This window comes from Chelon labrosus (assembly GCF_963514085.1).
Source record: "Chelon labrosus genome assembly, chromosome: 11".
Classification (NCBI taxonomy): domain Eukaryota; kingdom Metazoa; phylum Chordata; class Actinopteri; order Mugiliformes; family Mugilidae; genus Chelon; species Chelon labrosus.
Window position 1 is genome coordinate 11,569,016 of NC_140344.1, and position 113,459 is coordinate 11,682,474.

Genomic DNA, 113,459 nt, shown 5'->3' on the forward strand with positions numbered 1-113,459 from the left:
TATTCTACTAGATCATAAAAGGCTTGTCTATTATGAAAAGAACTTTTATATTCAGAAACATTTTAGAATCTGTTTGTTTAGTTTGACATCAAAAAGACTTGAATTGCAGATTTCATATAAACTACACATGTAACAAATGGTTATTAGTCGGTAATACATCATTTCAGGTCCTGCATTAATATTTATACATATTAATGGATTATAATTTTTTACTTTTATTTTAAAAAAAATTTGTTCTCCTTCTTGAGAACATGACTTTAGCTTTATATTAGTTAATCAGTCAGTAACACCCCTTCAATAGATGGATCCTGCAGTTACCTCCCTGAGCAGGTGATGAAGCACCTGCAGCAAAATCAATGCTGTGACTTATTAACAATGTCAGATGGTTTACAAGAAAATGACTAAACCAAATACGACATTAAAAAAGAATCACACATTTTCTCACTTTATAGGGCAAATAATTGAACTGCAGACTTCATATGAAGATGTATATGTGTTATAATTAATGGTTACTAATAGTTGATTTATCATTTATAAATGTATGGATAATTAGGAGCTATCATTAACATTGCATGTGTGTCTTTTTAGCTCTCTATTAATATAATCAGTAATATACATTAAATTGAGGGTTTGACCCTGCAGCTGTTTCCCTGTGAAAGACATTCAGCACCAAAATCAGTACTATTTATTAACAACAGTAGATTCTAAGTTTTATGAGAAGATGGCAAAACCATAACAATTATTTTTCACTGATGTTTATCACTTTATACGTCATTACCATTACACAGGATTAGATTCATTCATTCATTCATCTTCTATACCCGTTTAGTCCTGTTAAGGGTCACGGGGGTCTGCTGGAGCCCATCCCAGCTGTCATCGGGCGAGAGGCAGGGGTATATTTTGACAACCTAGAAGGAGTTTTAACATATGTATTATCATTCTAACATTCCACTAATCACTACACAAGCCTTTTCATAAAGTTAATGATAAATGGTGATCTTACCATGGTCCTCTTCATGCCAGAGTTAATGCAGGTAAAAGGCGATAACCATAATGAGAATGAAAAAGCATCAGTTAAGGACCTAATGGTTTTTTCGACAGACCTTTTTAAGACAGAACATCAGGGTGGCTTTGGTTGCAAGCTTGTGGAAATGAGCGGATTGGTTTACCAGGTCGGACAAGGTAGTGTGGCACGGATACTACTGTCTGTTAATGGGTGACAGGGCTATTGAGTTACATTGTCACCTTCATTGGTAGTCACCTGCTACTAGTTTTGTCCGTACACATTTTCAGTGAATCTATCTAAGGTGATATAATGACCCATATCCTTGCTCCCCAGCAGCTCTCAACTGCACAACAGCCAGTTTCTCCGTCTCATCCGGCAGCTGCAAAGAGCCAGGTACGACACAGAGATGCAGCATTGTGATAATGACACTCTCGGTGCTGTGCCTGTGCTGCCTCAGCTGGATGTGATTTGTCTTCAGGTTGGATCATTCAGCCAAAGCAGCCGTGCCCTGACGAGCCTCAACGGATCAGTTTGTGCCAGTGGGTGGTGGAGCGACTGCAGGCGGCCAGAAACCCTGAGTGTGTTGTTAACCTCTGCATCTGCATTTATACCACTTGTGTGTGAAATGGGGGGTTGCATTTCACAGTTTCTGCCACTTTTGTTCAGACTGAATTCTCTCGACGCCCAAAGGGTTGATTGGTGCTTTGTTTTTTCAGAAAATTAGATTTGCGATGTATTCTCCATAAACTCTAACACAGTCCGCACCTTTTCCTCACGTAGAAAGCTGCAAACCGCTGAGCAGGACCCGAACAAACCCCTCATACTCCGTCACTACGGTGATGTAAAGGCTAAACTGAAAGACAGGAGAAGAAAGGTCCAGCCTCCTGCTTTAGTTAACGGGATGCCCCAGATACCAGAAGTGAAGCAGCAGAATCCGGTCCAGCAGAAACTCCACTACAGGATCAGTGACGGCTCCTCGTTCATATAGTATCCTTCTGTCCTCATGTTTATTCATGAATATTTTAATTCGAGTGTTAGTCTAGAAAGCAAAGGCAGCGTATATGGAAAATGTGTCACAGCAGCTGACCCTTTGAACCTTGACTGTGTCCACTCAGCTATCCATCTGGTTGCGTGGCAGTGTGCCAGAGTCACTCAGGTCTGCCCTGTGGGGGCTTCTATACCAACGTGTTCAGTGACGGCGGTTGTCCCGTCATCCTGGCGACTATCACAGCGTTTGGACACGGGGCTGTTACGCACCCTCTTAGGTGAGCTCAGTGCTGATAATGTCTGTGTAAATTTTAAAGTGCGCTTTACTGATTTTCAAATGGCCCCTTAGTTTACCCTTCAGGAAGAGTACTGCCTTCATTCTGTGAAAAATCCCGTCATCCGTGGCTCATTAAGAAGCTTTTCTAAAGATTGAAACAATAACTCAGATGATATTGTCATTATGGTTGGATATAATATTTTTGCAGCGTGATCCATATTGGTGAGCTGAAAGTCATGAACAACTCTTTGACCTTGACTGCCTTTAAAGAAAATGTGTTTTTTTTAGAGTCTCCCAAATCAGTAGAAGAGCAGAAATAAATAAGGTGCCTCCCTAATGCACATTTATGACAGCAGTAACAATGTTGGCACATCGCTTCCACAAATAAATCAGAATAACAGAGGGTATTCCTCATAACTCTGGAATAATGTCCACTTCAATGAATGCTACAAGCATTCACCGTGCGTGTGTGACCGCTTGTCTGCTCCTAAAGCTCCACCATTACAACAGTGTGGGACCAGGACGGTGGATTCATATATGACCATGATGGAAACATAACTAAGGAGTGGAGCTGGCAGACTGATCTCACAGCGAGGGAGAAGGTCGTTATACAGGTGAGTGTGCCGCCACAGCGTTAGAATAGAAACCATGAATTTAAATAACGCTGCCTTCTCTGACAATGTCATGTTTGCAGATCTAGAAGTGGCATCTAATTTCGTTGTGCCATCAACAGTGGATACATTAAAGAGCCAAGCCTCAGGTTTAATTTGACTTAATTTACCTCTATGTAAAAATACCTGTGTGGGATATATTGACCTTTTAGCAGAGAATGCCCAGAAACCAAAAGTAAGGCATCAGCACAACTTACTATGGGGTCTCTCTGCCTTTATTAGTCTGCAGCTCTGCCAGCTAGAGATCAAGAGAAGAAGGTATTTCATCTCTTCACCCTGAAAAGCTCTTTTGTTGTTTTGGCTTAATGTTTTGGATCGCTGTCCTACTGAATTATGAAATGTCATCCAGTAAGCACACAGAAGGCTTTTGTATACCTCTGCACTTATGTAGTCGATTCTGCCAGCGGTGAAATCATCAATAAATACCATTCTGTCAGTTTTACTGGCAGCTATACTTTCCTCTTCACATATTTTTGATAGATGTTGATTACCATCACACCAGTCCAGAAACTCATTGATCCACAAATCTTCCAGTTTTCCTTTGAGGTTTTCTTAAAATGTTCTCTTGATCATTGACAAGGAAGCATCTTAGAGATTCCTGACCAGCCATCTTGTTTGCCGCTTTCTAGTTTTTCTGTGTGACGCGTTTTTTTTTTTACTGTATTTATTGTGTTATGGTCCGTCTCCCACAAGGTTCTTTCAGCAGTGAAGTAAACCTACTGAAATTGAAGCTGACACTTGGCACTTTGTCTGGACTGAATGTGCATGTGGCAATTGTCATGTTTAGGGCAAACAGAACGGGGGATGCTGGCTATGATGCATGACCTAGTGAAGAACTAACACTAATCATGTCTGACGGGACAAAGCAACTCACATTTCATAATGGCTGCTGGGCATTTATTTATTTTTTTTATAATGGGTGAATTCACAACAGCTTATGCCAGATTATGTTCAGTAAATGTGTTTTTTGTTCTCTGTAGTTGTCAGATGTGATCTCTGTGAGGCTGCTCAGTGGGACGGACGCCGTGCTCAGCTTCAGATGTGACAGTGAAAGTGTTCAACTTCCACTCTCTTCCCTGTCTAACATTCACCAGTCAGATCAAAAGGTGAGATTATAATTATCTAGTCAGTTACAAAAAGAAACAAAGACTTATTAACATTTAATATCTGTGGTATCTTCTCTGTTTTTACAGCCTTGTTTGCAGACTGAGGGAAAGTTTACCTCTGATGCTGCTCAAAACCTCCTTCTGGCGAGGAACACGAAATGTCCGGCATGGGCCCTAGGGGGCAAGAGGATCCGGACAGTAACACCTGTAAGGAACGTTTTTTTGAGAGGAGGCATGAAATGAAAAATATCAAAAAGCAGGATTATAATATTTGTTGTGCACAAATAAATTGTCAATGCTGCATTAAAAACATTGATTCCTTCCTGAGCCTGTAAAGGTTCTGGAGATAAGTCACTGTGTGAAGAACAGCTTGCTAAATGCCTTACGTTGTACTATATAATATAATCCGCCATGTGTGTAATGATGTGTGGCAGGTGTCAGTGCGCTCCCAGGAGGTCTTCCAGATGGTCAGAGATGTGGAGGGGCTGGAGGAGCCGTCAGCACCGTGGAGAAGAGGAGGGCATGTTGGCAGGGAGCTGAAGAGGCTTCAGCGGAGAGTGCTGAACGCCGTGGAAGACTGGTTGGACTATTATCGCGTGGCCATTGGTATTTACAAACCGTGCACAATTGTACCACCTGGTTAAAACTGCAGCAGTTGACATGGCATGACAAACACAATGATTAGGTATATAATGCAGAGAAAAGGAACACTGAACCAATCTGACCCGGTAAGGTTGTTTAGAGTTGTTCCATGAAGCAAAAAGTTACAGTATCACCTCATCTTGCAAACTCAACATTATTGAATAGTTCCATCAGGATCTTGTTCACGGTCACTCGTGTCACTTGGTATCTGTGTGCATTTCTGAGTGACCTCTTCTCTCCTTCAGGGATCAAATGTCGTGACGCGGTGCGGATGCCAGATGCCCCACCGAGGACCAGGCCGAGACAAGAGGTACAGTCAGCTGCTCTGCCCTCCCTGAACCCACCTGAACGGGCAGATGCTAAGCCAGTCCAGGCGGAGGAGGGCGGGGATGAGTTCCAGCAGCTTCACGGGCACCTGTCAGCACCAGCAGAAAGACCTCTGGTCCCCCCCGTCAAGCTGCCAAGGTGCACACTAACATATAAATGTCTTTATCAGCTTAACAGGTCAAAGTAAATTCACTAATCATGTGACGTCCTATGTGTAAAAACAGAAGTATAATGTCTCTAGAGGAGCTTATTTTATTGAAGAAAGAAAAAAAGAAATAGTCCATCTACCCACCTATCGAAGCCAGTGATTGATTTTGTAATAGTTACAGAAACACAGTGTTTATTGATCCGTTTCAAGTACTTCAGCTCTGCTACACCCTGAATAGATGTATGCTGCATCTTATAATTTATAGCAAGTACTAGTTCACACTTTTGACTTCTTTGTTGCCAGAAAACCTAAAAAACAACCAAAGAAGGAGCATCAAGTCACTCTGATAGGGCCGCTTCAGATTCATGGCAACATCAAACCGGAGTAAGGCCCACGTATATCACTGGCAGGCACAAACATTACAAGTCATTCAAGTGTTATCGTGTAGATAATGACATTTACCGCAGTTTTTAAGAGCCTTTTTCACAGTGACAGCTTCACTATTACCCAGGTCAGTGATTCTTCCAAGCAGCCCCGAGTCGCAGGCTTCCACCGCCGCACGCACCCCGGCTGTGGCATCATTCACCCCCTCCATCCCCCTCACGGTGTGCCCTGCTCTGCTGAGAGCTGCCCTGCTGGGGGGGAGGCAGCGGAGGAGGTGCTGCTGCAGCACTGCACTAATGCCACTGGTGACAGACCTGGAGTATGATGCCTTCGTTGCGGGCCAGCCTCCTCACAGTCAACAGATTCTTGTGGTGTGTGTGACTCCGCCACGCCAACCCGTCAACGCGCGCGTGGTGCAGAGCCAGGACGCACTGGAGGAGCTTTACAGGGGGAGGAACAAGCACAGAAGCATGCCATGCACTCAGGTGTGAATGCTGTCTTTGTCCAGACAAAACATCATGTTAAGGATGAATCTTCACTTATTTTCTTGACTTGCTGAATGTGATTTATACATAATCACATATAGGTCATATATCATATAATTTGTACTGGTGCACATTTGTGAGGACAAAAGAAGTGTTGCATAGTGTATACTAGAAAAAGGGGGTCAGTGAAACAGTCAGTAGGTTTTTATTAATGAGACTAAAAACTAACAGTAACAGGTTCATTTCATTTATCCAGTGCCAGATGGACTCATTTCGCCTGGTGAAGTATGAGATGCCAATAGAGAAGCACAGCTGTGGATTCGAGAGCACCCTGCTGCAGCGGCGACACAATGCTGCGCCTGGGATGATCCTGGTTAGTAAACCCACTGCAGATTGAGCCAAAGACTGCACGCTCTGCACAATGCGCGTCTTCATGCCCCCACTGGGGGGCAGCAGCCGTGCTTGTCTGAAGCAGTAGAGGTGATAGAAGTGGACGAGGACGACTGTAATAAGGTGTGTTATCCTGTCCAAGAAGCCCAGACATTTATCAAAAGAAAGGTTCTGTGGGCTGACAAGCGATGAGGGATGACTCCTCTTAATTACAAAAGGGAGCTCTAATTTTTAGCTCAAAGTCATGACAGCTGCTCCACTGATTTTTGCTGTAAAATGGAAATACACCCTGCAGTCCATAAATCAAAGAGGAATTACTGAAATAGCATTAGTACTTAGACGCTACAGGCCAAGAGGTCTTACTCAGAGACTCACGTACAGCAGAATGCTGTGTGCGCACACCAAAAGCTCCTGTGCTGTGAAATCTAAAACCAAAAATAACCCTAATGACTGATATGTCTTATGTTGAGAAAGAACTGAATCAGCATTATGATGTAAACCCCTCCTCCGCAATCCGGGATAGAAACCCACGGACTAAACGTTTTTTACGTATGACAGGAAAAATGAGCCGCAGCGTGTGACTGCCGCGGTGCTTTCTTCCGTTTCCACGCATACACTGTGACGTTTCTCTGTGAATGTGGTAGATGTACATCAGAGGGAAGCTGCTGTTTGTGGGCTACATGTCCGGCGCTCACAGCTGCTCAGCCAGGGACCTTCAACAGCAAATCTCCAGAACCAGGGCAGACTACAGATTAGGTCTGAGCCTCCCTAAAGACTACAAGTTCAGGTACTGCCACACCGGCGCCTCACCATCCACTCTGATCTGATTTACTGTAAATATGTAAATCATCACTGTAATCCACCCACATTAAATTAGTTACTGTGAATAGAATACATGATTGTGGGACATACAACCTCAAATAGACAAAATAAAAACTATAGTTTCAAAGCACACATGAACTTAATGCATTTTTGACATGAAAGAAATAGATTTACTGACTACTTTACTTTAGGTTTTCTGTCCCTTATTCACAGTGATACAATGAAGACTCCTGAAGACAGACATGCACACAACTCATCCAACGCAGCACAAACAGCGGGAGAAGACACACTGACCGCTTCAGAAGAAAAAGAAACAGTCAATGCAAGGTTAATCAATATCTGAAGTTAAATATTAGATTAGATGCTTCGTTTATCCTTTCACTAAATTACTTTGTTTTGTGTCGCATCAGCTCCAGTCACAGTCAAGATAACAACAGGAGACACATCCAACATTTATGGAAATCTAATAAAAAGAAAAAAAAAGAAACTACAATGTGCAGTGTATACACATGCACACTATTCAGTGACAAATGATAATAAATATATTCCTGTAAATAATGAAGCTAACGACTCTTTTCATTTATAAGTGTATGTGTTCTCTACCAGAAGACACTTATCTAATATCTTCTTCTTTAACAGAAAAAACAGTCAAGTTCCCGAGGCGTCGCTCCGAGGACAGAAAAACATTTTCATCAAACCTAAAAACACACCTGCATTTCCTCCTGTTCCGGTTGTCACACACTAGATATACTTTAAAGGAAATGAATTCATCTGTAACAATATCCAAAGTTCCTCTGTTTATACAGTCAGTGGTTAGTGCTCAGGTTAATGTCCAATCGGCCAACCAGCTCTTTGTGCAGGTTGGCACCACTGATCAGTCTAATCCGTAACAGAGATGTAATATCCCTTTCAAGTGTTCAACAGTAAGGATCATGCTCAGAGATGGCAGGGCAAAAGATCTGTCATAGTTAGTGACGACTGATGTTCCCATGTTCTCTGATCGTCTTACTTAAACATCCATGTCTGTATTAACTGTAAGGTAAGACGCTTTCATTAATAAAAATGAAAAGCTATCCTGTGGTTCGTATTCTTTTTCTAATCTTTTTCTAATCTCTTTTTTTAGCCTTCCTGGATGACTCACTGGCCGTCCATTATGTGTTTTACTTCCTCAAGCGTGGATTACAAAATAGCTGCTGGCTTACACTCATATTTCTGACCGTGTTAATATTAGACATGACGATGATGATGTGTGTGGAAAGATATGTGTGTGTGGCATGTTGGAAAATTCCTGCGCAGCAATTTTAAAGTCTCATTGAAGACAAGCTGATCTCATGTGAAGTAGATGGTAGTTGACCCAGTGATAATAATTCAAAATAATTTATTATTTTTATTATTATTTACATGTCAGACTTGATGAATGCAGTTAATCAGCAATTGAACCTTTTTCCAACCTCTTGTTGTGATCGACTTTGGACGTTCGTGGCCGCTGAGGACCCCTAGTGGACGGGTTATGTAAACTAAAGGGAAGCTCGTCGGCCGCCCTCATAGCGCAGGCACCAGCAGCTGGTGCGGCTCCGGTGAGAATAACTTGTTTGCAGCAGGATCGCAAGTGCCGCTCGAAGAAAAAGCAACAGGAAAATGTCGATTTTTGACAGATAATTTACTCTGAGTCGACGGCGCGCAGTTTACCCGGACATGAAAGGCGTGTTGTGTTGTTGATGCACTGATTTATGAGGAGCGACCAAAACAGAAGAGAAATAAGTGAAGGTGAGTGACTCGTTGGCTTTTCAGGTTAATTTGTTACCGACTGCGCGTTGGTGATCATGAATCACGAACTGCTCTAGGACTATTCATTTATTTATTGCTTCATTTCTCCTTCATAATAAAAAAGATAACCTAAAACAAATCCAGCAGTTGTGTAGTGCAAGTGTGGAATAAAATAAAAAAATATATAAAAAAACACATATGGACAGACAGTTTACAGTTTAACTGTGTGTAACTCATATTCTTCCAACTTTTTGTACATTCTTTTAAAATCTATTCACATCCACGCTTCTTCAAACTGTTGCTTGCTGAACAGGGAAATATGTGATAAACAACATTTCTTCCTGTCAGCAGGTTATCATGCAGTGCAGAAGAAGTTTTTATGACTGTAGCTCAGCTGCTAGTTTTCACGACTGACTTTACTCTCCCTGTGTTTGTTCTCCACTCTTCATCTCCCTCTTCCTCCTCCTTTGCCTGTTGACATGAGCCATTAGCTGGATTACTGTGCTGTTGTGGTGAACAAAAACCATGTGATTCCTGAACCCCCCCTCCCCAGTTTTACATTAAGCCCTGGCTTGGTAGAAAATCAGTACCACCAAGCTGATTTAAGTAATGAACTTCCATTACATAAACATCTACCAGAAATACATCAGTTACACTGTGTTGATATTTAGAATGTGCCGCTTCCGTGGTGTCAGATTAGAGCCTTGACTATTTAGTTTTTTTGAGATTAGATGTCGTTGATTCAGAGGAAATATCTTTACACACAATCACATGTGCCCGTGTTGTGTTTTTCTCTCCTCAGGCATGTATAAGCCACCTGTGGCCCCTAAACCAAAGCTGGCTCACCACCAGATGCCAGTGCTGTCTCCTCCGGCCCCCAGAAGAGATGGCCTCTCGCAGCCGTCTCCGGGCACGCGGAGGAAAGTTAAACCTGTGCTAGCCCCCAAACCCTGCCTGTCTAAACTCACCACTGCTGTGGAATCCAAGCCGCTCGTTTCAAAGAGGCCGCAGCACGCACCTGTAGCAGAAACAGCTCGGACCGTAGGGCTCCTTACCTCCCACAATGGAATACAGCAGGAGAACAAAAAGCCCGACTGGGATTATATTATTCCTATTTGCCTGTGCAGCGAAGAAAACTGCATGTGCATCAAGAACACACAAGCAAACAAAGACAAGGCGGAGAAAGACTTAAAAACATTGCACAGGACTAAAAGTGAAGAACACAGACGGGCAGTCCCTGTAACTCGAGGTATCCTGGATAAAGGCAGTGGGAACACAGACAAAGATAAATGCCAAGAGATGACGACTCCCTTCGCCTATACCAACACCTCTAACCATAAACCTTTTGAGGAGACACTTCCAGTGGACACAAACCTCATCACAGACACTGACACCTCCAGTCCTGGGGTGACTGTTAGGCCACCTCTTCCTCACAGAAAATGGAGCAATGAGGCAAATGCCAACAGAATACCTCAGAATGCACCTGGACAAGGACCAGAGGAAAATGGACTTGGCACAGAGCAAAGCAGTGTGCCCCAACCCAAACCAGTCCCAGCAGTGCCTAGGAAGCCCGTCCCTGTCCCTGTACCACGGAAACCCAGGACGGCTGTTCTGGACGATCAGGAAAAGGTGGAGGCCAAGAGGGAAGAGACAGTAAGTCAGGAAGGGAGGGAAATAAACGTTAAAGAGGTGAAAGTGACATCAGAGGGGAAGGGCAGCTCATCGCTGTCTGTCAGTGTACCTGATAGTGAAAACAATCAACCTATTTTTCTGTCTGCAAGACAAGCCTGTGCCCCGCCAGCCCCTCCGCCCAGGAAAAAACCTTTTCTGTCTGAACCCGAGAAAGAACCAGCCTCTACTCCTTGCACACAAAAGGATGTGAAGGAGGAAGAGCTGGGCTGGGACAGGCACATTTATGAGATGGAGGTATCAGTTGATGATGAGGATGAAGAGACGCAGAAGAAGGCAACAGATGATCAGGAGGCAGCTGATGGTGACTTCACATATCGTACTCATTCTTGCAATCAGCTGGATCTCGGCCAGCCTCCTGCCATCGATGTGGCAGCAGAGGAGAATGGGATGGCTAAAGTAGCTCCAAGGAAGCCAGAGAGACAGAGCGCCACAATGGCATTTATTCAGAAAAGGGAATTCACAGAGAAGAGAGAAAGGGGGAAATCAGAACATCATGGGAAAACACAAGATTGTGCTTTGAAGGATGTAACGGCGAGGGAGCTGCCTTTGCCTCCGAACGAGAAATCAATCAGAAACGTCTCAGCGACTGGAGTCACCAGGTCTTCCCGCTCCAGCCTGAGCAAACACAAAGCCAAGTCCTTCTCTGCTGCTGACCTCATTCGCTCTGACAGACAGAAGAAGAACTCTTTCAGGAAACTGCTCGACTTGAAGCTCTCAGTGAAGACGATACCCAAGCTGATGGCAAAGGGAGGCCACAGCCCAGACTCCACTGTAAGTGATAACAATCTGAATGTTCCCAAGGGCCAAGATGAATACCCCGACGTCTCTGAGCGTCTCCGCATTGAACGTAAATTGTCCTGTCCGCTTGTTGGAGTAGAGCAAAGTGTGGACGGAGATGACCTTTCTCCTAAACCCGAACGAGCCTCTATCTATGAGAACATCCCTTTCTACGAGGAGATACCAGATTACATGAATGTGCCAAAGGGAGCATCGTCCCTTCTGGCCTCCTACTCGCAGCCTGCACCCTGGCAAATGTATAGCGATGAGGGCATTTACGAGGAGCAGGAGCCATACACGTCCCTGGTGAAGAACACTGGTCAGCAACAGTCGACAGATGACGACAGGTAGATCTCATATCTTTTGCTGCCTCTGATTGTGGTTTTACTTATTAACATATTTCAGATAACTGAGTAGTTTAAAGGAGTCCTGGAAAACACCTTTCAGAGCAGATCATCGGTAAAATATGCAGTTGTTGAAAGTGTGACATTTATTAAAAGGGAAGAGCACAGAAAACCACATCACACTGTGTCTTTTGTTGCAGATTCCTGTCAGGGGAGTCTGACTAGTGTGATGACTTTCACAGCCATTTATGTGTAAATGAATGATTGACATTAACTACACTTAGGTTTAGAATATAAGCCTCATGCAATAGCTAATTATCATAAGAAATACCAATACTAGACAACCTATATGTGTATATATATATGAGTGTGTACAGGTGCAATAAGTTCACATTGTTGAGTGTAGAGCCTTCTTTGTGTCACGGTGTTTTCCACCACTGCATTGCAGCGCTGCAGTTTTTTATCAAGAGACTAAAGAGGCACCGAAACCACAACTGTTTAAATGATTAAAGGGACAGTTCATCCAAAATTCAGGTTGTGAAATGTTTGCTCCTGAGATTTCTACCTTCCCTAGAGTACCTAGAGTAAAGTGTAAGAATTGGATTTTCTCTGCTCAAAATCAGGGAAAACTGTTCACAGATAGCACAAACTGTGTTGCTGCTTTGAATCAGAGCTCACTCTCAATAGTTGTATACGTTTTATTTTATCCAATAAATAGTATTTATTAAAACAGGTAGTGGGGTCTATAATGAAGGGCAATGAAACATTGCAATTAAACTTTTAAAATGTAAATTCTGAATGCTGCACATCGATAAAAAACTATTTATCTATATTTACTGCAAAGTGTCCAACTACTTGAAAGTATGGCTGTAATTTGAGTGAACTGGCCCTTGGTTCTTGAGTAGCTCAAGTGTATTTTTTACTGTGTGTATATTGCTGGTTGTGATGTTTGTATTAATCCTTTTCTGCAAAGAATTCATAAATGACCAGTGAGCAGAAGTCAGATGGAAAAACCGGATTACGGTTTGTGCAACTGTACCCTGTGCATCGCACAGCTTAGCGTGTCAAACCCCTTTAGATCCGACTGCAAACATCACATGCTAAAAACACGCTGAGCAGCTCACAAACGGAGACCAGTCGCAGCTAGGAGAACCAGCTACTGTCAGCACGTCCTAGAATGTCTTTCAGTATTTGTTTTTTAACCTTGGCCCATTTCTTTTCGTGCGGTTTTGTTCAGGGAGGTGCCGTTGTTTAAGATGTAGCGCTCCCTCGGGGAATTCTGGCATTTTAGACATGCAGAACATCTTTAGTGCAGCTTCCTTATAGCAACACATTTGTAGACATCCTAAAGCTGCAAGGTTAAATGAACAAAGTGAGCGATGATTGGTGATTTGTGTCTGCTGGGCTTGGCAGCATTTAACAAAAACTGCTGCTCTGTGACCCGATGTAGGCAGCTGGGCCTTGGGCAGTGGTATGTGACGAGTTTGCTTATTATCATTTAAAAAAACATTTTCCCTTTTCTGTGTGAGTGAGTCTGTTCGACTGAAGCAGGAAATGTTCGAACACTTTCTCCTTCAGATAATGTGCTGAGTCAGGCATTATGTTAAAGCCTCTTCTCCAATCTTCTGAAAGTAACATCATCCCTGCCTTGAACAGTTTATTAGAGGTGTGTCATTGTGAGCAGCATTCATTAATTTATTTACTTTTTAATAAGTGCCTTCAGCATCTTCTGTGTGTCCACGACTAAGTGCATCAAGTGTTCAGGCTCTGACTACTGCTCCTGTTTTTCCCCTACCCCAACATTTAACAGAAGCTCAGTTGACGAGGAGGTTGCGTTCATGAACGAGGCCCACTCGGATGATGACATTGTGGCCAACAGCTCCGATGAGGAGGACGAGGATGACAGCAGCTCCTTCTCAAGTAAAGGCGAACATGAGCAGCCAGAGGTGAGCACAGCGAGGAGAAGCTGTTAGATGAAGACTTTAGACCCTCAAGCTGCTCAGAAATATTCCCTTGTGTTATCTTGCAGGCTTTGTTCTTTGAATTCAAAGGTAGCATTTTTCTTGATCCTGTTTGGAAGAACTTTCCTTGTATTTAATCAAAATTGTGGACATATTCTACATGGAAATAGAAGTTTCACCTGAATATATTATGATGCACACTTTGTAGCTGCTGTGAGTAATGCTGTCTAATACTAATTCACTGTCTGTGTTTTGTCACCTCTGTTAGAGTGCAGATTTGCAGAAAGAAGAGAAGAAGAAAATCAAGATATACCACATTGCCAAAGAAATTATGAGCTCCGAGAGTGTGTAAGAGTCTTCATCTTTTTTTTTTCTCTTAAAGCAGAGCTTCACTGAGTTGATTTGTTTTCTCGCTTACATTTTGTAGTATCTTGCTGTGCAGAAAGTTTTAGTCTTGTTTTCTGAGTTTTGAGACATCGGCCTCTTAGATGTAGCATATTGGACAAGAGAGGAGGCAGAGTTGGGAAATCGCAGGTGTATTAGTTCTGGCTCAGTTCTTTTAAATCTTCCAGTAAGCCATGACGGTGAACTAGAATGTGCAAGAGCCAAAACTTCCTGGTGGTGCAGTCATCTTTAATACACCTGTGCTCTCCCTGGTGTGACTAGTCAGTGTGACTCTGTGAAAATAGTTCATTGCTCTGGATAATGCATCATTACAACTGGTTTCAACCGTGGTGTTTGTCTTGAGCAAGACCTGTATGTTATGTGAAAGACATTTTAATTGATAGACATTTGACTTTTTTTGTTTTGCAGTAGTAGTAGTAGTAGTAGTAGTAACTTTATAGCTTTGCTTTCTTAACTCTCTTCTCATTCTTGTAGGTTTGTTGATGTCCTGAAGCTTCTTCATATTGTAAGTACCCTCACATTGTCACCTTCAGGCTTTATTTGCGTGACATAATCACGGCTCAGTGTTTGCTGTGACTAGAGCAGAGGCTGGTGTTTGTTCTGTATATATTTGTATACAGACCCGGTTTGCTGTCTGAGCCCCACATTCTCCATATGTAGTTGATTATGCTAGCCATCGGGGCACACCCCATGCAGGATAACTCCCCTCAGTCCCGCTTTCACGGCTCACATTCCTCATGGTTTTCCCCAGACTTTCTGCCGCTGTGTGATCTGATGGTAACACTACACTTAGTTGGATTCAGACGGGGTCATGTTGTCTCCTCGTGGTGTTTTGAGAAATTTAATCTGCAACAAGGATACGAGGATCTGATTCTTTTGTTTTTTTTTGTACTTCTCTCAAAATCTGTTTGACACAACATGCCAAAGCGCACTGGAGGAATCAGACAAAATTGTTGTGCTGTCAATCTAATTAAAGTTTTATTCATTGCTTTCTCATGACACTGCAGTTGAATCTATTTTTGCAGGCTTTATTAAGATGCTTTATGATGTAAAGTCTGGGCCTGACTGCAGATAAAAAATAATAAAAAAAAGCTGCCAGTGAAACTACATTGTTGCATTCACATTGGCTTTAAGGACAGTTAAACCTAAAGAACAAAATGTAGTCAATCCAGTTACTCTGTGAGGCTGTGGTTTTCAACAGCTGTGCTCTGACTTAAATCCATGTCAGCACGCTTACAAGCCCCAAATTATAATTAAATGGTGATGTTAGTCAGGTATTGCGTTCATCTTAGATCAACAAGCTGAAAAAAATAATGCTGAAGTACCTTTTAGTGCAATACCCCAGATGGTTACTAGATTCTGTTCAAAACTTCTTTGTCTCCAACAGACTCTCATTCAAAATAGTCGACTTATTCCCTGAAATACTAAATGTGTCCATTCTTTACACAAACCATGGAAATGGCATTTGCTGAATTAATTTCTTGTGGTCCATTAGAAAATAATCCCACAATTAATTAGATATTGGGCCTCAAAGAAAGTTGTTTATTGGCGTGAGTCTGGCTTGACTACTTGTCTGATCTGGAGTGATTGACAACCAATCCTTGGGTTGGCTGAAATTCAGACAATCATGAAAATAAGTTTATCTCACACATTTGAATATAAATATTCACAACTTCATGTTCATATGAAAGAAGGACAATAGAAACCTAAAATCTTGGACATGTACTAGAGATACAGTATACTATGGTTTGCCATGACACATGTGACACAAGTGTTGCAGTAATTTGGGCTGTGATTAGTGTTATTTATCCTCCTTCATTCTGGAGAAGAAAGACAAGAAATGCCTATTGTAATCTCTACAAAGGAATAATTTATTGCAGGGTGGCTGCATTATACTGAAGTACCTTTACCTGGCAACTGTGTGTAAATCTAATGCAAGCAAACACAAAGAAGAAGATGTAGAAGTTATGAAAGCGACCCACAAGGATGAGGCATTTTTAATACACGGAAGGCTGACAGTGCTTCTGTTAGACAGTCTTATTTGATCCGTGTTTTTATAACCTTTTCAGTTAAAGCCATTTAACAGATTTTTATCATATTTCATATATGTCTTTATTTTCACAAAAGAAAAAAAGATGAATACATCAGCAGATTCTTGGAGAAAAAAAGTCCCGAAAACAGCAAGAACGCTACAGGACTGAGTCATAAGCGATGACTCCTCTCTGTAGAGCTTAGACAGGAAGTGCTTGGGCCTCTGTGGACTGGAGAGGAATGGTGTCCAGTAATGAAGACCAGTCATACGAAGTTCAAAACAATGTTAAAGTGACCCTCTATCAGTTCTATCTTTACCAGGTGCTCAAACAGGTTTTCACAAACGGGTGGATGATAACATTTTTAATGTTTTTGTCCGAGTTATCAGTTTAGTTCTGAGCTGGCATCCTCTTTGTGTTTTGACTGTCAGTTGAAAACATGCACTGTTTTCCTGTAACTGAAGTGAGGTGAAACCATGTATTGTATCATCTTATCATCTACTCCACTCTTGTCAAAAATAGCTGCTGATGACGGTTATGTCTACATTGTAAAGAAACTATTTCTAATTCTAATTCTACCACATCCTGTCACTTCAGCTGCAGGAGGAAGAGATCAGGCATGTTAACTGCAGGGGCTCTCTGCTGGCCACTCAGTTTTATTTGCCACGTGTCCCCATAAACCACCAAAAAGGCTCCGCATCATCAGAAAGAGAAGCAGAAACAGCACCCTCAGGCTCCTCTGCCCTCCTTATTTTAGCCCTGATTCATTGTATGTGGGAAATTTAAAAATGTTTAATCTGAGTCAGGTGTGTGTGTGTAGGTCATGGGACAGCAGTATTCCTCTTTCTTAATGTTTTATATTTAAAGTCACTGAAACATCAAAATTAAAGTCTAAGGACCACGTTATTTGATATAAAGCATTTTTCTTTTTTGTCTTTCTGATCCTGTGATATCATTCTCCTCTGTGTTTTCAGACTTAAGAGAACAAGTTCACCTGTTGCTTTACTCATCTCTTTGTCTGTCTGACCTACAGGACTTCCGCGAGTGCGTGTCTAAAGCGTCTCGTCAGAGTGGGAAGCCTGTGATCGAGGAGCGCCTTCTCAACCAGATCCTGTACTCCCTGCCACAGCTCTACGAGCTCAACCAAAACCTGCTCATGGAGCTCAGGCAGAGAGTGGCTGAATGGTATGACCAAATCATAACCAAGTGCTTTGACATTTACCGACTCCATAAGCAATAATGCTTCCCTGTCACAGTACTTCACTGTAGTTGTTTGGGCTGGTTTAAATGTTTTGCGTTCAACTGCTTAGTTTAATTTCAGAGAAATCTCACTCTTTTCCCAAGTTAGGTGTGGTTTGGTACTAAACTGGCCTACACAGAGCCCTCAATCCCTGATCCCAAACCCATCCAACATTTTTTGGACAAACTAGACCCAACGCCAGATGTTGCTCACATTTGCGTCAGTTTCATAAATGCTTTTGTAACTGAATGGGAACTAAATCATGTAGTCGGAAGGGTGGAGACTGTTATAGTAGCATTGTTTTGAGATTAAATTATTCGCAGTCACATATGGACCTAAAGTTTGGGTGTCCAAATTCTGTTGCTCATGTTCTGCCTGCCTGATAAAAGCCACATTCTTGAGGACGCATGGCGTTACATGTGATACACATCCATACATCAAAGAGGTGACAAGTGCTAATCTATTTTATTTTGTATGTAGGAATGAGAATGCCAAGCTGGCAGACATTTTCCTGAAGAAAGGGCCCTACTTGAAGATGTACTCCACATACATCCGTGAGTTTGACAAGAATGTGGCTCTACTGGAAGAGCAGACTAAGAAGAACCCAGCATTCGGCGCTTTAGTGCGGAAATTCGAGGTAATGATGCTTGCTGAACCAGTTTTCTCTGTCTGAGGGGGGTGGGGCGTGTGTTTCGGTTTATTGTTGTTTCTGCATGTGTAGAGGATGTGTACGTGAGTTCCTGAAAACTGTGTCACTGGTAAACATGTGGCATTTCTTTTGCTTTAGGCGAGTCCATGTTGCGCCAGCTTGGCTTTGAAGCATTACCTTCTGAAGCCTGTTCAGAGGATTCCTCAGTATCAGCTGCTGCTCACAGGTGCATTTTCACAGCATTAAATAAATCAATCACTTACTTACTTTGCACATTTTCCTTTAGGCCACGTCAAGCTTTGTTTAAATCAAACTGAATTTTGTAGTTGTGGTTATGGGCTGCTAAAATACATGTCTGGCCAACCTGCGATTCCTCATCATAAGCATCATGCTGCCCTCTGGTGTTAAGAAAAAAACAAAATAATTGGATGGAATGGAATTTCTGCCTCTTATCCTCATATAATAAGATTTTTGAAGTGCAGCCCGGATCAGATTTGGTGACATAACATGAGCTTTAACATGAGTGAGCTTAGTGTTTAATGAGTCTAATGGATCAGGGTCGATGCCCTCAGCCCTGAAATGTGAAGAATGTCCCTCACGTCACTCTTGTATAATTGCATTATGTAAGGACCTGGAGACCTTTATATCCAGGATTTTACTTCTGAATCATTCCAGGAATTTACTATACAACAATGAGCACTTGAAATCAAGTGTGTGGATTTGGTTGATTGGTTGCACTGTTGATCCCGTATATTAAAGTGTTTATAACTTTATTTCAGACTACCTAAAAAACCTGTCTAAAGACTCGGCCGACTACAAGGACACTCAAGGTAAACCCACAGCCTTTTTACATCTTTATACCGTAAATTTTCTTGACGGTGTCAGTGGAATGGGAACATGGCCTGTCATGTATGTGATGAATGCACGTTTTCATCCACTCAGCTGCCCTCGCTATTGTGAAAGAAGTGGCCAATCATGCGAATGACATCATGAAACAAGGGGTGAGAGCAAAACAGTCGGGCAAAAACGTTCTCATAAAATGCTCCGTACATATGGCTGACCTCCACATTTTTCTCTCTCAGGATAACTTCCAGAAGTTAATTCAGGTGCAGTACCGCCTGAACGGCCACCATGAGATAGTCCAGCCTAGCCGGGTGAGATTTTATGTTAGATTTTTAAAATAAGCTTTTTTACATTTTGACTTGTCATGTCAGAAAAAGCACCAATGTGTTACCAATAACATTAATAGTGTTGCCGTAAGCTATGACACTAATCCAACATGAACAATATCAGGACCTTGACACCAAAACAGCTAATCTGAATTCAACGTGTTTGTCTGTTTTATTTTTATTTTAAGACATTTGTCTGTCAACACTCATGCTCATTCTCATTTCTGGTGGTTTAATTTGATCATATGTCCTTTGTGTGCTGCAGGTCTTCCTCAAAGAGGGTATCCTGATGAAGCTCTCCAGGAAGGTCATGCAGCCCAGAATGTTTTTCCTGGTATACGTCCATCACTTTCTCCTCTCATTTCAAGCTATGCTATGTTAGTCCAAAATGCACCTGTGAAACATTTATAATTGTTTGCAAGGAGCATATAGCCTACTGTAGATCAGAGACTCTTTGTGTTTGTGATTAAAGGTGATCAAGTCTACAACTGTATGACCTTAAACTTTGCAGTCAGCTCTTATCACAGCAGTGCAGAGACTAAATTCAGCCAAAAAACATCTTGAAATGAATCCATTTTTGTCAGTCGTTTATTAATATTATTCTGTATTAAAAACAAAACAAAACTGTGTTTACATTTGTCCTTTAGTTTAACGACACGCTGCTATACACCAAACCTGCACAGTCAGGCCAGTTCAAGCTCAGAAACATGCTGTCGCTGGCAGGGATGAAGGTGAGAGCTCCTCCTCTTGAGGCCCTTCAGATGTTTGTATTTCCACATACAATATTATAGAAAGATAAACCATGTGTTTCCGCCGCTGTTCACGTTGCAGGTTAGCAAGCCAAGTCAAGAGGTGCTTAACAATGAGCTGAACATTGAGAGTGTGCAGCGCTCCTTCATTCTTTCTGCAAGGTAACGATCAGACACACACACACAAAAGGTGTTTTTCTTTGTAGTGTATAGAACTGTGAATCTTGGGTTGTTGTTAGTACTAAGGCTTTCTTTTCTCTGCCTGTAGTTCAGCTGCAGAGAGAGACGAGTGGCTTGATGCTCTCTCAGCAGCAATCTCTGACTACACCAAGAAGAAAATCAGTTTTATACACGGCAAGGATACAGATGAGGTGAGATAACCTCAAAAATATAATGTACTTTAAGAGGCTATATTATGGTGTCTTATACAAACATATTTTATAGTGTGTGCATGAGCAGTGAGCAATACCTCGTGTTTTCTTTTCAATTTTATCCAGTTAATACCGAGTGATAGTAATGATGATGGTCCTTTGGGATCCAAAGCCCCTATATGGATCCCTGACGTACGGGTCACAATGTGCATGATCTGTGCCTGTGACTTCACGTTAACATGGAGGAGACATCACTGCCGTGCATGTGGAAAGGTGAGGTGATGGTTTATAAATATGTCCATGGTAGTCCATGGAATAGTTTTACATACTCTGATATCTGTAAAATAAATATGTAGGAGACTAGCAGTTGCCTCTTTTTACAATTAAACTGAAAACAGGTAGTTTAAATTACTACAAAGACTGGCTGCTGAGAAAGCTCACAGTGTATACTGATCAACCATAACATTATGACCACTGATAGGTGAATGAGACTGATTAAGTAGTTATCACAGCACCTGTATGTGGGTGGGATATGTTATGCAGCAAGTGGATATTTTATCCTCAAAGGTGGTGAGTTTGAAGTAGAAAGAATGGCCATGTGGAAGAATTTGAGTGACTTTGAAAAGGGCCAAATTGTGATGACTAGACGCCTGGGTCACAGCATCTCTAGAACTGCTGCTTTTGTGATACAGTGATTAGTACCGATCAAAAGTGGTCCAAGCAAGGAGAAGCTGTGAACCAGCAATAGGGTCGTGGGGGGGCTAAGGCTCAATGATGCATGTGAGGAGCTCAAATTGCTGAAAACGTTAATGCTGGGTCTGATATGAAGGTGAGCAAATAGTGCATCAGAGTTTGTTTTTTATGGGGCTGCATAGCCACAAACCAGCCAGGGTGCCCATGCTGCCCTCCTGTCCACTTACAAAAGTGAGTGCAACAGACAGTGAGCATCAGAACTGGAGCACAGAGAAATGGAAGAAGATGGCCTGGACTGATGAATCCTGTTTTCCTTTATCTCATGTGGATGACTGGCTGTGTGTGCATCCCTTATCTGGGGAACACATGACATCAGGTTAAGCTGCTGGAGGCAGTGTGTTGATTTGGCCGTTGTCTGCTGGGAGACAATAACATCCTGTTCATGTGGGTGTTATTCTGACACATACCACCTACCTGAGCATTGTTGCAGACCACATACACCCTGTCATGGAAAGTGTCAGTGGCCTCCTTCAGGAGAGTAATGTACCCTGCCACAAAGCAGGCATCGTTCAGTAATGGTTCGAGGGACACAAGTTCAAGGTGTTGACTTGGCCTCCATATTCCACATATCTCATTCTGATTGAGCATCTGTAGGATGTGCTGAACAAACAAGCCCAATCCACAGAGGCCCCTCATCAAAACTTGTAGGACTTGAAGGATCCACTGTTAACATCTGGCGGCAGACACCACGGTACACCTAAAGAGGTCTAGTGGAGTATATGCCCATGGGTCAGGGCTGTTTTGGTGTCAAAATGTGACCTACACAATATTAGGCAGGTTGTCATATTGTTTTGGTTGGTTGGTGTAACATTTGTTTTCCCCGCACAAAAACTAAATATGATTTAAGCATCAGCCGCTGTACTGGTAACCTCACAGTAATATAATAATTCAGGAAAAAAACACATCTGGCCGTGCTGCTGCAATTGTCTTGACTCAAATAATCTATATTATAATGTAGAACTGTAATAATAAATAAACTGTACTCTTTATCATCCCGTCAGGTGGTGTGCCAGTCTTGTTCCTCCAAAAAACACCAACTTGCATTTCGAAAGAATGAGTTATCTCGAGTGTGTGACCTGTGTTTTGTCACACTTCAGCAGCAAAGAAGTAAGCTCGGCTTCCATCCAACGCTGTTTGCAATCTGATCCCAGCACAATGTCATTCTCATATTGTTGTGTTGTCAGGCTGAAACATCATTTTCTGTGTATTAAACCACTGCATATTTTCTGTTTGTCAGCAACATCAGCAACTGTGTCCCCTGGACACAGAACTACATTCACCTTCTACAGGAAGCAGAAAAAGATACCAGCAGCCCTCAAAGAGGTAGCAAATGCTTTGTCTTGATTAGGTTTCATTATCTATTATGGCCAGAAAACTCATCAGATACTGTTTCAGGTGTCCGCGAATACAGACAACTCCTCCATGAGTGGGTATCTGCAGAGGTCCAAGGGAAAAAAGCATGGGAAGAGGCTGTGGTTTGTCATCAAAGACAAGGTCTTGTACACATATGCAGCAAGTGAGGTAAGGTCTCCTTGGATCAGTAAAAGCTCTGCTTATTATCATATAATAATCCAAAGTGAATTGATTTAATGTCAGTCTAATGTTTGTCTTTTATTGTTGCTTCATGCAGGACGTTGCAGCCTTGGAGAGTCAGCCCCTTTTAGGATTCGTGTTGAAAGCTGATTCTTCACAGACGTTGCAGTTTAAGCTCTACCACAAAAAGACACTTTACTACATGTTTAAAGCTGACGACAAACAAACAGCCCAAAGGTACAGTAGAAAAATAGATGCCACTTATTGTTGCATATTAAGACAAAAATACTAATTATTATCTTTCTTTTTTTGTCAGATGGATTGACTCATTCAAAGAGGCCACTGTGCTTTAACATCTGTGTGAAGCTGTTCACTGTGATTTTTCATCCTTGCCTGAAAATGTTTTACCTCAGTGCTCTCTAAATTCTACAAAAAGCATTTGGAGACACCCTAACTCTTTTATTAAAATGCTACCCTGTAATATTTTATGATAGTATTTGTATCCAATTTACTGCAGTTGCCTTTTTAAATAGTTTTTAGAGTAGTGGTGTTATTTTTGCATGTTAACATGCAGCCTTTTCACCAAAACTCATTTAGTTTTTAGTGACGACATTATCTGTAGTGCTTTTAGGCTTTTACACATTGCTTTTAACAATGTTTTATTGTCTAATATTCTGCTTGGATTTCCATAGCACATATTTGTTAATAAATGCTGTATCCAGCAAAACACTTCGATTCACTTTTAGTTTTCAGACGTAAAAAAAACCTCTTGAGAAGTGACTTTAGAACACACGATGTGCACTTTCACCTTATATTTTTAAGACGACTGGTAAATTTTGAGATTAACCTTTAGTCTTAATGGTGTATTGGGGTGACATTCACTATGTACCACAATGTGTTTTGAGCGACTGTACATAGATTATATCACCGCACACATGTAAATAGAGATGATTATGAATTAAATGTAATCATTATTCTGTAAATCTCAATTTTTTATTACTGAAATGTTGTCGATGTTATAATTATTTTTACTGTGCTTTTTGTCACAATCAGTTTTGGCTTCCAGTTAAAATAATGGAAACGTGTTTGAATAGAAAATTGGAGAATACATTTTGTAACATTGAATTGTATTTAGGTAAACCCTATTTTAGTTTAACACGAAGATGCACTGTGAAGAGCAGACGTTGCAGTCATCTATGACTGTATAGTTTATATTACATTTATGTGGAATACTCTCTAACACTCAACTGTTAGAGTAATCTTTAATAGCTCCCACATATAAAAATATGCAAGTTAATAGATTTGCTTAAGCATAAAAGAGCAGCAACTGTGAGAAAAGGGCTCTGACAGCAGATGTACATAACATGTTACTGTTGAGGTGCGTTCAGCCTATTAAAAAACTGCCACCAACATTATACAGTGTGTGATATGCCTTTTATTGTCATTTTTTTCCAGTAACACAGATGCCAAGTTCAAAAGAATAACATCTAGACAGGTTTACACCGTGTACACAAACCAGGGCCGCCTAACTGCGCATGTGCGAACGGCGTTTATTTATGAAAAAAGGTCACGAACTCTGACCCTCCCACCAACTGCAGCAAACACATAAAATATTAATTTATTGGAGGCAATACATTATCTGACCTAACAGCTCCTCGAAAGGTAAGGAATATTTAACAAAGTGAGCGTACGAGAGATTCATGCAAGAGCCACGGGTAGCCAGTAACACAGGAAGGGAGGGAGTGTTCAGCAGCTCTACAGTGAGGAAGCTGCCATTAGCTACCAACTAGCAAACAGCTAACGTGGCTTGTTAGAGCCGTCGTCGGGAACTTGGTGCATAAAAAGTAAGTTTGGCGAGTAGGTAATGTTCGTGAGTGTATTCGACTGCATAGTCGATTGGTTAGTTAAAGCCACGCGTCGCTGTTAGTAGTACTTCAGCCACTGTAACACTGTTAACAGACATGCTAGTTAGCTAACAGCCTTAGCCGCGTGAGCTAACCGTGCTACTGTTAGCTGATGTTAGCTGCTGTGCTAACGTTGCTCACTAGACACCGGAAAGTAAGCGACAACGGCTTTAATTTAACGATAATCGTGACAACCGCGTGTTATAGTGTTGCGTTGTCAGCTGCCTCGCTAAACTGCCGTCTGCTGTGGTAGTCCTGTCCCGGGATTAAGGCGAATTCTGCTCAGTTGTCAAACCCGTAGTCCGACTGTTGACTGCGATTCGGCAACATGGGCCTTGAACCCTAGCATGCTTTAACCCTTCAATGTTGACCTTTCACCCACAGGAAAAGAAATACCTTTATCTTCCGTATCGATTTGAAATACTCAGCTGTCAGGAGGCTGTTTGTGTTAACACTGCGGTTTTGCCGCTCATTTGTTTTCACTCCATATGGATATTAAGCTGTATTTCATAACAAGGCCACCTATAGTACAGTTTCGAGCTAGCATCGGCATGATTGGTTAGCATAGGCCACATACTGTTTAGTTAGTAACACACGCAATATGGTTTATCATCTGTTTAGATTTACCAAATGTTCAATACAGATAATCAAAGATAAATTTCGAAGTTTTGCTTCTAACATCATGTACAAATATTGATCGCTAGAAATATCCTCTAGCTATAGGTAAAAGAGTAAACGAGAAGCAGAGGGTTGGTTAGTTAAGATTGATTTGCTATCACCGGTCATCATAGCTCTGAGCTATTCAAATAAGTAAGATAGGATAAGATAATCCTTTCATTTATCCCTCAATGGATCAGTTGTGCCAGCTCCCTCAACACATGTGTATATACATTTGCTGCTTACACCTGTGGTAGAACATTTTAAGAAATGTTTTTGGGGATTGTCAGTTTAATTAATTAATTTCTTAAAAGATAAGGGTGGTCACATTCTACATTAATCCCAATGTCAGCAAATGATAAAATAAACAACCTCAGTTTAGGCTTTGTGTTTTACACAGTTGTCTGTTGAACTATGAAAAACATCAGCTTTTGCTGCGGGTGACATGTTCCTGCCATCTGACTTCTGTACATATTTCATAACTGTGGCTAATGTGGATAAATGTGCTAAGAATAGCTCATAATAAAAGCCTTGTTTATTTGTATTTAACTTTTGAAGAAAAAAAAATGATGAGTGTCTGGTGGTTGTGTCGTTGGGGAAATTGAAGATTGTAAAGTACTGAGAAGTGCAATCGTGGGATAAGAAAATTATTAAGTCCGTTATCCTTCAGGGTATTTCCTCACCTGAGTCTAGACTTGCTCTAATTAAACAATAAGTAATACATATTGTCTGCTCTACAGGTGTGCATGCCTCATGCTGCACTGATGTGAAGGCCAGTGGAAGAAAGTGTGTGCAATATCAGAATGGATGGACAGACTCAAAGGATTCAGCTTGTGTCAGCAGACAACAACATGGCTTTAGGACATAGGATCCAGGTAATGCCGTTGCCTGTCCGTGTCAATTGAAAAATGTTGTCAGGTTCACTGAAATGTTTTTGCATATATTATCAGCACTCCCTGATGTTCTGATTTGTTATTTTTTTTATAGATTGTAACTGATCAGCAGACCGGACAGAAGATACAGATCGTCACAGCACTTGAACCATCCTCCCCTGGGAAGCAGCAGTTTATCCTAGCGAATGCTGATTATTCCTCCGGAGGGAAGGTGATTCTGGCCAAGCAAGAAGGCTCACCCAACAAGGTCATCCTCGCTACTCCAGACGGTTCTGGGGTCAACCAGCTGCTGTTTGCTTCCCCCGAACTGACTGGGCAACAGATTCAGGTATTGCCTGCAGATATTGGTGACTTCTTCCTGCCAGTTTTGATAAACAAGTTACTGAAAGGTCTTATGACTGACCCATAAACATGTTTAGTCATTCTATACTTATCACTGTGTGCGCTGTATTGAATTATTCCATTCTGGTTGTTTGTCAGTTTGTGACCGAAGGCTCGGACCAGTCTATTGTCAAGCCTGTTGTGGAGTACTGTGTTGTCTGTGGGGATAAAGCCTCAGGTAGGGATTTATTATTATTATTATATTTTTTTATTGACACACATAAGCACACAATCCCTGCCCTAACCATATTTTCTCTTTCATCTCTCAGGTCGTCATTACGGAGCAGTCAGCTGTGAGGGCTGTAAGGGCTTCTTCAAACGCAGCATAAGGAAGAACCTGGTATACGCGTGCAGGGGCTCTGGAGAATGTGCCATTAACAAGTTGCATCGAAACCGCTGCCAATACTGTCGACTGCAGCGCTGTATAGCCCTGGGCATGAAGCAGGATTGTGAGAGACTATAATATTCTATACATATATTTGGTGAAAAGATTCACACGATTAAGGTGTTATGTTTGTTTTGTCTCTTAGCTGTTCAGTGTGAAAGGAAACCTGTTGAAGTGGCAACCAGAGAAAAATCCATCAACTGTGCAGCCTCCACAGAAAAGATCTACATCCGCAAGAACCTGTGTAGCCCTCTGGCTGCCACACCCACTTTTGTATCTGACAAGGAAACTGCTCGGTAATGCCGCTTGACAAAAGTTATTTATTAGCTTTTCAGAGCCAACTGTCAAACAACAGGGTTATCATATTACACTGCATCATCTCTTCTCAATATGATGCAGTGGATTGAATTAAAGGCTTTGCATGTGCAGTTAATAAACTGGTTAGTATTTAAGTAATTGCTTTTATTGCTTCACAAAAACACGTAGCTAAATTATTATGTACATTTAGTGATGTTCATTAGATTGTATGGTTTTGTAATTCATAATATAATGGAAGATTTCAAACCTCCGACTTCAGGTCTACAAGTTTGCTTGAGTCAAGCATGTTGCTGAACATCCAACAACCCTTCCCCAAGCTGGAAAACACCATCTTGATTCCAGCATCCCCTGACAAGGTAACAGTGGTAGAATCAAATCATAGCACATTTAAGTCTCTTGTGCTGTTCTGGCCTTTACAAACAATAATTGCAAATTCGTTAACGATGGACGTGTTTTAATCTGCGTGATGTGTACCAGTTTTCTTTGTCATTTCTGGGAGCAGTTCAGTGATCATGACTGTCCCTTCCTCTGCAGGATGACCCATCTCAAGGTGATCTCGGTACGCTCGCAAATGTAGTGACATCCCTTGCCCACCTCAACAAGACCAGGGAGGCAAGCGACAGTGGTAATGACCTGATGGGAGCTGAAACACTTAGCAACGGTGACAGCTCAATTACAGACATCCAAGGAGATGAACAAACCGCCAGTGATATTACGAGGTGAGAGAGTTGTCAAAGGAACTTTTTGATAGTGACCAGTAGTTGTCTACTGTCTAATAGCTGAATAAATACATTGATGCATGTTTTAGAGGTTTAGAGAAGCACTAGAAGGAACCGCAGGGGCTGCTTTTTCTGTTTGTCATGGAGATTTAATAGAATTTCCTGTGGCCATGTGGTTTCTGACTATGATCTTAAGAGTTAAATTAGATTTAGTCAATCACAAATATACCATCTCAGCTCTGTCAGGGTTGCACTGCAGTGCTTAGAGTTGTGTCCCTGATGTCTTGTTTTTTGTGTTATACCGTACGTATGCAGATAAAAGACGTGATCTTTTAAGAGCCGCCTTCTGTGTCCGTTTTTCATGTTTGTTTAGAGCTTTTGACACCTTGGCTAAAGTCCTACACCCTGGCGACGGCTCAGCAGGAGAGTCCTTGGAGGCCACAATGCAGCTGATGTCAGGGGACCAGTCAGGTCCTGTTGTGGAGCTGGAGGGACCCCTGCTTTCTGACAGCCATATCCCTTTCAAGGTAAAACCACAGTCACCGACTTTAACCCACTCCTTTTGGCCAAAGCTGATGTTATACTATGTTTTTAACACTGAACTCTGTTTTCTATTGCCGCTCTTTTGTTCCTACAGCTTATGATGCCTTTGCCTGTGCCAGAGTACCTCAATGTCAACTACATTTGTGAGTCAGCATCCCGGCTACTTTTTCTCTCTATGCATTGGGCACGCTCTATACCTGCCTTTCAAACTCTTGGGTAAGCTTATTGTGAGAATATTCTTCATTGTTGTTTCATGAATACACCTTTTTATATGGTGACATTTGAGTTTGTCTTTACACGTGTTAGAGACTTCTCTTCATCACCTTACAGTTTTCTGTTATATATTTACGCTAATTATTTTTGATTTTACAGTGGTCAAGACAATGACATTAACTTGATGAAAGCCTGCTGGAATGAACTTTTCGCCCTGGGTCTGGCACAGTGTTCCAATGTTATGAATGTTGGTACCATCTTAAGTGCCATTATCAACCATCTGCAGACCAGCTTACAGGAAGGTAGGAGGTCTCTGCTGTTGTCTGCCTGCGAGGTCTAATTCTTGACTGCAGTTTTAGAAGAGGGAAGCAATTAAGCCATGCAGACGTGCAGTGTTTTCTAATAAGATGAAATGTTAAATTTGTTTACAAATATACTGAATCCCTGCCCTTACTAGACATCTGTTTGTTTTTGTCTCCCCCAGATAAACTGTCTCCAGACAGAGTAAAACTAGTAATGGAGCACATCTGGAGGATGCAGGAGTTCTGTAACAGCATGTCCAAGCTGTCCCCGGACTCTTATGAATATGCCTACCTCAAAGCTATCATTCTTTTTAGTCCCGGTATGTACGCACTTTCAGATTGTTCTTTTTGTGCACAAATACTTGAACTCCTTTACTAAATTGTGAAATATGTACTCATGCCTGACTATGTGCTTACATTATTTTTGTACCAGATCACCCAGGCATAGATAATATCTCACAGATAGAAAGGTTCCAGGAAAAGGCCTACATGGAGCTGCAGGACTACGTGACCAGAACCTACCCAGAAGATTCTTATCGGTTTGTAGGCTTTACTTTTGTCCAGCGCAGCTGGAAAGTCAGAACAGATTTGTTATGATGTACTTGCTACATGTCCAAATTTTATATCTCCTTTCCCCCTTATTCCTCGCAGGTTATCCAAGCTGTTGCTACGTCTTCCTGCCCTCAGGCTGATAAGTGCAGCTGTTACCGAGGAGCTGTTTTTCGCTGGGCTCATCGGCAATGTGCAGATTGACAGCATCATCCCTTACATCCTCAAAATGGAGTCCACTGATTATAATAGCCAAGCAGTGTCTGGTGTCTGACACACTATGCTATTTGGAATGACAGCTTTGGACTGTGAAAACTCGACAGCTAACCATTCAGAGTACTCAGCAGAACGGTTACTGAATGGTCATACTGCATTTATGACAGCCTCCTATATGAATTCACTCTTACCTTGCTCCCGCATCTGACTCCTCAGTGACCAGTCAGTCGAGTCTTCTCAAAGAGGATGAATAAAATCAACTCCAGCGGCAAGTCAGACTGCCAGTTCAGGAATCAACCATCGAAACCTGCATAGTAGATTGTGCTTTTTTATTGTACATAGTATTTTATTCTTCATCGCCTCCAAGCCTTTCCTTTTTCTGCAGATCTTATTTGTACTTCAAAGGAAACACAGTGTGTTTTTTCCACTGCTTTCCTACATGGTCACGCTTTTTTTATTTTATAGTAATTATGAGAAAAAAATAATTGTCATAATGTGAATTGATTTGTGAGATGTTATCAGTAAGTAATAAGTAAAGGTTATAACCTTTGTTTCTTATTTGTCTGCCAATCCAAAGGATCGACAGCATCACAAATATCTGACATCAAATGAATTTGAAGTAATTGTGTATATAGATTTGTATATAGAATGCACCAAGAAGGCTATAATGGACAGCACTTGGTAATCTGCAAATCCCATCTTTTTGGACAGATTAATGTGGAAGGGCATAATGGTCATGTCATTTGAAAATAAAAAAAAACATCTTTCAATTTATCAAGCGTTGATTTTGATATCGGTCAGAATTGGTTGAGCTAATTTTATTTAACCTCTGAATGCTGTATGCAATGCATACAATCACAAAGTGTGTTACTGTGTGCTGCACTTTTGTAGTAGTCTTTTGACGATGCTCTGGGCTACAAATATGAAGCGCTAAGGCTATATCATAATAGGCTGAAGAGATCTTGTATGTCATGCCAACAATAAGCCATTAAGTCCCAAACACTTAACAGTGGCAATGACAAAAGTAAGCAGACCCTGATAGGTAATCTCTGCATGGAATGCATTCAGACATCAATGCCGCATTCAGAGTAAAGCAGATAAACATCTTTCTGTCAAACCCCAACTAATCAACTTTTAACCTTTGGAAAAGTCTGCTTTACAGAGAAGTCCTCCTCTAGTGTTTGTTGTTGAGGTTCAAGTATCCACTGACTGAAAGGGTGTGACTCTGGAGTAAACATATTGTCTCCTTCCTCATCAAGTGCAATAACCAGTTTCCTAGAAGCCAGTTGACAGTTTTCAGAGCAACGCCCGGGGCAGCTTTTTAGTGCATACATCTATGTGGCAGTGCTTCTGCCTTTTAATCATCCTTCTTGGAACTTCCCCCCGCTTCTATAAACAGCTGATTGTTTACCTGTTCCCTCTGGATTAATAATGCAAAATCTGTATCTTACCCCAGTGACTTATTGTTGCGTTTCGTGTCAAGTGACTTGAAGATGTTTCAAGATGTTGCCTGAGGGATTAGACTTTCAGTTTGTGTTATTAGCTAATCAATTTTTCATTCGGGCTCTGTGGATTTAGGTAAAGGGAGGACAGTGGCTGTGAGCTTTCTTCTGCTGTGCTGTAGTTACCCGGTGAACGTGTCCAGCTAATTAAAGGCACTGATAGCAGCATTAAAACTTGATGAATGATAATGTCTGCTGCTGTTTTTAGAAACCCATTGTCCGGTGTATCCAGTAACTTCTTTTGTGCAGGATGATCATATTGCTACATCACTGGCTTCACCCTCTTTGAACCACAGAATTGAATGCATATCAATGTATGGGGGCACTCTCCGTGCAAATAAAAGAGGATTCTCTTATCATTTCTTCAAAAAACCACCCGCCCAGTTCTGAATAGCAAAAACACTGATTGTGTGTAACTGTAAAGGTCCAGGGATTTGTGATGCAACATGGGCTTTTGTGTTCATGGCCGGGTGGATTAGCTCATTCCAGGCTGAAATGAATGTGAATGAAAGGACCAGTTGGACTGTTCCCATGGCCTCTTGGGTGTGTGGGTTTGACTGCCTGAAGGGGTTATCGGTGCAGGTGTTGCAAAACAGGCTGACAGAAGTGGTTATGGAACTCAATCACTTACAGTTTTCCTCTTACAGTCAAAAAAAAAAAAAAAAAAAAAACAGCAAGCAGCATCTCAGCTACGTCATGTGTAGGAAACGATCAAACATGCAGTAAAGTTGAAGATGTATTTAAGTCTTCAAGCGAATACACGCTTTGACCTTTCTGCAGTACTTCCTGCTGTCTTTACTGACCAGAAAGCCATTCTCCTCACGAATGTTCTATTTTTACACCTTATCCGTTCCTCATTTTTAGCTGTTGCTCAAGCTTTATAGCTGACATTTCATGAATGTTTTAAATCTCACGCTTTACTTTTACACGTTCATGTTAGTTACAAGTCATAGCATTATAAAAACCTACCACATCCTGTGGCTTATAATTTAAGAACCAGGCAGCTTGCTAATCATGCTTACGTATGAAGATATATATATATATATTAAATTATTTTTCTGTCCTCACAATAAACAACCCAAGAACTGTATTTAAGTACAAGTGAGATCCTCCAACATCCAGAGGAAAAACTGCAGTTAGTTAAGCTACTAGCTTCAGTATCTACAGTATCATTTATTATTCTAGATGAAACTACCCAGGAGTATATGAAGCCACAGTAAACTGCTGCCCACACATAAATCTATCAGTAGAACCCTGTAGCAGTGGCGGTCCTAGGTCCTGAGGGTCCCTAGGTAAAGATGTACTACTCTTATGTGAAATCCCCCCACCCCAAGAAAAAAAAAGGGTACATAAGGGGGGGGGGGGGGGGGGGGGGCTAGAGGAGGTTGTGAAGTATTGTCACTGTTGGGCCTTCTTAGGTTCAAGGGGTTTTTTGTTGTCATTGCACAATATTTCAAAAGGCCCCCATATGTTTTTTTTCCATGGGGCCCCAACAGCTTTCTTGTATGCAATGCACTTTTAGTTAACCCTTCCCTTGTTTTACAATTTGTAACACATTGCTTTTACTCTGAAATACATATTTTTTTCCCTTCTAGCAAATGATCTGAGAAACTACACCATTGATGATGTGTAAAAACGTTAAAATGTAAGTGTTTTCACAGTATAGGCCTTGGTATTGCAAGCATAACGTATAATATTTAATTTAAAAGTCCACAGCTGTGCGCAAGGCAAGCGTCTTATCTAAGTAAAAGAATTCTGGACATATTTCAGAAATACCTCACAGTGCAGCGGTGAGGCAGTTTTTTTTTTTATCTCCAGCCCCGCTGATAGGCACATGTGTCGAAAGAGTTAAAGCCCTCCTCCTCCCTCCGCCACCCTGCAGAGAGCAATAATAGGCGGAGTTTGGGTTCACACACCGTTTTTGTATGTCGAAGGGAGCTGCCAGTCAGTGTGTGCGCGTTTACGGGTGTGTGTGTGTATGTGAGAGAGAGAGAGAGAGAGAGAGGGAGAGAGAGAGGGGGGAGAAAAACGGGGCTAATCATGGATACGAGTTTAGGAGTGAGTTGTAAACTGGTCCCGGCGGAGGAGTGAAGGAAGACCCGGCAGCTCCGGAGCGGCCGCAGACAGGAGATTATTATGCCCAGCGCGAACGTGTCCGTGCGAAGTTTGTCTGAAGTAGAGAAATACCTCAGCTCCCGGATGGTGAGTATCATGTGAGTGGATTTTGCAGCGTGGTTGTGTCATGATAATAATAATAATAAGCGGCAGGTCCCGGACTGTACCAGCGATGCATTGTTGTCTCCGGAGCTCCGCGTCATGTGAACAGCTGCGCCGCTTTAGAGCAGCAAACGTCCCCTAACAAAGAGCTTTAAGTGGAGACACAACAGAAGACTGCACTGTCTTCTTAGAGGTGTTGCAGTGGCGTAAGGACTCTGGAAGTGTCTGTCACTGCAAACTGCTGTGTAACATGTTCCGGCCCGGATCTTGACACTTTGTTCACGTCTTTATTTGAACTGATAGGCATTTTAGTCTTTTGTCTGAATGTCATATAATAGTGTGACTCACGCCCACCACAACTTCCTAGTCTAGGCTTTACAGACTAAAACATGTACCATGCAAAATATTGTCTGTAAATGAAACTGTCATGGGCGTTGTGTTGCCACTTACAGTGATGTTTTTTTAATATTACCAAAGGCCCTTTTCACAAGGCGGGTTTCACAGTTTCATAAAGCTTAATAGACACAAACAACTGAATTATCAGTCCAAACAGAAACCTAACTACGTACGTAGGTAATGAATTGTGTCACGTATTGCAGTTGTTTTTGTTTTTGTCATCATTCCTGAGAAAAACATCTAACTCAGCCTTACATTACTGTGTCTGACACTTTACATGAGATGGTTGTCCAGCTCATACACAGCATGCGTAGAAAGGAAATTTAAAAAAAAATAATATTTCATTTAATTGATCACTAAATGAATGTTTGACGCCACAAAGGTTCTTTCTATATGCATGACAATGTGAGATAGTAACATAGAATCTGTGGTGATTCAAGTGTTTCCATTACTAACTGAGTTTATGGTGACAGTGAACTCTCTCTCAGATGTCGTACACAGAAACTGAGTTTAATTTCTAAAGCCCCAAACCACAAAACTGAAACATAGGTTCCCATCTGTACAACATGTGAGTCATTTTTTTTTTCCTCTTTAGATACTTGATTCTGGGTAAAGAAATTAAAACTTCCCAAAAGAAAAACTGTTCACTACCTCAGACAGGTTTAGAGGAACCCCGCTCCCCCCCCCCCCCCCCAAGTCTAAGATAATAGTAATGTATGACATTTTTTTTAGAATATCATTAGAGGAATAGTGGTGACAGGTCAACTAAACTATGAGTTTAAAGTCAGCTGTTCCTTGCGACTTTGGCACTGAGAAGTTGTGCAACCACATTGCCAGGAAAGCATCAGTCAGCAAATGGGTTTCCTTTCTATGTGAACCCTCAGACCGGCCACCAGTCTGAGCACGACACATCGGCCTTGCTGGGACTTATCTGGTGTGTGGCTCTTGCTAAAACTCATCCGCTGCCCTCAGAGGAACTGCAAATAAACTGCGTTTTCCACTGGAGTGCAGTTCGAAAGAATCATATGCGAATGCTTTGCGGCGGCTTCTCACGTAATCTGTCTGACCATTGTGGTTTAATCACCATCGCAGTATAACGGAGGAGCGCATCAAAATATTTGGCTGGCTTGGACTGCGTACTTGTGCTTTTCCTCGCTCTTTTGGCCACGGATGACATTCCAGTTCGGCTTCTCAAAAAGCCATTGTGCTGCAGATATAGTAGGTTAGAGGCCAAAGATGATGCAACAAATGGGTTTTCATGGCCTGTTTCCAGAAACAGTTTTTAACCATTGCTCAGATTTGTGTGGCATTTCTCAGTGGGCCTTCTCTCCACTGGTGAACCCCGCACTTTAATTGTCGTGTTTGTTTTTTAACATTTATATCATCAGACAAATGGCAGCCATTCACCATCACATCAGTATCACTGCTTTAATGTCCTTCATAGCTAATAAGCTGCTCGAGTCCTCACCAGTCACCATCTCTATTCACTCGCTCACTTGAAATCAGTGCGTTGCATATACAGTGGCTGCGCATTTATCTTAATCGAATCCCATTCAGTACATTCGTGAGCAGACGCTGGCGCTGTTAATGGGCTATTGATTTGGTCCTGGAACAGCTTGTATCTGAGATAGCAGGGAATACATCTTAAGCAATTCATTCCCCTGACCTCCTGGGGCTTATTCATTCAGGAAACTTAAGACTTCAAACGGTATTGCTAGTTTTATACCCCCCTCTCTTTTATTAGAATGAGGCACACTGTTCGGCCTCTGAGTAAAGAAAGCAATCAAAGTTTGACCACATAGGCAGCTGTGAGATGTAGATGAAAGAAGGAGGAGGAGACGTTGGGTCAGCTAAAATAAAAGATGTGCTCCTTGTCGCTCTCACTCTCTCTGTCTCTGGTTTTCTTCCCGTTCCCCCGTTTGAGCCCTAAGTGTCTGTATCCATGAGGATCAGCTGGAGGGAATACCAATAAGCACTGCAGGCTTCTTCCCCTCTGTGGTTCTGTTCTCTGCTGAAGGGATGGTTTTGTTCCATCTCTTCGTGTGTGCCAACTCCATTCCCTTGAGTGTGTGTGTGTGTGTTTATCTGGGGTGTCCAGAGGCGATGACAAGGAACACAAAATGAGTGTCACTTTATGTACCACACACCAAGGTCTTGTCATTTCGATCTCGTTTCTTCAGACCACATCCGACACCTGTGCTCGTATTTGCATGTGTCTGAGTGTCTGTGTGACCTGACCCTGCGAACTAATGGTTTTGTCAGATTACGGCCGCGATTGTGAGTGCTTGCAAACATGACTTCCTCGTACCGGGGACAATGTGTTCCTCTTTGCATAAGAAAATGTCTGTGGTTTTAGTAATGTTCCCCCTAACAGTGGGTACCAAGAAAAATATATTTAGTTTCTGTACATTCTACAAATCTCAACCAATATTTTCCTACCACTGCTCATTAATATTTAGCAAATGCCCGATGCACATTCACCCAGATCTAAGTGATTACTGCGATTTCTCTTACTCTAGTTCAGAACTTAAATGCTGAATCGCTGCTCTGTCTGTTTGTTGTGGTGCTGCATTGGGCAGATGAGCTTAAGGTCTGCTTTTGCATAAAAAACGGAATCACTAACTAGATCATTGATCCAAGAGAGAGCACACTGCAGTGCAAGATAAGCAGCATCTGCAGTTTTTATCCACTCCTCTGACTTAGCCCCCAAAATGCAGCTAAGTTTGGGGTAGATTTAAAAAAGCAGAATAATACACAGCGCTGCCTCGTTGGGATAAGATTGAAGCTGATTCAGAGACATCTTTATGTTATGCTGTCAAGCAAGGTCAGGGCAAATTAAATGGGTCACGGCGTTGGACAGACGCTGTGTGCTATGTAGGGCAGCGTGGGTGGAAAGAGCGCTCCTGAGGTGTGACTGAGGCATCCTGAGGGCACGGAGGACTCCTGCAGATGCTGCTGGTGGAGATGGTGTGTGCTGATGAGTTGTGTTAAGGAGCGCCCTGTCCTCGTATCACTTATATCTGTCTCTGTCTTTCTGTTTTCTTCCACTCTACTGACACATAGTATCAAGCAGATGCTATGTGCAGCAGATGTCAAGCAGATGTCTCACAAAGGACAGCCTTTAAATCACAAAGTTATAGAGCTCTCCTGTTGGACACAAACACCAAAAGCTCTAGATGGTACCACAATCTCATCACTCTAAATTCAATCCGTGACCCTCCAGTTCAGGACTGCTCACATAACTGTCAGACTTTACTGAGTCCATAAGCCTTTCCCCTAGTTTCTGGGCTTTCACTACCCCCCTCTTCATCACTGGCTATCGCAAAAGACCTTCAGTCCTCGCCATCTTTCACCCCGCAACCTTAATAACCCTGTAGAACGGCTGCATAAGTGTTTGGGACAAACAAAGTAAAAAGTAGGGCAGCTCCTCAGCAGACTGGGCAGGACATTTTCATCAGCATGAGGTGGCTTCATTTAAGCAGAGGCACTCATCCGGAGAGACCCTCGGATTGCTTCTGCTGTAAGTCAGAGTGGGTAGAAATCTTGAGTAGCAGCAGCAGCAGCAGTGGTGGAAAACGGTTTAATTAAATTAAAATGGCACAATTTCATCAGATCTCACGTCAGGAAATTTTCAGATGTCTCACTTTTTGCTACGCTCAAGAATGTGGAAAACATCTGGGTTGTGTTATTCCTGCTCTTTGAGATATTCTCATGAATCAGGCCCAGTCCTGCCAAAAGCCATCTTGTTTTTATAAAACAAAGTGTACGCCCATCGTTCCAGCTGTGTAATACAACTTCGGCTTAAAGTTCATTGCCTCACGTGCGCTGTAAATATGGAAGTTGTATTGATTCCCTATCCAAACATCTTTTGCTCTTGTCTGTTTTTGCTGCGGGCCCCAACCATGACTCATCAATAGTTGCCAGGCGCCCATTTGAACTATTTTACAGTCAGTCCCAAATCTCTCATATCTCTGTTATCATGCTACCTTGAAGCAATGAACCGAAACCACTGTACCCTGTGTTTGGCCCCTAATGCCACAGAGGGGAATATTGAACTTTTCAAAGTAAATGCTGGTAGTGGGAGAGTGCCTGAGGATCTAGCTTAGTTCCAGTGCTGCATAAATAGCACACACTCTAAGCTGTCTGGTTGAACAGGCAGTTCTTTGTGTTTGTTCGTTTGAAAAAGACTTGGTAATACGAGCAACCTACACACCGGCCTGCCTTACACTTCCTCTCGAGGAAAGAAGGAGGATCTCAAGCTTCTCTTTCTCTTGTGTGACAGACAGGTTTGACAAGAGGGCATTTAAGTGATTACCCGCAAGCCCGATTGTACAGACAGTGGTTAGAGCATGCAGTCTAGGAGGAGCAGCGTTGTGACTGGGCACAGGGCTCCTCGGCCTGTACGTCGGGCCAGTGAATCCATATGCAGAAGCTCAGTCTTGGACAGGGCAGAGGTAGGATATGACAAAGTAAGCTTTTTTTCTCAGCAGAGAAAGACTTCTGTGTTCAAGAAGGACAGATGCCTCAGAGAGTGAGAGAGTGGGATGAGGACAGAGGCTGAAATTCCCCAGGCCGGCTTGTAGAAATAAGCACGGCATTCTCTGGTTACTCACTATACATAGATAAGTCTATACTGTGTTTGTACTGTATAATTATAGTCTCATAGACGTGGATAAATCAACGCATTTATATATACATGTGTAAACAACACTAAATTTGACAGGAATGCTACCATCATTTAAGGCTGTAGCTCCTTGACAAAAAGTGATGTTTAATGTTTACCATCTTAGTTCAGCCAGGTCATGTTTGCTAATTAGGGCTGTACCACTGGTTCTCAAATGGGTAGACGGCATCGATATCAGCTCTCATGAATCAACAAGGTTAACCTCAATCTTGGTTTTGACGCGTTTTATGAGTTATTTATAATTTTATATCACTTTATCTATTTATTTTATTAAAAATAACATGCCAAAACAACAAAAAATGTTGTCTCAAATGTTTGAGAACCAATACTTTAAACACATCATTAGATTTTTGATATAAATTTCTTTGTCTTGACGATGGCACTAGAGGAAATGTCAGTGCCTCCCTATTGTGCGGCATTACAATCGTTCGAGTCACATCCATTGACTGTACGTGAGGAAGGACAAACCCTTTGACGCGTCACCCATGGGGAGTGGTTTTTTAATGTCAATGTGGCGTCTCTGGTCGCCGCCATCTGATGCCTAGACATCTAGCGGCCTTTGGGGTCACCCACCTATCACTCAGAGAGGCTATATCCCTTATGCATAACTAAGTCTTGAAATAATTTGTACAGGTAAATTCATCCTTGTATAGCTGTGCGTTTTATACTTTGTGGTTTTTAAAATCTTTTAAAAATGTCTTGTGTAAAGTTGGGCACTTTGACATGGCAGTCTGTGGTGATCACCATAGACGTAGGCGATAACTCGCTTTTGGAGTCGCAAAGCCTAAATTGGCCAGCGGGGAACTACAGTTTTTGACACTTCCGCATTTTCTTACTTTTTCACCCACGTGAGGTTCCCGCTTGGCCAAAACCAAGCACAAAAGCAGTTTCTCTATAGTCATTGTGGTGACACACACTCGAATAATAAATGAGATGTTACAGATACAAATTCTTGCTCAATGCATCATCCTCACAAACCAGTTTGACTGGTTGCTTGAGGGTGAGGTCATTGTGCCAGCAGCAAGTAAATGAAATTTACATGTTCCGTTGGATAACTTGAATCCAACTGAATTAGGGAGGGGTAATCCTGATGAATGCGTTTTTGTTTTCGTCTCAGTATCTTTTTAATGTGATTCAGCTCGCACCCCGTGTGCACATCTAGCCGCAAATCATCTTAAGGTAAACCTTCTCTTCCACATGACAGTCATGTGCTGAGTGTACGTCAGCATGGGGTGAGCTTTACATGCATTCCTCAAATATAAAGATGCTTGGCTTGCAATGTGTGGCCATTACGTGATGGTGTTGAAATGCTAAGAGGGATTGAGTCATAAGTCTGCTTGAGTTAGCCATCATCTGTTATTTGCTTGAAGCGAGTAGTGTTACATTTGTTAAGGATTAGTGCAGCTTTGTAAGGCCTGTAGTTCTTGTTGTACAACACTTTGTGTTAGGCTTTATCAGCTTCCACCTCCTGTCATTACACTGGCATTGTCCAGTGAACTTGCAAGATTCAGCTACGACTACACTTCTGTTTCTTTACAGAAGTGACACTGCTGCTCGCAAAAATGTAGCTCTGAAACCCAATTAAACTACTTCTTCGCCTCAGTTTCCTCTGTATGGAGCGTCTTAAGGTTTCCTGTCACAGATCTATTCTGCTTTAAATCCTCAAATGTGCAGCGGAGTATTCTTTTGACACAGCAGTCAAAAACTGAATCTACTGCAATGTCGTGCCTGGATGAGGAAAATGGTAATTAACTGTAAAAATGAGGGTCACTGTCTGGAAAAGGGATTTCCTGAGCCTTGTGGCTTTGTGTGTGACATTATCACTGACCTACATTAAATGTGCATGGTCCACTTGTTCCGCACACATTACACATGCTGTTATCTGAATTGTGTCTTCTGTGTCGTCTGTGTTGTGTACTGTACACAAACGGGATTAAATTCCGGCTCTTACAACGTAACAGATGTGCCAAATAAGAGCATTACCGACACTCCCAGATGGCCTCATAGTGTTAATATTTGAATATTGTGCAAAGCAGAACTCGCTTTGTGGAAATATTGTACAGTCAGAAATTTGCACGGAAGTGAAAAACACATAGGAAAATTCCTCACTTTTACAGTGTTTGTCTCATGTACTGTACATCTAAAGCTAGAAAGTCCAAGAAAAAAAAAAAAAAAATACCACAACTTTCAAGCCATGGATTTGAAACTATTTGTTGGCGTGTTGTAAATACCCATGGCACTCCAGAGCTAGTAGTTCAGGTAACATTCACCACAAGCACTTGGTCACATGTAGTTTTACAATGTGAAACATGCAACAAGTTTACATGTAATAAAGCCTGATTTAAAAGTATATATATTACATTTATTTTGCTGCACAGCCACCTCTGTTGATTAGACAAAGTTATTTAGTAAAAGATTATCCCATTCAACATTTGTTGACATCTAATCTTTGTTGCTCCTCCTCGTAGGACCGAAGTGCCGATGGCAGTTCTCTGAGCATCGCTGCTTCAATGCGTCGAGGTTCTTCAGAGAACAACCTGGATCTGGACCTGAGTGATGGAGGTCCAGGTTCTGGTCTTGGGGTCGAGGTCCACCGCAGCCGTTCCTGCTTGGACAGCCTCAAGCAGAAGATACTGAAGGTCACAGAACAGTTGAAGATCGAGCAAACGGCACGAGATGAGAATCTAGCGGAGTATCTGAAGCTCATGGACAGCGCAGACAAGCAGCAAATTGGGCGCATCAAACAGGTGTTTGAGAAGAAGAACCAGAAGTCCGCTCAGAACATTGCCCAGATGCAAAAAAAGCTGGAGCAGTACCACAGAAAGATGAAAGACAATGAAATCCTTCAAACCCCATCACCTCGCCCGCCCAGTGTCAAACACAGCACCATACCCAGGGAGTCACCCAGAGAGCTGCTGAGGGATATGACCGGCAGTGGCAGGCACCCGACCATGGACAAGATCAAAACCATCGGACCAGGTGTCTCACTCTCTCCTCCATTCTTTTTCAGCAAGCCCAGAGAGTTCGCAAACCTCATCAGGAACAAGTTTGGCAGCGCTGATAACATCGCCCAAATGAAGACCACTCTGGATGCCTCGTCTCCATTACCCACTGACGGCGCAGGAAAGGGGCTGAGCAGCAGCACCTCTCTGGTGGGCAAGCCCAAGTACCCCAGTGATGACGAGTGCTCTTCAGGTAGTGCTTCTATTTCAGCAGACAGTAACGGGAACCCAGCAGGGGGTGGAGCGTCTGCGGGTCAAGTTCAAGGCCACGGCCTGGAGCAGCAGTTAGGAGGGGACAGTCAGGGCAGACTGGCAATGAGCCTGGAGGAGGTGAGAGAGATCAAAGAAGCCCAGAGCCAGCTGGAAGAGGATATAGAGGAGTTTAAGGCGCAGTTCAAGAAAGAGTACGGCGTCATCAACCAAACACTGCAGGAGGAGAGATACAGGTATGTTATATAAGATCTCATCTCCCTTACATAATACACCATCAGGCCTAATGCCTAACATTATGTCTGTTGTCAGAACAGACATAAAATATTAATCTAAAGTGTAAACAAGCATAGCACTAAGAGCATTTGGACAAAAGTATTAGCTTTATGATGTTAACATCTGCAGAAGAGCTCCACAAAAGCTAAATCCTCTTTGAATCCTCTCATATCAACTTGCAGGTACGAGCGTTTGGAGGACCAACTGAACGACCTGACGGAACTACACCAGCATGAGATGGCAAATCTGAAGCAGGAACTGGCCAGCATCGAGGAGAGGGTAGCCTACCAGGCTCAGGAAAGAGCCAGAGACATACAGGTATATAACAGTGAACCTAAGATGTAGTGATACGTTAGATGTAAGCTGCAGGTTAAGCAGCTTTCCTGTTTATCATTTAGGTTTGATCAGAGAGACTATTAAACTTTTATATTATGACTACAAATTCTTCTTCGTCTCCACATCCCTCTGCTGATGCATTAATTATTATGGACTTTAAGTGGAGGATATTGCCCTTAGAAACTGTCTGACCCATACTATATCTCACCATGTTTCTCAGGAAGCCCTTGAGTCGTGCCAGACCCGCGTTTCCAAGCTGGAGCTCCAGCAGCAGCAGCAGCAGCAGACGGTCCAGCTCGAGAGCCGCGACGCCCGAGTCTTGATCGGGAAGAGCATCAACATCATGCTGGCCATCATCACCGTCATCCTGGTGTGTGTCTCCACTGCTGCCAAGTTTGCCGCCCCGCTGATGAGGAGCCGCTATCATGTGGTAGCTACTCTCCTGGGGGTTTGTTTTTTGACCATATTCTGGAAGAACTGGGACCGTTTACAGTATTCCATAGACAGGTTGCTGGTGCCTGCTTAATAGCCACGAGAACACACTGAAGATGCCATCAACATGGATGCAGTCAGGTGACAGGATAGGACTGTCTAAGAGGATTGGTTGTACAATCGTCAGAAGACACGATCGCCATGCATTTACAGAGGTCACTTTTTTTTCTTTTTTAAGTCGGGCTGAAATTAAATTTTGTTGATTTTCTTTCTTGTCTAGAACTTGAATGTGTGTAGCTAACGACGTTGTGTAACCTTTCAAATGATATTTATATAACAGTAAATTTCGCTACTTCCTTAGCAATTCAATACAAGGAGCAAGAAGGATGAAGAAAAGTATAAACACTGTTAAAGGAAGAATAATTCATAGATGAGGTAAGAACTGGCAAATTATCACCCTTTCGCATTTTGTATCTCTCAAACTTTAACATATCTCAAACTGCAAGCATGCACATGTGCACAAACAAGACCTCAGTCTTAGCATCTTGTTGGCCACAACCATGAAGTGCTAATGTCATCCTCAAAGGAGTCATTGGACATTTGGGGAAATACAGTTATTTTCTTCTCTGCTGAGAGTTGGATGATCTCACATCTTTGTGGTAACTTTGAAGCGACTACCTGCAGCCGTTTATCTGAGCTCAGCTTAGAATAAAACTGGAGCGTATCGTTTTAATGGATTTTGGTGTGGGCAGGCAGATGTATTTACTTTCGGACAGAGTTAGGCTAGCAGTATTCACCTCATTTTAAGTCCTTTTTCTATGCTAAGCTATCAGGCTGCTGGTATCATGAAGACAAATAAGTGTATATTCCCAACTGCTGAAATATGCTTTGAATGGAGAATCCACAGACTAAAGCAGAGGTGTTGGGCATCCTATTTTTATTTTATGTTTAGTTTCTTTACTACTTATTGCCTTGTCTGTCCTGCATGTTCAGTCATCTCTTGCAAAAAAACGTTCTTAATGTTTAAAGTGCAATATATTTGATTTCTAGGTGCACTGTTTTTAAAATGAGTCTTTTAGGAGTGAGTGTTTTACGTCGATCTTTAAGAGGAGTGACGGGCTGTTGGTGCTGGATGGGGGCGGTCAGGAAGTATCATTAATGCTGGCACGGGAGATTCATAACCACTGAAGTCACTGCTGGGCTCTGATAAGACCAGCTGTCTCCCCTCTCAAGGGCCAAAAATCAATCCAACTGCATTACCGTGCTAGTAGCATGATAGTATCAACACACGCCGCCAGCCCCCGCGCACAAACAGCTGAAAAACAGTCAGCCACTTGGCTCTCTGTACATAAATGTCTTATGGGTTTTGACCAGATTCACGTTGGTCTTTTACTAATAATGTGATGGAGAGGCGACGAGTTATACTGTGATTTAAGGCCTTTTTCTGAGGAAAAATGCAATTCCCTTTTTTAAAAGGAGCAACAAGCAGCCTTCAGTGCTCCGCTGATAGCACAGGAGCACATTACAGGCTCTCTGTGATAAACTACGAGCCCATTTTTTTTGGACTGACTAATGTGTTATTTCATGTTTGTCCCATGAACATTGTCTGTGAGGATTTCACACGAAGCAACGGACCACTTTTAATGTTTGTCTGCCATAATAACGTGTTTGTGTTGTTGTCTGTCTGTTTTACTGACTGTACCTTTTTTTTTCCTGTTCCCATTTCTGACATATTTGAGGATGTTTTACATGCAGAACTACAAACTGGTTTACATTATCCTTTCATCTATGGTGCACTATGTGATCAATCAGTTGTACTTTCATGCATTACGTGCCTTTGTCTGACAATTGCTGTTAAATTAAACAAACCTTTTTAATCAACTTGACACTGACGTCTGAAATCGGCTTTGAGGTTTTTCTAAAAATACGTCAGCAGCTGAGAGGTGTCAATAGCTCCACTGTCATCAGAAAATCCAAGATTACCTCACTTCCAGTGGTATAAAAAAAGGACAGTGATGAAAGGTGGAAATTTGCTAACTCACTAAAACATGGCCGTAACCTAGCAATATTCATAGGGAAAAAAACGAGTGCACTCCTCATTAATGAAACAGATGATTATGTCAGCATCTTCTTTATTTTCCTCTGGGACATTTGCACCAGAAGATTAAACCTTAAAAAAACTGAACAAGCAAACAGATTATAAGTAATTATATAACATTAATATTGATGCAAATATCTGCGGTGTTTTTAGTGCTAAGCATGGTCTCCTTCACCACCACTAGGGGGTGTAGGTGCTGCACTGTTGATATGACGGGGACCAAGAGCACACTGGAAGGCTGCAGAGTCTCACCCTCAAACTGTAAGCACCGGATTTATGCATGCTTTTTGAAATCAAGATGATTTATTCCTTTATAGTCTAAATCGATGCCACTGCTTTACATTGAAACGGCAGAGACTCAGAGCAGCAGTGACACCACAGGCTGCGTGGAAGAGTGGTGCCCTCTGCTGTTTCTGTTCACCAAATCCGCAGCTTTCCTTCATGTTTACAATTTTGTGCACGACTCCACTGCAGCACTTTTCTATATGTTGCACTTAACATTCAATCTAGGTCACCGAGTATTCCAGTCTTTATGCAGACTGATGCCCGTCTGTAAATGTATGATGCAGCTTCCATTCGTGTGGATTTTGGCACCTTGTTAAGTTATGATACTTCCAATTCAATTAAAATTCACTATAATGAATGGGCTCAGTTCCAAGATTATCAAACAGCCACAGTAGTTGCTGCCACCATGTGAATTATGAGATGCTTTAAACAACTGACTGAGGATCTGAAAATGATGTCTGCAAAGAAGGAGAAGCTTAAAAGAGCATACCAGACCACTTCCAGCTTTTAATTTCCTCTGTCTTTGACAAATAGCAGTTAATTGGGACTTCAGAAACACAGATCCAGAGGACTAACATAACTTTCTGAAACTGCTGAGCAGAAAACAAAGTAAACCCCCAAGGCACTGGAGGAAGGTTTAACTCAGACAGGAGTGGTGCATCTTTCAACTCCGCTGCTTTAATGCACAAACATGGTCGACAAGGATGAGTCATCAGGAAGAAACCTTGACTGTGACCTCATCACAAAGTTCAATGTCTGAAGTCTGCAAAGCAGCAAGATTCATTTTGGAAACGTGGAGTGGAACGACGCAGGCAAAGCTGAACTTTCTGGCCACGGTCACCAAAGGTATGTTGATAAAAAAAGAAGGAGCATTTGATGGAATTGTTCATCAGGGGTGAAAATATTCTTCTTTGGGGCTGTGTGGCAGCCAGTGGCAAAGGAACCGCTGCACAGATCGAACGAAGAATGGATTCTGCTGAATATCATCAAACTCTGGATGCAATTGTCTTACAATCGGCCGAGAAACTGAAAAGATGTTGACTTCTTCAAACGGACAATACCTCAAAACTCTCCATGAAATACACAATGTAAAGCTTTTGCAGTCATTTGAATCTAAATGTGATAGTATAAGGCAGAATAAAATTTCCCAGCGATCTTCAGGTTGAAAATCATAAAAGTGGACAAAAACTTTTCATATTTAAGTCAATGAACTGAACAGTAACTCTTACTTTTTGACAGGTGTTCTTAAAAAAATCAATATAATATGCCTAAGATTGCCCCAACTTTTCCATGCACACAGAGCGAGCCCCGTGTACAGCTAAATAATTTAACTTACATTCAGCTGCACTGCCATACGGCTCACTGGCACCGCAGTGTGCATGATTTAGTCTGTGTCATTAGTGCCTGCCTGCATACCAAACAGAGGCACAGACACATGGTGAGATAGGGGAGCAGGAGCAGAGATGATAGACACTCAGCTTAACTGGGGCTCTCTGGCACTCACACAGTGTTCCCATACTTTATGAGCTAGCTTAAGTTGAAGAGTGAAGAACAGTGAGATGTGTGCACATATGCCTGTGTGTGTGTGTGTGTGTGTGTGTGTGTGTGTGTGTGTGTGTAGGAGGACTGGCTGTGTTTCGAGCATTTGTGGAGCAACTAAGGCCTCTGGGAGAGAAAAAAAAATAAAATACGCCGATTGGTATGACGCCGATATCCTGAATAACACACACGTACACACAGCCACCCACCCACCCACACACACACACACACACACGGAGGCTTAAAAACCAGGGATTATGAGCTATATTTGTAGGTGCGAATGGAGAGCAATATTCTCCTTCCCCAGTCTCTCTCCTTTTTCTACGTGGTCTAAAGAGTGAGCACTTCCCTTTGATGTGAGCAGTCCTGTGTGTTTTCCATTGCGCCGTCCCTCGCGGCTCCTGGAGCTCGCTGGCCTATTCACTGGGCTCCATAATGAGCTGCTAATTATCCTAGGACCTCATCAAGTCTCTTTGGGCCCACAGCTAAGCCTCCTCCTCACACAGGTTGGCATGGTGACCGCAGGGGACGGGACCTGGAGGAGGCCACCAAAAAGACTGCCGCAGCTCCACTCCTGCTCCCTCCTCTACTGAGGGGGAGTGAGAGGGACACATTATTGTTCTCTCACAGGAAGACAAAGAAGGAGAGAGTGGGAAGTGTGCAGATAGAATTAGGTTAGGTAGAATATTTATGCTTTGCCCGTGTGTTCGACTGTGAGTGCGTGTTTTGCATGTGTGTGTCACTCATGCATGAACTCAGATTATGGGAAAGTTCTGACCTCCCTGGCAACTTCCATGCTGATTTATGTCTGGTCCTGCTGTAGCGCTGAGCCCTTCCCATTTCCTGTTTATGGTGTCATGGAAACAGGCTCTGTTCCCTTCCTCCGATTTTGCGCTATAACGTGAAAATGTCCCCTGCGTCTAGCAGCGAGCCACAGCCTCACACTCCAGCCGCCTCAAGCTCTGCAGCTCTGCGACGCTGCTGTGTCTGCAGCCAGAATTAGAGTCTCCTAATGATGAATGCATAGAAATAGCCGGTGGAGAAACTTCCAGATTTATGGGTCACATTTATCATCAAGGTCTTCATATAAATCACATTTTAAACGTCCCTAATTCAAAGGCACCTCCAATTTCCTTTAGTTGCTAGGCAACCGTAGAGCGCCACAGTGATGCTCGGAGTTAAAGGCTGGCAGCCCGGTGGTGTAAAGTGGATTGTGGGGTGAATCACTGTCTTTTATAGCTCTGAGGTTCCATTACATGGCCAGCTGACAATGACAATGATACACTGTCACTGCAGAGTAATTACACAGCTTGTTGATCCCTCTGGTGCATTCACGAGCAAATCAGCTGAATAGTGGTAGTGGGTTTGACCAGTGCCGTGGGCGAAACAGTTAACATTTGTGATGTGTTTTTTTTTCCCAAAGATAACCTGGTGTTAGGATGTTGAAAATGTGGTTATTGGAAAGACTTTTGTTTGTCTGACAATAATTTAATCTCACCCGTCAATGTCTACGAAGTCCTTTCATGCACATGTGGTGTCTATTACCGGACCATATGTGTCTGCGTTTAGGTCCCTTTATTTTATGATTTATTCTGCTTTTGTATCCCTTTCAATCCCCGTTTCTTCTGCACACTTGTGCACTGTTTGTATTTCTAATCATCTCAAATTCCTCTGAAAATCACACTGCAGACTACACATGACACCATTGTGCAGAAGCTCAGCTAGAGACCCAGTGAATAACAACCACCTCCTCCACTGTTGCTCACAGTTTCATTTAGGATTCGGCACCTTACAGGATCATGCACAATACTATCACAATATCAACTAAAAAAAAAAAAACTCTACTTGCTGTTTTAATTGATTTGAGCCGACTAGCTGACCAAGTTAGTGACTAGCTTGCACAATTAGTATTTAATTGCTAAGGAGACTGATATTTCATTCAGAAGTCTCCAGTTGTTCAGGTCTTAATTAATGAATGACAATAAGAGTCTGCTACCGTGCTAGTGGCTCTGTGAGGGAGTATAGTGAGATGCAGCAGTCAGTTCTCTGAGTGTAATGATGACAATTAACATCAGCATGCCAACATTTTCTAATTTGTATTAAACACAAAGAGCAGCTGAGGCTGATGGGAATGTCATCAGCTGTGCAGGCCTCCGGTTAGAAACCCAAATACAAGAAGATGAAATCTAACCTGATGAGAGCGCTCGAGGAAAAGTCAGGGGATAATGAAAGTCATTAGCAGTCGTCCTCTGGATATTCCATTGGACTTCATCAAAGTGTTACAGCCAGGCTGCAGTTCTTTTAATTAAAAAACCTGAAATGCCAACTGTCACCAAAGTTAGTAGGGATTCATGAGGACTGTGCACATCTGTAACAAATTTTATGCCAATCAGTTGAACTGTAATTGAGAAGCGGGGGACCGATTGATGGGCAGACATTAGGCCTCCATAAAGAATACGCTGCTAATGTGGCCCAAACCACCAGCCATTACATGGACTCCCCACATTCACGATGCACATTTTTGTATAAATCCTTTTTCAGCAGTCTCCGTCACACAGGCATTACGCTCAAGATTACACGAGCGAAGGAATGTAAAACCACAGAGACGCCGACGTGCTTCATAAAGAAATAAGGCAGCGTTTGTGTGTGTGTTTTTTGTTCGTTTGCGTCGCACGTCAATTACACGCTCGCATTCCTGACGTCCGTACTGTGGCTGTGGGCGCCATGTCTGTGGTTGAATCTGGACAAAACAAAGACCGCAGTATGAACAGATTGGAGAGATTCCCTCCATGTGACCTCACACTCTGTGGGACTGCTCTCTGTTACAGAACAAACAGCTCATCTCTAACACACTCCCACTGCAGGGGGACCAGGCATTGGTCGAATGGCACGTAGACATTTTGGGTAGTTTAATTTTCATTTTTGTGTTGTTATTTTAAGTACATTATAGCCATAAAGTTGGTGACAGATCTCACATAGACAAATAGCCAGTGTAGCTTTCAGCTCTAGTCCACTGACCTTTACAGAAGGGCTGTCTTGAAGTAGCTGCATGCCATCCGTTTGGTTCACCAAGCAGCTTTTAAACAAACACAGAGAACTATTCTGACCAAGTTTCGAAGGTTTCTGCATTCTTCCTCTGCTGTGCAACCAAGCTGCTGCCAAACCAGAGTGACACTTGTGGAGTGAAGCCAGACATTGTCAGCTCATTATCAACACCTTGTCATGTGTTGTCAGCCAGCTCTCTCCACGGCCCTCCATTCCTCTGTGTGTCAGTATGTGTGTGTGTGTTTGTGTGTGCATGGTGTTATTGTGTGTGTTAAGAAGACTGTGGAATAGCTTCAAGTGAAAAGATTACTGCTTGTCTGTGGATTATAGCTGCCAGAGGAAAGCTGCGCGGAGCCCCGTGCAAGTGAAGGAAGTGCTTATAAGGGGACATCTTTTCAATCTTTCATCCCCTGTTTCTTGTTGTCTGTCCCTCAGAGACGGCTTACTGTTCGGCACAGGTACAAACAAGCACGCGCTGGTACCCAGACGCAGACTTTTAGATTCTATTTCCGTTACATGCACTTCTGTTTTTGCCCTAGCGTTTCCTCTTTCAGATGTCGCCAGGTTGCACATGAGTACATGTGTGACAATACGCGTTTGTGTGTGTGTGTGTGTGTGTGTGTGTGTGTGTGTATCAGTGTGTCTGCAAAGCACTTCCTGCTGTGCTGTGATAGGAATATCCTCCTACTGGGCCAGCGAACGGTTAAGCCAGGCCCTCCTTTCCTCTCTCTCGCCCAGCTGACATATTTTCATTCGCGGCACACCTCACATTTCTGGCTTCTTACGTGCTGCACAGAAGTTGCCAGATGTGATGCTGCTGAAGGAGAGACAGAGGTGAGAGACAGACCGAGATGTGTATGTGAGGGAAGGGGTATTGATGAAAATGGAGGGGGCGGTGGTGTGGTTCAGATGCTGTTTATAGCATAAGAGCCGCTGTTCATTAGCAGTAAACACAGAGAGTCAGAAAGGGGAGGGGAGGAAATGAACAATGGAGGGGAAATGATCAGTAATCTGCAACGTTAGCTGTCAGCCTCCACTGCAGCGGCCTGTCTGGATCTCATTATAGGTAAATTCATTTGGCTCAGGGGCCAAATCCGAACGTGCAGATGTGAATGAGGAGGAGTGTGTGTGTGTGTGTGTGTGAGCTTCAGCACACACTAATGCTGAAGGCTGTTTGAGGCAAAGAGGTAGTTTGTTGCACATGTCCCGGTCCTGTGATTTTCTGAAGTCTGTGAGCCATGTTTTATCCCCTTGCTCTCACCGTGACGTAAATTTAAATCCTCAGTGATGCAGCTGGAGTTTACGTGACACAACACTGACAGATTTAGCACTTTTGTTAGGTTAATGCATTGTCCTTGATGTGCTCTGCCAACTCTTCCACTCCGCTGGGTCCTGGCTCTCAGTTGTTTTAAACAATAATTGGGTCCACTGTAATATCCAGAGGGAAATAGCAACAAAAAGATAATTGATTTATGGAAACATAAAGGAATGCTCTTAGCCTTGATACAAGGATGTTAATACAGTCTTAACTGTTTGTGTATGAGTGCCTCTGTGTATAGTAAGTGTGAGTGTGCGCATCCAGTTTTATTTGTGTTGGGCATCCATAACAAGAGAGTGTGCGTGTGTGTGCATGTGTGTGTGTGAGAGAGAGAGGGGGGAAAGAGAGAGAGGGAGATCTGAGAAGGGAGACGGAGCCTGCCGTCTGGAAAACAGCATCTTTCCTTCCACTCTGCTCCTCCCCTCTTCCCTCTCGGCATCTCTCCCACGCTCCAGAGCTCAGCCTTCAGCTCCCCGGATCCTCCCAAACTCTCCTGAGGTACAGCCTGTTTCTCTCTGTTTGTGTGTGTAAATGCACCGAAGCCTGCATGTGTGCGAGTACTTGACACTGAGCTCAGTACTTTCCGTGCGTTCGTCTCTCTCTCTCTCACCCTCTCTCTCTCTGTCTCTCTGTCTCCCTCTCTCCCTGCAGCTGAGGTGGGCGTGCGGAGCCTCTGACCCTCTCTCGCCCACTCTCTTTCTCCGGCTCTCCCTCTTCGCGGCAGCTACAGGGGGCTATGGATGGACTGCGTTTACCTCCACTCATAGAGGAGGCTCTGGACTCTACAGGTCTGTGCAGCTGTTTTGTCTGTCTGTCTCTCTCTCTCTCTCTCTGTCTGTCTGTGTGTGTTTATCTGCGACTCTCGCGCCGTGTGGCTGCAGCCCTGCACCACAGATCACATGCGACCGTGCAGGAAATAAAGGTAGAGGGTTCTATGTTTATCTCTGCTAAGACAGACTGTTTACTCCTAAAGTGTTAGGTGTTGACACGAAGAGGCGGAGGAAGCGGAGAGAGGTGGTCAGGTGGGGAGATTGTCGTGGAAGCGTGTCTTTATTAGGAGCTGTAGCCGAGCTGACAGACTGACTGACTGACGAGTGGGCATCACTGTCACATATGGCATCTGTGGACATTTGATGGAGGCTACACGCTGCCAGGTAATGAATGGCAGGGAATAATACAGGCCTAGTCACTGGCTAGTTACAACTGTTGGATGTGATGCATATGTTACTCTGAGGCTGACTGGTTGCACGGTTGGATTAATTTAGTTCAGCTTTGAATCTTTTTCTGTTTGCGTACAGCATTCGTGTTGAACAGCTGTAGTTAAGCTTGCTTGGTAACTTCATACAACTCAACATCATGTGACACTGAGAACAATGCACCTTTATCTCTTTATTTTTTTACAGAATCAGTTCTGTGTATGAGAAGAATCTGTGGAATGTTTTTTTTTTTTTTTTTTTTGTCTGTGTGTCCCAACAAGGAAGACGTGTGTGTTTGGTGCGTGTTTTGAATGTGCGTGCAGACAGGGCAGCTCTGTTTGGGACACTGCTAGGAGGATGTTTATTGGTGTGGAGGGGCTGAGACAGAAACACAGGTCAACAGCTCTTTGACCCTCGGCCAGGTTGTATCTGGCTTCCGTTTCCTTTTTGAAAATGACCTAAAAGTGAACTTTCAACAATGTTTTCATGGTGCACGGTTTCTTAAAACGCGCTCTGAAAAGTTGACTTGAAAAGTCACTAGTTTTGTGAGCATTTGTGTATCACGTCCAAGTCTGACATGGATGTTGTCTCAGGAGAAATTCCACCTCCCTCCCTCCCTCCCTCCCTCCCTAACAAGCTTGTTCCTGTTATCTTAGCACCAGGGACATCTTTCCTTTCATTACAGACCGAGGTGTGCTTTTAAAAGCAGACATTTAGCATCCAATCATGGCAACTTTCCAGATAAAAGTTGAAGTGAATCTGTGTGACTGAGCCACCATGATGAGAATGGACATACAGCAAACTGGAAATGGATTCAGCTGCAGCTAGAGTCACACACATTTTTGGAGTTTAAACGGATTAAAGTGTATTTATTCCGACTGGACTGAGGCCATTTTTAGGCAGACATCAGTCTTGGTGACCCTGCTGGGCATACAGCGGCAGTCAGTATTAACTCGTATCATTTTGAGTTACATACATTTTGTATGTATTTGAGCTTAAATGGATTAAAGTGCATTTATTCTCCCCTTGCAGAGGTCACCTCTAGCTAGACATCTGTCTGGGAGTCCCTGCTGGGGGATACATTCTATGCTGCACTGGAAGAAGTGCATCTAAAACCACTTGCCACATCCACCATCAGGGAATACAGATGCACTTACACAAACACTCACTTCCGCTGATCAATATAACATCATCAGAGGCACCTTTGACATTTGCAGGCTGTCTGTATATCATACAGCCATTTGCCACCATACTGTTCCTCCCACTTTCACGAGTCTCACTCTCTGCTTTCCCACTCACTATCTCTTCCCCCTCTTTCAGTTGCTATCCTCTGCTCTCTTCAGCGCCCACACACCCTCCAACACACATGTACGGACTCACAAACCTTTGCACCTGCCAGCGCATCGGCCCACACAGCATTTCTCTCCTGTCCTCTCCTCCTTCCCCTCAACTCCTCTCCAGTGTTGTGCCCTCATCCTGTGAAATTCGCATCGGCGGTGATGCACCCCAAAGGTACACAAACAGGATTTCTCTCGGCTCTCTGGAACTAATAAACGGCAAAGTTGCTGCCCTAGACCAAACTTTGTCGACGTGGGAGCTGCCGAGACCTCTGAGAAAAACAACAAACGAAAACTAGTCTTGCATACTTTTCCGCCCTCGGGCTTCCCAGATCCTTCTTTCTCAGCCCTGAACAGTTTGACATGTCTCCCTGCACCACCCGATTTTCCCCCATCAGCCTTAAGTGCTTCACTTTCAAAAAAAAGGCTTTCAAGGCGCTCTTTGACAAAACAGAGTGTGCCATATGTTTTTTTATTCTCTCTTGGTTATATAATGGAAAGTTTCTAACAACTTTCAAGTGAATAGAAAAGGTTCATGAACTCATGCAGCTCCTTCCTGCAGCCTTTTTTGTGGACCTAACTTTCCCTCTCCCGCTCAGAAAATGCTTGGCATTGTCACCCTATCATTAGCTCACCCTCTCTCACCCTGTGGGTCTTTATCCTTTGTGGATTTGGCAGCTACACGGTGAGCTGTGGTATCCCCTCTTCCCTCTGTGATTTAAGTGAGATAAATCCTTCCAGAGAGATTGATTTCAGGTGGGTGGTGCCGATTTGAGATCAAATGGATTATTACTGCATCACTTGATTTCACACTTTGTTCTCTGTCACTATTCTTATCTTTAAGTGGAATAGCCGCACAACCAGCACACTCATAAACACACACACACACGAGCCTATAAAAAACACAATCCCTGAATAAATCACCTGCAGAATGTACACACTGACACGGTTTTTGTGCATGCTCATCTAATGAGGCCAAATTATAGCACACTCTGCAATGCTTTTCTATTACATTGACCCACTTTCTCTTATTTCCCTTTGAAAGAGCAAACATGGATTTTCCATTTAAATAACAGAGCGGCTGATTAAGTCAGGCCAACTCTTGTCTTCTTGCGGTTCCTGTTTCTTTTCTTGTCTTCTTTTGCTGCTGTTGTTCCTTTCACTCCCTGGAGTTTTTAGGCTCCATGTACAGAGAGAGATAAACTCACATTAACCTCTTGAGACCTCCACCCTGGTAGCTTGCTGCTCATCTCAAGCTCTTTGAGTCTCACTCAGTTCGGAATCTGCAAATCTCACATGGCGTGACCTCACAGTGTGAGCGTCATGAAGGTGCACCTGATGCGATCACTCGGGCTTCTCTGCAGGGAGAAGCAAGCGGCAAACAGTAGGTTTCTGTGGTTGGCAAACCTTTGCACAAAACACAGCTTTATTACCGCGGTGACTTTACACATGTTGAAGCCCTGGGTTGTTGGTGAGCTGAGGTCACCATGGAGATGGCTCTAGATTGTGGTTGCACCTGATTCCTGTTAGTTTCATGAAGAAGAGAGGAGCATGAGTGTCCTCAGGTCATAACATAACTCTTTATTCTTTCTTGCATCTCACTTATTGTCTTCTCCTCCTTTTTTCTTTTGTATCTTTTCACCCCTCCATGTTTTTCTTTTCAGCTCCCCCACCCCTGCTCTTTATTATGTGTAGCTGAGGAAGTGTGCCAGTGCAGGGGAAAAGCTACAACATCAGAGCGGGGCTGGCTTCAAAGCTGGGGTAGGAGGGGGTGGTGTGCATTATGCATGGCCTCCTACACAGAGATTCATGACATACATACACAAACTGAATATGTGCAGTTAAAACATGGTAGACGTCTGCGATCATATATATATATATATATATATATAGTACACTAGGTTTTGCAGGCGCGTGTCTCACACACTATGTGCACACAGGTACAAGAAAAAAGGCCTGTTCTCGCACACAAACTTAAACACATGCAACACATGCACGCAGCTGGACACGCACGGACCACCAGCACCTGTCTCCTGAATCCCACCACAGCGCACCTGTAGATAGCCTCTTGCTTTCACTGAGCTGTCATTTCATTTCACCACTGATTTGTCTCCAGATGTTTCCCTCTGTAAAGCAAAATTAGACACTTGCAGTCACAGGGAAATAACAGACTCAGCTGCTACAAAGAACACGAACAATTCAAATAAAGCATAATGAACAATGGAACTGAAGACTGTAAAATGGATTTAAAATGGATTTAAGGTAAAGCTGCAACTCCTTATTGCAGGCATATCTTGTTCAGCATATTTTTTTATCTACTCTGTTAGTCTATAAGGCTGAGTTTCAGTTTTTGCCGCATATTTAATATACTGTAACTCTACCTGCACGATCACACTGATTAATTCAGAGAGACAAGCTTTCCTCTATGAACAGCTCTCTGTCCCGCATCCATCCCTCTCTCTGCATGCCTCCTTTTTTTATATTTTTTTGCTGAAATCCTCTCACTGCTTCTCAATTTTGCAAAGTGCAAATTTCATTACACTCCTCACTTCATCACTGGGCTCCAATTCAGTAGTGAAACAAAGGGGCGTTGTTGGCACATTAATGTTTAAATTAAATTTCAGACAGTAATTCTGAGATGCTGACAAAGAACTTGGCTTGGCTTGTTGCCTCTTTTCTAAAGTGGCACAATGTTTGCACTGACACACTCGGTGTGTTTTGCTGCAACGTGATTATGAAGGAATGTGTTGTGCAAAGATAAAGCCATCCCCTCCCCGGGAGCTGTAACGCTGCTCCTGAGAGGACACTGCCGTCCGTCCCTGCTCTTGTATGCATGCAGCGTCCATGTCTAATGCAATCCCAGCGTGACTGAATGCCAGCACCGGTCCAAGGGTGCAGGGGAGTGAGCGCAGGTGTTGCTGCAGCCGATTCTGACGCACAGCGCGTTTGACTTTCACTCACAAGGTGACATGGTAAAGCTTCTTTGAGGATTGAAATGATTGAGAAGCGGGGAAGGAAAACAGGAAAGGTAGTCTGGGTGGTTGCATGGCGGGAGGGCGTGGGGTGCGTGTGCCATAATTAGGTTATTGTTGCAAAGATTAAGCTCACTACATCTGTTCTTTCTATTCAGCAACACCAGCCTGAATTCCACATTTAAACATCCTAAAGGATTTGGATGTGAGTGATATTCAGTGGGGAGTCTTTTGTCTCTTGATGGCCTTTAGATGCCGCTGGCTATACAAGCAGCTCCGATTCACCCCCCTGCTACAGCACTCCAGCTCTCCTCTTTATGACTAACTCATTACACCAGCATCAAAGTTTAATGACAAAAAAAAAAGCCCAGTGCTTGTGAAACCTCTCACATGCCTCTCAGCGGCTGCATTTTGTAAATTAACATTATTATGAGACAGGAAGGAATAAAGCTGTCACAGAAAGTACAGTATATGTTTCATGTGCTTGGATGTGATGGAAATAGTTACATGTAGCGAGGGGGAAAACCACGCAGAGAAATAATTACCACAAGAAATGGAAACATCCCCAGAGCCAAGATTACACTGGTGAGCATCACTCTTAATTAGATAGATCTTTAGTTAATGCCTTACTCCGTCCCCTGCTGCACCATTTTTCTTCTTCGCGTCTTTCCGTCTCTCACCATTTCCTTTTCTCATCCTCACACAGCTTTCTGAATACAAACAGCAGTTTTGGAGCACTTGGAGACCACTCGAACATGAATGTGTAATTGAGCGTATTAATTTATTTCTGAGATGGACTTGACCTGGGAGGGCATGTTTTTGAGACATGAGAGTGGGATTATATCTGGCCAGTGTGCGATGTAAACAGAGTCTCTATTTATGAGACTGAAGTTGGGGGTAAAAGTGCTCTTTTTGTTACCTTTAAAATTGCTGCTCAGAACAAACCAATGCTGTGAATATGTTCTCCATTTAGCTCAGGCCTTCCACGCTTCACAGAAAGTCCCATGTGACTAATGGGAAAGGACTTCAAATGGGAATTTTCCGTCATGCTGTTCTGCCGAAAATCATGCCTGCCCTTCTGGTTTTCTGACCTGCCCTGCATTTGCCTCCACGGCTCCAGCAAGGCGAACTTGTTATAATGTCGATACATCATATAAAACGTCTCGTTTGGTTTTACAGGCCCGCATTAACAACAGCTCTCGATCCAGCCTGGCCTTTATGACATGAAAACATTTCTAAAAATAAACGAGCATAAAACCCACATACAACCACATGCCATACGACGCAGAGTAAAATGAGGGAGATGTGTGTCACATCTCCCTCATTTTACTATGAGTGGTAGCTTGTGTTATTATGGACTTTGAGGTGCATTGCTGAGTGGTGAGTCATAGTGATTGCTTCAGCATACTCCCTCCTCCTTCTCTCCGCATTGTGTCAGCTAACTCACTCCACCTACTGGTTGAACATTTACACAGTCCACAGGGCAAATTGAGGAAGAGAAAACAAATCGATGCACATGCCATCATCAAAAGCCTTTATATGTTCTAGTCAACACCTGTATTTCATCAAAACATGGCACACAGTTTGACATTATTAGGCATAAATGATCTTTATCCTCTAGCGAATGGATTCACTACAAGAAGAAGATCACAGTCCTTGTTCTGGTCACATAAGAGTGTCGTCAGTTATATTATATGTTGAAATCAGGTATGTTTAAATGTAGTTAAATAAGTCTAATAGAGGTTGGCGTACAAAGGAATCAGTGCAATCACAAGATGGTGCTGTTGATTCAAAAAGAAAAGACAATTTGAGCTGCAGCTAAGCATGACTGAATTTAGGTGACGACAAAAGGGTCTCTCCCCTGAAAATCTCTCTATCAGTCACCCACTCTGATCCTATCAGCAGACTTTCCTTTCTGAGATCTGTGTGGTCTTTCCATCAGATGACCCCTGCGATCTGAAAGCTGAGTGCAGCCCCACCATGGACAACGAGATAACAGCCAAGGAGAGAGGCGTCCTGGAGGAGAACAACGAGAAGGAGGAGATGGACCAGGAGCGGTCTCAGGAGGAGGAAGGGGAAGAGAAGAAACTGAAGGAGGAGGAAAAGGAAGGCGAGGAGAAGCGCCGGAAGGAGCAGGAGCCGCTGACGGAGGAGCAGGAGCTGGAGGAGCTGAGGGCCCAGGTGCTGCAGCTCCTCCTGGAGCTGGAAGACGCCAGGGAGACCTCAAACAAACACCAGGAGAGCTTCCATGAGTTGCAAGGTGAGAACTGCAGCTTTGGATGTGATTGACACTTACACTGTATGATCATGTTATACAACTCTAAGTCAAGCTCAATACAAACGTCCTCCACTATCAACTGGAGCACGTAACCTAAATCCATGGCAGTTTTTCTAGCATTTAAAGAAAAATTACTCTATTTGTCAGGATATGTCTGACTCCATCACATCACATCTAGTAGTAGATAACAAGATTAAGCCACAGCTCTCTAAAAATATCAATTTAACATAAAGACAATAATTCAGAGTCCAGCTGCAATTGAACAGTAAATTATAAAGCAGGCGAGGAGGAGTTAGCAACAGTCTGTAACTTTACTTCCCTAGCATTAACAGAAGTTCAACTGGAAGCCACAGTTTCCTCTAAGTGGCGTCTTTTTCACCAAATTTCTAACATGATATGATTTCCCCTTCAATAATAAAAAAAAAAATACGTATACCAAGAGCTTGCATTATTAATTTATGTGAGGTTTGCAGTCAGTTTGTCAAATCTGCAGCGCTTGCTATTCCTTTATGAAGTGGGCCTTAGTTTGCTGCTTAAAAACATAACCTAGACCAACAAGCAAGGTGGACAGAAATGTGAGAACGCTACTGGGGGATAAAAGAATTTGTCGGATAAACATTTTCATTTTACATCTCAGTGATTATTTACAATTCATCAATTCCCTTCACACAGTCGCAGGAGAAACCCTCTCCTCTCGGAAGGGCTTAACATTCCAGCCGACAGTCTAGTTTGACACGTTGAAGTGTAGCTGTTTATATGTGGTCGCTGACACGGTCAACTGCGCATAGTCGCTAAATAGAGCATCACATCATACCTTAGAAATGATGAGCCTACTGTTCGGGGACACTAGCTGTGAGTAAGGCCTTAGGTATGAGGCTGCAGCGAGCTCAGTGTTTGACTGTTTGTCATTCTAAGACACACAGCGTGGTGAGCTCAGTAGTTTGTCTGCCACTGGTGGAGGCATTTCTCAGACAACTGCATGTCCGCCGAGGGAAGCTTCTAGGCCCGGGTGTCCTGGACTACAACGAGAAATCACTGTTGGTCAAATCCCTCTGGGAGCAGTCAGCTGTTCAGTCTGTTGGCAGCTGATATGTGCAGATGCTATAGGTTTTATATGAGATGTCTGGCTCCCACAATGATATGCTGTCACTAGGTGGATGGATTCGTCTGTGATGCCTACAGAATTGAAAAATTCTATTTAAAAAGTTTGGACGTGTCTCTCTCGAATGAATGTCGTCTATTTTCTGGATCACCCCCGTGAAAATTGCTTACACTGTAGTAAGTTTCGAATGAATGAGTTTTTTATTCGTTAGTTTTGCAGGTATTTGGTTGTAAAGCTGGACTAATTAAAATGCTCACCCACTGATCGCACTACAGGAAAAGCTCACTAGAAGATTTTTCTGAATTAAAAGATTTCTAAAGTGTCTAAAAATTATTTTCACATTTTGAAACACTACAATACCTCTATGGCTATATATACTCATAGACATGCCTATGGGTAAGTAAAAAATGTACAGCGTACACAGTGAAGTTTTACTGTAAGCACTTTCGGTGTTTGGATTCCTATCCATCACAAAACACAATCAAAGAGGTGTCGGATTCGTCTCAAAATTATTGAGCGGCCAAGGAGTCAGGAAACAGATGGTAGCCTAAGGCCCCCACAGAGCACTGTTCTCAACATCACGCTGTCAGTCTGGGACTACCTGAAGAGACGAAAGCAATTAAGAACTGCAGCAAGGTCTCCAAACTCCCTGGAACGACCTACCTGTGAAAACCTTGGAAAACTGTTGATGATGTTATTTTTGAAAACATCCTCACTTTACCTTAAGTGCCTAAAGCTTTTGCATAGTACACTGATCAGCCACAACATTAAAACCACTGACGGGAGGAGTAAACAACATTGATCATCTTGTGACAATTCAGTGTTCTGCTGGGAAACGTTTGGAGCTGGCATTCATGTGGATGTTACTTAGACATGTACCACCCACCTAGACCAGACCAGGTACCCCCACCCCATAGCACCACAAGGTGTTGACCTGGCCTCCAAATTCACTAGATCCCAAACTGATCAAGTATCTGTGGGATGATCCACAGAGGCCCCTCCCCTCAACCCATAGGACCCAAAGACCCCCACTAACAACCTTCTGTTGCCAGACACCACAGGACACCCTCAGAAGGCAAATGTCCATTCTTTGATGAATCACAACTGTTTTGGAGGCACAAAGTAAACCTACACAATATTAGGAAGGTGGTCATTACGCCTGATCTGTGTATGTCCAGCAGATTTTTTTGTTGATAGGTTTAAATAATTCTTCGAAAATATTCAGACTCGACTGACTGCTCCCTGTTTTCAACTAGCTGCTGTTGTTGTTCTGGTAAAACTACCAGGGAACCTGCCAGAAGTATGCGACAGAAATTACTTGGCATGACACATACTAACAGGGACCAAAAAGAAATAGAAAGTCGAAAAATAGCAGCAAAACCAAAAGCTGTGAAAACGGCAGCCAAAAATAATCAGCTTCATTTTCTTCTGCCGTGCTTAAAAGTTGTTAGATTCAGGAGGAGGATTTCTTTTTTTTTTCTTCTAATAATAACGACTACTGCTCACGGCCCACTCACGCACTATTCAGTGTATTTAACGTGACAAGCAGACACACAAGAAGCTGCTTGTGTCACTCAGTCATGCCTCAAGGTTGAACAGCTTATCAGGTTGTCATCTTTCTATTGGCCTGCTGAACTGACTTTTTCCTCTTATCTCTCCTCCCATTCTAGGTCTGTTGGAGGATGAGCGTCTGGCCAGTGCCCATCAGGCTGAGGCCTTCACACGGCAGATCCAGAATCTACAAGGTATCAAACTAATTAAAACCATCAGCAAATAAATTCCTCAACAGCAACGGCCAAGTTAATATACCGACAATGTCATCCGTCTCACCAGCTCTCTACTGTCGCGTCTCAGATACAAAGTGCCACGTCGGCATATCTGGATGTAAATGACTATCCTTCACATCAAGACCAAATTATTCTTCTCAAGGCCCTAATGATACACAGTATGTGTTCAGCCATGTGGGGGTAAATAGATTACAGTACTAACAATATGAGAAAATTACTTTAAAAGATAATTTTCCCTCGTTTTTGCTGAGAATCATGCCTTCCTTTCTAGGTTTAAAACCTGTTCTGCATTTGCCTCTGCAGCTGCAGCTATCATCAGCTGCCGTGATGTCAAAACAAGTTTAATTGCCTTGATTTAGATCCAACCCAGACTAGATGGCGAGGAAAAAGCAGAAAAAGCGTAGAAAAGAGCCCTCCAATTTATTAAGTTTGTAAAATACCAGGCAAGGTGTAAAATATTAAAGAAAGAATACTGAAAGATGAAAGAAAAATGAAATTCTTCAAAGCAGAGGTAGTTTACGTAAAAAAAAGATGTTTCGAAACCTTATCCTTAAAAAGTAAAGGCCAGTGAAAAACAGAAAAAAACAGGATTGCAATTGTTCTTGAAGTCATTAGGAGGTGGAGAACATTTTCTGTTCCTGAAACTGTTAAACTAATAATCTCAACCTGACCCTGAAGAATGATGGTTGCCATCAGTTACATCAGCTACGCCTTCAAACATTACTCACACACACACACACACATGCAAGAATGCGCCACCCACCCCCACAAACACATGCAGGTCCAATGCCGCAAAACCTCAGGTGAGATCAAACACACACACTGACACTGCAGTCTCACCCACGCATTGCCCGTAAAGAAAACCTAACGTTCTTCTCCTCCTCCTCCTCCTCTTACCACAGCCCAGCTGCGCTCTGTGCAGGAGGAGATGGACAGCCTAGAAGAGGAGAAGGAGAGCGAGCTGGCGGAGGCCCAGGAGGAGCTCCGTGTGGCCCAGGAGGAGGTGCTCCTGCTCCAACAGGCAGCAGAGGAGGCGGCGGCAGAGAGGGAGAATGACATTGCGTCGCTGCAGGAGGAGCTGTGTCGCCGGCGGGCCGAGCTGCAGCGCCTCAGTGAAGAGACCCAGGAGTATGAGCTGGAGATCACCACACTGAGAGCCGAGATCAACATGAAGAGCCAGCGCAGGGATGCAGAGAGGAAAGAGGGTGAGGGATGAGGGGAATGCAGGGGAGACAACAGTGTAGTAAACACAAAGAAACGCACAAAGAAGACAGACAGATGCCAGTGAAGAAGACAGAGGTGCTTTCAGACGTCAAATGCCTTCTTCTACCATTCAACATTATTTTACACACATCGAAAACAGCACAAGTCTTGGTTTTACACCTTATCTTCACACTGTGCGTAAACATTCAGTGAGAACAGCATTAAAAACACAAACAGACCTGAATCTGCCGAGCTTGCTACTCTCACAAATAGCCTGTGATCAGCCTTTGTGGCTGATATGATGAAAACAAAACTCGAGGTTATGGATGAGCTTATTCGCTCACATCATGTTAGCATCCCGCAGTCAAGAACATAAATCATTTGCGGGATTCAATAAATATTACACATGTGAACGCCGAGTGTTGCAGAGGGAGTGGTGTGCTTGTGTGTATGTGCAGATGTGTGTGTTGGTGTGTGTACTTAAGATACCGAAACCATGAGGTCATGATGGGGAGGGACGCACACTTCCATCTCATGAAATCACCGCTGGGTTCTGCAGCTGAGCCTCGGGTGGGACTGAGGGAGGAGAGTTCATATTATTTCATGGTTGTGCTCATGAAAACACGAAAACATCATCCAAAGTGCGTTTTATATGAAACCTAGCTGCCATCAATCTCAGAAGATTAAACTAAATTTATAGCTAGGATCTGTTTCCTTTTGTTTGTTTTTATGCTAAGCTAAGTTAACAAGCTCCTGGCTGCAGCCTTTACGTTTAACAGACACACATGAGAGTGGTCTAAAGTTTCTCGTGTAAACTCTGGGAATAAGCTTTAAAGATGAGCTCAGCTTACCTGCATCCTCTTTTAATATCTTCATCTCTGACATCTCCTTCTGACAGGTGACGTGGACCTGCTAAAGGAGGAGTGCCGTATGCTGAGGGAGGAGTGTCAGACCCTGAAGGAGGACAACAGACGCCTCTCCGAGAGGCTGCAGCTGCTGCAGAGACAGAGGACATGGTGAGAGGTCAATGACTGCTCACTCATGAGCTGCGCTCACTGGATCAGCTGGAGGGGATACCCCCTGTAATACTACCTCTCATCCCAGCCGAGTCTCATTTAGAAAACACTGGCCACCTGTTAGATTGTAATATCATATGAGGGATTACAGTGAAGTGCTGAAACCATTTGGGGACTAATTAGCAAGCAATTAAAAATAACTGAGAGATTAAGAGTTCAATTTTGATGTTTGATGGGCATTTCACAAGTATGTCATGGGCATATTCTTCAGCTATCTAATATTTTATAGACAAACTGATCATAAAAAATTCAAATAGAATTTGTAGCCTAGCTGAAGTGCTGTATTTCTGAGATAGACAGTGACAATCCAGTGTCTTTTTATGGCCTAATGAGAACTCATTGCTCAGTGTGACAACAAAAACTAACTAGCTCTCTTGTGAACTCTTAGAACAGCCTCCGCTCCTCTTCTTTCATCAGAGAAATTATCAACTCATTTGAAGTGCTTTTTTAATCTTTGACCTCCACTTTGCAGCTCCAGCGTGTACCTGTCACTGAAAGAGGAAGACACAGTGGAGGGCACAGAGGGGAAGGAGATGGAGACCGGCCCAGATGAGGTCATGACAGAGAGCTACATGACCATGGCCCAGTCCGAGAACTGTCGCCTGGTCGACGCCTCCATCCAGAAGAATATCTCGTTTGATGGGAAGCCGATGACGCCCACGGGCTGGAATGGAGGCGTTGGGGAGATCTTCTCCCTGAGAGACCAGCTGAAACAGGCCGAGGAGAAGGCCTCACAGGTTCAGAGACAGGTATGATAGAGTCTAAGCAATAAAAATGTCAATAAAACATCTACAGAGTTGGCTCAGATATTGGAAAATTCATTTTGCTTTTAGGTGCTATATTTTCCGTCACATAAAGTTAATCTGGTTACCATGAGAGAATGTTTTGACCTTGTGCCCTGCAGTGTGACGGTCTGAAGATGGAGCTGCAGGAGCTGCAGATACTGTACGACAGCAGTCAGAGGGAGAGGGCGGAGCTGGAGGAGGAGCTGCAGCGCTGCAAGGCAGAGCTGGAGAAGCTGTCCGGGGGGACTCAGGTGAGGGACCTGAGGGCCAAGGTCATAATGGGTCGAACATGAATAAAACAACGCTGTACAGTTGGTATCAGATTAAGGAAATTAATGTAAATGCTACACCGCTTTGAGTTATTCATAAACTAAACATAATTTATAATTGCATTCTGGACTCAATTCTTTTCATTTTAAAACAGATGTGAATTTATTCTCAAAACTCTACAGTGACTGAAGAAATATAATGCTTTTCCATTGCAGCCGCACTGTCAACTAACCTCACATTACACCTTGCCGTACCCCGTGTCTTGTGAGCCCACTTTTTTATGTGTCCCATACTGTAGCAGTATATGTTTTGATATGAACTGACCTGGCCCGTCAGCACATATCAGTAATTACCGTGTGCTTTGGGCTGGGGAACATTCCCCCCAACTGTGTCTGTGTCCTAACCACTCTGTGATAGCAAAGCTTAAATACTGTTGTTGGACAAAAACACAACATCTAGGGAAAAAAAGCATGCAGGCACCAGAGAAATAATGCATATTGTGCTGGTGAGGCCTGTTTGTTGTAGCCTTTAGACATTTTTCAATAGAGCTAAAGTAATTGAAGGACCTTTGCAGCATACCAATTTTTTAAAGTTTTTTATTTATTTTTTTCTATCCTGCAGTCAGCCTGGTTTGTATTCTCTTTATTAAGACAGTGTATGAAAATATGCTTGCAGTGAAAAGAAAATTAAATACTATGCCCATTTACAGCTATACCATTCTTTCATAATAACTACTTGAAAGCTTGGGTAATTCCAAAACATCCTGCAGGATTTGGGCTTTCAAGCTCTCAACTGCAACTTGCTTTCTTCTTAACTGAAGAAGCAATACCTAATTATGTGTATTTCTTTCATGAGATTAAGGTTTAGTTTCTAATTGTTTGACTACATGAAAACAATGCACAGACTCTAAAACAGTTTGTGGCATCTTTTGCATTACCTCACAAACACAAATGTAATTCTAACAAGGAGTCTCTGCTGTGGGAAATACATGCATCCAACAATCTGAACACTTCAGAGAAGTGTTGATAGCCATGTAAAGTATTTGTGTTAAGGTTAACCTGCTCAAAAACAACCCAAAGAACGAGACCCAAAACTCTGTGTTTTGTCGACAACAGCCGTGATGAGATGTCTCTGTGTCAAACTGTCTGCCCGTGCCTGTCTCTGGTGCTGTCCTTGTTCTCTGAATGTCCATGACCTCTCAGCCTGTATGACGACAAATTTTCCAAAACAAATGACCTACAAAGTGAGGATAGAGAGACTAAAATACCTCCATATGCTAGTCACAACAACATCCATGCTGTGTGTCTTCCTTTTCTTGCCACCACAACATCACACGGAGCCAGTAAATGCCACACGGCGCTGCTCACACATACTCACATTCAGTTGATGTTTGTGTCACCGTAAAGCTATGCATTGTCTTGATAGGACGTGTAAATCACTCCATCTCAACCCTCCCCCTTTATGTCACAGCCATAGACCATGTTGCACTTTTAATTTAGTGGTTTTTGTTCATTTGTGCTGCTGTCACATATCTGTGTGTGTATTATTTTGCTACTTCGGTCCATCCATTCATTCATCCCCTTCATCTCCATGGTCCTTGTGTTTGCTTTTGTTCCCTCCTCAGAGATTCATCCATCCGTCTGAGCACCCTGTTCTCTCCATCCCCTTCATAGGAATGATTGTAATTGTGGCTGTGGTCTGGTGCTGGTTGTCGGAGCTGGCGTCCCAGAGAGCAAGGTATGGGAGGAGCTTATCTCTGTCTGATGAATAATGCTACGTAGGGTTCTTACACACACAACACATTAGTTCACCCAAATTACAAAAAAAAAAAGAGCATTTACTCACTTGCCTCTTGTTGTTTCTGGTTTTAGTTGCTTAGAGATGCAGCAAATGGTTTTGTTGTTTTAGTTGGGAGAAAAAAACTCTCTCTGCTTAAAGAACAAATGCTCTGTAAATACACATGATCAATAGATTTAATAAGTCAACAATTCCAAAATTGGAACTGAGTGATAGTACCCAGCCGGTAGCCAGACAGCTGACGAATAAACCAGGGATTTTTAGGCCTGAAAGAAACAGCTGATGCCAATCAGTGAAGCAGGGCAACATTTTTAAATGTAATTTGTTCACTTTGACTCTGTTGCTTAAGATAAAAAGTGGAAAAATGAAAACATATTGGCTATCTGCATGGCTGAACAGCACTTTAGGCAAAAATGTTTTTTTTCTGTTATTTTGGTGAACTGACCCTTTAACATCTTTTTTTTTTTTATTGGGGATTCATTTAGTTGATACGGAAGGGTGAAAAGTGCAGAAATGGTCTTTATTAAATGAAGATGCTGATGTTGCAGGGTTACATGAAGGTGGACATGGGACGGGTGGGCAGTTTGGCAAATTACAACAAAATATTTCCTTGAACGGCACCGCATGGCTTATTTAAATGAATTGGTCACCATTTTTAAAATTATACTTAACACTTTGAGATGGGAATATTGGTACAACTCTCATATCTGTGTTAAATAGGAAGCTGCAGCTTAGACAGTTAGCTTAGCTTAGCATAATGAGAAGAGACATGGGAAAATGCTAGCTTAGAGCCACCAGCGCCTCTGAGGTTCACTAATTTACACAGCGTATATTCTCTGTTAAATTCATACACAAACTGAGATGAAAATAAAATCTTGACAAAAATCATTTGTCATGAGGTAATGACCACGACCTGCGGAGACAGATGCTATTTTTAAGTGCTAGGCTGAATGTTAAACCAAATAAAAGAAGAGTGACAGCACAACCCCACCTAAACTCATTTGGTTTAAAAATCTAGATGCAAAACAAGTGAACTTTAGAGTTGCTGGCAGGTCTAGAATCTTGGCTTGCTGTTTCCCCATGCTTCAGTGTTCATGCTAAGCTAAGCTAACCACCTCCAGACTCAAGTTTCATGGGTTGACACAAGAGAGTTAGCATTCTTCTTATCTCCCTCTCTGAAAGCACAAATTTCCTAAAATATAGAACTATTCCCTAAAGGATTTAGTGTGATTTACAGGAGGTGGATACTCTCTATGGACTCCTAACACTGCTCTTTTCATGTCTTCCCTCAGAGGAGTGAGGTAGGTTGGAACTCCATTGTGACTATCACTGCAGCCACAGCAGTGCTTCTAGTGATGACTAGCTTATTGAGAGCTCTCGTCCGATGTTGATTGGATGGGTAACAACTGCACAGGAACAGACGTCTGCTTCGACCAGCCCTCGTTCTCTCCTGCCACGTCTAGTAGACTGAACCGGATTGATCTAAATGTAATAGAGCTGACAACTGTGTAGTAGGCATGGGAAGTTTTATCTCGAATGCGATGGTACACGAGCGCACACGGAATCAGTCTCACTTGAGGTTGAAAACAACGATGACAATGAGTTGACCTGCAGAGAGCCCACTATGAGGACGGACGTGTCCACTAAACGTATGCTAGTGCTGTGTCATTCCTCCTCTGTGTCTGTGAATATTATTATTTCTCTCAGTGTGACTAAATGAAGGTCTTGATTATTAATGTGCACCAAATTGGTTTTAGTTTATTTAATCATTATTTATTTTTTTGTTGTTTTTTTAACTATTGTTCATAGGTGTCTCTGGTAATAATGACAAACATTCAGTCTGGATATTTAATGCACTGAAAACCCTGAAATGTACATAGAACCTTAAAAACATTAACAGAAAGAGTTATCAGTTGCTCTCCCAAAATACTAAATGTAATAAATGTAAAATGTTGCAAAAGTGCATTAGAAGTCACAGAGTCTTCACAAACTTGAGCTTATAAGCACAAATATGGTCCTGCCAGTGTTATTCTGCCCTTCCATTATTTATTAGTTGTTTCCACTTTAAACACCAATGACATGCAATTTCAAGAAGGTATGGTTAATCAAGCACCTGTCAATCCAAGGTTAAAGGGTGAGTTTGGTTCCTTGAAGGAGTACTGCCACTGAAAGCTGCTGTAGACGTGGTCAGCAGCAAAATTAATTTTAGCCACTGAAAACAAGGCCCCTCTGAAAAATCAATATGAGTTTATGAGTTATTCTATATTTAGAACATTATCAGCGCTTTAAAGCCCTTTGATGGGAACTGAAGCCGGTATAAGCTGCTTTCTTCAAAGCCTCAAAGACTCCCTCGACTGAAACTGTAATTTTAACCAGCAGAAGGCAGAAGTTGCTGGTCTGCTGCAGCCTTGATCAGTTAGATTGTGTTACTGTGTCTTTGGCAAATTAACCTGTTAAAACACCGAAGTCATAGCCGTAAAGCAACAAATCCTGCCTTCTGAAAGCTAAAATAATTTGCACCTTCATGGTGGTACTCCATCCTGCCTCCCTAAACCTGCAGTATGCCAATTGTAATCTGTGGTTAACTCACTATGAATAAGAGCCTTATACAGCACCACTTCAAAGAAACCCAACTATCCCTTTAATGATTTTTAAGGCACGTTACCCCTAGTGGGGGCAATCATCTCTTCTTCATCTTTCCCTTTAATTATCAGTTAACCAACATGCCCGAACGTCAGTGCAGAGCTTCTGATTTATCTTGTTCACAGTTCCCTTTGAAATCTTACAAAGCTGCAGCTGTAATGTGATTTGCTGTAGTCTTGTTATGTTCTTGTTAAGATATATCACCAACTTTGGGAGCAAATCCTGGGACGATCAGACTACGTTCTTATGCTTTCTTACATTTCAACCTAATGCCCAATTTCAGCCTGGAGAAATAAACTTTTTTTTTTCTTTCCATCAGAACTTAATTGGCTTTATTTGTGCAAATGTGTTGTTAGCGTGTTTAATGGTGACTGTTGATTGTTAAAGGTACACAGTGTGAGAATGTCGTGTTTTATGTGAAAAAAACTGCAGATCCGATCGATGCCAGTTGACGGTAATCTGGTTAAACCAGTTCGACCAGACGCCGTGAAGTGAATGAACATGGTTAGTTGGTTGTGAGGGCGTTTATGACATTGCAACAGGTCCAAAACATGTAAATAGGAAGGTGCCGGAAAGATTTAGTCTAAGCATCGATTACAAAAAAAAAACTCCTGTATGTACTGAAGGAATCTGTTTACATTTGTGAAATGTTTCTTTTTGTGAAAATCTTTTAGAACTGAGAAAAGCATGCCAGAAGACGTATAGAAGCACAATATATATATATAATTTATGTTGGTTATGTGGATTCTGTTACTTTATATTTCATGTAAATAGATGTGACATACAGTACTATGGGAGAGATATTTCTTAAATCCATTTGTACTAGCTTTGTAGAAAGTTTACTCTATTTTGAGAGAGCATCGTATATTTGATAGCCAAATTATATGCTATGTAAATGTTTATTTATGGTGACGTTACTCTGAAGAATCGCCGAGCATTGCTACCATTTTCAGTACCTCTGTGTTCGAAGGTGGTGTAGTCATTGCATGCGTTTAGATTGCAGTTGACCTTAGTTGCCAGAAAGCACAATATAACTTCTGTTTTATTTTTTTGGTTTGTTATGTTTCAGAAATGTGTCACTAAACTGAACCTTGACAAGCAATGCCTGACCAATGCGATATTTTCGCATGTGAACATAGACTTAAGGAAATAATGTGCCATCGGACTGCAAATGTTGTCACTATTTGATCAAGCTGCAATACAAATTGACTTCCCACTAACTGCAATATATGATAATTGTCTGATTTAAGACGTTATTTTGATTATTTCTAAGCTTATTTCATGAATATTAACTTCAGCATTGTTCCAGGAGCTTCTATATTACACAGTGTTTCTCAGCTTTCTGCTTTACATGGACAGCATTGTTGTTTTCAATATAGTCGTGGCTTATTTTGTTACCTGGAGTTCTATTTTGCACTGTAAATGACTTAAGAAAATAAATATACCCAACCCACATGATGTCTGCGAGTGTTCTTTTCTTGGGTGGTGGTCTCACCGTCTATCACAGTCACGAGGTTTCTGGCCTAGTGCAGTCCCATTCATGAAAACGTTAGTAGTCAACCTGAGTAGGAACCGTCACCTCGGCGGCCTCACATTACACGGGTAGTACGGATATTAATAACCTTCGCCCCAGAGACGTGACATAAGCTCACAGACATGGCTTTTTTTTACAGGTGGCAGGAACTGGTGTCTCAATGTTCTTGACGAGGCTTCTAAAGCATACTCATCACTCCATTACCATGACTCATGGTTTACCAAGTTTAAGTGCAGCTAATTATCTAAAAGTAGCATGGGTGCAGAGTCTGAACTGGACTCTGAACCAGATTTCTGTCTCGTTCTGTCAGAATAATGTAGGCCAAAGGAATAAAAAGTATCTTAATGGTTGAAATTTCAGATCCAGATCACCAGCACAATCCAATCAGCTATACTTTGGCCTCAGGCCAATCTGTCTAGCAAATTCACCCCAAATCCCTTTTTAAATATTTAATGTATTCAACTGACAAGCTACCAGGGACAAAACTAATTAAAAAAAGGTGGAAAGCTGAATGCGAAAGCCCCCATGGGCAATCTCTGGAGACACAATGTCAGCTCAACAGTGTCCAGGTCAACCGATCTTGCTCTGTGAAACGTTTTTTGCTTTAGTTATTCACACACACTTTATACTTCCTATTAATAGAGATAACAAATTTAAATCAGCGTAGTCAAAAACGGAGCTCAGATGACGACTGCATCGCTGTTTCAGTTAAGTCAGTCACAGCATAAAGCCGGCCCAGACGATTGAATGACTGAGCCAGCTGATGATCCGCTCCTAACAGAATGACTCCAGACTCCAAAACGCTGGTCAATTTTTAGAGTTTGGGTTATTTTACGTCCATAACGTGTCTTTTTTCAAGCAAAACAGAAAATGACAGAAACACACTTACTAAATTTTGTCAATATTAGTCAAAAATGTATCCAAATGTGTGTATTAGTTATGTGACAATGCTTAATTTGCACATTTAAACATATATTTTTATAAAACTTGTAATGCAATAATAAATAAATGTTGATGTAAATAATCAACTAGGGAAGTTTTATGTTGACATCAGTTGGTTAAAAGTAATATCTGTTTTCTGAAAATAGCTTTTCTGATTTAGAAACCTCCACGTCAGTAGCATTCACGCACACATAACTATCCAGCAAGATTTCTATATGCATTCTGAAAGATTATACAGAGGGGCTTGTTTATACAGTATGGCATTCATTCAGACTGATTTATTTAACTTTTTATTTCTAAAAACACAATGACAAGTGATGTTTTAATTCTGCCTGTTGATAGTGTTTTCTGTTTTATGAAGTGATAAAGAGAGATATACAGTCCACTCTTAGAATTTGTTTTTTATTTTTATTTTTTTATCACTTTTGTTCCTTGTTTAAACATAAAATATTTTTTACACTATTCACCTGTAGAGTCTCTTAAATTGTTTTATGGAGAGAAGATAAATGAAATTTGCCTAGCTTCATGTTGGCAGAAATCTCTTACAATAGAAGCAACATGTTGTTTCTTTGCTAAGGTAAATACATATATTCTGGAGTGTGTCTAAAGTGAGCATATACTTACAAGTTAGTAAATGTTGTTTTAAGATTACAGTAAAGTAAACTTTACATTTCCAACACAGTGAGTGAGTAAATCATCTGTCAGGAAGCAAAGTGATCTTACTCTGAAATGGTTCTGGATGATTTCTGGGAGGCTCTGGTTTGACTCAAGTGAGAGGATCATCCAAATTAACACCAACTTCACAGCATATGAAATCCATATTGCATTTAGAACAGGTCGTTGACAAATGCCTCAGAACGGTTTTAAAAAGCACACAAAAACATCTTTTTAATATCTTATTACACGGTGGGAGATCAACGCGGGGACCCCTGCTGTGTCCGCACTGAGTATCCTGAGAATGCCTTCAGCGTGTGTCACAGTTATTCTTACCTCCTACTACTTCATCGAGGTTGGTGCCGGCATCTGGTGTCAGAGCCACTGAGTGCTGAGTCACAACACCACGACAATTCCCCCCTCCTCCATCCTGCAGCAAACACACTGTTTATTCTTATGGACTCATTTTGTATATAGATGATTGATTTCATTCTAAGCTTATGTGCTGTCTCTGTGTATTTCTACATGCAGCCTCATCCTGAGTGAATACTATCATGCTGTCACTGCTCAGAGTTGGAGTTGATGCTCACTCACATGTCTCCTGGACAAACATTTAAAATAAGGGCAATTTTAAATGTAAAAACTGGGTTTTTGGAGTCCTGTGAGGTGAAAGAGAATGTGCCAAGTCTTACAGGTGGCACATTATATATACTTCATATCACTTCGGTTGTGCTTCAGGGTGCAGACATGTGAATTATTGTACATCAAAATGTAAAGTGTGCTTCTTTAAAAAATATCAGCTCATAACCCTGCCTGACCTTGTCCTGTATTGTGCTTGCCTACATAGAAATGCATTTCACTCAATGGTGACAGATCACTGCCAAACACACGTAATGAACTCACTTTATCTTTACTTGCTGACCTCATGCTTTAAAAAGTGTCTGTTCAAGGTCTTAGTGGGGGACTATAATGTGTAAAATGCAACTTTTTTTTAAACAGTTATCATGTGTGAAATGGCAGATTATTGAGACAGAGAGACGCACTGCACATTTCATATTCTTTTCTTAGTTCAGTTGTTCAGTCAGTTGGACCCTGAGCAGCAGCAGCAGCATGACACACATTTACAACAATCGGTCCCAGCCCCCAGCCGCCCAAATAGGAGCGCCTAAAAATAAGAAGCATGTCACAACTGTTGCGCTGCCCGGGGTCTGACCAATCCCTGTCCCATCCTCCCCGTAAACCGACCCCCGACTCCCGTTATCCTTATGGATTAGCAAATAGACTATGATCACAGACGGAGAGTGACGTGGCCCGGGGCTCCTATATAAACCCATCTCTTTCCTCTCTCAACATCCAAGTTAAACAAGTTCAGAGTCAACTTCAGCACTGCTGCTTCAGCTCATCTGCTTCGAAACTCCACTTTTCTGAAAGAGAAATTCTTCCAGGGGCCATATCAGAAAGGGACGAGCTTTGTCAGGAGGGTGCCAATTAAAAAAAGAAAGCGGACGGCCAGCTGTCTTGCGCGCTGTAAATCGGATAATTTCATTCATCACTGCCGTGACATAAGTGGTTCCTTCGCAAGTACGTCCGAAAAATCTCTGGGCTGCTTTTAAAACTCATCCGAGTTTGAACTTTCCTCCGCGAGAGCGCGCTTGCCATCGACCTGCGAAAGTTTTCTGCGCTGCTGCGCACACAGTTCAACACACAAGTGTCACCGAGGTATAAAAGTGGACACGGAAAAAGCCATCATGATGAGCAATAACTACGGCGACGACCAGCTGCCTCCACAGTACTACCAGGCCACTGATTTTGGGGACGAGGAGGACGACGAGATGCCAGCTACGGAGAAGGACCTGGCCGAGGACGCGCCATGGAAGAAGATCCAGCAGAACACCTTCACCAGGTGGTGCAACGAGCACCTCAAGTGCGTCAACAAGACGGTCACCGACCTGCAGAAGGATTTTAGTGACGGGCTGAAGCTCATTTCACTCTTGGAAGTTTTGAGCCAGAAGAAGATGTACAGAAAGCACCACACCAGACCCAACTTCCGGCAGATGAAACTGGAAAATGTTTCTGTGGCACTAGAGTTCCTGGATAGAGAACGTATCAAACTGGTCTCAATAGGTAAGTCACTTTTAATGGCTTCTTTGAGGAATCTTCACTCATGAAGTATAAACCTAAAAGCTACCACCATGATGATGATAGAGGATCAATAAAGATGAAGACTGTTGTGATAGCTGACAGTGGGTGTCAAGACCCTAATAAAATGCATTGCTATGATATTTAAAAGACGTGCCAGTGGATACCTTTTTGATATTTGTTAGACTGTCATATCGCCACAGAAACACACACATATGTTATCTTTTGGTTTGTTATCAGTGCAGGTGTCAGCTAGCAGTGAGCCATAGCTCTCAGAGGCCTGTGGAAAGCTGTGTTGAGTTGGGGTCAACAGCTTATTGGAAAATTACTGCAGAGGTGTCACTGAGGTCATTTACTTGCGTCAGGGCCAAGACCCGGTGGTTTTTTATTGCGTTAGCTTACTCCTGCTGCAGCCAATGTGGTAAACTATGGGCTGGAAATTCATTAGGGCTGTGCTAATGAGAATGAAATAATTTATACATGCGGACAGGAGTCACACATAGGCCTCTACACAAACACACACACACACACACGTTTGTCTCTGTCAGGTCAGGGGTTGGAACAACTCTCTGCCGCTCTGTTGCAGTCCAGAGCCATCAGCAACTCCTGTGTGGTGAGGATTAACTCGGGTGGGATTTGTGGATCACACTGTGGAACAGATTGCTGAAGTTACATTAAATTGTTGTGGATTTTTTTGTCACATCCACAGGGTCACAATTGGAGGACTTTGCTCCAGCAGAACAGAATGCCACTTCTTAAAAACATTTAATAACTCAAGAGAAACTAGCAGCCTCATAAGAAAAGCATAGATACCGTAAGATGAAGAGGGAATCCATTATACACCTGCAGAAAAACCTACAATTTATAGATCTTTGACTTTGTGTTTTTTTCTGTTTTGGGGGCCTAATGTTCCTGCCACACGGTTGAGTGAAATTCCTGGCATGGCTGAGGCTTTGGCCGTTGGACTGTGAAGGTGTCACAGTGTGTCCACCTGGACACTTTGTTTGTTTATGTGTGTGTGTGTGTGTGTGTGTGTGTGTGTGCGTGCGCGATGACATTGGATGAAAAGAACAATGGCAAATCTCAGATCTCCCAGTGATCACAGAAGGGCAGAGGTCACAATCACAAATATTGCCTCAAAGACAAACAATGTGCCTAGGACTTACTACGCTGTTGTGTGTCTGGCACAGTTGTGCAGACACACACGAGGTCAGACTGCTCTGACAGAAAGAGGGCGTGATAATGAAAGTGCTGCCATTTTGCTTCCTGGCACCCTCTCCCCATGCGGCACGAGTGGGTCAATGCAGCCCACTTAAGATAATATCTCAGCCTCATTATAGTGACCTAGAGACACAAAAAAAATTACCGTAGGCTTAGCAGCACATGTGTCATAGTGTGTAACTAGACACCATTTGATGGATGTAACCACACAGTTGCCCCTAAAGCCGGACACAGTGGGAACAAGACCAGAATGTGCCTCATCGTGCCACCTGCCTCTGCCAGTCAGACAGTGACACATCAAATATCACCCTCTGATAGGGGATCACTGATCTCAATAAAACAGTCTTGTGACAAACAACTGGCATCAAAGGCCCTCTGTTATTACTGAAATACCTGGAGTGTATCACACAAGATTAGTCGATGAAACATTAAAGTCTAGAACACGTCAGAGGTTATTTGGCTCAAACAGCTAAATTACTAAATTAGAGTGGATTTTAAATAGCTTATTTGACAAAGTTTCCCTCTGAGAACCTCAGGAAATGAGCTGCGTGATCACTGTCAATGAATCTAATCTCCTCCTATTTGATTTATCGCACTCCAGTGCTACAAGTTTAGGGGGTAATTGAAATCCTAGTGGTATTTATGCGAGAGAGGGATCTGTTTCCACATACCCTCAGCTGTCACTGTCTTCAGAGGACCATTGTGACTGGATGACAGATTGTCAGGGGTCCTCCGCCAGACAGCTGTCTGAGAGAAAGGGGCTCGGGGGGAAGCAGTGAGGAGCGTTAGATTCTTGTCTCCTCAGCAGTCAATCATCATTGTTTATATTTCTACCCAGAATAACCTGGTCAATACTGCAGAATGGCAAGGAAAGTCATATTTGATACATCCCACTTGTTTTAGTTATCAGTAACAATATATAGAATTAATCAGAATCTTATCAGAATGGTCCATTAATCATTAACTATGAAAAACAGATGGAAAATGCAGTTAACGAGCATACCAGCTAATACTGCATGACGCGGTGCATCTTTTTTGCTTTGTGAAGTTTTAAATCTTCTTGAACTATCTTGTCTCTGTTGTCCGACCACAGATAGCAAAGCCATTGTGGATGGAAATCTAAAGCTGATCCTGGGTCTTATCTGGACTCTCATCCTCCACTACTCCATCTCCATGCCCATGTGGGATGACGAGGATGACGAGGAGACGAAAAAGCTGACCCCCAAACAGCGCTTGTTGGGCTGGATACAGAACAAGGTGCCCCAGCTGCCCATCAACAATTTCAACCGTGACTGGCGGGATGGTAAAGCCCTGGGAGCTCTGGTTGACAACTGTGCCCCTGGTAAGAAGCCACTGGTAGCATCAGCTGACTCTACAGACTGGACAGTGTGAATGCTGAGTCAGAATACGTGCAGTGACTGTAGACAACCTTGTTGTGGTGGCGGTTTTCCTTGGTTGCTATGAGGCTGGGGTCAGGCATGTGTCATTGCGTTTGAAGCAGTATCATTTTCTCAGGAGAATTTGTCTTCTTTGGTCCTCGTCTAGAAATGAGGCCTTTACATCTCTCACACTTCTTTGAACACACACGCACACAAACACGCGTCCAGATTCGGATTCAGATGTCAGCCAGTGTAATCTGTCTCTGGAGAGCAGGTAGTGTCAGTAGGTTGTAGAGGGGTTGCTGATAGCCCGAGGATGTCCCTGCCAGCTGTTCCACAGTGACTGAAGCTTTCAGTCTTAGTGTTTCAGGCCCTGAGGCCCAAGCCTGGCTTTGGTGTTTATAGCCTTACTGCTACACAACACCCCCAAATTTGGGCACCATTCCTCCACTTCTGTCAAGGGGGATGCTTGGCGCTGCATCAAAATGCAGAATGATCTGTCACAGGGAGGTGCCTAAACCACAGATCCAAAGACCACAAGGCCACAGTTTGAGTCACTGCCAGTTTAGGCTTCTGCTTCCAACACTGAACATTAGAGAGTCCTCTCAGCTTCATAGAGCGAAAGGTGGAGGAGTAGCATGAGGAGTGTAGAACACCGTGTTTAACTGTGTTTACATGAGCCATTGATCTGATGAGACGCATCTTTCAAACACTGTGCTGCAACATTGACCATACAAGGGTCTGTTTTTTCATCAGCTAATACTCAACAGTAGTGTAACTGACGAAACTAGGTCGATCCTGAAACACAGAGTCTCTGCTTTTGATTCAATTACAAATGTACACAACAGAGGCATTTCCCACACCAGGAAGAAATACCAGATAGCTGCAGTTTCTCTTGGTACATTTAATACTAGATTGGAACTATACATCTATCCCCATCTATACGGCTATCCCACAGTGATGTATGTAACACCCATATGATGGAAGGGCCCTGGGGCCTCTGGAAAATGACAGCATTACACAGCTTTATTCTGCACAGACCATTCCTTCCTTGCAGATTCATGTAAACACAACCCTGTTAATACTGCAGCCCTACTAGTCTATATTAATTGGATAATAGTATTCTATGGCATGCCTGCATGGGCCTTTTGAGTGAGTGGCCACTCCATTGGAAACACTAATCCAATTTAGGCATTAGTAGCACAGAGCAGGCTAACCTGAGCCGCAGTAAAAGTGCCACAGTCGAAGCTGCTTCCGTTTGAACAGTCAAGAGAAACATTCGCTGCCACACTTACAGAAGTCATGGGAGCCCAGTAGTGTGGGTAAGGTCATGCGGTGTTGTAGTTAGAGGTGTTGCAGAGATAGCACCGACAGCCCAAGTGGTCTTATTATAGCAACCGCAGTTAAACACTGCCTACATTAGTCACTGCAGAATTGTCTAATTGCCCTTTTGCGTCCTGTTAGGTCTGTGTCCAGACTGGGCTGAGTGGGACCCAAATCAGCCTGTGCAGAATGCCAGAGAAGCCATGCAACAGGCCGACGACTGGCTGGGTGTGCCTCAGGTAAGATGCAAGATAGACGGCAGTCACAAAGTGTTTTTTAGTTTGCTGCAGCTCAGCTTGGTGGATATGATCCGATTGTTTCTTCCGTTTTCTGACTGTCAAAATTGTTATTCTCAGCAGAAAGAAATCCCTCTAACACAAATCAAATCCAAGCAGTTCAAAACAAGTCCTAATCTGCGAATACAAACACACCTCGGAGTACACACCTGTGAGGAAACACAGAACTAGGGAAAGCATTGCTATGTAAAATACTGAGTCCAGTGTTTCTCCAGGGAGATCCTGCTGGAGGGTGCCATAAAATATTTATTAGCCACCTCACTTCTAATGTTTCCATTTGCTTTATTGTAGCTCTCAGTAAGTGAGTGAGTAGGAGTTTTATTTGGTGGAGTTTGTGAATTTGTGGAGGTGTGAAATTTCACCTTCCAAGCCTTCCACTAAAACAGAGGTGTAAATATGCCTGCGCTTGAAATTTTCCCTCCTGTTTGTAAGACTGAGCCCCCGTATGGAAATGTGCACCGTGCAGGTTGTTTACGTGTTTGTCCAAGACACAGGGTTAGCTATGCTGCATGAGGCTTAGCATCGGCGAGATAGCTGTAGGGTGTATGTCATGGCTCTGTAGGCCTGGGGGCTAGATTCCAGTGTGGTGTTGTTAAGGAGATGTGGGTGAGGTCTGGCTCAGGATAAATCCCCCCCTGGCTGGCTTATTGAGGGCAACAATCTTTAACCTCGCTGTCCTGTAGTTAAATATAACCAGTGTAGAGCATGGCTTGGTGCCACTGTGTGATAGACAGGCAAACGAGTGCTTTAAGGGAGAGAGGAGTCAGAGGTGGAGGGAACAAATACGTTTAATCCGTGTTAAATCCAATTGCACTATGCTGAATAAGAGAAGGTTGTAGAAAAGAGTAACCCATACCCTTGTTGCGACAGACAGTTAATTTGGCCATACATTGAGATATAGTTGTTTTCTGATGTTGCATAAAAGCTGAACTTTACCCTTTATACTGATCACTCTTTTTGAATGAAAACCATTTGCCCACAGAAAGGCCCGAGTCTGAGTCTGATTAGCCCCTGTAATGCTGCATGACTTCCTGTTCTGTAGGTGATTGCTCCTGAGGAGATTGTGGACCCAGATGTAGACGAGCACTCGGTGATGACCTACTTGTCTCAGTTCCCCAAGGCCAAACTGAAGCCTGGGGCTTCTCTTAAGCCTAAACAGCTTTTTCCAAACAAGGCCAAAGCCTATGGACCAGGTAGGTAGATCAACACGAATACCCACACAGGTGAAAGCAGTTCCTACGAACAGTATATCACCTTTTCAGTCCTGAATATAAAAGCAGTGATGTTAGGCACAAGGAGCACAAAAAAGATACAAACTTTTTTGTGGCATTTTGTTGTTTGTTTGGATTGCCCAAACTTGTTTGAGTTATCCATCACACCAAATGATGTTTGTATGTTTTCATTACAGGTATTGAACCTCATGGCAACAAGGTGCTGCAACCAGCTGTGTTCACTGTGGAAACTCTGGAAGCTGGCAGTGGTGAAGTCCTGGTGTACGTGGAGGATCCTGAGGGGCACAAAGAGGAGGCAAGTCATGCGAGAGAGTGACGGCATCTTAGCTAACTCCTTAGCGAACCTTCCAAGGCCTCGGTATTAAGTGGAGATAAATGTAGTGTCTTGTCTTAAACTTGTTGTTATTTTGGTTTTGCTTTCCAGGCTAAAGTTAAACCCAACAAGGACAAAAACAGAACCTACACCGTCACCTATGTTCCTAAAGTTGAGGGCGTCCACAGGGTAAGAACAACCTGCCACATGTGTTTACTTCGTGTCCTCACTTGGCGAAACTATTTAAAGGTGTCTTGAACGTGTCTTTTTTCTCCAACATTAGGTGAAAGTGTTGTTCGCAGGTCAGGACATCGACAAGAGCCCCTACACAGTGAATGTGGCAAAGGATATGGGTGACCCCAGCAAAGTCCACGCCAGGGGGCCAGGTTTGGACCCAGTAGGCAATGTGGCTAACAAACCCACCTACTTTGACATCTACACAGCTGGTAAATAAAGAAAAGCAACAACAAAAATACTTGATTGCAGTGTTTTAAAACAAAGTGATATTAAATTTTAACCTGTGATAACCCATCATTTGTTTGGCACTCTTAGGTGCTGGTAATGGTGACATCAGCGTGGTCATCGTCGATCCTCAGGGCAAAAAGGACACCGTGGAGCTCATCCTGGAAAACAAGGGAGACAGTGTTTTCCGTTGCACTTATCATCCCGTGCTGGAGGGGCCTCACACCATTCACATACTGTTTGCAGGCCAGGAGATCCCCAAGAGCCCTTACAATGTCAACATCGCAGAGGGTGAGCCATCTGTCTGTGCAGTAAATTACTGTCAGACAAATCTGATTTCTTAGTGTGCTGTTAGTGTCAGGGTGATCTATCCATCACTATCCATCGTCATCTTTATTCTCCCTGGGAACAGCCGCCCTGTATAGACCATAACCCTTCCTGTCTGTCATTTCTAGCTCCAACTGTTGCTCCTACCATTGGAGCTCCACTGCAGATAGCTCCTCAGTCAGTGCGCACCCCTCCTGGAGTGAAGGGTGGGAAGGGGGCACCTCCCCCAAAACCTGGCCGTCCAAGTTAGTATTGTCTGAAAGGAAGGAGCTTGTGCCCATTACTCAGCAAAGAGCCAAGCTATTCCAGGCCCTGCAGATGCTCCTCCATGCTTTCTGATATATGGATTCCGTGGCTCAGTGCCATGCTTGGTTGCCTGCTCCCTCTACTTGCAGCTTGATGATTTGGTTATGTTAAGGGGGAGAACAGATTTTCTACAAATAGTTTACAGATTGTCCCGTTCTGCATTTCTGTCAGTTTATGCATTTCTTTGTTCTTCGTTAAATGTCTTTGCTTGTGCTGTTGACATGTTTGTTTTCATCATGTCTGAATTTGCATCAGCCAGCATTCAGTAGAAAGCTTGCCCTCAACATTTCGAAAAAGACTGACTGAAATGTTGTCAGATGCTCCCTGGATGCACTGAATGCATCAGTATCTTATTCGGCAATGTGTACTTTGTGCGAAATGTGCTGCACAAAGCAGAATTCTCATTTACAGGTTCTGTCTGGCAACCTTTAAGGAATCCCATTTGAATTGGAACTTGCTACTAACATTGCCGTCAACTGCTGGCTACTCTCTTTTTGTTCTGCTTAATATGTTTCTGTCTCACACTTATTGTTATTCTTTCCAGCCATGAACCCAAATGCTTGCAGAGCTGCTGGCAGAGGGCTTCAGCCTAAAGGCTTGAGAGTAAAGGAGGTTGCAGACTTCAAAGTGTTCACCAAGGGAGCTGGCAGCGGAGCACTGAACGTCTCAGTCAGAGGACCAAGTGAGTCAGACAGCTCTCTTTTTTCTGCATCACTCCTCCTTGCACATTTTGGGAATTATTTCCCTTTGTTTGGGTTTTTCGCCTGCATCGTTGCATTCGTACAGTCGTATAATATGGCGCTAAATAAAATGAATGAAGTTTCTAAGCAGATAAGAATCCATTTTGACAGTATAATTCATCCTCAGCTGGAGCAGAAGAGCAAGTGAAAGTGCGAGATGCGGGGAATGGTGTGTATGAATGTGAATATTACCCCCTTAAGCCTGGTAAATACACAGTCAGCATCACTTGGGGAGGCCAGCCCATCCCACGCAGGTAGGCTCCTATTGCGGCCTTTAGCTATTCATTAAGAATGCACCATCACCTTTACGTGAGGTAATATTGTGTATTCTTGTGTGCCATTTTGTGTTGCAGCCCCTTCGAAGTGGAGGTGGGAGTAGAGGCAGGTTTTCAGAAGGTGAGAGCCTGGGGTCCTGGTCTGAAGACAGGCATGGTGGGAAAATCTGCTGACTTTGTGGTGGAAGCCATCGGCACTGAAGTCGGAACTCTGGGTGAGACATGAGACAAGTGATACGAGCAAAAGAAAAGTTTTGAAATCTGAAATCTAAATGCCTTAGGGTTTCCTTTGCTCAGGCTTCTCCATCGAAGGCCCATCGCAGGCTAAAATTGAGTGTGATGATAAGGGTGACGGCTCCTGTGATGTGCGGTATTGGCCCACTGAACCTGGCGACTACGCTGTTCACGTCATTTGTGATGATGAAGACATCAAGGACAGTCCCTTCATGGCCCACATCCTCCCCGCAGCCAATGATGTTTTCCCTGAGAAGGTATATTTACCACTCACTGAATTTTAAATTAAAGTATAAAGTAGGTTACCATGGTCGTCTGATTCAATCGTATTCTTAATAAAATGTTTCCAGGTTAAAGCCTATGGTCCAGGCCTGCAGCCAACCGGTGTCATTGTGAACAAACAAACGGAATTCACTATCGATGCACGCATGGCTGGGAAGGGGCACCTCAAGATCTACGCACAGGTATGGAGTGCACCAGTTTGTGGAGTCTTCATTTTTTATTCATAGGAAAACATCATTTATATTGCATGTGGCTCTGTGCAGACCAGAACTGACAAGATTTTGTATCCACTCAGGATGCTGAAGGCTGCGTCATCAACATCAAGATCACTGACAGAGGAGACAGCACATTTCTGTGTGTGTACACTCCTGTCAAGCCCATTAAACACACCATCATCATCACCTGGGGTGAGGTCAACGTGCCCAATAGCCCTTTCAGGGTAAGAGACATGACGATGCGTGCGCACACGCTGACAAACAGCTATTCTGCAGTTGAAATTTTGTCAATTTCATATAATGATACTTCAACAAATATAGACAAAGTAAAAGGACTGCAGCAGTTGTACTTCAGTGAAAAGCCTCTGCTTCAAGTGCACTGTGAATTCATTAGGTGCTGGTTGGAGAGGGTTCTCACCCAGACAGAGTCAAGGTCTATGGGCCTGGAGTGGAGAAGACGGGGCTCAAGGCTAACGAGCCAACCTACTTCACTGTGGATTGTGGTGAAGCTGGTCAAGGTGAGGCTGTATGAGGAGATTATGTGGGTGGTTATAAAAACAATCCCGAGTTTGATCGGCCCGAAATAAAATTAGAGTTACATCATGAAAATGTTTAAAAAATATATTAGGTACGGGAAGAACAGGACCTAGGCAGCAGTGCAAGGTTATGTCATTTGAAATGTGAAATTGTACTTAAAATAAACCTCCAAGCAGTGGAACGACTGCTTTAATTTATTCAGATCATCTACTATAGAATAACCTCTGTGAACTGTGCTCATTGTCATGCACCATTAGGGGACATCAGTATCGGCATCAAGTGTGCCCCAGGCGTGGTTGGCCCTGCCGAGGCTGACATAGACTTTGACATCATCAAGAATGACAATGACACCTTCACAGTCAAGTACACTCCCCCCGGTCCGGGCCGATATACCATCATGGTGCTGTTTGCTGATCAGGTAAGAATACAATGTCCAGTTGAAACGGGATTGATGAGTTGTGAGAGACTGCTTGTGAAATGATGGATGGATTTTTAAATTTTTTTTTGTTTTGGTTGCTTTCAAAGGAAATTCCCATCAGTCCATTCAAAGTCAAAGTGGATCCTTCCCATGATGCTGGCAAGGTGAGAGCAGAGGGTCCTGGACTCAACAAGACAGGTGAGGTTCTTTGTCATCTAAAAAGTTCAGTTGATATAATTATCAAGACAGCAAATTTGTATTCACATTTCCAACACCCACTTTAAAGATTTAATGTCATAGAAGTGGTATGATTTGGCTAGCGCTGACAAAATGTGTGTTTCAGGTGTGGAGGTGGGCTCTCCAACCCACTTCACCATCTACGCAAAGGGAGCTGGCAAGGCCAAGCCTGAGGTGCATTTTGCACCATCAGGCCCAGGAGAGGCAGTTCGTGACTTTGAGATCATTGATAACCACGATTACACCTACACTGTCACGTACACGGCTCTTCAGCAGGTACAGCAGGCCTCTGTTTGAAATCCAGTTACATTAGAACATGATTATTCACAGTAAATCCAGGCATGAACACATATCCACTCATATTCTGGTGTTTTTTCAAGGGCAACATGACTATTTCTGTGACTCACGGAGGAGATCCCATTCCCAAAAGCCCCTTCCACATCACTGTGTCACCAGCTATGGATATTGGAAAGGTGAAAGTGGAAGGATTGGAAACCAGTAAGTTAGACTAACCTGCCTGCAGGCAGACTATATATATGTGTGTGTGTGTGTGTGTGTGTGTGTGTGTGGTTAAGTACAAGGGTTAATATATAATATATCACTTTAATCTTTCTTGCAGAAGTGGAGGTTGGAAAGGATCAAGAGTTCACCGTTAACACAAAGGGTGCTGGTGGGCAGGGCAATGTAGGCGTGAAGATGACCTCACCCTCTGGTCGACCAATCCCATGCAAGCTGGAAGGAGACAAAGCCAAAGGCACTCATAGTGTGAAGTATATCCCCCCAGAGGAGGGGCAGTACAAGGTTGATGTCATCTATGATGGGAACCCTGTAATGGGAAGCCCCTTTGGTGTTGAAGCAGTGATGCCTGCTGATCCTTCAAAGGTAAAAGTTCATGACAGCTGCATTTAGGTCTGACATTCGTCCATAGTTGGACCTCATCAAAAAGATGAGACATTTTTATTAAATACATCTTGTATCAAAAACTGACTCGACTGTTGCTTCACAGGTGCGAGCCTTTGGTCCCGGCTTGCAAGGAGGCATTGTGGGTAAACCAGCTCCGTTCACCATTGACACAAAGGGAGCTGGCGCAGGTGGTCTGGGCCTGACAGTAGAAGGTCCCTGTGAGGCAAAAATCGAGTGCCAAGACAATGGTGATGGCACATGCTCAGTGAACTACCTGCCCACTGAGCCGGGCGAATACGCCATCAACATCCTGTTTGCGGAGAAGCACATCCCCGGCTCGCCCTTCAAAGCTGCTGTTCGCCCAGCCTTCGACCCCAGCAAGGTGACCGCCAGCGGGCCTGGCCTGGAGAGGGCCAAGGCAGGTGAGCCTGCCACCTTCACTGTGGACTGCACCAGAGCAGGAGACGGCGAGCTCACCATCGAGATCGTGTCGGAGACCGGGGTTAAGGCGGAGGTGCATATTCAGAAAACTGCAGAGGGGACCTTCTCTGTCACATACATCCCACCTTTCCATGGCTCTCACACCATCACGATCAAGTACGGTGGCCACGTGATTCCCCACTTTCCAAAGGTCCTGCAGGTCGAGCCCTCTTTGGACACCAGTGGAGTGCATGTATACGGGCCTGGAGTTGAACCCAGAGGTAACGCCAGACATAATAAGTTCAGAATGAAATAGCACTTTATTCTAAGTTTACTGTAATGAAGGTTTTAATATGAACTATATACATATAATGACAGATACATGCTTATAAGCTCTGCTGAATTACTGGTTACCAGCATATTATATATTAATCTAAGCACTTTATAAACAGCTCTTAGGACAGTGTTGGTGTTAATAAGGATATCCAGTGTCTTAGTGTTATGCATGTTGCCTGCTGCGTGTTATGTCTTAAACAACAAACCACCTGAAGGGCTTTTTTTATTTCTAGGAGTCCTCAGAGAAGTCACAACCCACTTCATTGTTGATGCCCGCGCCCTCACCAAGGTTGGAGGAAGTCATGTGAAGGTTCACATCATCAGCCCCTCTGGCACCAACACTGACAGCTACATTACTGACAAGGGAGACGGCACCTACAGAGTGGAGTACACAGCATTCGAGGATGGTAGGGGCACGAAGAAAATATTACATTAGGTCATTTAACAATGTAAATGAAGGCAATTATGAGATCAATGTCGGGCGACAATGATGAAATAGAGAACTTTGTCACAAGACAAACCTAACTTGATGGAGATAAATAGAGGACTTGCAAACAGACAGACAGAAAAATCACTAACAGGTGCTTGGGTTGGACACCATTTGGGAATAAAGCAGGAGGGTGGGAAAATAAAGAGCGAGCAGGAGAGCGGTATAAATACAGGATGATGCAGTAGAGCAATGATGTGAGGGGCAGAGAGCAGGGAGGCAGAGAGGCAGACAGGCTCTGTTTTATAAATAGTGTGTTCTGGAACAGAAGCTCTTAACCAGGCAGGTATGTGTGCTGAAGGTTTCCTGCACACAGCAATACAGAAGGGGAATGACAAGGGATATTAATAGAGACCTATACCACAAAGCACAGAGATCACAGAGCCCCTTTCCACCACCAGACATGCTCTAATATCGAAGCAGTGTGACTGGGAATGTGGCATATAGGCCTACTGAGAGGGCTCTGTCAGAAAAACGTTGTAACAGAATAATGAATAGGGAACAGATGTAATGCCTTGTACATTTACCAGAGCGTCTGCGCCCCAGATAGTGTCTTTTATAAATAAGCAGATGTTTATCTCCCTAAAAGGGAATTTGTGTTGCCCCATAATTTAGAAAGAAAGAAAGAAAGAGGCAATAGCAGAAAATATTTGCTTTCTTTGAGCACTCACACAAAGAGGTGTGCTGTCAGACCCTGAGTCGGTTTATCTGTACATATGCAGGAATGCATCTGATTGAAGTGCAGTACGATGACGTGCCTGTGCCCAAGAGCCCCTTCAGAGTGTCTGTGGTGGAGGGATGTGATCCAACCCGGGTCCGTGCCTTTGGACCAGGTCTGGAAGGAGGAATAACCAACAAGTCTAACTGTTTCACTGTGGAGACCAGGTACTGTTGAACCACAACTACATTTTTTGTAAATGTTTTTGCCCTCTCAGCATTTAGAGGATATGACAGTGTAGACAGGAAACAAGGGAAGACTGAAAAATATTTTTGCCTTCTCTCTCAGGGGTGCTGGTACAGGAGGACTGGGTCTGACCATCGAGGGAGCCTCAGAGGCAAAAATATCCTGCAAGGACAATAAAGATGGCAGCTGCAGTGTGGAGTACGTCCCCTTCACTCCTGGAGACTACGACGTGAACATTAATTACGGAGGTCAACCGATCCCTGGCAGTCCGTTCCGCGTGCCTGTAAAAGACCCTGTGGACCCCAGCAAGGTAAAATGCTCAGGTCCAGGTCTGGGCACCGGAGTGAGAGCCCACGTCCCTCAGACTTTCACAGTAGACAGCACAAAGGCTGGACAGGCCCCTCTGGATGTCAAACTCTACGGTCCAACAGGTGAGAAACACGCCATATGAATGTAAAGCCCACGAAACCTGCAAACACTGATCATCAAATATTAATAAGTGTATTATTATTTCCAGGTACTGTGGAGCCTGTTGGTGTGAAGAATAATGGAGATGGCACCCACACAGTTCACTACACCCCAGCCCAGGATGGCCCCTACACCGTAGCAGTCAAATATGCAGATCAGGAAGTCCCACACAGGTGCAGCATGACTTTAGACATCCCCATGGCAGGCAGTGTGTTGAGATATGTCTTAATTAAAGCTCTCCTCTGTCTGGGTTTAAGAAAGAAAAGTCTAGTTCAGCACATTTTCTATTCCAATTCTGTCTTTTCTCAGTCTGAATTTTATAATTACATTTGCTATTTTCTCCTTCTTCAACAGCCCATTCAAGGTGATGTCTCAGCCTGGGCATGATGCCAGTAAGGTGCGTGCCAGTGGCCCTGGTCTAGACACTAAAGGCGTGTCTGCGAGCTTGCCGGTTGAGTTCACTATTGATGCTCGTGATGCTGGGGAGGGACTGCTCACTGTGCAGATTCTGGTGGGTTCATTTACATTTTATACAGTCACCTCCTAAACCACTGGCCAGAATTTGAAATAACTTGAATATTCTTCTCACAGGACCCAGAGGGCAAGCCAAAGAATGCAACCATCCAGGATAACAGGGATGGCACCTACACTGTGTCCTATGTGCCTGACTCTACGGGCCCTTACACCATCACCATTAAATATGGAGGAGACGAGATTCCTTACTCCCCGTACCACATCCAGTCACTGCCCACAGGAGATGCCAGCAAATGTCGCCTCACGGGTAAGAAAATGACTTTGTTTTTGTTATGGTTTTGCTAAATAAAAATCACATATTGTATTATATTTTTATCTACTGTATGCTCACTGCTATTCTCTTTTCATTTCCAGTTTCAATTGGAGGACATGGCGTGTGTGAGTAATCAAGGCTATTCATATATATATATAGTTTTTCTGCGCTAAATTGCAAAAAGGCTTTACACAGCTTCTTACCCTCTATACTTCATCCTTTATGCACAGCAAATCTTCAGAAACTCCAAACCTCTGAGGATACAGTTATCACAGTGGACGCCAAAGCTGCTGGGAAAGGCAAGGTGACCTGCAAGGTGCTGACCCCGAAGGGGATGGAGGTGGATATGGATGTGGTGGAGAATCATGATGGAACCTTTGACATTTACTACACTGCCCCTGAACCTGGGAAATATGTAATTACCATCCGTTTTGGGGGGCAGAACATCCCCAAAAGCCCCTTCCAAGTGGTGGTGAGTAAAGGATGATTAAACGCGGTACAGTTGAGTGCTGCATGTACTCTTGTTTTGACACTTAGTGCTATGAAACCAACAATTTCTCTTCTCTCGCAGGCCACAAACGAGCCAGTCGTTCCCCGCGATACTGTGGATCCTCTCTTCCGTCCCGTTAACTTCCTCGTCCCTTTCACACCTCAGCAAGGGGAAATCACAGGTGTGTCAAACGCCGCTCATACAGACACAAAACGCTGCACACAAACACGCCCACAAAACATCTCTTTTTAAGGTCACCGACATTTAACCGATTTGCTCCTTCAGGCGAGGTGCGGATGCCTTCTGGCAAGACGGCTCGCCCACATATCACTGACAATAAGGATGGCACCATCACAATCAAGTACCAGCCCACAGAGAGAGGCCTCCATGAGATGGACATTAAATATGAAGCAAACCACATTCCAGGTCAGTACCATGCCACGCTCGACGAATGGGAAGTGGTTGTGTTATTTTTATTTTTAAATACGGTAGATGTCGGTCACTGTGACAAAACTACGCTCAGAGTTTGCTGTTTGTTAATGGTCGTACCCCCAACAGGAAGCCCTCTGCAGTTCTTTGTGGATGCTGTGAACAGTGGCGTGGTGACTGCTTATGGTCCAGGTCTGAGTTACGGCACAGTCAACAAGGCTGCCACTTTCACTGTGGTCACTAAGAATGCTGGAGAAGGTGAAATAACATACTCTTCCCAGTGATATTTTGGATTTGACATCAGCAGCAGACAGGTGAAAGAAGAGAGTTTGAGCATTTCATCCTGTCTCTCAGGTGGTCTGTCACTAGCAGTGGAGGGTCCCTCTAAGGCTGAGATCACTTGTAAGGACAACAAAGATGGCACCTGCACCGTGTCCTACCTGCCCACAGCTCCTGGAGACTACAACATCATTGTCAAGTTTGACAACAAGCACATTCCTGGCAGCCCCTTTACTGCTAAGATCACTGGTGAGGAAATACATTGTGTATCCCACAGTATATATTTTGTTATGTATTTATTTCCTATAGTTACACTATAAATCAACTTTGAGAGGTTGTCAAACATCAAGACTATTTTTTCTCATGCCAGGGGATGACTCCATAACCAGGACGTCCCAGCTGAATGTCGGCACAGCAGCCGATGTGTCCCTGAAGATCGCAGAGACAGATCTGAGCTCCCTGACTGCCAGTATCAGAGCTCCATCTGGTAATGAAGAGCCCTGCCTGCTCAAGAGACTGCCCAACAGACACCTCGGTGAGATATTCACTTGCCTTTTGCACAAAATAACAAGAAGAACAGCACATTGATAAGGTGCCTTAGGATTCGAGTGATGCATTTTAATCAAATTTTCTTGGCTCTTTGTGTTCATTGTTTTTTTTTTTCTCCCTGCCTTTTTCACATTCACAGGCATCTCTTTCACCCCTAAGGAGGTTGGCGAGCATGAAGTGAGCGTGAGGAAGAATGGCATGCACGTGGCCAACAGCCCTTTCAAAATAATGGTGGGCCAGTCAGAGATCGGCGAGGCAAGCAGAGTGAAGGCTTTCGGTAAAGGCCTGGTGGAGGCGCACACTTTCGAAATGGCTGAGTTTTTTGTGGATACGAGGAATGCAGGTAAGCTTTGTGAGCCGTATGCTCTACTTTAATAGCGAACACGGAAAGAATCCAAAGCCAATTATTTGTTTTCTCCTTAGGTTATGGAGGTCTCGCGTTGTCAATTGAGGGTCCAAGCAAAGTAGATATTAACTGTGAGGATGTGGAGGATGGGACGTGCAGGGTGACCTACTGCCCAACAGAACCTGGAAGTTACACTGTTAACATCAAGTTTGCTGAAAAGCACATCCCAGGTAAGAAACCTTTACTTGGAGTATGTACAAACAACAACACATCTGACATTTTGAAATGAATTAAATCTGTATGCGTGTCTTGTGCTCCCTCCAGGAAGTCCTTTCACAGTGAAGGTGACTGGAGAAGGACGAATCAAGGAGAGTATAACAAGGAAGAGACAGGCATCCTCTATTGCCTCAGTGGGAAGCACATGCGGTCTTAACCTCAAGATCCCAGGTGAGTACAGAATCCATTCAGAAGTGGTTAAAGGGCAGCCGGTCAGCCACCTTGAAATAAAAGATGTTGCTGTACACCTACATTGGTATTCTCTGCCTTTCCATTGCTGCAGGAAACTGGTTTCAGATGGTTTCAGCTCAGGAGAGGCTTACAAGAACATTCACCCGCAGCAGCCATACCTACACCCGCACTGAGCGCACAGAGATTAGCAAAATCCGCGGTGGAGAGACCAAGAGGGAGGTACGAGTGGAGGAGAGCACCCAGGTTGGAGGAGGAGGAGGAAGCCCTTTCAGAGATGTTTTTGGAGATTTTCTGGGCAGGGAGAGCCTCAGCAGCTTTGCTGGCATCACTGCCAGACCTGAGGGTGAGTCTGAATATGAACCCACATGTAGCCTTTAGCCTTTAACTGTCTACTAAATAATAAATGTTTTAGAAATGTTCAGCCAAGAATACAAAATGTCTAACTGTATTGATTGTATTTTGTCTAACTCCTGGTTTGCTGTATCTCACCAGTTGAGAGTGGTTCTCAGGCCATGACAGCTCAGGTGACCAGTCCCAGTGGGAAAACAGTGGATGCTGACATCATGGATGGAGGAAGCAGCACCTACAGTGTGCGCTTCATCCCACAGGAAATCGGACCCCACAATGTCAACGTCAAATACAGGGGCCAACATGTTCCCGGAAGCCCTTTCCAGTTTACTGTGGGCCCCATGGGAGAAGGAGGAGCACACAAAGTCCGTGCAGGAGGTCCTGGCCTTGAGAGAGGCGTGGCTGGAGCACCTTGTGAGTTCGCTCTGTAAACACTGACATGCTGTCACTGGAGAGAATTGTGTTATCTTCAAATACTACTGAAGATATGAGTTTAAATATTTGATCAGTTGTTGACTTAAGATGAATCTTCTTCTAATCCAGCTGAGTTTAGTATCTGGACCAGAGAGGCAGGTGCTGGTGGCCTGTCCATTGCTGTAGAGGGCCCCAGCAAGGCTGAAATCTCCTTCGAGGACAGGAAAGACGGCTCCTGCGGCGTCTCCTACATAGTGAAAGAACCAGGTAGAATCTTTGTCAGGCACAAACGTGGATTTTTCAGAAATTCTTCGAATGCTTCCTCAAGTTTATTTGATGGTGGAAGTTAATAACCTTTCTGCTTCCCCCAGGTGACTATGAGGTGTCAATCAAGTTCAACAACGAGCACATCCCTGACAGCCCCTTCATCGTTCCGATCGCTACACTGTCAGACGAAGCCCGCAGGCTCACTGTCACAAGCCTTCAGGTTATCTCTCTCACACGCACATACACACAATCTCAGCAGCAATCGCACGCATAAAACATGCACATAGGCAACGTATCAAAGTTGAATAACAGATGGCATGTAATGCAATGTACGATTAGTTGCAGATATTTTTGTTTAGTAGCACTTTGCCCTTGAAGTGTAATTGAATGAATGCCAGTGCTGGAGCGGTATACAGGACTGTAATACTGTGATGCTGGCCAGTGATGAAGGGCTGGATTAACTGTCCCTTGCTAAAGTGGGGCAACGCAAGCTGTATTATGTGGGCACTCGGCTCGCATGCAATTGTGTTTCTGTCAGAGAGGAAGGAAAGAAAGAAAAAATAGGAGCGAGCGGAAGATAAAGATAAACGTGAGATCTCACAACATTGTTCTCATCACGAGACAGATGTTTTATTTGCTTTCACAGTCTCCATTACAGCTGCCAGCAATGCAGTGTATTTTTAGTTAGTAACTGAAATGCCACTTCAGAGCGTTATTCTACCACTGGAAGCCAGGTGAAGAGCAATAAAATTGTTTAAAATGTCACGCTATCTCTTATGTCTGCCTGGACCGCTTGTCCACCTGTGGGGCAAGAACACTAAACGCTTTGCTGTAAACTCTGACCTTTACTGCCTCTCACACCCAACTGCTCTATCTATTCTCGTTCAGGCATGATGAGTCACACATAGTGTCCCTCAAGGTGGGGGCGCACACACATGCACGGGCACCTGCACGCAAATGTTCTTAACATATTCCGCCCTGTTTTTTTGCAGGAGAAAGACTTGAAGGTAAACCAAGAAGCATCTTTCATGGTGCAGCGCAATGGGGCCCGAGGTGTGGTTGACGCCAAAGTACACACTCCCTCCGGCTCTTCGGAGGAATGCTACGTCACTGAGCTGGACAGCGGTATGCACCACCCTCAGTTTGTAGTAAAAATTAAACTTCAGGACACAAGTAATTCAGTTCTTTTTCAACTGGAAGCATCATGCAGAAGCACAGAACAGAAACATCTCAACTTGTATTTTCAGACAAGAGTGCCATCCGCTTTATTCCACGTGACAATGGAGTTCACTCAATTGATGTCAAGTTCAATGGGTGCCACATTCCTGGAAGCCCCTTCAATGTTCGAGTGGGAGATCCAGGGCTAATTGGAGACCCCGGCATGGTCACTGCACACGGCCCTGGACTACAGGGAGGAACTACAGGTAGATATTTATACCACCATTATGAATATGTACCACATTTGTTAATGATTAATCATTTATGTGCAGCAAATGAGCAGCCTTGGCACCATCTGTATCATTTTGTCCCTTGTCCTTGTTCTTCCAGGCGTAGCCTCTGAGTTTGTGGTCAACACCTGTAACGCAGGCTCTGGCGCTCTGTCAGTCAACATCGACGGGCCATCCAAGGTCAAGATGGACTGTCGGGAGTGTCCTGAAGGCTACAAGATCACCTACACACCGATGGCACCTGGCAACTATCTCATCACCATCAAATACGGCGGGCCTCAGCACATAGTGGGCAGCCCTTTCAAAGCCAAAATCACAGGTCTGCTTGACAGTCATTCTCCCATCTGATCTGTGGATGACAAGTGTCTTGGTTATGAAACAAATGTTCCCCCGAAAAAAAAAAAAAAGAAGTGTGTTAGTTGTCAGTGTACATCCTTCTGCCTTTCTCTTGGCACCCCAGCGATATATTTCTCTCACAGCTTGGCGCATACAAATGCTGTTTATGAATGCAACATAAAATACTTTCAAGATTGAAAACATTTCCCAAGACTCCTGAAAGTTCACTTCATTTGAAAGTAGTATGAAATATTTTCTTATTTGGGCTCAGGCACTGGTCCATTTCTTTTTCTGCAGAGGGAAACTCTCCCCATGAGATGCCGCCTCTTTGCTTGATTCACATCTCTGTCAATGCTGAGTGTGTTTTGTAATGTCTGGTCTAAGCTACGATGCTTTAGATAACCCCCCTTCTCCCTCTGTCTCCTTCTCCTGCAGGCACAAGGCTGTCAGGGGGGCACAGCCTCCATGAGACCTCCTCCGTCTTGGTCGAAACAGTTACCAAGACCTCCAAAGTGGGTGGTGCCTACAGCGCCTCCTCTTCGACCACCTCAACAAAACTTACATCTGATGCCAGCAAGGTGGTTTGTCGCGGGACCGGGCTGTCCATGGCTACAGTCGGGCAGAAAAACAATTTTACCGTTGACTGCAGCAAAGCAGGTGAGATGATGAGGAGGAAACACAGTAAAACATCAATCAGACACATATAGTGTGTACTGTATGGATGCTAAAGTAAAGTAGTATTGAAGGGTTTTGCCTGCGTGGATGCAGTGAGTCAAGCTCTACGCACTACAACACACAAATTGACACATAATCAGCCAATGGAACATTTGTCTTAATTATTGTGGCCAGCGTGTTGGCTGCTAATTTACACATCCTGCGAACATGGAGCCCAATTTGCATACATTTTCAGTTGTGTTTCTGGCCACCTGGTCAATGCAAGTTAAGTCACATACTTTCTTTGGTCTCTTCCAACTCCTGTTTGGTTATTATCCTAACAGCATCAATACCTGGAAATGGAAAATGGCTTCATTATGTTAATCGGCTAGTTGCTCTCATGATGTTTAGTGGTTAGGATGGTAATGGAAGTAGATTCCTCTGAATTATGATAATCAAAATGTTGCAGCCCAGGACAAGGAGTTTAGCCATAAAACCAAAACAAATAGCTGAAAGACACGAAGAGGTAGACAATAGTGCAGAATTTAATGATAATTGTCTCTTGTTACTATTAATAATCCATCCGAAATTACACATTTCAATAATTGGTTGTTGTAGCTTTAAATTTCAAGCACACACAGTAGTAAAGCTTTTGTGCACTAACAGCATTAAACACCCCTCTTTTTATTCCATCCAGGTACCAACATGCTGATGGTTGGTGTGCACGGACCTCATGCTCCCTGCGAGGAGGTGTACGTCAAGCACATGGGCAACAAGCTCTACAATGTCACCTACACCGTCAAGGACAAGGGCAGTTACACCGTCATCGTCAAATGGGGCGACGATAACGTCCCTGGAAGCCCCTACAAAGTGGTTGTACCATAAAAAAAAGAACTGTGCAAACGACCCTTACCTACCCCTCCGCTGACCCACCGCGCTTTTCTCATCATTTGCACGTATCAGTCAAACCGCCCAGTACCTCTTACCCGGCACTGCTGTTTGCTCTTCAACGGATCGCAATATACTCAACAAACACAACATGCAAGGACATTTGCTTACAGCTTTACTGACAGTAGAACATGTATTGTGCCAAAGATTTGTATTAACTCCAGAAATTACATTTTACACTCACAAGTGTGCATCCACATTCAACGGGATGTAGAGGCAGCAGCGTGGTTTAGAAGGCGATGTTTTATTGTTAACAAATACCATAAGATGGTGTTAAGACCTGCTGGAGTAATCAACAGTATTCAATCAAACAGTATTAAGTGATGCAATATGGTTTTGTATGGTTTAAGAATGAGAAATTGACTTTTTTTTTTTGTTATATTAACCTATTTTTGGTAAGTCTTTGCAGACCTAATAAAGATTTAATTGCTAACATTTGAGATGAAAAAAAACGACTGGATTTATTTGACTTCACTCAGTGCTCCCGGTGCTGGCACACACTCCACTAGTTCCGCAAGAGGAATCTCTTGCTTTTACATATCCATAGTTTCATCATGCACCAATTCTCTGACCACTGCCGGTTCTTCGGTCTGAGCAGCTGTCAAGATATTTTACTCTTGATCACAGACTCTTGGCTGACTATCTGGCCTGTGCAGAGTGTGCAGTTAGATTTTGAAGGTTTTAATCTTTCTTCCCGGGGTGCCCATGACAACGTTAGATATTGAACCACCTATTAAGATTTAATTCGGTATCACAGTTTAGTGCTGCATTATTAAAACAGCCCAGGATATTCTTCCAGTCCTCTTATTTGCATCCTGTACTGGTGCAGATGCAATCACAAGATGGCAGCATAGTCAAGCTCACATCTGTATCTACATCTCCACCAAATACACCAGAGTAAAATCTCCATTGTTCCCAGTGAAGATTAACTACACCTTGCTGAACACAAGGGTGCCTGCAGAGCGTAGAAACCAGAGGCATCAGCTTCCATTGTGTGTGTAATTAATCCTGTTGGATCAGAGATGGAACACAAGTGGTTTCTGTTGTGGCATCCACACAGGGGTGACGGTGGCCCTGCAGAGGCACAAATCAACCAGAAAGAAGGGAGGTTCAGCCTTTCGCCCGTGTGATCTCCTGTGCATATGTGTGTGCAATCGCTTGTGTCTCCTCCGTGACCTGTGTGTGTGTTTTGTATGTCCTCTGCATGGTTTGCAGGCCTCAGTCCCACAGTGAGTCAACCACCCAGCCTCCACACGGTGACACACTCCACCAGCACCAGCACCATTCTTCACAGAGAGGAGCCTATAATTAGGTGCTAATTTTCTCTGGTTCCACTGTGACATGATGCTGGGGGCCATGGTGAGGCAAGACAGAGCGAGCTGGTGCATCTGATGAACAGTGGCGAGAGTTTGACTCCGGACCATCTGGCCAAGTGGCTGGCGTTGCCCGCTGCTGTCTGTGCTGACGTTGAGACCAGGGCATGGCCCACCCACGTCAGTCTGTCCTCCCCATTCTGCTCCTTCGGACCGGGACCCAGGCGTCTGTCCACCACAACATGTTTATCTCGAGTGGTTGCCAAGAGAATCGGCGGAAGACACAGCTCCTCCCCGTGCTGTAGACAGCAGCGATCAGGCAAGCAGGGAGAGAGGGGGAGAGAGAGGAAGGGAGGGAGGAGGAGGAGGAGGAGGAGGAGGGAGGAGAGGGCAAAGAGAGGGGAAGGGAGTGTGGGAGGAAGAGAGTGAGAAAGATGGATTAGAGGAAGAGAATGGGATTAAAAGAATCCAGATGGAAGAATGGGAGACAGACAGGCACGCGCACACACACACACACAGAAACAGAAACAGAAAAGCAAAAGTACATTTGAGACAACCTCAAAAAACTGACTGCAAATGAATCAATCACTGCCCCAAATCCATTTAGAAGATGCAAATGCAATGTATAACTTAACCTTCAAAGCTATCATTAGTGTTAGACTTAGTGAAATGGGTGACTCTATTCTGCCTGGAGATTCTTTTGTCTCTCTAATATCTCTCTCATCCCTAGCCTCTCTCTCTTTGTCTCTCTCTCTCTCTATCTATCCCTTACACACACACACACACACACACACACACACACACACACGCATATACTAAGAAATCTGGATTATATTAAGAGTAAAATTGTGTTAAGGCATGCCCCCCAAAGCTTTTGAAGTTGGTGCTCTCAGGGCAGAAATCTCATTCTCTGGCTTGCCCCTATCATGCTGACTCCTGCTCTCTTCTCTCTCTCCATCTACTCTGATCCAGCCTCTCATTCCCTCCTCCGTCCCTTCCCCCAATTTAATTTTTCCTCCCTCTCTTTAAATTCCAATCAATCTTAGCTTCTGCACAACCAGTGGTTTATTTCTCGTCTCACTTCTACTGTCACCGCAAGCCTCGTCCCCGGGCCTGCCTCTTCTACCTCTGACCTTTATTTATCAATGCCGCCTGTCTCTTCAGCTCAGATGGAAATCCCTATGGATTGTGTCAAAAGACATTGACGTCTCTTGAAGCGGATAAAAAAGAAAAGGAAGAACTTCCACTGCTGAGTGAACAGACAAACAAACAAACAAACAGCTAAACAAATGTTTGCACAAACAAATGGCTGCCCGGATGGGTTAATGAACGGACATGTAGAGAAAGTAGAGCGACGGGGATTGTTGCAGGAATTTATCCGTTCAATTTCCATCCAAGCCCAAAGGCTCTGGTATGTAATTGCTTCATGCATAGTTGATACACTGCATAATCAACCAAATACACTAGATTTTCTCTGTGTTTATGTTAAAAATTGTACTTTGCAGGCCACTGGTGAAGTTAGGATTTTGGCATCTTGTAATAGAAAAGCTCATTCATATCTGAGTGCTTATCCCTTGCCTTTAGAATGAGCAGATACACACGGGACCAGCTAAAGGTATGCTGTCCTTTAGTTGAATCAGGGCCATGTTGTGTTTTATTCATATAGAAAGAAGATGAAATATTCATAACAGAGTGTTGTTGCTCTGCTCTCTTCTGTGTCTCTTACCTCTCGTGTACACAAATCCTGATTAAAAATCAGACTGACTATGGTCGCAAATTGGTTCTCTTTATGTGTGAGTGTAAAAAACAATGCAAATAGATGGAAGGGGTTCCCACTGGGCGTCAGCAGATTGTGTTCATGCAGCATGCAAATGCATGAGGCATGAAGCTGGTCCAACCTACCTCAGTTTCTGAACGTGCTGCACTATAGAGAGGGATGGATTTCTGTTGATGGAAACCTCAGACGAGAGACGCATGCCAAAGACCTCCCACCTCAGGATAGTATTTTCGCGCAGGCTACAAAGATCAGGTACACATACACAAGTTCACGCACATTTCTCCCATGGACATACACATATAAGCTTGACCAGTCATTCGTGCTCACAGGCTCAAATGCCCAGGCAGTACCACACACATGAAAAGAAACAGCATGGTGCGAAATGGTTTGACTTCACGAGGCGTATGAACAGCAACAGCCTGAGGCAGGAGAAATGACAGGAAGGAAAGCCTTTCTTTTGTATGAGAAAGGTGTGTCCACACCTCTTTTGTGGAGCAGCAGGGACATGTCAGGGGCAAAGTCCCCGTGTCTCCATCTTTAATTGGAGCGTATCCCTCTGCCCTGTCCCTATCGCACTATGGTAGAGGCAGGATGCTGTGCTAATGGATAGCCCCCCTGTGGAGTGCTTGTCCTTGATGTGCTGGGTTGACGGCAGCCCATGCTGAGGGTAGACTGCAGATTAGAGGCAAATCAGAAGATTTGTTTGTCCTCTCCAAGCGGGGCGGGACATTCAAGGAGAGAGACCAGCCATGTGCTGTGATGGAGTGGGTTGGACCGGTGCGACAGATGTGTGTTAGTGTGACTGATGTGTTCTGGGTGAGCGGGCTGCGCTGGGTCAGAGACACCTGGAGAACGAACATAAGCCTGTCCAAGAAATGCCTGGGCATACTGATGCTGCGTTTGTTTCGATCAATGTCCAAATGGCAAACAACCAAGCCAAAGGTAGCTTTCTGCGATAACACCTTTGGGTGAAGATTTAGGAGGAGATAACGATGTTGTAATTACCTGTGCTATATTGGAACTGTGGATGCTCAATGAGCTATAAACAAGGTTGCTGTGGTCCCCTTGGGGTAATTGTTTCAAAAGCCTGCAACAGCCTGGTCCAGTGATGGTGAAATTGGAAGGGGTGGTATCCTGTAATTTCTCAGACCACTGAAGCATGTCCTGTGTGTGGGCTGAAACTCTGGCTGATTTGAAATGGAAGCATAACTTTTTGTTCCCTCTTACCAAAAGAGTCAAAGTCATTGGTCTCAATCAACTTTTAACCTAGAGATGATAGGGGCCCTTGGGTCACTGGATGCCACCTGCACTGCTTTTTACATTTCACTGAGTATGCCAATTCCTATTACAGAATATTTCTTCAGTCGTGGTCACAGAGCTTCTGTGAAATGCTGTAGTAGAATATGTGCACAGGTGTTTAAATCTATGTTCCACTGAGCAGAAATAGCTCATGAGAAGAGAAATACAACCTATTTGATGCTCCTTGCAGATGGGCCGTCTGTTAATATTAGCATAATGAAATTCAGAGCACACTCATAGAGATTCACTAATTCATCACAGCGTCAGGCCAAGCTAAATAATGCTGTGGCTCTTGGGGTTTGAAAGGGCAAAGTTATTTCAAATATTAGAGCAAAACGACTGTCTACGTCCTAAACGAGTGCTAGACTCAATTGTTGAATGTCACGCCATGTCCGTTTTGCAGACTTGACCAATGGAAAGCTTCAAACCAAAGGGTTATCCATCTGATCTCGCTGGCTTTGTCCTCAACCCACGCATCTCACCACATAACTGAAATTGATGACCACGGTCATTCTGCGGTGATCTCGGTCTGATTTACAACCTGTCGTTGCATTTTTTCCTTTGTATCTGTCCCACTAGCGGGGACAACTTTAATACACGAGCGGCAGCTAGTTTTATCAGAGTTTGATTTTAACACACACCCTCTTGTGTGATTGAGTGCACCAGCCCAACACTGTGCCGACTGTAAGACGGAAAGATGAGAAGAATCACAATCAATGTGTCACGGCAAACTGATGCAGGGAATGTCATTTTTGACTGGTGCTTGAGGAAATGTAATATAATGCATCACTGCCGTGTGCGAAAGTCACGAGGTGTGCATAGATTGAAACGCCCACACAGATGGACACACACACACACACACACACACACACACACACACACACACCGTACATGCACAGGCAAACACACACAAATTGTTTCATCAGTATCACTCCAAAATGCATGCGTTGCAGGCACTCTGTCTTCTCGACACGCTCCCCGCCATGATTAATAATGTGTTGCTTACATTATTTAGAATCTTTAAACTAGATGCCTCTTTATTAACATGCATATTGCATTATCATGTGGAATCAGGCTACATTAGTGTCATGTAGGACCATCAAAGTCCCCATGAATTTAATTAAGTGTGTTTCCTTTAGTCTGTGGGGGGTTGATGCAGGCTGCTCACGACGGGGTCTTATCCACGAATGTCGTTAATATTTTCTATACATTGGACGTCCCACGTCTTTATCATTTGTGCGCATTGCATTCGTCATTACTCAAAAGCAGAAAGATGGAGGTGACTTATTGGAAAGACTGGAGGACAAACCCGGTGACAGATGTGATCATGACAGTGATCATCACCAGAAATCAATCCCTAATCTTTTAATGAAAGTCAACGCCATCCCGTATCCAGGATACTATAATCAGAGCATTAAATATCACACAGCGACATTTACATGGAAGATATGAGATTGGGGTGCTGTGCCAACAAAAAAACTGCAAAGGCAGAGTGTGCAATTTTTTTTCAGATGTAAATCTCAGATGGTATTTTCAAATGGAACTAATGATTTTAACTCAGCAAAGTATTCATTAAGTTAAATTAGATCTGTTTTACTGCTGATTTTACGAGCGTCACTGACAAAAACAAATATTGGACTCTTGGAATCTACAACTCAATTTTGGTGATGGACCAAACTTGTTTTGTTACTTTTTAATGTTTTTCACTTTTGATTTTCTTTTCCGTGTAAAGCAGTGCATCACAGAGAATCGCTATCATGTTATCAGATTCTGTAGCTCGCCTCAGTTTTATGGAGATTTGTGCACATTTCTTTGGTTTTGCAGAACACGAATTTACCTTTAATGGCGACCTTAAAAAGAAAGTAGGAATTTGTTTGAGTGTAACACAACTTCAAAGCTGACTAATGTTGCCTCGGGTCTGCTGTCATAACATTACCTTCACAAAAATTCACTATCAATACTACGTATCGGTATTCATTCCACAACAGAGCAGAGCAATAGCTCGTCTTACAGACGCACGTCACTTCTTTTTATCCTGTTTTGATAGATGACTTTAACATGGATCAAGATGTAATGTGGATCCACCAGTTTTATATGCAGCATCAGACGCCTCATTGCCATGTGCACATATTCCGCCGTTCTCCAAAACAAACATGTTAAGCAACTTTTTTTTTTTAGAAGACAGAAAGAGCTTTTGCATGAAGAGCTTACAATTATGCTATTATTCCCAGTGTGTCCTGCTAAGCTAAATACTTCAAATCCATCAGAAAAGACATAATTAATCTGGTTCAATAGAATGGGATATAAACCCTGTGTATTAAGCGTTATTTGAAAGTGATTGGCAGCTTGTCTTTTTGGCCTCTAGGTGAGTGTTAGAAAGAGAAAGAAAGCAACAGAGGCACCACATGTGCAGCTGTGCTAACGTGAATGCCCCTGTGTGCATGTGTCGTCTGTCAATGTGCTTATGGGGCGGAGGACGTTGAGGGGGGGAGGTGCAAAATTCAGTTTTGTCTGTTGTGATCCAGTCCCAGCTGTGTCTCATTAACCGCTGTCATTTTAATCCTCTTAGTCAAATCCCATAATTTTGTCCATCAACAAAAACACAAGCAACAGGCCAATGATTAAGCTACCCAGTTCGAGCCGTTCACAATGGTAGAAGTCAAGATCGAGTCAACACTAATACAGTTGCACGCAGCCTGGTGTTATGTAAAACAATCGTGAGGCCTCAGCTTTAAATTTTCATCGACTGCTCGGTGCAAAGCTACTGTTAATCTGGTTTGGACTCTGCAGATTTCTAGGAGCTGAGAGGATTTGTTGTTTGTTGCTTTACTCTGTTCAGCTGCAGATTCTCTGGGGATGATGAGCAGTTTGGTTACGTACCACTCCTGATTCCTGCAGTCAAATTCTAGTTTACCCATGTGAATTTATTTGAAAATGTATGACTGATTCAGTCTCTGCCTCCCTATGGCCCGGCAGTCCTCTCCCCTCAGTGATGAAAGCTATTTTCTTCCCGTTCCCCACACAGACAGCTGGTGTGTGCTCTTCACCAGCAACACTTCAGCTCAGACCAGCTCTATGTATAGATCGTTGTCATTGAAAAAGCCTATTTCAGTGGCTCTTGCTGCTATGAATATATGCGCAACATTCGGCTGTGCTTTATTTCCAATTCAATTGCCTCTTTCTCTCCAAATGAGCCCAATAATGGTGCAGTGCGCAAGCTCTTCAGGGTACATAAAATCCAACTTTCTTTCTGATGAGAAACCCAGACATGATTGTCCAAATGTCAAGCTGTCCCCTGAGAGGCATTGTAATGTACACAGAGCTTGTGGTTGGTTTTAATTGTGACATTTATGAGATGTAGGGGAGCAACATTTGTGCTCCTTCTCTCCTGTGCCACAGCTATCTAGAGGATTCTTTTTTCCATGAGAGTGAGTCGTCCATTAATTGTGGGTACAACTGGTGAATCGATCTGTCAGGTAGTATTTTCCCGAGCTGCAAATTAGTTTCCCTGGAAGCTGTTAGACTAACTGTGAGAGGGTTGCAGAATGTGTCTGCCCAGCGTATGGTAATACCAAACTGTGTTGCCATAGCTTCCCCATGATGCCTATAAAGTTCAAATCAACACATTTTGCAATTACCACCTATTCCTCAGTGTATGGCTACCAATAGTGACTGTTCCACCAGGAGAGTTAAGACAAGCTTGACTGCTTTATTCTCCCGTATGTCATCCTGGGCTGAAAAACAAGATTAAATTGGTTCTGCTCAACTATTTGCTGTCAGCTAAAAGTAGATGGTTCAGCCTCAGAGAAAAAGGCATTCTCCGAATCCAAGACCAAACACTCACTCCAACAGACAATAGAGGTGCGTGCATGCTCGTATACAGGTGGATGCAGTTGCACTCGCGCTGTCTTGTGCTCGTACACAAATAAGCCGAGGAAATTCAAAGGCAGATTCAGAAATGCACAACAAAGCGCGCGGAGAAAGAGATGCTTGCACACACTAATGCACAAACACACACTCTGTAAGCAGGCACACATCGAGACGCGCAGACCACACAGTCAAACATTAGTGGCATGTCAGAAGTCTGTCATTTCTTGTTTGGAAGATGTGAAGGCGGAGGCCGGATTTGTGACCTTTGTTGTGACTGTGAGGCGCGTTTCTCCCTCTTTGGAGAAGATGATTAATTTCTGTTATTTACATTACTGCCCTGAAGGCTCCTCAATAGGCCTCACGCATTTGTCATTTCCACTGCACTGTTTTTCAAATGGAAATGGAATAGAATGTACAGCCTCCTGGGTCCGCCTCGCCAACACTCTTTAAAGCAGAGAAGACGCAAGGAGAAAAAAAACAAAACTATTTGCTCGTAATAAAACGGCCGTGTCAACATGGCGCTGCAGCATTCACACTGTGCAGTCTTTTGGCTCTAGTACACAACACAGCCTCGCCATTCCCACACTGCTCTTGCTTAATTAGAGCTCTGATTGGATGGGCACAGTCCATAAACCAGCCATAACACTGTTTCTATTCAGCTGCGGATCTGCACTGCTTTTTTAACATTGGTTTATAGCCTGCAGGAACCTGGACATCCCCAGATGTCTGCCTGTGTATCCCCACACATGTAGCCTGCACACACACACACGGATCTCAGTGAAACACATCGTGAATTTCTGTTCACCCTGTTCTCACTTCTTCCTCTTCCAGCAGTTCAGGGCTTATTTCTTTCACCTCCAGGGAGTGTGGCGATGGAGTGAAAGAAAAGTGAGAGGAGGAAACAGGGAGTTAGAGGGAAAGTGAGAAAGACTTGAAGGTGTCCTGAGAGCGCTTTTGCTCTATGGAAAATGCTTCAGCTAATCCTCTGAGTGTCTCTCTCTCTGTCCTGAATAGGAATATTCTTTCTTCAGTAAGTACAGACACTTCCCAAGGCGTGACTATCTCTACCCCTCTCACCCCCCTCCCTCTGCAATCGCTCACACAGCCTTGGAAAAAAACACTAACAATAAGCCGCATGAGTTTGTCTTCATCAGAACGGTCATTATGGCGTATTTTTGCTGTTAAAAGGAAAACACAAGCGCAAACGCACCGTTTTCATCATTAGGACCTGCTGAGCTTCACTAAAATGGTCTGATTGGAAAAGAGCAGCCCCCGATGAGCTGAATAAGTTGCGGTCATCTACGCTAATCGAAGCTACACACTCCACACACCTCGTTCTACGTTAAACAAACACTTTATTTTCCCAATGAGAGGGGCTGGCATTTGTTCCCGGGGGTTGTATTACTACAGCTGGCCTATAGCTATGATCATAACTTAACGTCTCCATAATGGACTTGGCCCTCTAAAGCAAGCTGACCTGTTAGGCCTGGGACTGCTTGACAGCGGTAATTACACATGTGAGCCATTTAAATGAGCACGATTAGCCAGTAACAAGCTGGAAGAGTGAAAGGAGGTGATTAGACAACTGCATGCTGATTCATACGCCAGTGGGAAAAACCAACCCGCTGCAGGTGAATATTTGTGTTGCTTTATGCAGTAATAGTTTCTCTAACAATGTTTGTACTCGTGCTGGTGAACAACCGACCGTAATGAGAATCTTAAATTGTAATAAAATGTGGTTTTACTACTCTAATTTAGGTGGAAGGCACACCGAGGCACAGTGAAATGGAAGTGCTTTTATGAGGCTGCGTATGAGCAGGCAAATCAGAACGTGGAAATCCATTTAATAACAGTAACTTCAGCTCGGGTCACATGCCTTGTGTTTATTTCAGTCTCTTGTTTAATTCAACCACATGCTTGTGTTGCCAGCGTTGCCCCTGAGCTGCTATGAAAGCCTGAGCACTGGCCTCTGGCACATTTCTCTCTTTTGCAGATAAAAAAAAAAACATGGCTCAAGCATATCAAAATATTTCACAAGTTTTCTTTTTTTTTTTTATAGTATGGAGGATTTATAATTATTTCACCATCAAAAGACAACACTTGGTGCCGTTCTAAAGCTTGTATGTGCTGCTTGCCCTCATAATATCTGACAAGCAGCTTCAGGCACTTCACTGTGTACCGCGAGCAAGAGTCCGATTCTGACAGTGTTTCTGTGAGATTTCAGCAACGCTGTCTGTCCAGACTCATACAACGACTCCTGTGGGTGCACAAATAATTAATCACACGTTAAACATACAATAAAACATTTATGGACAAACTTTTGAAAGCATTCATTATGATGATGATCCGTACATGGACTTTTGAAACCACAAACACTACATCTTCAGCGCTTTGGGTAACTGATTCGCACGCTTGAACCACAAAGTGGGACTCTGGGAATCAAAGAAGATCAAAAGTTGCATTGAGCAGAACATGACATCAAATTAGACTCAGTGATTAGTGGCCTTAGTATAGGTCAGCTATAAAGCAGGGCGCATCTTCACCAGATGCTCGCAGATGCTCACACCCAACACACATTCCATAATGATCTTTCACTCAACTTGAAAAACGTATACAGAAGCAGGCCAGTTCGAGTGGCCATTAATAACATATTAACGATGTATGTCTGCTTTGGAATTATCATAATATTTTTGCAAGGGCTCAATTTGAAATCCATCACAAGTCTGGGGGGCTTATTACTAGTATGTACCAGAGGAATTAACGGAACAAGGCCCTTCGCTGGCTGTCTGTCATTACAACACTGTCAGATGTGCTTTGGCTGGGGGGTTGGGGGGCCCTGTTAAAGGGAGCACGGGGACTTATCTGCTCAGCTGTAAAATGATTTTCTGTCTCTTCAAGAGATACTGCAAGTGTGTGCGGGGGGGTATCAGTGATCTGAGAGTAATTAAGATATGGGCTCACATCACACAAGGGCTTTGCACGTGGGAGACGAGCAGATAAAATTGAATGTGAAATAGTTGAGTTTAAAGGGGGGACTTTGATTAATTACAAAACTCTCAAAGGATGGTCCACCCCCTCTTAAATTGAACTGCCAACCAATAGCAGCTGCTCTGGAGCTGATGACCTCAACACCTCCGCTTTATCTTTAATAGGCAGGTTATCTCGTTATTCATTGCAGCTCACCCATTCATTTGCCATATTGCTCTTTCTGCAAGACTGAAATACATCATTATCTTTGTATCAAGCTGTTCCGCGTAAAGATTTTCTTTAAAGGGTAAGACAATCGCGTCCTCAATGGAATTTCAATTGAGTTTGTGACACATACCCATGCTGGTCCTTTTACTTTCACTGTGCACGCTGGGATTGCTACAGATGCTGATTGCAATATTCCCTCATTTATACATGATGATAGCTTTTATGCTAAGCTAAGCTAACCAGCTACAGGTCCTTGCCTTGTATTATAAAGACAGATAGGGGAGTGGTATCTGTTTTTTTCATATTTTCTCATTATGTGTGCTTCCCGGATTGTTTCCGCGCGATTCCGTCAACTGTCGCTGTTGGAAATTTATTTGGTTGAATTTTTTGGATCGCTTGGGCTCAGTTCCTTGTGGAAAATAATTGTTAATTTATAGTCTGGTGAGTCACGCAACGAGCAGTGAGAAAAGGATGTAGAAATAATGAAATATGCTAAGAGCAGCAGCTCATTATTGACTTTCATAAGGATTGATCACCATGTGCATTCCCTGTCATCGTCTCTGCGGACGTATAATTGTCTGTGACTCTGTGGCTTGTGTGGTTTCTAGTAGAGCAGAAATCGTTGCATGAAAGTGTCTGAAAGAAGATTTGGATTAAAGTGCTTATGCTTATCAGTGTACTGATATGATATAGTTAAAGAAAGCTGTCCTTCATTTAGGCTTCCTCTGAGCTGCAACGCTTATCATTGATAAAACTTTCAAAGGTAATACATTGATTTGCCTCCTTTAAGGCAAAGAGGTTAACAGGCCACGTTTATGTACACTGAACAGCAACGCTCAAGTGTTCAGTTTGACTTTCAACATTTATCTCCTTGGGCTTCTGCACTATATCACAAGATACCTGGTTCAATGACAAATCCCTGTTCCCTGGTTGTTTCTATTCATAGATGAGTGACATTACTTCATATGGGACAAAGGCATCGATACAAGTGAAAAAAAAAAGGAGGGGACATGAGACAGAGAGCACAGGAGAAACAAATTTTGCAGTCCCCATAAAGGGGGAGGTGTAAGAGCTGTTCGCTGTGCCTTCATGATGATATTTCACCCAGAACAAACAAGCTGAGCCTCACAGTGAGAGGAAAGCATCGATCTACCCGGCTCCAATCATAATACATCCACTTTTCCCCAAGTTTACTTTCTGGCATTCTATCAGGACTTTATAAATTATTTTGGGTGACAAATCGATCTGTTGCTGTGCCCCTCTCTCGCCCGTTGTCTCTCTGTGCTGAGAGAAGGGAAACTTGATTGTCAGCGTGTGCGTGCTTATGTAAATGTGTGCTCGTCTGTGCATGAGTGTTTGTGTGTCGTCTGCTTCGGAGGCATCATCTGCCATCTGGCCTCAAAGTACAGGGGCCACATGGTGGGGAAGCAAATGTCACTGGTCAGGCCAGCCAATGCCAAGTCCCGACAAATGACGTCAGGAGAAGCCCATACTGTCAATGCCCAAACAAACAAGGCAGCCAGCGAGTCCAGTCCCCTCCTGACCCCATGTTCACCGTCGGTTGCTTGTAATGATGACGATGATGATCTAGGAATTAAAGCTTATCCTGGTAAGAGTACTGGGAATTTGAGAATTTTTGATTTTGCAGCCTGTGCACTTTAAGCTTGGGTGATACAAACAGAGAAAACAGATTGAATACCTGCGTCTGAGGTAACAGCATTAAAGTCAGTGATATTAAAGTCTCAATCAGCTTAAGCTGCACTCGAATTCTGGAAAGGATTCAGTGAAATTGCACCTCACACACATATGATGTCAGGATTGAAACAGATTGGATCACATTCTTTCCCTATCTTGGATACCACCCCATGTGCTCCAGTTAAGACGTCACAAAAAAGATTGCTCACTAGTGATGAACAATGAACTCTGAATGTGCCGGCTAATGCCTGATCTGAATCTGAGCTGAGCTCTACAGCGAATTTCACTCCGTTCTTCGTCGCCACTTCGCTGCACAGGAGCAGCCGGAGCGTAAAGTTTTCAACTCCTGCCACATTTGGAAATAAAAAAAAAAAAAATGCTTCATTTCAATTTGCTGCTGCACAGATAGTGTGAACCTGTTAAGAGCCTTGTGTTTAGATGCTCACATAACATCTGCTCGGCACCTCTGCAGCGGGGAATGTGTTCAGCAGATGAGGCGGGTAAACAATGCAGTGTCCTCGCAGAGAATTACTGTTTCTACGAGATTTTGGCACCAGGGCGCCGTGCCGTCTTTGGTCTTTAATTACACACCATGAGACAAACACACATATATATATACCACATTTCTCCCGCGTTTCTACAAGGCCAGAGGAAATCCTACAAGGCTGAACAGACAAGGCAAGGTAAGGGAAAGTGGGATTCAGTATAGTTTCATGGCCGCGCTTTACATTTTCCAGCTGATGTGCCCTTGTGCAGTGGTAGTTAAAGGGCTCACGGCTGATTGTGCAGTGATGTGCAGTACTTCTCAAAGCCCCAGACACATGCTGCAGTGTTCGCTTTAGCTATAGGCAGAAGCACTCAAAGTGACAGACACCTCCTTTTCCCTTGTAATCGCTTCTACACCTCTTCACCAGACGACAAGAGCTACTCTCCTTATAGACACAGTGAGAAAGAGCAAGGTGAAAAACTATTAAAGACATGCAAGTGGGTAGAACACTTGTCCCCATCCCCTCGTTTCCCATTCAGAAAGTATATAAATGATAGACTGATTTAATGAGCTCGTATTTAAATGGCGAATTTGTGGATTTGCCAGTCTAGTTACACGTGCTTTGACATGTTTGATTGTCTCTATTGCCAGAGGAGAGTGAAGCGACAAATATTAAAAGGCTTTTAAACAGGTAGCATTACAAGTGTTGTGCGCCACACGTACCCATGTGTCCTATTTGGTGTTTTCTGACAAATTGCACTTGTTAAGATACAGCTTATCCCAGCAAACCTGACAGGGATGAAGCTCGTCGCACAGGCCTCAAGCATCCTTCTCTGGGCAACTCCCTTCCCTGCAGTACATGAACGCACATATAAATAGCTTCACACATGAGTGCATGCTTGTGTACACAATCCCACACACACGAGAGATGCAGACGCAAACACACCAGCTGCCATATGCAATAAAGAAGCACGAAGGCCTACTCTATTTTACACATCCGCAGGGGGTCAATAACTCATTAGAGCCGAGGAAAGGCAAAGGCAGCTGAGGGAGATGACGTGGTGGGAGGCGGCCCGTGTGGCTGCGGGTTTTTCACCTGAAGATATCAGCGTGTCATTGCGATCCAGAGGTCACGAGGATGATTCAGGACTTCATTAGCAGCTTTTCATAAAACATTTGAAGGTGTTTCAAAGCCTGATACAGGCTACTCTGCGTAAATTTTATTCTTCTCCAAGATTCTTTTCATCCTTTCTGGGATTTTTACTGCTAATCCTTTTGGGTTTTTATTTATTACCTTTTTATCGCTTGTCATGAACCTGCATCTCGTTGAAGTGCTTCATAAAAATGAACTTTATTATGAGGTTAAACTAAACCTCTGTCCCTCCAGCAACCCATTGCAGGCCTTTGGGATTTTCTTCAAAGACGGCGTAGGCATCGAAGCAAATATTTTTGCTGTAGATGATTCATCATGCTTGCTTTTTATTTCAGCTTAAACTTGTAAGATTGCTTCGATAATCTCAAATATTTTGAGTTTCCCTGCTGATGACCCGGATCAAATGGATGCTGCCCCTTCACTTCTTCCTTACAGGCCCTGGCACATCTCCAGTGAAGGGGACTCATCTGTTTAATCATCTCAATCACTGAGCTGGACCTGACTAAATATAGAATACAGAAAACAGGCTGCAGTGTGGGCTGCATCAGTGTACTACACTGGACCGGCTGCTACTGTCATTGGATCAGAAAACATCACTGTGTGTGTGTGTGTGTGTTAGTGTGTGTGTAAGCACACATAAACGTCGAAAGGTTTATCAGACAGACAGAGCGTGTGTGTTTGATTTGGTTGCATGCCTTTGAGTTACAACACTGAGTACACTTAATGACCTGTTTAAAGAATTTATCCTGTTACACAACCTAATCCCAAAAGCTTCAGAGTCACTTCAGCTGCACAAGTTCAAAAAGTCTGCAAACATGATCTGGATAGACAGAACAGGAGCTTGATTATATCAGTTGTATGCCTTGACTGATTTCCATCTCTGAACTGACGTCCACACAAAATACCCCACAAGAAATGCCAGGATGGGGTATTCAACCTTGTTAAGGACACACGCTAATTACTTGATCCAAAGACTAAATCCATAAACACACAGACGATGTAATTAAATCATCTGCAGAGCTCTGCGTCAACAACAATCATCTGAAATGACCTTGGAACCTCTTGGAAATGATTGTGTTCACAAAGAATGTAAGCATGTCGTCGTCATGCAACATGGTCAGTCTATACAGTCCTGAACATAAAGTGGAGGTTTCACTTGTAGAAGGATTCACTTCACCATACATTCATACTTGTTTTGCAGCATTTCCCCCTAATTTAGTTAGAAATGCCAGGAATTGGTTTGCTTAAATTACGACGTATGTAAAGGTTAAACACTTCTGCTACCTTTTAAGTTAAAATACAGTGGATATCTGTGCTCTGACAAGCTCCCAGCTAGTCTGGCATCCAACTCAGCTGGGATGCCTGCGTTTGGTGCCATTTGGCAACCGCTGGAATATTTAAATGCCCTGATGAATACATAGCCCCTGGGCCTGACTGCTCTAACTGAACACTGAGTCTGCTGTGACATGTTCAGCATACACTAATGGGACTTCTGACAGTCCTGTGCATTCATCCTACAAAAACTCGGCATTGTGCCAGGGGGGACCAGTGGCTGGGTGTGAATGCAGTGCTCTGGCTGAAGATCTGGAAAGCAAGAGGGCACAGGTCTGACTGGTGCAACATCTAATGTGTCCATCAGCAGCCACTTACTCCGTCAAGCTGTCCTTGGGCAAGACAGGGAGCCCCATACTACTCATTTGTTGCAAATTACAGTGCTTCAGAGGGGAGCAACAGCTGCAGTAAATCTTCTAAAGAGAAGGAATCTACACCTCATCTCCACTGACCATCCGTGTGTACTTAAGCATGACTTTGAACCTGTGTGCTCAGCTAAAGCTGGAGAAGATCCACAGCTATGTGACTGCAGTGTAAAACATGTCTGGAATCAGTAACAGAGAAACAGGCTCCTGCCGCAGCGTTGAAAGCTCTGGTGCTGTCCACGGTGCTGAAAAACAAAACCAGAAAAAATAAATAAATAAATAAATAAATGTTAAAAATGCACCCGAATCTGTGCAAACCAAATAAGGTCCACGCCGCAACACATGGTTCACAGTGGACGCAGCTGCCCCCCGCGGAGATGTCAGTGTTGTTACGTTGTGGAGCACCCGAGATATTTTATTGATTATGATTATTTTGGAAAATGCCAGTAGAGCAGTGTATCCCAATGATGTTGACCTTTTAAGCCTTTACGCCGTCCAACAGCATTACAGAACAAAGCAATTCAAGAAAAAATATTGATCACGATTGGCTGCAGATCGTAACTCCGCATATTTATTTTAATTAAAAAAAAAAAAAAAACTAATAATCTTGAATATTATTAGACTCAATACACTGTGCGCATAAGGTTTAAACGCGTCGCTCTAAACTCCACAAACTGAGTAGTATCAGAGTTAATGCGTCTATGGAAAGCTTTAATTCGTTCCGACCGCCACAGAAAACAAGTCACATTAATTAATATAATTAATGATTTTGACAGTGTTGTATGTAATGTAATTTACAGAAGGGATAAGTCCACGGTGTGCAACGGGGGGAAAAAAATACACAAACACAAGCGTTAACTTGGGGTTTGGAGATGCCGCCTACTTAGACTACCATTACGCATTGATTAGTTCCCCCCACAGTGAAGCAGCAGAGGAATTTCTGGGTGCAGATAGGACCACTCCTCTCTCTGCATATGATTTTCTCTCCTCTCTCCACAGTCGGGGCTTGGTGGTGAGGAAGGGGGAGGGTGGTCTTGCAGTCGACGAGAGGAACAGGAGTTTATTGAGGAGTAGC

At 43.3% G+C, this 113,459-nt stretch overlaps 5 protein-coding genes across 10 annotated transcripts; all 5 read left to right on the forward strand.

The window, feature by feature from the left end:
• The first annotated feature begins 8,784 nt into the window (after positions 1-8,784).
• Positions 8,785-23,166, forward strand: LOC311495161 (FYVE, RhoGEF and PH domain-containing protein 6-like). The gene is made up of 21 exons (XM_084554511.1): positions 8,785-9,012; positions 9,815-11,828; positions 13,636-13,771; positions 14,055-14,134; positions 14,666-14,696; positions 17,255-17,406; positions 17,942-18,098; positions 18,249-18,336; positions 18,890-18,940; positions 19,053-19,111; positions 19,193-19,264; positions 19,545-19,613; positions 19,927-20,010; positions 20,111-20,190; positions 20,297-20,399; positions 20,526-20,672; positions 22,154-22,259; positions 22,390-22,475; positions 22,548-22,673; positions 22,783-22,922; positions 23,002-23,166. The coding sequence occupies exons 1-21, from the start codon at positions 8,976-8,978 to the stop codon at positions 23,036-23,038; spliced, it is 3,855 nt and encodes a 1,284-aa protein (XP_084410637.1). The 5' UTR covers positions 8,785-8,975; the 3' UTR covers positions 23,039-23,166.
• A 140-nt stretch (positions 23,167-23,306) lies between these two features.
• Positions 23,307-30,539, forward strand: nr2c1 (nuclear receptor subfamily 2, group C, member 1). 2 transcript variants are annotated; one of them, XM_084554512.1, is made up of 14 exons: positions 23,307-24,529; positions 25,987-26,121; positions 26,234-26,467; positions 26,620-26,698; positions 26,790-26,969; positions 27,051-27,201; positions 27,483-27,579; positions 27,758-27,942; positions 28,316-28,469; positions 28,580-28,701; positions 28,858-29,000; positions 29,183-29,320; positions 29,434-29,539; positions 29,652-30,539. In XM_084554512.1, the coding sequence occupies exons 2-14, from the start codon at positions 26,050-26,052 to the stop codon at positions 29,821-29,823; spliced, it is 1,833 nt and encodes a 610-aa protein (XP_084410638.1). In that variant the 5' UTR covers positions 23,307-24,529; positions 25,987-26,049; the 3' UTR covers positions 29,824-30,539. The 2 variants fall into 2 exon arrangements, with proteins under 2 accessions (XP_084410638.1, XP_084410639.1); XM_084554513.1 differs by having other exon boundaries at positions 23,307-24,347.
• A 2,516-nt stretch (positions 30,540-33,055) lies between these two features.
• LOC311495456 (transmembrane and coiled-coil domain protein 3-like) lies at positions 33,056-45,139 on the forward strand. Of its 2 annotated transcripts, none has more exons than XM_084554897.1 (4): positions 33,056-33,469; positions 41,033-42,012; positions 42,235-42,370; positions 42,609-45,136. In XM_084554897.1, the coding sequence occupies exons 1-4, from the start codon at positions 33,404-33,406 to the stop codon at positions 42,912-42,914; spliced, it is 1,488 nt and encodes a 495-aa protein (XP_084411023.1). In that variant the 5' UTR covers positions 33,056-33,403; the 3' UTR covers positions 42,915-45,136. The 2 variants fall into 2 exon arrangements, with proteins under 2 accessions (XP_084411023.1, XP_084411022.1); XM_084554896.1 differs by lacking the exon at positions 33,056-33,469 and adding an exon at positions 38,003-38,334 and having other exon boundaries at positions 42,609-45,139.
• Positions 45,140-50,739: 5,600 nt separating this feature from the next.
• Positions 50,740-71,006, forward strand: LOC311495973 (uncharacterized protein). Of its 4 annotated transcripts, XM_084555670.1 has the most exons (10): positions 50,740-51,603; positions 51,757-51,893; positions 58,553-58,870; positions 61,661-61,735; positions 62,680-62,982; positions 63,879-63,996; positions 64,529-64,805; positions 64,961-65,092; positions 66,736-66,848; positions 68,201-71,006. In XM_084555670.1, the coding sequence occupies exons 2-10, from the start codon at positions 51,842-51,844 to the stop codon at positions 68,211-68,213; spliced, it is 1,401 nt and encodes a 466-aa protein (XP_084411796.1). In that variant the 5' UTR covers positions 50,740-51,603; positions 51,757-51,841; the 3' UTR covers positions 68,214-71,006. The 4 variants fall into 4 exon arrangements, with proteins under 4 accessions (XP_084411796.1, XP_084411794.1, XP_084411795.1 ...); XM_084555668.1 differs by lacking the exon at positions 68,201-71,006 and having other exon boundaries at positions 66,736-68,170; XM_084555669.1 differs by lacking the exons at positions 50,740-51,603; positions 68,201-71,006 and having other exon boundaries at positions 51,728-51,893; positions 66,736-68,170.
• A 3,172-nt stretch (positions 71,007-74,178) lies between these two features.
• Positions 74,179-96,229, forward strand: LOC311495718 (filamin-C-like). Its single transcript, XM_084555273.1, has 46 exons — positions 74,179-74,805; positions 77,135-77,383; positions 78,885-78,982; positions 80,082-80,232; positions 80,448-80,566; positions 80,696-80,773; positions 80,868-81,030; positions 81,137-81,337; positions 82,224-82,361; positions 82,547-82,673; positions 82,773-82,909; positions 82,992-83,185; positions 83,279-83,392; positions 83,506-83,649; positions 83,820-83,943; positions 84,220-84,380; positions 84,488-84,578; positions 84,724-84,893; positions 84,998-85,115; positions 85,237-85,499; positions 85,624-86,221; positions 86,510-86,683; positions 87,486-87,648; positions 87,770-88,098; positions 88,185-88,308; positions 88,490-88,646; positions 88,727-88,916; positions 89,024-89,047; positions 89,153-89,394; positions 89,494-89,593; positions 89,698-89,842; positions 89,975-90,099; positions 90,196-90,369; positions 90,491-90,655; positions 90,809-91,012; positions 91,093-91,245; positions 91,340-91,462; positions 91,575-91,826; positions 91,976-92,245; positions 92,375-92,512; positions 92,617-92,732; positions 93,505-93,637; positions 93,760-93,936; positions 94,061-94,279; positions 94,732-94,953; positions 95,648-96,229. Exons 1-46 carry the CDS (start codon positions 74,430-74,432, stop codon positions 95,833-95,835), a joined length of 8,121 nt encoding a protein of 2,706 aa, XP_084411399.1. The 5' UTR covers positions 74,179-74,429; the 3' UTR covers positions 95,836-96,229.
• Positions 96,230-113,459: the final 17,230 nt, after the last annotated feature.

Excerpts from the sequence above, each read along its gene's own strand:
- LOC311495161 (XM_084554511.1), top strand. The coding sequence starts at position 8,976 with ATGAGGAGCGACCAAAACAGAAGAGAAATAAGTGAAG. Across the intron at positions 18,941-19,052 it reads CGACTACAAGGACACTCAAG|CTGCCCTCGCTATTGTGAAA; the intron begins GTAAACCCACAG and ends TCATCCACTCAG. Across the intron at positions 20,400-20,525 it reads ACGGCAAGGATACAGATGAG|TTAATACCGAGTGATAGTAA; the intron begins GTGAGATAACCT and ends AATTTTATCCAG.
- LOC311495718 (XM_084555273.1), top strand. The coding sequence starts at position 74,430 with ATGATGAGCAATAACTACGGCGACGACCAGCTGCCTCCACAGTACTAC. Across the intron at positions 89,048-89,152 it reads AATTGGAGGACATGGCGTGT|CAAATCTTCAGAAACTCCAA; the intron begins GTGAGTAATCAA and ends CTTTATGCACAG. Across the intron at positions 91,827-91,975 it reads CATCACTGCCAGACCTGAGG|TTGAGAGTGGTTCTCAGGCC; the intron begins GTGAGTCTGAAT and ends GTATCTCACCAG.
- nr2c1 (XM_084554512.1), top strand. The coding sequence starts at position 26,050 with ATGGATGGACAGACTCAAAGGATTCAGCTTGTGTCAGCAGACAACAAC. Across the intron at positions 27,943-28,315 it reads ACCGCCAGTGATATTACGAG|AGCTTTTGACACCTTGGCTA; the intron begins GTGAGAGAGTTG and ends ATGTTTGTTTAG. Across the intron at positions 29,001-29,182 it reads GCAGACCAGCTTACAGGAAG|ATAAACTGTCTCCAGACAGA; the intron begins GTAGGAGGTCTC and ends TGTCTCCCCCAG.
- LOC311495973 (XM_084555668.1), top strand. The coding sequence starts at position 51,842 with ATGGATGGACTGCGTTTACCTCCACTCATAGAGGAGGCTCTGGACTCT. Across the intron at positions 58,871-61,660 it reads GAGCTTCCATGAGTTGCAAG|GTCTGTTGGAGGATGAGCGT; the intron begins GTGAGAACTGCA and ends CTCCCATTCTAG. Across the intron at positions 64,806-64,960 it reads CCTCACAGGTTCAGAGACAG|TGTGACGGTCTGAAGATGGA; the intron begins GTATGATAGAGT and ends TGTGCCCTGCAG.
- LOC311495456 (XM_084554896.1), top strand. The coding sequence starts at position 38,230 with ATGCAGTCTAGGAGGAGCAGCGTTGTGACTGGGCACAGGGCTCCTCGG. Across the intron at positions 38,335-41,032 it reads CAGTCTTGGACAGGGCAGAG|GACCGAAGTGCCGATGGCAG; the intron begins GTAGGATATGAC and ends TCCTCCTCGTAG. Across the intron at positions 42,013-42,234 it reads CTGCAGGAGGAGAGATACAG|GTACGAGCGTTTGGAGGACC; the intron begins GTATGTTATATA and ends ATCAACTTGCAG.